At 43.7% G+C, this 144,179-nt stretch overlaps 1 pseudogene; it reads left to right on the top strand.

The window, feature by feature from the left end:
- The first annotated feature begins 29,245 nt into the window (after nucleotides 1-29,245).
- LOC136637504 (5S ribosomal RNA) lies at nucleotides 29,246-29,363 on the top strand (annotated as a pseudogene).
- The last annotated feature ends 114,816 nt before the right edge of the window (nucleotides 29,364-144,179 follow it).

Below are 144,179 nucleotides of genomic sequence, written 5' to 3'. Positions count from 1 at the left end.
GTCACCCCACAGATGCATTCAACCCTGTGAAAGAGTCTGCAGAGACTGAAGAAGCCCAAAAGGTAGTGATGTGAATCAGCCTGAGTGCACCTTTTGAGTAGGTTTGTGCTATGAAAGTGGCAGTTTCAGAAGATCAATAGCAATCTAAGAGAGCAGCATTCTTATTGACAAACATATCCAAGGGCTTTTTTCTTCCATAATGAGCGGCTCCTCTAAGAGGAGCTGTTTAACAGGGCAAACAAACTCCAGAGCTTGATCTTGTGCTCTTTTTCTTAGCAGCAGTGGAAAATACTAATGATGTAAGTTACGCTCCAAATTGCTAGGCTGTACAATATAAACTTTAAGCCATGTCAGTTGCACACCCATGGTATTCACAATGGACATCAGAATGAGGGAGGGGGAAGGTTACCTGGTACAGAAGCTTGAGTAATCCCATGTAGCAGAGGTACCCTCAATATTTTTAGACAACATGTAATTATTATTTCAGGCGCATCTGTATTTCTTGCTAGATAATTGATTCTAGATACTATTGTGTACCTCACCACAATAAAATGGGCCTATGCTATAGTTATGTGTGTCAAATGCACAAATTCTGCTACTCCAAAAATGGAAAAAGTAACCATATATCCTGACTTGATAACAATATAAGAACATAAGAACAGCCCCACTGGATCAGGCCATAGGCCCATCTAGTCTAGCTTCCTGTATCTCACAGTGGCCCACCAAATGCCCCAGGAAGCACACCAGATAACAAGAGACCTCATCCTGGTGCCCTCCCTTGCATCTGACATAGCCCATTTCTAAAATCAGGAGGTTGCACATACACATCATGGCTTGTAACCCGTAATGCAGGGGTGCTCACACTTTTTTGGCTCGAGAGCTACTTTGAAACCCAGCAAGGCCCGGAGATCTACCAGAGTTTTTTTTTACAATGTTCGCGCCATCATAACATATATATGTGTACAATGTATGTTGGTGTACCTTGAGCCCCACTGAGTATAACAGGACTTACTCCTGAGTAGACATGCCTAGGATTAGGCTGTGAGGCTGCAATCCTAGCCACACTTACCTGGGAGTAAGCCCCATTGAGTACAATGGGCCTTACTCCCGGCGTTTCCTCCCAGAGGCACCTGAAGGGGGGGGTCCGGCACTCCGCGATCTACTCATTTTGCCTTGCGATCTACCGGTAGATCGCGATCCACCTATTGAACACCCCTGCCGTAATGGATTTTTCCTCCAGAAACATGTCCAATCCCCTTTTAAAGGCATCCAGGCCAGTTGCCGTCACCACATCCTGTGGCAAAGAGTTCCACAGACCAACCACAACAATGCTCGAATTGTGAGATCCACCTGAGTTGACCACGCAACTTTTCAAGAATGCATTGCGCTTCTGCAATGTAACTTTGTATGCAAGATGCAAAGTTGGACTTTGCTATATTATTTCTCTTCCCTTCACATCCCCTCCTGAACCTGAAATTCACAGGGTTCCTAGGCAGTCAGGCACGCAGGAGCCGCACACCTGCTCAGCTTCAGTAATGCAGCTGTATTCTGCCTTCAGACGATATTTGAGAACCAAGGCTCAGAGAGTTTTGCAGCCCTGCTTCAGTCCAACCCAGACTGCAGAGTTGTCAACGCTGACAGCAGTTATTCCTGGAGATTTTTTTCCCCTACAAGATATAATGTCAGATATTCCTGGAGGCTCTATTACAATCTACATGATGACTTTCAGTCATCACTTGCAAATTGGTGCTGATTCCTGGAGACTCCCGGTTAATCCTGGAGGGTTGGCAACCTAGCAGGCTGCGTAGTTTATTGTTTTGGTCTGTGTTTTATGAGTCATTTGGTTCTGTTGCTGAAGAAAAAGAAGAGGGGACAGGTTTTGTAAATGATGGTACTTAGTTAAAGCAATGAACTCTCTCTCACTTTACAGAAGTGTCCTTTACTCGAGTATAGCGGAGCAAAGCAAAACACAGCAGGCACCTCTTGCCAATTGCACAGCACAGGATACCCAATGTGAAATTAGAATGTTAATTATCCTTGACATTTTCTTCCAACAACCCTGCACTGTCATCTGTCTAGAGCCAAAAATGTCATCTCGAGAGTGCTGTTGCTTTAATCATCTTTGGCCTGCCCCTCTTGTGTAGACAGATGTTTTGAAGGCCTGCCCTTTGCAGAGTGCAAAGTGCCGCTCTGAAGAGGGAGGGACCATCAAGCAATGATGAGGAGCTCATTGACTTCTGCATGGCTGAGTACTTTATAGATGCAAAGAGAGGGTGAAGTTGTGTGATCAGTTTCAGCAGGGGAAACATCACCATAAGGCACGTACCAACACAACTCTTGAGGCACTGTAAAGGCTAACAGATTGATGGTGGTGTATGCTTTAGTAATTCAGGTGCCACAAGGCTCTCTCCTTGTTGTTTGCTGTCACAGGCTAACATGGCTGCTCCCCTCTGGGATTTATCGCCATGAAGCTAAATCACAATTTCATTTTTTTGTAGTAATTTTTTTTTAAATGAAAGCACTGCCCATTAGTGCAACCTCATGAAATGAAATCCTTTTCAAAGGTGGGATTTCAAGTGCGACATGCCATGAGGAAGACCAAAAAGCTCCTTGGATGATGCTATTCTATAAAAAAGAGAACTGTATACATTCTTCTCTAATTCAAGTGTGTATGGGTTACGGTCACTGTTCAACAATGTAAAAAAGTGGTGGTTTAGTATAATTGTAGACTTAATGAATGCAAGAAGGAAGGTATTGAAATATTTGTTTTATTTATTTGTTTTTCTCATTTATATACCACCCTCTCTTCAAGGAGCAAGGTGATATACACTTCCTTGATTTATCCTCACAACAACCCTGTGAGGTAGGCAAGGCTGATATATAGTGATCAGGCAGCCTATGGGGGTGGGGTAAGTAAAAAATATGGTTACTGTCCCATTGGCCCCCTCCACTACTAGTATAGCTCACCATGTAGTCTCCGTTGGTACAGCTGCATCCTATAAAGTAATGGGCAGCTTGTAAAATAAGAACATTAACAGCCCAACCCTATTTAGCTTTCCAGCACTGATGCAGCCATACCAGTGAGACATACACTGTATCATCCGGTTGGGGAGATACAGGGGCCTCCTCAAGATAGGGGACTGTTTGTTCTCTTACCTCAGCGCTGCATTGTGGCTGCATTGGCACTACAAGGTCGGTTAAGATTGGGCTGTAAGGAGAGGGCTGCTGGACCAGACCAACAGTCCATCTGCCTAGCAACTTCAGCTAGAGGCCTCAACAAACAGGGCATGAAGACAATAGGCCTCCCTTGCTGTGCCTCCCTTCCCCAGCAACAAGTGGCATTTCAAGGTGTTCGATCTCTGAACATGGAGGTTCCATTTAAGTAACATGACTGATAATAAACCTATTTCCATGACTTCGTCAAAGTCCTTTTTATGTCACTTTTGCTAGTGCCCATCACCTCATCTGATGGCAGTGAATTCCATTTGTTAAAGCAAATGTAGATGAACAAATGTAATGTTCTTGCCCCAGCCCCCATGGCACAGCTTTCATTGCATCTGCCCTTAGTTTTTGGATGAAATCACAACCTACTAGTATTAATTTTTCAAGCAGAAAAATAGCCCGGAATACATCTAATATATTACTTACTGTGAATTGCTCATTTAGCAATGTTACTATTGTATTGGAATCTGGCGAGGAGGTAGATGTGGTGTCAGCAGTGGCCCCTTTAAGAGTTAAGGCCTGGGCTCTCAGCAAAGGGTGTGCTGCCCAGCTGCAGCCACTAGAGGTAATCGGGTCCTTAGGGATAGAAAGAGCACCTGGGGCAGGAAGGGTTGGTAGGTTGTAGAAGGAGTGTAGGTTAGAGGTAGGAAAGGAGACTGACTTGGCTTATTGACTTTGACTTGGATACTCTGACTGATTTGACTGACTTACCTGGAATCTGACCTCGGACTGTGACTCGGCTTATGGACTCTGGACTTTGGCCTGGATACTCTGACTTTACGGCTAGCGGACCTACTGGACTGTTGACTTATGGCTCTGCCTTGTGGACTGACCTTCTGGCTGATTGATTATCTGGCTCACTGACTAACAGACTACTTGAACAGGCTGCGGAAAGCTGAGGTGTGCTGCTATACCTGGAAGGACTGTTGTATTAGGAACTAGGAGGAGGGGTCCCTGCAGTTTAAACAGGCAAGCTACCCTGGTGGTGGAGTCTAGCAGTACTGCCGTAGAGAACTGGGGCCATTGTTGGGAAATGAAAGGGGAGCTAATTAGCTTAGAGTGGGCATAAGTTCCCTGAGTGAGGCTTGGATTGGGAATCTGGCAGAACTATGGTTACAGCTGTGTTAGATGTTTTCCCATTTTATTTATTGCTCTTACCATTATTTATTTTTATTCATTGTTGCTTCACTTTGAACTATGTTTACTTTTCAGAGCATGCCCTTTTGGGATGCAACTACAAAATGTCAGTATTGATTTCATATTCAGTGTAATTTGGGCCCCAACATTAATGTTGCTCTGGCATAAGTGTCATTGGCCCCTTCACATGGGAGAACCAATCCACTATTCCTTCACTGCTATAGATTACCATACTGATATCAGCAGGCAAACTAATGAAAGCATCATGAAAATATTATCCTCTTTTGCCACCCTTTGCAAACACACATTACCATGAATAAAAGATATAGTTCCAAAGTGGAATTTCTGCCAGCTGCATCAAATTGTAAGTGCATTTCCTGGAAATATTGATTGGGGTGTGTGTGTATATATGTGTGTGTGTGTGTGTGTGTGTGTGTGTAAAATTATTTTTAAAGTCCATACTGAGATTGCAAAACAGACTTTTCCAATTAATTCCCTCTTTTTCCATTACATATTTTTGTAACTGCATAATGACCTTTCTTCGGTTGATCAGTTAGCTTAATATCCAATAATGGAAGACTAGTCAGCCAGACATAATACAGGGCCCACAGAAAACAAATACAAAAATATATACAGCAACAGGCTATTCATCTAATTCTCAAGTGTCAAAACATCAACACTGATTCTTTTCTAATGGAAAAATCAACACAGCCCCACTACTTGTTTGGATGTACTGTGCTGAGGTTCAACCAGTGAGATAATTAGCACTGAAAATGACTGTGATTTGAATGCACATACGAAACATGCAGTGAAGGCAGCAAAATTGTTTCCACTGCCCGCCCAGTATGCTCCTGGGCCTGTTTTCCTGTACCACCTCCTCCCCTGAACCTGGCTCATAGTGGACATAATACATAGCTATGTGCACAGAGCCCAAGGCATGTATGCCTAGAATCAAGCACTGCATACACACCAGTTGGAAGCAGGTGGTAAAGGATTGCAAGCGATCAGGCCTACATTTGTTGACCTCTCTGCTGTAGTGGGAGAAGCGCTGGTGCAGATGGGAGGGTGAAGGCCTTCCAGATGGTGCTGCCAGGAGCAGGCTGAATGACGCACTGTTGGTGTGCCTTTTCTGACTAGTGCTGGCTGCTCTGAAGCAGTCAGCACTAGCTCAGGAAGCATACTGCCATTAGGTGCTCATAAGATTGGGCTATTAGTCAGAAGAAGAAAAAATTATTTGGCATTATATTTATTTATTTAGATCCCAAGTAGCATACAACAATCAGTTTTAAAACAGGATTTAAAAAAACAAAACACAATCACATGTATGCGCACACATAGAGAAACCCTGTTTAAAAATACAAGTCAGTGGCTTTCATAGCAGCAGGGGATACAAATGTCAACTAATCCCAAAGTTCAGCAAAGCAAAATGGATCTTCACGGTTCTGTGAGATGCTGGTCAAGAGGGAGCCAAACAATCTTCCCAGCATAATGAGCTCTACAGTCTGGGCACTGTTGCTGAAAGAGGTCAGCATCCCCACCTCAGCAATTCTTGAGTTGGCCTCTGTTGGGCCCTGAAAATGGGGAAAGCCAGAATGGTATGGAGTTAGACTTGGATCTGGAAGAGCTGGTTGAAATCCCCGCTCAGCCATGAAGCTTCCTGGGTGACCTTGGGCCTGTCACTATGTCTCAGCCTCGCCTACCTCTCAGGGTTGTTGGGAGTACCAAAGGAGGGAAAGAGACATGTACGCTGCCCTGAGCTCCTTGGACAGGGGGTGGTATAGATATGTGATAGATAGATTGATAGATAGAACACCTGTGAGTGAACTTGGTCTGGATGATGAGAGGAGGCTGGAGGTGAGAGGGTCCAGGCTGTAGAGTTCTTGTGCATAATCCTGCTGGGTAACCGTATGTTTCATATCCACACATTTACCTACAAAAGAACAGGGCTGGAGTTTACAACATGATTAATAAGAATCACACAGTGTTTCTTTTAGGGGGTTGTTCACATGATGAAGTGCTTTTCTATTTCTCCATTGACTGTCTGGCACACCTATACTTCTCTGCTTCCACCTTTTGCTTCCTTTCTCTGCACCTTATCTGGGGATTCTTGGTATGTGAGGCAGAACTACAGATCATGAAGCCAGGAATGACAAATCTGTTGTATTCTGCCTGTGTTCAGCCTTCTGGTCAATGACATTTGCTTACGTTTACCCCGGTGTTTCCAAAGGTCATGATTCTATCATAACAGATATTGGATAGATGAGAACGTGATGCAAAATCATGTATATATGGAGAAGCTGAGTGTTGCAATGCCAGAATTTTTAATTCCAGGAATAGCCTTTTTAACTTAGCAGCTCAGCTGATCATCAAAACAATGATCCAGTGGTAGAAACCTGATACATTGCTCCATGATGGCAGCCAATATCAATGATAAATGGGAGTGTGTGCCGTTAGGAAACAGTTGCACATTATCATCTAAAATTGACAAATATCTGAGTAAGAATTGATTGAAGGAGGAAAAATGGGAGAAAACGTTATAGGAAGAGGCCATTTAAAGGTGAAATTCCAACTTTTTTCACTTTATAGATTCTTTCAGAAAATGAGTAGCAACTTTATTTTTTGCTGAAGCTGAAAACCATTGAAAACCATTATCTGAAAACCATTGGAAAAGAAAAATAGCATTATCCGCAATGGTGAATACAGCACATTGCTTGACTGTAATGCTTTCCCCAATAAGGATCTAATGCAGATGCTACTTTGCAGCCTGATCCTATGATCTTTTGATTCCAACAGTTCCAGCTGTTGTTCTGCGGGCATCAGGTAGTCATCAAGTAGTCTCAGCAGCAAAGTGGAAAGCAAAGCAATTCCAGTAGAAATATCTGGTGATGCAACTCTTAACTGCTTTTGCTCATGATGGACATTATTCACTAGATGGGGTGAATAATGGAAACTAATGGAATGAAATTATTCCATTATTCATCCCATCTAGTGTTGAAATGTGATATGGTGTCTATACTGATGCATTCTGGGGGGACAGTGGAGGAACAAGAAACCAAGAAGTGGGTCTTTAAAGCTATCTTTAACCCTGAAAAGCTTGAAACCAGTGCAATTTAACAGTGTGAAGATAGGAAATGGGATTGTGGTGCTTTTTTCCCCTTGTTACAAGGCATTTAAAGCAGATCCCGTAGCAGTGGTGATTCAACTCAGTGGATGCCAAATAAGTGGATACTGAGGTCCCACCTGTAGTCTAATATAGGTGTCACTGTGACATGGATTGCCATAGTTTAATGACATTTTAAGGGCTGGCACCTTTGAAAACCAGATTATTTTATTTATTTATTTATTTATTTATTTATTTATTTATTTATTTCCTGCCCTTTCAGAAGCTCAAGGTAGCTTTACATGCTCATTTACATGTTAGTATGAAGATCATATTATGTAGATGTTTTGAGCCTGTGAACAGGGCCTCTGAGAGAATTTTATCAGGGGCTGCAAAGGTTTTTGGTCTTTTTGTGAGTACAGAGATTCTTTTGGACCCTTTCCCTTTACTGGATCATAATTTCTATGAATCAAAATCTGTAAAACTATGTGGGCTTACCCAAGATGTGAATGCAAGTATTCACACAAAACATGCAAACGTTTTCTGAGATTCCAGGAAATTTCCAGCTCTCCTCCTGTGTCTTCCAAGCTCCTTTTTGACTCCAAGCCCAGATACAACGTATCACCCTCACCCCTTCTCATGGGCCCTGGTGAGTCAGTGCTGAGCTGACTGGCATTCTGCAGTGATGGCTACCGGTGAGTACTTTTGGGGTGGGGGGGTGCCGCCACTGCACCCGGTGGAGCCAACAGGGATAGGATCCGGCTTTAGCTCAACGTTAACAGGAAGCACCTCCTGTGAATGTTCAGTTAGTTTCCATTAAGTATGCAGCCTGGTACAGTTGCTCTTCATTTCAGCAACAATTTTGCTTTGTTTAAGGAGGAACACTAGTGCTTCTAGCACTAGTACACAAAAATAAGGTAATGGAATTGGCACAGGGAACGCAGGTCCCTTCCCCAGATCCACGGATAACTGAATTCGTGGATACTTGATCCACAGATACAGAGGCCCACCCTCTGTATGTTTTTTGTGTGTGTTTCATCCATTCAGTCATGTTTGACTCTTGGTAACTTTATAGGCAAGAGCTCTCCATACTACCCTGTCAAGCACACCTTCTTTCAACTGTTGGATGTTCATCTTTGTATCTGTTTTGATGGTATCAAGCCAACATATTTTGTGCCTACCCCCTTCTTCTTGTTCCACTAACAATTCCTAACATAATTGACTTCTCTAGTGAATTCATACGCATGAATGTACATCTGTCCTCAGCTTTTATGATGAATGTACATCTGTCCCCTTTTTCTGCACTCCCTGTCAACTTCTGGCAGACTTCCTGAATCTGTTGGAATCCCAGGAGTCCTTGTAGTGAACAGGGCAGGAGCTTTCTCTGAGGCTTCACCCCTCTGAGGGCAGGAAACTAACTAGTGTGCCCATTTCATATGGTTCCCCACTCCAACTTTCAAAATTCTTCTCCATGTTCTGCAGCTGGTTTTCAACCAAGGAAATGGGGTTCCCCTAATAGGAAACACATTTTGATAATATATATTTCCCAACCCTGGTTTCTTGCAAGGACCCCCAAGAATTAAGTGGGGGTCTCACTGTTTCAACCCAATGACCAAATCAATCACTGTGCACAGTGTATCAGCCATACACACCTCTGCTTCCCTCCCCAGGCCTCCGAGAGAAATTTTATCAGGAGATGCCAGGTTTCTTTTGAGCCCCTTTCCAAAGGGGGAGGGGATGAAACAGAGCAGAGGAGGATGGGGACAAGGGTGGGAAGAACAAGGATAGGGAGGAGGCAAAACAGGGCAGGGTGTGTGTGAAAACTGCCAGAAAGGTCTTTGGAGCCCAGGTCAACTGAGCTTCCTAATGCAGAGCCCAGGAATACCTGCCCATGCAGTGTCGGCAGCCAGATACAGTAATATGGAAAATCAAATGCACTCCTAAGTCTCTCTAAAATCTTTTTAAATATAGAAAATAGTTGCAGAAAATTAGCATCATTTTATTTAGGCTTACACTAGAATGGAAAGTACCAAAACTGACTTCTGCAGCAGCTGTAGCCCTGCAGCTGTGTCCCTGAGCTCCTATACCCTCCTTCATGGCAAGCAGAGCAATATGCCAAAGAGCTACTATAGCAAGCCAGTCTCCTCCCAGCTCTGACACTGTGTTAAGGAGTGTCATGTATGCATTCCTTGGTCCAGCACATGGCTTTCGGTAGCAGCAACAGCTGCACACCCATCATCCCATGTGGGCAGTGAGTCCACGTGAAGTAGGAAAATACAATATCCCAGGAAGTTTGTGGACCCCCTTCTTTGGCTCCTGGGCCCCCCTTTTGACCCTAGGCTCAGGTACAAATTATCCCCTTTCCCTGTCTCTCATGGGTCCTATCTGTGAGCATCTAGATCCCATAATAATTATCCAGATTTCAATACCATCTTTGCTGAGTAAGGTGTGGAGGTCATGTTCTTACAGACAAATTTATATTGTGTGTCATGAAGGTTTTACAAGCAAATGATGAGTAATTGGAGTAATTTGTGTCTTTTATAGTAAGGGGAACTTCTGAACACAACTGCAAATGAGACAATTTGTCAATCCAATAAGCCTGTCCCATATAAACAGTACTGTTAATAATGTTGACACTGGTTGGCTGAAGGAATAAGACTTTCTGTAAATTCATGCATTAATTCTGTAGTTGCACAGTGAAAGTAAAAAAACAAACAAAAACATTGTGATTGTATACACAGAGTTTTGGGGATTCTTTCTGGAAAAACCTAGCTCTCAAAAGCATTCACTTTGCGTTCTGATGAATATTTAGCCATCACTGGCCCAGACTTCTTTCTGTGTTTCACTGGGTCATGTTTATTTAACCAAGATATATGACATGCAGTCATTTTTATTTTTTTATTTATTCGAGACATTTGTATCCTGCCTTTCCATTCCAGGAATGCCCAAGATGGCTAACAACATATTAATAATAGCCTTACCAATAGTCACAGAACAATATTTTTAAAAAAATCTCACCAAGTACAATAAAAAATCCAATCAAAGCAGCATCCCCAAACAGAAGCATAATAAGAACAGCAAAAACCATCTACAGAGTAAGCACTTGTTGGAATTAAAAAAGTGGTTGTGAGAGGAGGTGAGATGCTCCTCCCTAGGAATACCATAACTTGGAGGCATAGTCACAGAGAAGCCCCTTGCATGCCTTTCTGTCAAATGCAGATTGGATGTTGGAGGAACATAGAGCAGTTCCAGCAAATTTTAATGATCAGGTCAGTGATGTTAAAAAGTGGTTGGCCGCTCAAAGCAGCTCGCAACTGACCCCCACACCATGGCAGAGAGACATGATGGGTGGGCTGGCTCTAGCTCTGCCTTGGGATCTGCTTTCACAGGTTAGCACCCTGTCAAGGTGTGGTACCCAGGTCAATGTACTCCTCTGCCCTCCCTTAGCTACACCACTGGTCCATGTGGGGAGAAGGTGGTCCTTCAGGCAGCTTGCTCCCAAGGTGTATCGAGCTTTAAAGATCCAAACTAACCCTTTAACTTCTGCCTAGATAAGAATATGAAGCCATTGGTGCTTCTGAGCTGCTTTAATGGAGGAGTTGCATGCTTCTGAGAAACCAAGTGCAGTCAGCAATCTTACCACAGCGTTCTGGACCATTTTGCAGTTTCCAAACAGTGTTCGAAGGGAGCTCTGCTTAGTGTACATTACAGTTTTCAAAATTAACATGATTAAGGGCCCAGTCCGAACCTCTGTTTAGGCTGGCACAAGTCCCTTGCGCCAGTCTAGAGGTGTCACAAACGCGGAGCTGGTGGGGGGAGGGCGTAATGGGGGCATTCCAGGGCGGGGGGAGGGCAGGCAATGGGCAGACCAGGCCCAGGAGAGTGCCGGAATCCAACACTTGGGCCAGATTCTAACCTCTCTCCTGAACAGCCCAGTCTTACTCCAGCCTGCTCAGATCTGCACCACCAATTTCAGTGGTGCAGATCCAAGTAGCTCACAAGAATACAGTAATCACAAGAATATCCAGAACAGATCCAGGTCTGCCTTCAGCATTTCCCCATCCATACTTCAGTTGACTGGCTGCTGGGCAGGGCAGTGAAGTAGTGAGCATGATTGCCTAATGTCAGGCATTCTTGCAACGTTACTTGGGAGGTAAGAATTTCTCACAATGGCCAGGCATGTGCTGTAGCAGCATGCATTCATTGTAACAGCTCAAGAGGGAGCTGCAGCCAACTGCAGCCAAGCCCAACTGCAGTAATAGGAATGAAATAGAACATTTATTTATTTAAAAGCATCGTGTGCCTCTTTTTTTGCCAAACGGCATTCAAGCCATCCTAATAAAACTTCATAAACTCATCAAGCATCATAAAAGAGAACAGTAAACCAAATTAAAAAAACACCGCATTATACAAAAATAATAGATAAAATAAGTAATTATCCAATTCAGGCAATCACAAACCGGGCAGACAAGCATAATGAAGCAAAGTAAACCCTGCAATAAATTAAATTAAACCACCAAAATTAACTACTCTAAGCCTGAATAAACAGGACAGACATTGTCTGGTGCCTAGAATATTGTGAAGAAGGACCCAAACCATTGTATCCAAACCATTGAAGGAGGTCCACGAAGGTACGGCAGCTCAGAGTTACAGTATTCCAATCAACCCTAAGGAAGCCAGGGATCAATCCTATCCAACATACCAGGGCTGATGCAGCCATGCCAATGGAGCATGCACTTCATCCTGCAATGGGAGGTCAGTCATGGGGGCCTTCTCAAGATAAGAAAATATTTATTCCCTTACTGCATTGAGTAAGGGAATATTGAGCCTGCATTGAGGCTGCATCAGTGCTGGCAAGTTGGATAGAATTCGGCTTTAAATTGCTTGGACCAGAATCAGACTACCACTCCTGGACTCTGCCACCCAGCCTGGAAAGTGGAGACCTTGAAGGGGCAGCTTTTGGCCTGGAGCCTTGCACTTTGCCCTTTCTCTCCCATCCTGCCTTGACTGGTGCTGGCACCGCTGTGCAGGCATCAGGAAGGAAGTGTCATGGGAAGGGCCATTTCTTCTGGAGATGTTGGGAGATAGGGCACTGAAGGCTCCTGTCCCAGGAACTCTTCTTCCTCTGACTTGCTATCAGGACCTGGGTGCAGTGCTGATCCTGACACCTTGGGTTGAGACCTGGAATTGCTACTCAGGATGATGGTCATAAAACAGGCTACAGTTTGCTGGGAGGGAATTCCACACTTGAGGTTCAACCAATGAAAAGGCCCTTTTTTCAGTAGTTACTCACCTGAATTCTGCAGGCAAGGGCCTTTGAGGCTTATTTCCTGGACAGGTTCAGTGGAACCTGGAATCCAAGTGGATTCTTCGACACAGTGTGAATTCCTCAACACAACGAACACCCTAACCTACGGAGAAGACAGCTGTCACTTCAAATGTAGTAAATGTGTACCAAGAACTGTGACAGTGCAGACCGGAGTTTCTTCTTCAAACAAGTAAGTGTTCCTTTTGGGGATATGTGGCAAGCAAGCTGCAAACCATTCTCTTCCATACAGTACAATGTGGCTCTACTTCTACATGGATAATAGTATTTTCCTCTCATCTTGTTCAGTGATCTGAAGTAAAGCTACTAAGATTTTGTGCGTTTCAGGAATCCCTTCAGAGTCTTCTGGCCCTTTAGCTCTTACCTTATTGCAGATGATTAATCAGCTGAGAGTACCCTTGTCATTCTGTTACTTTCCCATTGTTTCTCTGACTGGAGGTATTTGTGTTAGTTTCTAACATAATATAAACCTGGTTGTGCAAGTGTCTTAAGGGCTGGTCTAGAGGGTTGAGCCTCTGTTTGCCTGAAGATAACATCTGAAGGTTGCCAGTTCGAGGCCACCGGCACCGTGCGACCTTGAAGCAGCTGACAAGGTCGAGCCAAGTTATTCCATCTGCTCTGAGCATGGGAGGATGGAGGCCAGAATGTGCAACCAGATCAAGAAAGAAACATCTGAATTGTTGTAGCTCTTGAAAGATAGAGCCTTCTTTCAATTGTAAAAATCCCTACGGGGATTTAAATTAGCCTGCCTATGTAAACCGCCTTGGATAAAGTCTGAGGAGAAATCTGAGGACCTAGAAAGGCGGTATATAAATACCTGTATTATTATTATTATTATTATTATTATTATTATTATTATTATTATTATTATTATTATTAAGCGTTTGGGAAAAAGTTGCCATTTAAGCTCAATGCTAACCTGCATGAGTTGAATTGTGCACACTCTTCTACACAGAAAAGACATGTAGTGTGTAGGCTGATCCTGTCGTTTGTCAGATATATGTGTTGCCTGGTACTCCCCCCCCCCCTTGTAGCTCTGTGTGCAAATTCTTTGAAATGTACTGTACTTCATTTCATAGATTAAAGGTTTTGATTTGGGGGCGGGCGTGTAGTTCTCTTGACAAGACAGACATCTTTGTCTTTGTCTTCAGTTACATGGGAAAAGCTGAATCAAGTCTGATGTTTGGACACCACTCAGAATAAGAACAATGGCACAGTGGTGGACTTCCCCAGCTCCATGCTGGGGCAAAGGTCTGCAGTGGTGCCCCCCCCATGAGATGCCACCACCACCTCTGTGCACATGAATCTGCCCCCCCACTCACCAAAACATTGCAGAGCCTCCTGTGACTCCAGGATATGTCGGAGAAGCCTCCTGAGGCTTCTCTGATATCTTAAACTGTGTTTCCAGCCACACCATGAGCCTCAGAGAGGCTTCCATGTAGTCCTAGAGGGGCGCGGGACTCCGTGCCTAGGGCATTTGTCCCATTTAGTAAATGGAAGGTCCACTACTGCAATGGCAGCTGCCAACTATTGGGCTCCTAAGGAGCACTGTGACTGCCATGTTCCTTAACATGGGGGTAGCAGTGAAAAAAGATGTGCTGAGTGGGCGTTTGGAGAGATCTTTTGCTGTACATCTGTCCTTCACCCTGTTGGTTCAGCCTTGAATCTGTGCTCAGAACATGTACAGATAGATAATCTCTGAAGCAACTTAGAGGTACATAGGCAAACATGAATTTGCTTTCATTTCATTACTGACATTTCACACCATTCAAAAAACTTCCAAGAAAATCTTTCAGAGAGTTCAGCATCCCCAGAGAGACATTAAAAGTGTAAAATGTTCAGAGAGTTCCAATTGACATGTGCATTCAAATTATAATGCCAATATGTGGGTAAATGCAGGAAGTTAATTATGGTGACAGTATCTCAGAGGGTTATGATGTTTTCTGAATATCCAATCATACAACTATTGAGTAAACCAAGTAAATTATTGGTGTCTTTCAATCTAAAGGGCTTTTTTTTTTTAGTTTTTGCAGGTAAGGTTTCTTCAGGAGAAACTTGTCTTCGTTACATCACCTGATTCCAGAGGGATGCAGTTTCACTCAATTTTCTAGCCAGCTTGACTGCTGCACAAGAAGGTCAAGTGATTATCCCGGGGTCACCAGTGGCTTGGTCAGATAAGAAGGCAGCATCCTGCATACATGGCATTATGTGAAGATAAAGATCGTAATGGGATAGAGATACATTTCAGCGCATACTGGGTTTCCCCCCCTTTTTTAAAAAAAGCTCCATCCTAGTTTTCCTTTATCTACCACAAACATATTTAGGATTCAACTCCCTGTAGGCTGTGAGTGTTCCATTCTGCACTGCAGCACATGGATGCCATATTAAAGGGTGCTCAAATATAGTTAAAAAGTAGATTGCTGGGATGCACTATAACTGGCCCCTTTTCATCACCTGTTTGCTAAAGATTGTGGAACCTCACAATAGCTAATGAAGTGATGCTGCCGATTGGTAATACAAGAGGCTGACAGTGACCTGTGTCATGAAGCCATTCTATGAACAGCTTGCACATAAGGTTAAACACGGCTTCCATTATCACCATTTTAATGACAAAATGGGTAATTAAAGTATTGCTGAGAAGATGCCAAGATGAACAACTAGCCCCAAATCTGAAATATTTTAAAATGACCTTTCCTTTTTTTCCATCTGTGTTAGCCCAAGGGCCTGTGAACCCATTTCTGCCCAGCCCACAGGTGTACACATTTGATCCCTGTTGTGTATATGCAACATTGGGCAGAAATGGCTTGAGTAAAAAAGTTAGTTGCACCCTCATAATCCTGTGTAAGTTTTTTGCTTGTTTGTTTCTTGGCAGCTACTGTTCACACATGCTGAAATGATGTTCCAGTGAAGAACTTCCATGAGAAAAAAAAAAAAAAACTTCAAATAATTAGGTTGTCATTGGAATAATTATCAGGGAATGCGTAGAACTTCACTAGTCAGCCAAGTTCTAATTATCTCAAAAACAAGGACCTCTAACAAAAAGGCACATCTTCAGCTCTGCCCCAAATCTGACAATAAAAGACAATGCCATCTAGTGGTTAAAGTGCAAAATGATCTATTGCTGCCCTTCAATTAAAAACTAAAGATATCTTGCATATTAGGATGATAAAATGCAATAAGAAGTATATAATTAAAATGTAAAGATTCTTTTTTTTAAAAAAACTATGTAATCTGCTACTGGATTATTCAAAAGAATGGAATGTACTTGGTTATTGAGAAAAGCAAGTTTCAGAAGTAGTACAAAATATTCCAGGTTGGGAATTAATGACAAACCCTAAAATTATGATATTTGGTTATATTAAAAATACTGATGGTCTAGAATCAACTACTTACTTTCTGACAACAGCCAGGATAGTAATTACTGTACAGCATTTTTGAACAAACAGGAAGCACCAATAGTTACAGATTGGTTAAAGTATGGATCATAGTATCTCTGATAAAGTTAGCTTACAACAGGAAGGAAAAAAAAAAGAAAAAAGACACAGGGCCCAATCCTGTCCAACTTTCCAGCACTGGTGCAGCTGCAATGTAGCCATGAAGTAAGGGAACAAATGTTCCATATGTTGAGGAGACCTCTGTGACTTCCTCCCACCTCAGGATGCAGTGCACACCCCATTGGCACAGCTACATTGGCACTGGAAAACTGGGTAGGATTGGGCTAACAGTCAATAAATTTGTAGAAAGGTGGGTTTTATTTACAACATAGTGGAATAATAATTATGATACTATACATCCACACAACAGTTTTCTTCACTACAGATTGATATGTTGATATAATTGATGTAATAGTCACTGGATTGTACAAGACTGGGAATTCTTTTGCAATGACATTATAATGTGAAAAATGTTTTTTAAAAAACCACAGGGGGCACAACAGAGTACTAAATTTCCAAATAGTCTGGTCAAGTGACTTGGTTTTGAGATTCTGACCATTTAAAACAAGGATCCATATGTTTTCAATGTGAGTAACATGGCTACCCTTTCTGAATGATCAGTGAGCTAAATTGCATGTTTTAATAGATATATGTCCCTTTTGCTCATAAAAACAGCAGACTTTTCATGGCATCGTGCTACAATATATGAGGACGGGATGGTGGTCCAGGCAATGATCTGTGAATGGAAGAACTTCTGTTTATTGAAGCAGAGAGAATAATAATAATAATAATAATAATAATAATAATAATAATAACTTTATTTTTATCCCGCCTTTCTCCCCAAAGGGACTCAAGGCGGCTTACAACATATTAAAAACATAATTTAAAAACAAATAAAAACATATTAACACATCATAAAAAACAGCAGTCAGAGTAAAAAATAGGTAAAAAGAGCATAGAGCAGCAGCAAGTCATAACAGAATCAGGCCTGTAAAAAATATTAAAAGATGTTAAAAAGATGTTAAAAGGCTGAGAACTCAGAAGGCCTGTTTAAACAGAAGGGTCTTCAGGCCTCGCCGAAAGGTCTCAAGAGAGGGAGCCATTCTTAAGTCAGGGGGAAGGGAGTTCCATAGCGTTGGTGCCACTACTGAGAAGGCCCTATTTCTTGCAGCTGCCCCACGTACCTCCCTAGGCGGCGGCACTTGTAAAAAGGCCTTCTCTGATGACTTAAGAGGACGAGCCGGATTGTACGGGAGCAGGCGATCTCTAAGATACCCTGGTCCAGAGCATTATAGGGCTTTAAAGGTCAATACCAGCACCTTGAGTTGGGCCCGGAAACGAATGGGCAGCCAATGCAGCCGCTGGAGAAGCGGACTGACAGAATCGAACCGCCTACCTCCAGTAACCACACAGGCCGCCGCATTCTGCACTAGTTGCAGTTTCCGAACCGTCCAAGGGCAGCCCCACATAGAGCGCGTTACAGTAATCTAATCTCGATGTCACAGAGGCATGGATCACCGTGGCCAGGTCTGCACGATCCAAGTACGGCCACAGCTGGCGCACCAGCCGAAGCTGAGCGAAGGCCCCCCTAGCCACAGCTGCCACCTGGGAATCCAGGAGCAGCTGCGAGTCCAGGTGGACCCCCAAGCTGCGTACCTGCTCCTTCAGGGGGAGTGCAACCCCATTCAGCGCAAGCCGATAGTCCAGCACCTGCATCAGGGATTTCCGAACCAGGAGAGCCTCTGTCTTATCCGGATTTAATTTCAGCTTGTCAGCCCCCATCCAGATCCTTACTGCCTCCAGACAGCACTCCAGGTCCTCAACCGCCACCCTGGAGTCTGGAGGAAAGGAGAGATAGAGCTGGGTGTCATCGGCATATTGATGGCACCCCACTCCAAACCCCCGGATGACCTCTCCCAGCGGTTTCATGTAGATGTTAAATAGCATGGGGGACAGAATTGAGCCCTGTGGCACCCCGCATCTCAAGGGCCAGGGTGTCAAACAGGCATCCCCCAGCACCACCATCTGGGACCGACCCTCCAAGTAGGAGCGGAACCACCGCAAAACAGTGCCTCCAGCTCCCAACTCGGCCAATCGGCCCAGAAGGATACCATGGTCGATGGTATCGAAAGCCACTGAGAGGTCCAGCAGGACTAAGAGGGACGCACTCCCCCTGTCCAGTCCCCGGTGTAGGTCATCCACCAAGGCGACCAAGGCGGTTTCCGTCCCAAAGCCCGGCCTGAAGCCAGATTGAAAAGGATCCAGATAATCCGTTTCATCCAAGACCCTCTGGAGTAGGGACGCCACCACCCGCTCAATTACCTTGCCCAGAAACGGGATGTTGGAGACTGGCCGGTAGTTATCCAACTCAGTGGAATCCAGGGAGGGCTTCTTCAGGAGGGGGCGAACCACTGCCCGTTTCAAAGCAAGTGGTAACGTCCCCTCCATCAAGGAAGAGTTGACCACCCTCCCTCATCATCAAAATCATCAAAAAGAAGGATGATTTTTGCCCACCTCTCCTTTCCTCTGCATCTCCTCCAAAATCTCTCCTGAGATTTGGGATATGCAAGATGGCCTATGGCAAGGGACTGCAGCAGGAAGATAAAAATCTCCCTCTTTATTGTGGAATACCACTTCAGCTTACTGCCCATGGTGAATAAGGAACACACACAGGCTGTAGTATACAAATTTTAGTATATCAAAAACCCTTGTGGTGTCCAGGACTACGGAGCAGGCCTCACTGGAAGCTCTCATACAGGGCACAGCTGGGTAAGGCAGTGAGATGCACTCTTCCGAATGCAACTCCAGCAGCAGGATGAAGCATATCAAGCTTGTGTCCAGCTGGGTGGGGCTTGGGATTGCTCCAGCCTGCTCTGGCTACCTGAGCAACATCATAGGTCTCAGACAGGCCAGCGAATCTGATAATCTGGCACCACCTACAGCCCAAAGGTGCCAGATTTATCAAAAGTCTATTGTAATATGTTTTGGCATAGGAAACCACTTGGGCTTCTTAAAAGATACAAACAAATATAATGTGGCTGGATTCTTTAGCAATACATTTTGACATTTTCCCATTCCCATGTGAATTGACTGGAGTGGGCTCTTCATGTATGTGTACACTAAGCTGCACTCAGGCACACTGAGTCACTTCATCTGCTCCAGAGTTTTTGCTCTGAAATTGCCGCATGCTCTGAGAAAGCCAGTAGATATTTTGTTGAGTTGACAGCTTTGCCAGAGGCACCTTCTCTCCTTGAGCAAGCAACAAATATTTAAAACTTCAAGCTTGAATCTCAGTTCCCAATCCTTAAATACTATTTCTTCATTGGAGGCATCCCAGAGGTGGGTGTTACTTGGTGCTTACAGGCAGAAGCTCAGCATTCTGGAAATTTGGGGATAACATAATGATGAAATCGCATCTCCCCCAACATTCTGGACTATTTTATTGCTTTTAATGCAATAGGCTTGCTTCTGAAACCATCTCCATTTGGTGATCTTCAGCCCTCTCCCGGCGGAGTTGCTTCATATTCCTGCCAGCGAGCAACAGAAACATTGTAGGCAAGAGCACAAAACTGTCCTGGAGCAGTCTGAAAATCACTGGAGCTGTATGGTGTTGCCCCCTCCTGGGTGTGACACCCTGTGCAGCTTGCACCAGCTGCACTGCCATTGTGCATGTCATTCCATGCTGCATGTCATTCCATGCTGTAATTGCATCCTGAAGTCCCCAGACCAAAATGTGACAAGATTAAATATTCTAGGCTTTAATCCTAGGCACACCTGCCTGAGGGGAAGCTTCATTGAATGCACAGGGACTTACTTTTGTGTAAACTTGCCTAGGATTAGCCTGCATATCTCCTCTTGCTTCAACAATCTACAGTTCCCCATCCATTATGGTCTATGATATGCTAGAACAGCAATGGAACATGTTGTCTTTCTTAGAAAACTAAGTCAAGGTATTGTTTATCATCGCCACACTGCGATCAAACATTTTTGATAACTCTGATGGCTGCCAGTTGGGAACACTATGCCGAGCTCTCCCCTGACTACTACCAGGCACCCATTTTATGCTTTACACAGTTGTAAGCAGTTCATCCAGTAGGTGGAGCTCTTGTTCAGAGACATGAAGGTAGGTTTGATCCTTTTTTAGGGAAATGGGATCCTTAAATTACTGCTAATTCCAAACCTTTTCTGTTCTGTACTTCAGATGTAGCCTTTCAAGAATTGCATTGCAAAATGAATAGTGAATGCTCTCTCTCTGTTTAATATATTGAACACGTGGCAGAGGGGCTACAAAAGTATGTTTGTAATAAACACAAATGACTACAAATAAAATTTTTAATTTAGTGACCATTTAAGTGTTGCAGTGTTGGGTCACTGCGCAAGCGAACTGTTGTGGAGTTCTCAAAAGTTGCATTCAAATTTTCTTGGAGAGTGGTAGCAGCAGCATAGCTTTGTTTTCTTGAGGGCCAGCTGGGGAATATAGATTTATCTATACTAATCTGAACATTCTGTAAATAAACAGATCTTGTGCCCTAGAAGCGGCTTGACATTTTGAAAATGCAAATTCAGCGAAGTGGAGGAAAATATGCAGTACAGAGATAAAGTTCTGTGTTTGATCTCGCTCCTGAGCTTTCTGGAGCTTGACATGTAGAGCTCAAGGTGGCAGATTAAGTTAAAAAGGCAAAACTATGGAAAGTGCTTTTTCTTCAAACAAGTAAGAGAGAAATGTGTGACAGTGTCTCTGAGTTGCATGTGGTAGGCAGATTTTTTCCTCTTGGAACTTTTACGGCCTGTCTCCAAGGAAAAGAGCCTTGGCAAACCAGTCACCTGCAACCATAGGAGGTCTGGTCTAGAGGGTAGAGCCTCCGTCTGCCTGAAGGTAACATCCACAAAGTCGCCAGTTGGAGGCCACCGGCACCGTGCGACCTTGAAGCAGCTGACAAGCTGAAGCCGAGCAATTCCATCTGCTCTGAGCGGGGGAGGATGGAGGCCAGAATGTGAAGCCAGATCGGAATGAAACACCTTGAATGTAGTCATTCTTGAAAGAAAGAACCTTTGAAATTGTAAAAATCCCTATTTAGGGATTTAGATAAAAGCCTGCCTATGTAAACCGCCTTGAATAAAGTCTTGAATAAAGACCAAGAAAGGCGGTATATAAATACATGTTGTTGTTGTTGTTGTTGTTATTAGAGCCCTACTGGAACAAGCCCAAAGGCCCATCTAGGCCAGCTTCCTGTATCTCACAGTGGCCCACCAGATGCCTCAAGGGAGCACAACAAGGCAAGTGACCTGCATCCTGGTGTCACTCCCTTGCACCTCGCCTTCTGAGGCAGTCTATTTCTAAAACCAGAAGGTTGCACAAACCCATCATGGCTTGTAACCTGTGATGAACTTTCCTTCTAGAAATCTGTCCAATCCCCTTTTAAAGACATCCAGGCCAGATGCCATCACTACATCCAGTGGCAAGGAGTTCCACAGACTAATTACATGCTGGGTAATGACCAGACCATCAGCCTTGCTTTCTAGGCTGCTTGACCTTAAGACCTTTTAGTTCAAGATGGCTTTTGGTGGCTGATGTGGTGGACAGACATTTTCATTGTAATGAATGTAATTTTAATTGTTTAATTTTATGCAATCTCCTGGGTTATTTTTTCTTGCTTTCATTGTTTTAATTGTTGTTTAATGTTTTGTTGTTTTATTCTTGTAAGCCACCTTGAGTGCCCCTACCGGGAGAAAGGCAGGTCTAAATGCATGCATGCCTTTCCATCCAGCTGCTTTGTTTGGTAGACCCAGGCAAATCTCAAAACCAGGGCAGGTAGCTCTTGAAAATGTATTCTGGGGGGCTGATGGCCTGTGTTTGACTTGGTGGACTTTTCATCTTTTAGTTATTATACTTTATTTCTTGCATTTTTTCCATGATGAAACTCAGGGTAGTACACTTGTGGTTTCCAGGTGATCTTTCTTTCATCCAGAGACTGATAAGGGCAAGACCTGCTTTCCTGCAGCAAGTCACTGCTTTAGATGAGCAGCAGTCCATTGCTTGATGTGGAGCCACACCATTCACCCAGTGTGCCACTCCACCTTCACAGGATCATGTGGAATTTGAATGTCCAGGCTAGCTGCTAATTCTGTTTCATTGTACCCTTTAAACCACACAATAGGGGTCATATGGATCTTCCAGCCACAGTGATCATGTGGGCCTAGTGAGCCAGGTGATCAGGAGAAGGAGAATGGCACACACTTGCTTCTCATCTGAACTTTCAAAGTGATTTCTTCTTATATTTAGCAGGGGGAGAGCAACTGTCCCTCTTCACCCCATCATGGCATATTTTCCAGTTGCTGGTATAAACCGTTTTGTGAACTTCAACTGTTGAAAAGTGGTATTTAAATATCCTTGATGGTGATGATGATGATGATGATCCAGTCCAGGGGCTTGAACATGCGCCAAACACCACAACCAGTTTCAGGTTGTTCAGACCTGCCTTACCCTTGTTTTTCCTTTTCAATGCAACTAGATCACATTTGAGCTTTGTTGATAATTTCCTTATTGCACATGCAGGGTTGGCAGAGCAGTGTTTACGCTTGTGCTGTTGTGTTCTGTTTTTCTGTTTCTCTGAAACCAGTTTCAGTCAGGCTATAATGGTTGGATTTGGTGCCTGAAGTCAAAAGGATTTGGAAAGTCAAGCTGGTGTCAGGACTGAAAGAGTTGCACAGAATAAAATAGATCCATGTACAGTACTCCAGAGGCTTCAAACACCACATTCTGTGTTTATGAGATCTCATCCTGAGCTGAGTAGTTTATTGGGGGAATTGAGCTGCTGTTTGGTTGATCACTGAAGCGCATTCCGGTGTTAAAACACCTCTTGAAGGAATATTATACAGCTGTACTAGATAGCTGTCAGGATGAAGATGCAGGTGGTCGAGTATATTAATGGCCCATTGCCTTTCCTTTGGCGGACTTCCTGTCTTTTCTTTATTGATAGGCAAATGTCCCTCAGCTTACCTCATGAATCACATGCTTTTTAAAAAAAAAGTTATCCATGTGAATATTAAAAAATATAAAACTGGTTTTCTTTAACCATTTGCAAGGAAAGGAGACTTAGAGATGGCAGAGAAATTAAATGAGTTCTTTGCATCTGTCTTCACGGCAGAAGACCTCGGGCAGATACCGCTGCCCGAACGGCCCCTCCTGACCGAGGAGTTAAGTCAGATAGAGGTTAAAAGAGAAGATGTTTCAGACCTCATTGATAAATTAAAGATCAATAAGTCACCGGGCCCTGATGGCATACACCCAAGGGTTATTAAGGAATTGAAGAATGAAGTTGCAGATCTCTTGACTAAGGTATGCAACTTGTCCCTCAAAACAGCCACAGTACCAGAAGATTGGAGGATAGCAAATGTCACGCCTATTTTTAAAAAGGGAAAGAGGGGGGACCCGGGAAACTATAGGCCGGTCAGGCTAACATCCATACCGGGTAAGATGGTGGAATGCCTCATCAAAGATAGGATCTCAAAACACATAGACGAACAGGCCTTGCTGAGGGAGAGTCAGCATGGCTTCTGTAAGGGTAAGTCTTGCCTCACGAACCTTATAGAATTCTTTGAAAAGGTCAACAGGCATGTGGATGCGGGAGAACCCGTGGACATTATATATCTGGACTTTCAGAAGGCATTTGACACGGTCCCTCACCAAAGGCTACTGAAAAAACTCCACAGTCAGGGAATTAGAGGACAGGTCCTCTCGTGGATTGAGAACTGGTTGGAGGCCAGGAAGCAGAGAGTGGGTGTCAATGGGCAATTTTCACAATGGAGAGAGGTGAAAAGCGGTGTGCCCCAAGGATCTGTCCTGGGACCGGTGCTTTTCAACCTCTTCATAAATGACCTGGAGACAGGGTTGAGCAGTGAAGTGGCTAAGTTTGCAGACGACACCAAACTTTTCCGAGTGGTAAAGACCAGAAGTGATTGTGAGGAGCTCCAGAAGGATCTCTCCAGACTGGCAGAATGGGCAGCAAAATGGCAGATGCGCTTCAATGTCAGTAAGTGTAAAGTCATGCACATTGGGGCAAAAAATCAAAACTTTAGATATAGGGTGATGGGTTCTGAGCTGTCTGTGACAGATCAGGAGAGAGATCTTGGGGTGGTGGTGGACAGGTCGATGAAAGTGTCGACCCAATGTGCGGCGGCAGTGAAGAAGGCCAATTCTATGCTTGGGATCATTAGGAAGGGTATTGAGAACAAAACGGCTAATATTATAATGCCGTTGTACAAATCGATGGTAAGGCCACACCTGGAGTATTGTGTCCAGTTCTGGTCGCCGCATCTCAAAAAAGACATAGTGGAAATGGAAAAGGTGCAAAAGAGAGCGACTAAGCTGATTACGGGGCTGGGGCACCTTCCTTATGAGGAAAGGCTACGGCGTTTGGGCCTCTTCAGCCTAGAAAAGAGACGCTTGAGGGGGGACATGATTGAGACATACAAAATTATGCAGGGGATGGACAGAGTGGATAGGGAGATGCTCTTTACACTCTCACATAATACCAGAACCAGGGGACATCCACTAAAATTGAGTGTTGGGCGGGTTAGGACAGACAAAAGAAAATATTTCTTTACTCAGCGCGTGGTCAGTCTGTGGAACTCCTTGCCACAGGATGTGGTGCTGGCGTCTAGCCTAGACGCCTTTAAAAGGGGATTGGACGAGTTTCTGGAGGAAAAATCCATTATGGGGTACAAGCCATGATGTGTATGCGCAACCTCCTGATTTTAGGAATGGGTTAAGTCAGAATGCCAGATGTAGGGGAGAGCACCAGGACGAGGTCTCTTGTTATCTGGTGTGCTCCCTGGGGCATTTGGTGGGCCGCTGTGAGATACAGGAAGCTGGACTAGATGGGCCTATGGCCTGATCCAGTGGGGCTGTTCTTATGTTCTTATGTTCTTATGAAATGTTGAAATCAAATATTTTAGCACACCCTCTTCCCAACAAGACTTTGAAAGGAGGGAGTGAATCATTGATATCATGGGTGTGGGGAGAGACTGCTGTGAGCAGAATTGGCCACAGCAGCTTCTCAACTGGAAATGACACTCTTGACCATGTGCAGGACCACCATTTATTGGGAGGCAGCTTGAGTCCTTTGTGAGTGAGGCAGGATAGGAAATCTGTTCAAATGCAATAAATATATTTCCTGTTGGGGAGCAGAGGACTTTTAGTTCTATCTGCTTCCTATGTCTCCTGGCAGAAGTGACACTCCATGTTCAGTAGAAGCCTACCAGACTTCTTCTGTCTTTTATAAGTCTTCTCTGCTGGTATGGACCATTTAAAAAAAACAAACCTTCTTTGCTGTAAAGATTCCTTTAATGAAGGAATTGGTATCTGTAGCTAGAACATGTTGGGCTTTTTGAGTTTTGAATTCCTCTATTTTGTACAAAAAGCCAAATAGACTTGTTTCTGAGCCCTTCCAAGGATTTTCCTTGTACTACCCTCAGAGACAAAAGTTTGCATGGATCCTGAAGGAATTTAGGGTGGAGGAGGCAGGCAGATGAGAGGAAATGAGGCCATTGAGAAAAGGAGAGGGTTAGAGAAACTCATGTCCTTGATGAGGAAAAATATGGAAAGGTAAGGAAGAGGGAAGTGTGAGAAGGCAGCAGGTGAGCAGGGACGGAAAGCTAGATTGATTTCAAATAACCAGTCAAATGTGTAGCTAAGAAATCTAGTCACTGGGCCCAGATGGCATCCACCCAAGAGTTATTAAGGAATTAAAGAATGAAGTTGCTGATCTCTTGACTAAAATATGCAACTTGTCCCTCAAAACGGCCACTGTGCCAGAGGATTGGAGGATAGCAAATGTTACGCCTATCTTTAAAAAGGGAAAGAGGGGGGACTCGGGAAACTATAGGCCGGTCAGCCTAACATCTATACCGGGTAAGATGGTGGAATGCCTCATCAAAGATAGAATCTCAAAACACATAGATGAACAGGCCTTGCTGAGGGAGAATCAGCATGGCTTCTGTAAGGGTAAGTCTTGCCTCACAAACCTTTTAGAATTCTTTGAAAAGGTCAATAGGCATGTGGATGCAGGAGAACCCGTGGACATTATATACCGGGACTTTCAGAAGGTGTTCGACACAGTCCCTCACCAAAGGCTACTGAAAAAACTCCACAGTCAGGGAATTAGAGGGCAGGTCCTCTCCTGGACTGAGACCTGGTTGAAGACCAGGAAACAGAGAGTGGGTGTCAATGGGCAATTTTCACAATGGAGATAGGTGAAAAGCGGTGTGCCCCAAGGATCTTCCCTGGGACTGGTGCTCTTCACCCTCTTCATAAATGACCTGGTGACAAGGTTGAGCAGTGAGGCTACTAAGTTTGCAGATACCAAACTTTTCCAAGTGGTGAAGACCAGAAGTGATTGTGAGAAGCTCCAGAAGGATCTCTCCAAACTGGCAGAATGGGCAGCAAAATGGCAGATGTGTTTCAATTTCAGTAAGTGTAAAGTCATGCACATTGGGGCAAAAAATCAAAACTTCACATATAGGATAATGGGTTCTGAGCTGTCTGTGACAGATCAGGAGAGAGATCTTGGGATAGTGGTGGACAGGTCGATGCAAGTGTTGACCCAGTGTGCGATGGCAGTGAAGAAGACCAATTCTATGCTTGGGATCATTTGAAAAGGTATTGAGAACAAAACAGCTAATATTATAATGCCGTTGTACAAATCGATGGTAAGGCCACCCCTGGAGTACTGTGTCCAGTTCTGGTCGCCACATCACAAAAAGGACATAGTGGAAATGGAAAAGGTGCAAAAGAGAGCGACTAAGATGATTACTGGGCTGGGGCACCTTCCTTATGAGGAAAGGCTACAGCATTTGCGTCGGTCTGTGGTCGGTCTGTGGAACTCCTTGCCACAGGATGTGGTGACAGCATTTGGCCTGGATGCCTTTAAAAGGGGATTGGACAAGTTTCTGGAGGAAAAATCCATTATGGGTTACAAGCCATGATGTGTATGTGCAATGTCCTGATTTTAGAAATGGGCTATGTCAGAAGGCCAGATGCAAGGGAGGGCACCAGGATGAGGTTATCTGGTGTGCTCCCTGGGGCATTTGGTGGGCCGCTGTGAGATACAGGAAGCTGGACTAGATGGGCCTATGGCCTGATCCAGTGGGGCTGTTCTTATGTTCTTAAGTCTAGTTTTAAATAGCGATACAGGTTCTATCTCAAAATATATCCAATTTATAATGGATTCTGTATGATAGATTGTTCTCCCAAATCTAACAGCATCTGAGAATGCTCTGAGTTATTTAGGGAGAAGATTATCCATGTTATCTTTCATCGTTCAGATGCGCAGGAACAGATTGTCATATTCCTAATAAAGTTTACGTCTTTTGATATCGGTTTAATGTCCTACTTGCCTTAAGATTGTGAAAAAGTAACCATATGTCTTCATCTATATATAAATATATATATTTTAGGCTGCAATCCTAACCATACTGAGAGTAAGCCCCATTGAACAAAATAGGACTTACTTCTGAGTAGACCTGGTTAGGCTTGCGTCCTTAGATAGATCATTTGTGAAAGAAATGAACTAAATAGGAACAGCAGATCTTATAGAACAACTGGGTATATTGAGTATGTCCAGAGTAACTTTTTTTTTTAAATGTGCAAGGATTTAAGTGACTTTTTATATCAGAATACTCTGATGGCTTCTTTTCTTTCTTTTTTTCCTTTACAGGTTGCTTTTATAAAAACAAGCAAAGGGAACTTTAATGAGCGTACCATATGTCAAGCTGGGAATCAGGTTAAAAACAAATAATTAATCTTGATCGCTTTCCTATCAAAACAGATTGCAATACGTTTGTGGAGAAGAACTGAATCTGACATATCATGTTTTGATCGTTTTTAGGGACAATCCGTCAAACTGAATATCAGATTTAGAGATTGCATTTGTCATTATATGGAATACAGGTTTCAACCCACCACTAATTCATGTCTCCAGAAACACCCTCTGCTAGCTTGCGAATCAGTAACATATCTGGACATGATGAAATATATCTGAGATTGTGTTTGTATAATGTATTTGCATGCAGGCTATCTTATTCACTCTCTATCGCTCACATGCACATGGGGGGGAGGGAGGGAGAGTGAGAGAGAGAGAGAGAGAGAGAGATGATGTCCATGTCATGTTTTGCAGTGTGGTGGGCAGAGCTGTTGGGAACTATAACTTCTGTTTTTTGGCAACTGGCCATATGCTGGATAACATGCGCCTATGTTTTTAGATCAGCGCACTGGGAAAAGGGTGCTGAGCCAGTAAATAATGAGTTGTCTGTTTCACTCCCAGTGGATAACAGTGAAAATTTACCTTGGCCTGCTGTCTTTCTGTTTACTGCTTCTGACATTGGAATACTTTATACCTGAGGGAAATATCCTATTACTTTGCCACAAAGGAAGGGATTTGTGTGAGTGATGCAATGGATGTGTTTGTGAGGTAGTAGAGATTATTGAAAAGGGATGCCTTAAACTGTTCAAAAATTGCTCAGATATCATGGAGTAAAACCCTGATTTTGTTCGAATCCACTGCTTGGCTTTTACAATCCTAAAGAAGAAACATAGAAAGAGAGGTGACTTTTTAAAAATGACTGATTAATAGAATTTAATTAATGGGCAATGTTCCTGTGATCTGAGTAGGGGTTGTCTCCATATCAACCCTTTTATTTCACGACTTTTAAAAAAAAACAGAAACAGGTATAGTTTGTCCTTGTCCCTGGACTTTCCAGCTATGAGTGGCCACTAAAAGTGTAATCCTGAGAAGGCATTGGGCCAGTGCACATCCCGTGTACTGGCCCAGGAGTGTCACAAACATGCCGTAAAGCACATTTGCTTCTCCTTTTCAGCAGGCTGAGCCAGCAGAAGGATGTGTGCTGGCTCCTGGAGGCTGCAGCTAGGCTTGGGGTAAGCACTGACTGAGGCTGGCTGGTGCAGGGGATTGGAGAGGGTAATGGGAGGGTGGAATGGAGGCAGGGAGGGGGTGTTTTTGAGCAGGGGTGGACAGGCTGTTACCCTGCCCATGCCCGATCTCGTCTGATCTCGGAAGCTAAGCAGGGTCAGGCCTGGTTAGTACTTGGATGGGAGACCGCTTGGGAATACCGAGTGCTGTAGGCTTATACCATAGTCTTTCGAGACTGAAGGTTGCCAACCTTGGACAGACCTGGAGGTGGATTGGGCCCAGGAGGGGGGAAGCACTGACCGTGGCACTTTAGGCCTCATCCTAACCCTGTGCCTAGCCTGATCTGCCTTACACTTGCTACTTGGGTTTGTGCCAGTGAATTTGCTGATGCCACATCCAAGTAGCCCTGTAGGGGTGCTGGAGTGCCACATGGCGCAAGGGGGAAAATATTCCCTTACCCTGGTTGCACTCCAGCTGGCACCTGCCTTGCACTGGATACAGCGCAGGCCATTCAGAGGGAGTGGGATTAAATCTTCTCCGCCTACCATTTTCTTCCTTTAAAATCCACCTTGATGAAACAGACCAAAGATTCTCAAGTATTTATTTACTTCCAAATCACCACCCTTCAAGGATACTTTTGTACTATTATTTTCCTTTACACACTACAACGGATTCTTCCCTGTTTCCAGTTTCTGCTGAGAACACCTCCTTCTCTGGTCTTCAGAATAATGTTTGCACACAAACTACTCCATAGAACAGCCCTACCATAGATATACGTGGTATCTATTTAAAGTTGCTTCCATCTCATTTCTTCCTAGAATCCCTCTTTGCCTCCCTCTTGCCTCCTTCTGCATCAACATGTAGAGGAAAAAGCCAGGTAGATTTGCTGGAGGCATATTTAAAAATAAGCTTGGAAAGAAATGGTCATATAGTCACAACTCTTTTTTTTTTTTAACTTTCTGCTTTAAATTCTGATTGCTTTTTAAAAGTCACAGTTTGTCCGCAAGTAACAATAAATTTCCCCAACCAACAGCAAACATTTGTACCTGAATATGCCTTCTTCTAGGCTGTTAAGTAATCAGCAACAGTACCAGGATTTTGCTTTCCAAGTGTCATTCAGTTTCTTTTTATGTCACCCCAGCCATTAGTCACTAAAATTGCTGACACAGGCCATTCAGAGTAATACAGACCTTACGAGCAGAGTGGGTAAAGCAGTGCATATTTTAGCGGACTAATGTGATCATCACACTAATGTGCCTTCCGAGTTCCTATCATCTGTGGTGCGGTTCCCATTCCTCAAGAACAGAAATAGCCAACGCCAACAGAATGTAGAAGCAAGACTAGGTGGCAGAGTTATCAAATAACATTTGTGCAGAATACAAACAGAACATTTCCCTGGACAAAAGAACTGTGTTTGACATTTTTCTGATCAGAGCTGAATATAAGGAAATGAATGTTGAAAACTCAGAGGGATTTCTGAAAGCAGTGAAAATTGTGTCAGTGCTCAGGTGCCAGAAGAGATACGAAGCATCAGTGGTCTGCTCCATTAGCTAGCAGTAAGATGTCTTTTAAAAACCAATCTGTGTACTACCAACACAGCATGTCTAGGAGTCAGACATCAAGCCACGTCTTTTTTTTTAACTTTTTGAAAAATTTCCTTAAATTTCCTTTTTGAAAAAAAATCTTTAAATTGCTTTACGTATACCTTTACGTATAAGTGAAACAATTTAAGGAAAATTTTCTTTGAACTAGTATCAGCTGGTGTATTTACTGTATTCCACAAGGAAATATATCGGTTTTTTATTCATAATATTAGTATTAAATTATCTCTCCCATTTCTAACCCTTTAATCTTTGAGGCATAGATTCTTTCTGAAATAGTGTGGTTGGGAGTTGAAAAACAATCTATGGCTCTGGGGAACCTCCTTCACCATGAGCTCCAACATAAGCCCCCAGCTTGAGAGTTAACCAATTCACTGGGCTGAGTCCAAAAGTGTTTAACCCCCAGTCACAGACTCTCAGTTGCTGCTTTGATATTAAGAGCTGAGCTACATCTTACACTACTCCCATGACAGCAGCTATGAATTCTGCTTATATAGAATCCTGAAGGCTTCTTCTAGAACAGGGGTGCCCAAAGCTTTTGGCAGGAGGGCCACATCATCTCTCCAACACAGTGTCGGGGGCCGGGGAAAAAAAGAATTAATTTACATTTAAAATTTGAATAAATTTGCATACATTTACATAAATGTATATATTAAAGATGAACTTATATGAATGAATGAAGGTCTTGCAATAGGTCAAGGCCTATAAAAGGTCTTGCACAAAGCAAGGCTGACTTTCCTTTGCTGCCGCTACTGCATCACAGACGTGAAACAGCAAGCAGTGGAGAGAGCCCTCATCCCACAGCTCTTGCAAGAGGTCAAACAGTCGTCCTCATGCTGAGAGCAGTTGCGTCGGGCCAGTGTGGGCTCCAGCAAATCTTCAGAGGGCCAGAGGCTCATTGAAGATTGGGGGCTCCCTGAGGGCCGCATTGGGAGTCCTTGAGGGCCACAAGTGGCCCCAGGGCCGGGGTTTGGGCACCCCTGTTCTAGAAGCTGCAGTGACAGCTGAGGAGGCTTGAAGTGCTATTTTCTTCCTTACTACCCTTGAGCTACTAAAGGGTAGGAGGAAGGAGGATGTCACATCTGGTTCACTCTTAGTGAACATTAAGAAAAAGTACTTCAGTACTTAGTGAACATTAAAAAAAAAAAAAGCCCAGCCAAAAGCACATCAGTCCAGCCTCATGTATCTCAGATGCATCAAGGAGCACACACGACAACAAGAGACCTGCATCCTGTGCCCTCTCTCGCATCTGCCATTCTGAGGTACCCTACCTTTAAAATCAGGAGTTTGCACATACCCATCATGGCTTGTAGTTGAGCCCTTCTTCCTTTGCAGAATACAATTCCGCTGGGCCTTATACTTCCACTGGGCCTCCAGTGTTCCCTTATATACAGTTAGAGTACTGTACTCAGCTCTAAAGTAGGACTTTTAAAGTGAAAAGTCACACCCACCATTAGCTCTTCTCCCATGAACAGTCTCAAAAAGGAACAAGAACAAAAACAAAAAAGAAGTCTCTCCCTCTGCATACCTGTTTGTACCCTGATGAGCAAACTGGGCTTAATTTATATTTTATAAGTTCAGAAATTGACCAGGTAGGGATGGCAAAGGATCCACATCCATCCATCCCGGCTGACCCCTGACTCCCAATACTGGTGGCAGTGAGTCAACCAAAGGTATTGCACCACCACTAAGCCTGGAAAAAGAGGGGCATCCTCCAAAGTCTCTGTATCACTATGGGGCTTTAGAGGAGGCTCCCACTGCCTTATGGGAAGACACAAGGGCCCATTGCTGCTTGTTGTCCATCACCCACTGCTGGTAAACTTGGGGAGGTGGAGGAGTTAAATGCACTGGGGGGGGGCAGTGCAGGGCTTTCAGAGTCCTGGCATCAAAATTGTTTACCATCAATGGGTGGTAGGATTTCTTTCTTTTAAGCGGTCTCTGGAAAACAGAGCTTCCACAAGTGCTATTTGTCTCACCACAATTTTGCATCGCTGGGCAAAACTGCAGGTGCCAAAGTTCTGAATTTTGAATACCCCTTTTGCTGTGTGCATTCCTGAATTTCATACTAGTTCAGTGACAAGAATTAAGCCATTTTCCCCCTGTCCCCTGGAGAAAAAAAAACAAAAACAACGCACATATTAGAGCCATCTGAAAAGATTCCAGCGGCATGTCTGATGAATTATAAAAAATATAATGCCAACATGAATCCCATCATAACAGAAACCAGAACATTTGTTAATTCATCTGGTTGTCAAGGATGGGTTAAAAGAGTGATAAGTCTGGGTTTGAGTGATATTTTGCACGCACTTTACTACAAGGAGGAAATATGGCTTGTCAGATTTGTGAAAGACGTGTCATCAAAGGTGCTTACAGCAGTAAGGAGAGTAATATCCAACGCAGAGTGTGGACAGGCCTGCTTGCATCCATGGCACAGGACAGCAGCAGACTGAATAATTCATAGTGGATTCTTTAGCCCATATAAATACAACTCAGATTGTATTTGTACAAACTTGGATGTGTAATGCTAGTTAGGCAGATTCATAAAATATGAACTAATTGTGATCCTTTTTTTTTTGTTACAGAGTGTTCAATAGAAGAAAGATATCAGAACTGATATTCTTGCTTTGTTTATGGCACACTACTTTTTCAATTATAAGCACTCATCTATGATATCATTAGCATAGAATATTCCTGCTTTGTTACAGAAGGCTTGACTAGATGATGTCCAGCCTCTCTGTAGAAGACCTGGGTTCAAGCAGAATTTTTTGAACTTCCATAACTTGTGACTCCACTGAACGATTCCACTTCCTTGCCTCGGCTTTACCTGTTTTGGTGGCTGGATGGGGTCTGGGTCTGGTGACAAACAGGGAGCGCTGTCATCTCTTGCGCAACTCTCCCAAAATGGCCACCAATGGGATGCTCTGCACTCTGTCAGCAGCCATTTTACGACAGCAGAAGCACTCTATTGAACTGCCCAGTGCATAGGATTGGGCTCTTTGACAGGCAGATAACACACCCTGATTCTGGGAAGAGCCAATTCGAAGCAAAAGGTATTACAGGCCCCATCTTGTGAGTGAGAGAGGCACAGAATGCTTATACAACAAACACAGATGATGCCCCAAAATGGAATTGAGGTTTTTAAAATAGAAATCAGAATGTTGGGCAGGCCAGAAGAGGCTCAGGCTCTTTTGCCTGATCATCCTATGTGTGGCAGAACTGTCAGTTTAAGCCTGTATTCAGTTGTAACAGAGGCTGACAGTGAACGCTTTCTGGGTCGATGTTGGCCAAGACACCCAAACATCTGCCATGGAACTCCAGGGTGTTATGGGGCATTCTGGCAGAATTTTTAGGGGGCATAGGCAGTTTACATCAAGCACTATCAAGCCTAATAAGCCTCAGTATTGTTCTGTGTGAACAAAGGGTGCACCCTGGAATTCATCCAGTACTCTCTGACCTACGCACTGCCACAAAGTTTCACACAGTGGGGGAGTTGTCTTTGAAGGAAGATTGTCCACCATTACTTACCTTCTCATGGAAAGATCCCTGTTAGGCTTCCAAGGAACCCCACAGATTGAAAACCGCTGATCTAGGATATGTTTTTAAAAGGACAAGTTGTCCTTCAGGATGAAGTTCTAAGATGAAAGAGAATAAATTAGGCAAATAATTGGGGAGGAACTGCACTAGAGAAGAAGGTGCTGAATTTTTGAGATACCTGTGTTTTTTCCACCGTAGCCAAAGCAATCCCTGACCTAGTTGTAATGAAATAAGGTGCCTGTCTATGACTCCAGAAGGGAAGGTGGGTTGCTGTCTGAGGCCAGGTGCAGGAAATAAAACTGCTTTTCATCTTCGTTTTTTTGGTCCTGTTCCCTCTACATGTATGAAGCTGTCCATTTGCTGCTTGTTGCAGGTCTAGTCTGCATGCAAAAGCCTGTACAAAATGCAAGCTAGTCAGTCTGATGCTGCGGGGCAATGTCATTCTTTACAGCACAATCCTATACATGCTTATTCAGAAGTAAGTCCAATGGAACTTATTCCCTAGTAAGTAGGCTAAGTATACGTTACTGTGGGTGTGTTCTTGTGAGTGTACAGATTCCATTCATCTCTGTGATCTTCTAGGGGTGCGTGGAGGCACTGAATTGACTCTCAGTCTCATGCAAGTAGAGATGGTGTTGACAGTGCTATGAATTGTCACCCTGAAGTAAGCAAATGAAAGTATCTGCTTCTGCTTTAGTGTTATTGCTGGGGTTGTAAGCTTTTCATGGCATGCAATCACTGATTTTCTGGTTCTTTTGCCTTTTTTGCTGGTAAAGTCGGTTCTAGATAACCAAATAACTTTTTTAGTACATGACATAAGTCAGAATGCTTGCAAAGGTGGATTCTTGCATATTGTACTTTTTTTTCCTAAAAAAGAACAATCTTATGAAACAATCAACCTGTGATATGGTAAGGGGCCAATCTGAATTTAATGCACTCTGTGGTATTAAAAACATACTACTCAAATGCAGCGCACATCTTTAGGTGCTGGCAACTGGCAGGCCCTGGGCCAAATCTAAACCTCTTTCCGATGCCTTTGGGATCTTTGCATCCTTCAGCCCAGAAACCACAAGGTGCAACAATAGGATTTGGCACCACAACATTTTGTGGAATGAGGGATTAAATCCCTATCACCCCCAAAACTGTTATTTTCCCTGTGGGGAAACATAGAGATATGTTGTTTTCCTGGTGGGATAATAGTAACTTAGGAGTAGGAGCAATTTGAATTGTAAAAACTGTATGGGCAAAAGTTTTCAAAAACCCAAGTCTAGTGTGGTGGCCCCAGTCTCAATTGCACCCCCAAGCTGCTTTTCATTAAAAAAAAAAAATCCCACTGGAGATCCAGCTCATTGATCTCTCATGTCATGTCTAAACTGACCCTTCAATATAACTTTTCCCCTTTTATAGACTACAAACAACTATGGGCAGGAGTCAACATCCTAAAGATAGCAACTTATGTTTGAAAGGCCAAAGGTAGGTAATATAGTCTTAAGACTGGCAAGCAATTTGGTTTCAAAAGGGAGCAATACAGGGAAAGGAAGCAATTGCTTATCCACACAAGGTATTCTGTGTTCAGACTGAGAAGGAATTTCTGAGGGCTGGACTTCAAAGGGCCCAGTATGGTGGGATTGGTGGTGTGTGTGTGTGTGTGTGTGTGTGTGTGACCTGTTAGCAAGATGACAGGTCTGGTATTGCAGGCTAGGTGTCAGGCCTGGAACTCAGAGCTCAGTGTTCCAGGCTGCTGGGTAATACAGAGCATTGGTGATACAGGACATAGCTTAACAGAGCCTGACTTCTAGACAACTTATGGTGGGTGCTTTGAAGCATAGCAGCACATTTATGCAGCTGTTTGTGATGTTGGAGGAAACAGGGAAGCCTTGGTTTACAAGGATCACTGTATGCACATGAAAATTCCTACGTAAGCAAAGAGCAACTAGATCAGGATGTATAATTGTAAAATTCATCTAAATGTAGCAAATATTAAGGCTTTGATTTTTTTTTTTTAACAAAAAACCTTTTCCTGCATTTCTTCTGTGCTTAACTATACAGTTTAACACTGTTGAAAGAACTGTAAACTTTGGTTTCCAAGGTTATGCAGTTAGGTGACTGACTTTTATTCTTTCAAGTGTTTCAAACCTTAACCTATCTTTTTACGTAAAACTAGCATCCAGGTAATGTATTGTCCACAAAGCAACACTGCGCTTTGAATTAAAGTATATTTCACACTCAAATATGAGATGGAAGGAAATGCATTCTTTGTTTTCCTCTTTGCTGATGCATAGGGAACTCCCACCCCCAATTCAATTTTTTAAAAGCTTGCAAAATCCATGGAAAGACTCCATGTTTGCATAGAAAAATCTGCAGAACCAAAATATAATCCTTCAATTTACAGGAACTGCCAGGTCGGCTAAAACTCTTGCTGTCTCCATCAGTTTCTGCATTGCAACAAATATAATCTTTCATGCTGAATTAGACTTTAGAAAGCATGCAAGTAGCGTAAGCATAAGCCTTCCGTCATTGCTTGCTCACTCCTGGTTTTTATTCCTGCTGTTCAGGTGGACTTGTTCATCCCAGGGCAGAAGGCAGATAACTCATGGTCCCAGTATTGTTTTAGCTTTTAAAAGAGATTTATGCAGAGGGACATCTCACTGATCATCTGAAGGTTACTGATAGCCCAATCCTATCCCCTGCTAAGCCACAGCATGCAGCTGTACCAGCAGAGGAACACCTCCCTGCCAACCAGCAGAGACACTTACCACCATGAGCTCCTCTTTGCCACTGGCAGGGAACAAGTGCCTCTGTGCTGGCAGGATGCAAAGTGTCTTGTGGCACTTTTGCGCCAGCCGTTGCTGGGGCAGTGTGCAGGCCGCTGGTGCTGCCCTGGCTTTGGATTGGCCTGCCCTTTTGTTTAGTGCATAAGAGGTGTCCACTTCTGACATAACCAAAATGATTCTGCTTCTGGACTGTAGTGGTCTGGAGGAGGCTCCTTAACCCTACGTCTCCTGTGTCCTTTATAAAATTTGGAGTGTGCGTGTCTGTGTGTGTGTGTGTGAGAGAGAGAGGGGGGGAATTCTTTTGCAGAAGATTTATAAATTATGTCTAGGACATCTGCTGTGCAAGAGAATATCTAATCTTTACATTTGTCCTTAGATGCAGTGAGCCTAATTAAGTCCTGCTGTCTAGCATTCTGAAAGTAGTAGTAGTTCATCCTGCAGATGAATTTAGCATGGGACTTTTTTTTAAGGCTAAATGTATACAGTACATACACTTTATTCTTTTTTGCTGAGATGACATTTATTTAAGCCGTTCTGTTGGTAATCATCTTAGCGTTTGTTAGGGCTGAAATAACATAACCTGGGAGTGTTTTCCACTCCAGTCCGTATTGATAGCTGGAGCTAAAAGATTGAAACGAAAATGCAAAGATAGCTCCTTAAGTTATATCTTGTGTCATTTCAGCCATAGCAACATCAGAACCTGTTCAAATTGTTTCCAATATTGCCTTTTAAAATTGGATTTCAATTTTCTACTCTGTCTGAGCACAGCTGTGGACACAGAAATTAGATTTTCCCCCATCTCCTTTGAAAACTAAAACCATGTTATGTTAAAAATAATCTGTTTTGTGGTGTTTAGACTCCAGGAGTTTGTTAGTTAGTACCTGTGGTGCAAGAGCAGAAATCTTAGCACAACACAGAACATTATCAGTAATGCATGAATGGAAATTTGGTAAAACTGTTTAGCTTTTGCTGAATAGCACATTTCTTAAGCCACCATAAGTTTCTGTGCTTCTGTTAAGCTCCCATTTGGCAGATACACACTGAAGAAGATTTGTTTTTTTTAAATTCAGCCAAATATTGTTCTGCACTAGGGTTGCTGCAGAATTCCAGCGAGAAGGATTATTGCCCAAATAATGAGAGAGACCAGAGTTCCTGAAAAAAGGTAGGACACCCAAATTTCAGGTGGCTCCCTTGTCTCTGGGGATCTCACCCAATTTTAGATCTAATTTCTGACAAATCCTTCAAAATTGTCACGTCAAGCTGCCCATCAGAATGTTCAGTTATAGACTTTGTCTCTATGGTAAAATGGAAAGTAATCAAAATGTGAGCTTAAAAAGTGTGGTTTTGCAATGTTTTGTTGTATTTGACAACTTGGGGCCCCCTTAGGTGTGAGGCTCAATTGGGAGCCATTGGTCCAATAGGCTTAAAGCCGACAGCCACCAAATGCAATTATGCGCGTCACACATGCTCATTGTCTTATTCAGTGGTGTCACTAGGGTTGGTGTCTTCCAGTGTGTCAGTGGTGTCACCCATGTGGCCCTGCCCCTTCTGGTTATGCTCTTGCAAGAACAGAGCTGGCTTAGTGGTCCAACTGCCCATCGTGGTTCCTCCAGACTGACCGGCTTCCTGCAGACCAGCTGCCTGCTGCAGTGCTTCCAGGCCAGCTTTCAGCTGTGGTGCCTCTGGACTGGCTGGCTCACTGTGCAACTCATTCTGGTGTCACCCTGTGCGGACCGAACCTCCTGCACTCCCCTAGTGATGCCACTGGTCTTATACATTGTAGACTGCATCTCTCTAGATCTACTCTAGATCTCTAGATCTAGATCCATGGCTAAGGGGAAGGGGGATCCTGTGAGGGTGTTCCACTAGTAGGCAGAACAGTAGATTTGCTCTTGTTTTTCATATGAGCTGATATTAAATGGGAAGCTGCACCCATAGTGCTATTCTATGTGTAGAATGTGACTCTTGCATCAGAGCTATATTCAAATAAGGTAAATCAGGTATGTCAGGAAAGAGTGCTGAAAGTACAATATATCATATTAGTAGTGTTAATGAAACCATGTTCCTGCTGATAAGACTATTTATTCCTACCCTTTTCCCAGGTTGTTTTTTCCCCCTTCTTTTTTACAGACTGACTGTGAACAGATCATTACGATTAACTTTTTCCTTTCCCTTTTCTTAAGTGCTCCGGAGTGTCTTCCTAGCAGACTTGTTTGAGATGTTTATGTGGGACTCCCAGCTCAGTGCTGAAGTGCCGCGCAAGCACATGTAAAGCACTGAAAAGTTACCATGTCAGGGAAAATGTGAGTCAAAGGGTTTTCTCTGATGTTTTCTCAAAAACATCAGGGTTTTCTCCAAAAACCTTCTGCAAGTTTTAGTTCTTTTGTTTGTTTGTTGTTTTTCACACAAACAGCTTAATTGTCTCAAAATGAGGTGGTCAAGGAAAGCATCGCATGATATATTGTTTTGTCCGAACAAGCAATCTCAATTTGGAAGTGTGTGCTTGCACACAAGGAGACTGGGTGATTATGTGAGCAGAGCTCATTTGTGCTCGCCTTCAGTGGCAAGGGAGCCACTTCCCAGGGGCAAGTCTCCATCAGACCACATTCAGCAGTTGTTCCCATTATCATAATGGAGATCTTGTTTTCCAACTGCTCAGTTATGGGAATTGCTACTGCCTATTTTCAGGATGTGCAGGTCCATTCATTATATGTCGCCATATGAGACATGTGGGGACTGTAGAAACTGTTCATGGGGAAAACGTATGTTGTACAAAAACAGTCGAAAGTCACCACAGGAAGACCTTCACCTTCTCCAAAACGGACTCAGGCCTATGTTTTAAATCAAAGCTTCATTTGTGTGTGTGTGTGTGTGTGTGTGTGTGTGTGTGTGTGTGTGTGTGTGTGTGTGTGTGTGTAAAGGGACAAACATTTTAAACTGCACTTGGAATAAATAGTTCTGTGATGTTCTAGAATGAACCTGACTGCTTGTTTTCAATAACAAATGAAGCCCACTGATCACTTGGACAGAATCACACAGTTCCTGGACACCTGTATTAGCTTCTTTTGAATATCTTGTACAATATGAGGTGAAAGATAAGGAACTTAGGGCCTGATCCTATGGCCCACATGCTAGCCCAGCGTTGGCGTGCACTGTTGCGAATGTGCCATAAGGCACATCTCTGACAGTCTGTGCTGGGTGGGCACCAGAGCGGGCACAGCGGAAGTGGGGTGGGAGGGTGGCGGAGACGATGGCAGGCCCTGCTGCCATAACCTATCCTCCCCTCCTGGCCTGGGAGACCCGATATGGGTCTCCTCAGTTTTGCGCCAGCTCAATAGCAGATCCATGGAGACCCATCAGGCTGCTGGTTGCTACAAGGGATAAGGAAGCATAGTTCCCTTACTCCGAGTAGCCCCAATGCTGCTTCCCAGCCCCATGAAATGCAGCAGTAGCCATTTTAGCACTGCTGCAGCCCTAGGCGCTGGGAAGCTCAGGACTGAACTGTAAAGTTGATAAATGTAGAAGAGTCTCTAATTTCCTTCAGCTCAGACCCAAATATATCTTGAAATTTGAAAGGCTAGGGCCTGGTTCATGCATTTATGTGTATACCTTGATTTCTCTCCATCCTTTTCAGGATCCTCAAAATTCATTTTTCAGTGATGAAATGAGAAGCAATGAAAGAGGGCACACCTAAGTGCTGGGTTGCAATTAGGGCAGTAGGCTCCACCTGCCCATTTGTTTCAGCGATGTCAGCACATGCATGCCTGCTTTCACCATGTATAATGACTGGGCTGCTGAGTGGTTGAACTGAGCCAAGTGAACACCATTTTGTTTGAGGTGATCTAAGGTGAAGTAGAAATTTTGTCTGCAGTATTGTATCTGTGGTGCCCAATTCACAAATGCAAGTCAATCCTGGATGTTGCCATAGTCCAACAATGAACATGCATGTAAAAGTCCATGTGACCTTGATCAGCTCTGTGTCTCCTGATACTTGTCCACTAATGTTGCCACTATTTTGAGAGTAATCTGTACAGAACCTAGCACAAGCTGAGACCAATGACCTCTGCAGTCCTCTAGATGGCACTGTCACTGCACAATCACTTAATTTTGTGTTTTGAGTTACCAGCTGTTCATATCTGTGTGTCCCACCACACACAGAGAAACCTTTTGAATTGGCCTTCGGCAGCAGACTGACCAACCTTCTGAAAAATTTGCCAGCTGCACAGCCAACATCAGTCATTGCTGGTCCTGGCACAGCCTAGGAGACCACGGATGTCTCTAGTTGGGAGAGAGCCCAGTAACTTTGGCCTGAATACTGAGCTTGGCAATTAAGCACTTGATTCTGAGTGCGCCTTATAATTTAAGATTCAGTTCTGCAAGGAGTTCCTCCCAGGTGGAAAAGTACTCACTGAACAGTTCCATCCGAGTCATCTGTTCTATACTTGAGTAACAGCTGTTGGAAAAATGTAGTTTCCTGTGACTTTTTGTACCAGTGACATGGGAAATCAATGTCTTAAGGATGGCTGTGAACCCACAAAACTGGAGGCCTACATATCTATTGCAAATGTGGATAAAGTTAGAGCCCAATCATATGCATGTCTACTCAAAAGTAAGTCACATTATAGTCAATTGGCCTTACTCCTAGGTAAATGTGAATTGAATTGCATCCTTAGGCTGCAGTCCTAACCTCACTTTCCTGGGAGTAAGTCCCATTGAACACAATAGGACTTATTTCTGAGTAGACCTGGTTAGGATTGTGCCCTTAGTCATATTAAAGCCCTGTTTGAATCAATGAGACTGGGAATGAGTGATATTTTTCCCCCCAGAAAATCATTATTATTAAGAATATTTACATACCACCTTTCAACAAAAAAAGTTCATAAAGTGAGTTACAAGAAAGCAAACAAAAAAAATTCCAATTCCAGTCCACATGGCACTGCCATTATGTGAATCACCAAAACAACAGTCAACATCTGTGCTTACATTCACTTTGTCTCTGTTAAATAGGCTTGGCAGGGTTTTGAGTTGTTTCAAAAAACTGCAATACCTGTTTGGCCAGAAGTGGAGTGCAGAGACTGTGTATCCCTGATAGGATGCAATGCCCCTCTCAAATAATTTTCAGCTCTCTTAAAATCATCATCTGTCTCCAGCTTTACTCATGTCTAACATTCTCTGATCAGAACAGATTTTCGAATGTTCTCTTTTTAGAAAGGATTTCAACTGGACGTTGTTTTACTTAATGAGAACAAAGTGCCTCTTACAGACATGTATGATATGAACAAAGAAATATTGGTCTAGACTCGAAACTAACTCCCCATTAAATTCCATGGGACGATTGCCAGTGCTTTGAGTTCATGATGCAGAAATCATGTACTGCAGCTGTCTTTTCCATTTTGGCTCAGCTGGCGACTTGTTCTGAAAGGTGCTGAAAATATCTTGGCATGGCAGAGTGAGATAAGACTGTTTACATGGAAAGCTGTCGGAGGCATGGTATGGAGTGAGAGAAGTGTGTTGATTGCTAAACATGGTTGCCCCTAATTTCCCTCTATGTGATTTTCAATACATTACAATATTCTGCATTTTAGATTTAAAAAAACAGAGGAAAAACCATTCATACCTAGGGCAGAAGCAGTTTTGTTTAGACTTCTTGCGGAGATGCTGATTTTATCATGTTTGAATACATGATGACGGTTTTAATGGATGCTTGGGTTTTAGATAATGTCCACTGATAGTTACACATTTCAGGTTGAAATTCTGCATGCTGTTGCTTGCTGATCATCTCACAACTAGGCAGAACTTGATCCAGAGGCATACCCAGGGCTTTGACAACGCTGTGACACCATGATGCCACACAGTGTCATGACGTCATTAGAGCGCATGCTCTCCAATTGTTTCCCCACTCATGAGCGATTTTGCCTGACCAGCTGCTGAGATGGCGCATGTGCTCCAATTGCTTCCTGAGTGGGGAAGCAGTTGGAGCGCGTGCTCTGTCGGTCCACTCCAGTTGGTGCTCAGGGCATGTGCTGTGTTTTGCCCCAGGGGCGGAATGCCACCGGTTTGATCCACAGATGGAACTTCTTGCACACCTTGGCTTGAGTAAGTATCATATCTCCAGGAGAACGTTCCAGGACAGGACACAATTGTTGTCACATCACCACTTGAATGTGAAAAGGACTGAGTATGTCATACATGTGGCTTTGGAAACACAGCAGCCACTGAGGGCCCCATGGGTGTCTGGAGTGGTGGCAGGAGAGGGCCAGATAATTCTTCCCTGGAATCACTAAATGTACTGAAACAAGTTTTAGCCATGTTGAAATTAAGGTACTGCAGCATACTTCACACAGAGATATTGAGAAACTGCAGGATGGATCCCAGGCTAACTGAATAGTAAATTACAAACATGTAATTTACCCCCTCCCTCCCAAAAATCACCTTCTATCTGCCAAGCAATAGGTAGTGGATAGTGAAACTCCTACCCGTGGTTGCACTAGACTAGCCCACCCGAAAAAGACAAAGATGGAACAATCAAACTACAAGTTGGAGACAGGTTGAGTATACCTGATCCAAAATGTTTGGGACTTGTCTGGGAGCTGGATTTTTTTGGATTTTGGAATATTTGCATATAGAAGTATATACAGAGTCTCCTGTAGCCAGTGAGTTAGAGACGTTGAAGCTGGAGCAATGCAGCAGGTGGAGAACCTGGGCCTTTTGCAATGGTGCTGGTTACGGTGTCTAGTCACACCACAAAGAACCGAAGTCGCTGCAGGGGTGGTGGCTGTTTTCCCAGGCTTTTGCCAGATTCAGGTGAAGTTCAAACTCAGGATTGTGAGGGTTGCGATGGGAAATGTAGCAAATGTGCTTGGTTCTCTGTTTGGCACCAGTGGATTGAGATTCATACGGAGGCAGGTGCACGTGCTTCAGTTTCTAGAACTTCCTCCTCTTGCCAAGAGTGCTGGAGCCACCTTTTGCTACTTGTTGGAGTATCTGACTTTTTGAAAGGGAATCCTTTTATCTTATTCCTAATTGTCTGGGGATGTGGAGAATTCTGGAACTGCAGATCCACTTCATTGCTCAGGACCAGGGAAGGCTTTCTTGTGGGGACATGTCAGCACTCAAAATTTTTGGAGCATTTTGGATTTTTGGATTAGGGATGCTCAACCTGAACAAACCTTTTATAAGTAACTGTAGCATAGAGACAATATGGATGATCCCCCAATATGTGTAATGACAGTCTAATTGCTATGGTTTTATAGCAGTTCAATTCTCTATGAAGTTACAGCCTCTTCCTCATCCGCAAGGATACACAGATCAATAAAGAAAATCAACCAACTTGCATTCATATAACTTAGAGCAGTCTTCACAAACGTGTTAGCATCGGGACCCGCTTTTTAAAATGACAATATATCATGACCTACTAGGCAGAGAGAGAGAGTTTGATTTATTGATAAAAATTAATAAATTATTAATTAATAATTATTGGGGTCCTGTGCTCCTAGAGACCTTACATATAGGATGTATGTATAGACATTTGCTAAACTCTTCAACTTTCTAAAAGTTGAAAGACGATTCCCCCAACCCTTTACAGCAGAGGTTCCAGAACTGGGGTGTCACTGTCGCAGCTTTAAGGGATGGGGCACCAGCAATGGCAGTGACACAATTGCCACAATTGCAATTTAAAAAAATTTACCTGGGGGCTGCTATGTCTCTCCAGAGGGTCTGGGGAACCCACAATCCCCTCTTTAGGGCTCTCTGCACCTCCAAACCTCTGTAAACAGCAAAAAAAAGCGCCACTTCTTATTTTCGTTGCAAAACTGAAAGTGGCTTTTCTTTCACTGTTTACAACAGTTTTGAGGCATGTGGAGGCCAGCAGAGGATTAAAATGTAACATTTTAATTTTGGGATATGAAGATTATTTTATACCACATTCCTGCTAACAATTTTCTTCTGCAAACCAGGCAAGGGTGCTTGCAAAGTTCTTTTTAAAAAAATGTTTCAAAAACTTTTCATGGCCCACCAAAAATCAGTTCATGACCCACTGGTGGGTCCCAACCCACAGTTTGGGAAACACTATGCTAGATAATTTATAGTTTCAAGATTGATGAAATAATTTTCTTTTGCCATCATACAGTTTTCGTTTGCTATGTTACATTTTCTCCTCTTTTAACTGTTATAATTTTTTCCAGCATTTTGAAAAAGGCTTGGGAATGATGCAGGTCATTTGAGGTAGTGTGGTGCAAAGAAATGGCAGCGACTGAATTTGTCTCTCCAGTCAATCTGATCTGATTTTCCTCCCACCCCATCCTAGAAAACAGGGAACCTGTTTGTCGTTGGTGGAGAGTATTTGGTTTTCCATGACATGTATCTAGTACATCTCTTGTGGGATAAACAAAGAAGCCACACAAGATTCCTAACACATCTGGCTGTGTGACAATAGCTTGCTTGGGTGAGTTCAATGCACTTTTTCAATTATAAAATATATATTCACCTAAAGCTCTTCATAATCTTAACTAATGAAGTTAGTACTTCATTGACAGCAACATGGACCAAATTTGCTTTGTTAAAATTATTCTTTCTGGAAGTTTTAATAAAAGGACAACAACAAACACAAAGATTCATTTTTAGTCATTACTTTTTTCATAGTCTCAAAAACAACACAACACTCAACTGCCCAGATCTAAGTTTTCATAGGCACATCAAACTGTACCTATGTGCAAAAAGTTCCAAATAGCTTTGCCTCCCAACTATGCAGTTTGTTCCTTTCCTAAATGTGATTTTCTGATATTTAGCTTAGAGCTTGCATTTCGTACGGAACTGGGTCTTGGTTCCAGTTTACTTCTCTTCTCTGGGGTGGGAGAAAACAAACCTCACCAGGAGGAGTCTGAGGCAGGATGTTTATGGAAATAATTTCTTAATGGCTTCCCAGAATTTTTCTTTGCCGTGTCTCAACCACCCCTCTGCCCCTCCTTGCCAAATAATTAGGTTGCCAAAGTTACTGGACTGTCTGAAATGGTAACTCTGTCCCTTCCAGTTTGCAGTGCTGGTTCGCACATTCTTTGACGTACGTGAATAGAATTTTCAGGGTAGACTATACATAGATCAAAGGCAAGGTGATCACTGAAGAGCAATTGGGTTCCTAAGTCTCCCTGGTTTCTGATGGCTCTTGGCCCTTTGATCAGACACCTTTCACATCAGACAGGCACCTGTGCCCCACCCTCGCCCCTTTTTGTCTGAGCCAGGAAATGAGACAGCTGATAGCTGCATTCTGGGCCATAATCCATACCACTATGCTTGACAGGAGATGAAAGGATCACTGGTTATTTACCAGTAATAGCTGACGAGTGTATGCCTTCATTATCATAACAAATTATATGGTAAGTCTCTCTTTCTTACCTGTGATTTGTAGAAGGATGACATGCAAAAAAAAAATAAAAATTAAAAAATGATAGCATTACTACTTACTTGTAGAAGATTTTAGAGTGGTAATGTTTTCAGGTTTGGGCATGATAATAAGAGTACAGTCAAATGAGGAGTGTTTTTAAGAACTCTTGGAACCTAGTAATGGTTAAAGTTTCCAACCTTAAATTTTATCCCCAGGCGTTGTAAATAATGTTTTATTGCAGTAGGTCACCAGATCTGATCTTATTTAAAAGATACACTTACAATGAAATCAGTGCTGAGCCGGGATTGGGTGGAGTTCTTTCCCCTCCAGCAGTACCATCCCTAGGGTTTGCATCACCTGGTACGGGATGCCAGTGTGTCACCTCCTCCCACGCAGTGGGCATGGCAACACCACAAGAGGTGGGCATGGTGATGGACCATCACCCTGCCCCCGTTGGTTTTGGGGGGTGTAACTTTTGATAGAATAGAGATATTTCAACGCAGTTGGTTGCATTGCATTCTACATGAAATTACGCATTGAATAATGTATAACATGATGGTATTATTTGAAAATACCAAGATTTAAAAGATTTTGGCCAGTAGTGGTGTCATGCCCCCCCCATGCTCTTGTCCCCTTAGCAATGCCAGAATCTGGGTTAGAACCAGGTCTTCCAGTTAGGCAAATGGCTGTCCAGAAGGGACCAGTGACTTACTGCTTTCCAGAGGCTTCTCATCTCACTCCAGAAACAGAGGTAATCCTGTGCTGGGATGCAGACCCAAAGGATTAGGACAAGGGAGGGAAACACTGGCTGTGCAATCTTATTCTCATTGACTGTGTGGAATGTGCATAGACAGGAAGGAGCCAACAGCATTTGCTGCTTCCACCACTGGATGGGTGAGAAAAGAGCTGGTGGTTTGTGGAGGGTTTGGAGAGCTGGCAAGGAGGGCTGGTGAGCAGTGGGCAGCAAACATTTTCAAACTTACAGTCAGCAGGGAGTTTGTGGGGTTTTAGAGATACACACTTCCTTTGAGAAGCAGTTTTTCAAGCTTTCATAGTTTGTTTCTGAGCCCAAGCTAGGAGCTTTGCTGACATTTACTAGTTTCCTTTCAATCTTTTAGAATAGTAAATGGTAGTAGAGAAGGACAATAAGTTTGAAGAAATAAAGGTGATCTCAGTAGGTTGACGATGGGGCCTCTGAGGATTAGATCATATAGACTTCCACAGTGTGGACTCTTTGCAAGGCAAGGGTGCTGACAGAAGCAAGTGTTCTCCATCTTCCCTTCCACAGCATGTAGAATAAATTCTGGAATTGGTTACCTTAGTGTACACCTGCAACCCTGTTTACGTTTAAAATGACATGGACAGCATCCATGTGACTGGGAGGAGCAAGATTGGGCTTCAAATCCCACCATAATGTCATAATGTGCTTGCATGGCCTCTCCCCCCATTGCACCTGGAGAAAGACATACAGCATTTATGTATACTGATAAATCAGTACTGATATCTATACTGATTGGCCAATGCTGCATTTGGGAAGACTTCTTCCCTGTGACAAGGAATGATGATTGCCCAGTGTTCCTAATTAAGTGGAGTTGTACAAACAAATGTGGTGCACAGGGGTGGGTGGGGGCAAGACTTCACAAGCACATTAAGGCAGGTCTTGCTGCGCACTTTCATTTCCCCCAATTGCATGGACACTTTTTCTTCAGTTTTAAAGTCTGAACAGAAGTTGTGTGCATGTCAATTTGTATGTGCATACATGCTGCCCCCTGAGCAATACACATGGAATGCTAGTGTGGGCAGTATAATCTCAAGTAGAAATGTATGTGTTTAGCTATGCAATCATACAATGCATTCCATATGTGGTGGAGATAACTGATTGCCATGCGCTATGTACTGAAACATTTCTGTCTTGACCCCTTGGTTTGCTTGTTGCTTTCCCCCCCCCCACTTTACCTCTGCCAAGCTGCACCATGGTGTACTTGAACCTCATTTGGTAGGTGCTAGTTTGCATTTGACCCTGCAAAACCAAATCCCAAACAGGGTATGACTTGTATAATTGTGCTCTCAAATGCATTGCTGCCCCACCCTCATTAAGAGGGCAATATGTTTGGGGTTATTTCTGGATCAATATGTTTGGGGTTATTTGTGGTTATTTCCCCTGGGGGCTGGGGATAAGAAAATGCCCTCAGTTTGGCTGTACTTGTCGTAAGAGGCGACTAAACAGCCACTGGGTAGATGGGACTCGTCAGCCTGGGAAGGCAGCTCATCTGAGAGAAGGAAAACTCTGATCCCAAACCTCCACTGCCTTGTGGCTACATCCAGTTATGGAAAAGGCTTCAGGAGTCAACCTCGAGGCAAAATCCGGAGTCGGAGTCCCTGAGGCAGTTCATGGCTGAACACAGTCACGTTCTGGCAACTCCTGTGACGCCGCTGGAACCAACCATATTGGCTTCTGCCTTTCTATTGGACCATTTCAGCGATGTGGAGAGGGGGGATTTGCTGCATGGATAACAGTCTGTCCTCCATATCTACTTTACCCAGGCTTCGCGCACTGGAGAGGACACTCTCTTCCAGAACACTATTCAGAGCGCGATACCATAGTCTTCTGAGACTGAAGGATGCCAACAAAAAAAATTTCTGGATCCTAAATGCTGTACCACCAGAAAGTGCTCATCCATTATGTGATGGCTGTGTTCTATTAGCAGGGCTGGCTTTAATCCAATTGGACCTATAGCTCTCCCACTTGGCATTTGGAGGCCTGGGGAAATCATTGAGGCAATCCAGAAGAGAAGGGAGCCCTGTGTACCTGATTCGTGGATAAATGAAACCATGAACATGGGATCTGCGGATTCAGCTCTCCCCCTATTTACTTTTCAAACGTAATCAACATATTTTGTTTGTTTACTTGTAGTCTTACGCATATGTACTTTTATATTAAAATATGCTTAGATTATTTTGGTCAATTAACTCACATGCACTTTTTCAGTGCACATCTGTGATTGCTCTCCGTTCTGCTGTAGAGATACAAAGTCCATAATAAATATTATTTATATCTCTAAGGTTCTGAAGACCTTGGCTGTGAAAACCGGGGCCCCACAAAAAATGTTGCCAATTGGGTCTCATAGCTGCCAAGGCTGGCTGTGTACTAGCATGTACTGGAAGGGTCTCCAGCAAAACGTCACAAAGAGGCCGTATCTTGGAAGGGAAGACCCCAGGCCATTCAGAGATGGGAGACTGTCTTTCTGAGCAAAGTCTGTGCTGGCCTTGCTTTAGGATTGCCAGATTCAACAGAGAGCAGGGCAATTAAAGGCACAGGAGTCCTGTCCTCTATTGAGTCTGGCAACCCTACCTCATTCCCAGTAATTGCTGTCAGGTATTTATGTATAATTTATTGGTCCCTTGGAGAGAACATCCTAGTAAACAACCCTGGAACTGATTGATTAATTCTTTCAGATAAGTGTCAAGATTGATTAACTAATTCCATAATAATTTATTCCCCTATGAATAAAAGATGGACCAAGAGACAAGAGGCATAACAGCAGGGTGTAAGTGATTATGGCAACAGCAGCATCTGCAATAACAAGAGCTGCAGTTCATCATTACATCATCACACTATGTACCAGAGGTCTTTTACGTTAGAGCTTGGAAACAGGGAATTAATGTGGGGGGGGGGGGCACAGCCACATGGCATTTCAATGGCCTGTAGAAACAGAGGTGACCTGAGGTTTATTCTATTGATTTCTTTCTTCTCTGTCTTATTTATTGGATTTTAATTTTTTTAATGTCATTTTTATATGTCTAGACTTGAGCATTATGAATTCTTACTGAATGGTTGGAATAATGACATTAGTCCAAACTCTTTCTCGCTGGTGCAAGATGGTGTTGATTGTATGCACTGTACTTTTCAGTCTAACTTGTTGAAATATAATGAGAAAAGAGTAATGTATTTAAAACAATATTAACATAAGGACATAAGAAGAGCCCCAATGGATCAGACCGAAGGCCCATCTAGTCCAGCTTTCTGTATCTCACAGTGACCCACCGGATGCTTCAGGGAGCACGCAAGACAACAAGAGACCTGCATCCTGATGCCCTCCAATATTCAGAATGTCTGAATGAACTGGGGTTCTTCCATTTGCGCATCTCAGGGTTGGATACAATATTGATGACCATCCATAGTTTGAACTCAGCTTGCCTTGTGAATAATGGGCAAAATTCAGTCAACGTTAAGCACTATTAAATACTATTGATTCACTGGAAGAGTTTTAAATCTTTCATCGGATTTACTGGAACACAAAATGCTTAACTTTGGCTGAATTACATCCAGTGTTTGTAGCTATGATAAGCCATTTATTTATTTATTTATTTATTTATTTATTTATTTATTTATTGAACAGTGCAACTTTATCCCAAAGTCCAGAAGAGATTATGAAGAAGGTTAAGTATCATGGATTTGGAAAAATCAGAGAATGTGAGTAATGGGAGTTTTATCATGACAAATTATACTTTGAGGAGTGTACTGTACTCAAAATCTTGGGAAGATATGCACTAGTTCTACTGGTTTCTTACTATGGATAAATGTGAGTGGTTAAACATAATAGACCGGTCTCAATATACTCCTTAATACAATGAAATAAATGCATGTATTTTTCTATTATAATTTTGTCCCTTCCTTCCTCCACAGGAGCCAAAGCAGCATCAATAGCCCAACTTTGTCCTCACAACAACCCTTTGAGGTAGGTTAGGCTGAGTAACAGTGACTGATGCAAGGTTGTCCATTTAGCTTTGTGGTTAAGCAGAATCTAGACCTTTCCAACAGTTGGACCAATCCTATCCTTTTCCTCTCCTGCTGATGCAGCCATGCTGCCAGAGCATGCGCTGCCATCTTGTGGCATGGGGCAGTCTTGGAAGGCCCCTCCAATGAGAGAACATTTATTCCCTTACCCAGGCGTAAGCCTCTAGCACTGGGATGGGTCTAACTGAACCTGCATCAGCTATTTTTGCTGGTGCAAGTTCCAGTGGGCCCAGGAAGGTGGATAGGATATTGGTGGGGTGGCTGCCATTAATACCACCCCTTTCTAGGCTGCAATCTGTCCCTGCAGTCTGCCTTGTCTTTTCCCCATTTCTCACCTTCCCTGCCTCCTTCCCATCATCCATGTTGACTTACCACCATGGAGGGATGTCCAGGTACCACTGGCAGTTCACTTGTCACATGCTGCTTGCCCCGGACGCCTGACTGCTCCAAACAGTGTGTCGCATTATGTGACCGCCACAAACGACTTTATGCTGCCAGAGTGCTAGTTCCAGCAGCACACGGCCCACATAGGATTGGGCTGCCCCTTTAATATGTATTCTTCTCTGAGTCATACTGCATTACGAGAATGTCATGTCAATAAGAGCCCTGATACTGTGATAACTATAGCGAATAAATCCTGAGGTGAATAAGCAATCAATCTTTGTGTCCAGCTGTAATTCACTTATTAGATTATGTGAGTAGTTCCAGTGCCAGGCACTATCAGTACTGCTTTATTCATTACTGAAGTTGGCAATTCAGACTTTAATGCTTGTAGGTCATTTTCTCCTAGCCTATCTACAAAATCTTCCAGTAATTTGAACTAGCTGAGCTGTAAATCCAATTGTCAAATGCCCAGTTTTGGCCAGAAATCCATGGTAACCCTTGTAATTATTTGACAATGACTGGAAAATCTCACCCTGATGCCAGAAGTAAGAGATGAACTATGTCAGAAATTAATACTGGAAAGTTCCAAAAGCACTAAAAATGCTGCTGAATTCAGGAAAGGTACATGCCGCCCATAGTCTGGTCTTCAGCCTTTTCCTTCCCAAATATACAATGGTCCTTATTTCAGGGCTGGCCAAGCCACAAGGCTGACTGAAGTGGTTGCTTTGAGTAGTGATTTAACAAGGGGTGTCCTGCACCCTGCATCTCCCTGCTGCCCTCTTCTGGCCCGCCACCAGCAGAACTGCTCCAGTTGGCCTCCAGTTCTTGCTCATTGAGAGTGTTTTTGAAGAGGCTCAAGGCAGTAGTGGCCCACCTCTTCCTCCAGGGCTACCACTGCAAGTGATTACAGTGGAGCTGTAAGAAGCAACAGCAAATTGATTCTGTTCTGATAGATTCTGCTTCTGTTTGCTTTCAGGAGCAATCAGGACAGGATTGCCAACACAGCAAGAAGAGCAGTGAGCATGAAGGAGGAGCCCCCCACACTGCCATCCTCTTACCTGCAAATCTGTCAATGCATCCTTCTGCTTGCTCTGCTCGACCCTGTTGAAGGGCTCATCCCAGTGTTCCCAGCATGCCTCTAGGCTCAGCCCAGCATGCTCCCAGCATCTTGTTTGTTTTCAACCAGGCTAGTGGGAGTAAGTGGAAGGTGGTGGCAGTGGAGCCACAGGTAAGAGGAAGGGTGGCCTCTGGACTGCTGCACCTTGCCTTATCCACCTGGCTGGGTGGACAAGGCAGAGACAGCAGCAGTAGCATCAGTGTTGGCGCAACAGGCATTCATGAGGGTTTTTTGTTCTTTAAAGAGTGAAACCTAGCAGGGGTGGTAGGTCTCAATTCAGACAGTCGATCTGCTTAGGCTACTCTGCCAGATTTTTTTGAACTATCTCAGTATTTTTTTTTTAATAAAAGCTACTCTATCATGACCAAGAAACAGGCTGGAGCTACACAGATGAGTAGGATGAACCTTGGATCTCTGATCCAATGCTACTACTGCTTTTGGGAGTCGAGAGTGGGTGGGAACTGTTTGCTCCTGTCAGCTAGACAGCACAAGCCTGTGCATGTCTACTCAGTAAGTAAGTTACATTGTGTTCAGTAGGTTTACTCCTAGGAAAGTATGCGTAGGATTGCAGCTGGAGTCTGTAATAACTGATACTGCAAGCAAAGGCTGAGGAGAATCACTCAGGTGAGGTGCTGGATGTTAGGACAAGGCATTGCATGACAAGGTGAGCAAATTTCTTCTGACTCCTGTTCAACCTGTTCCCCATCCTGTCCTACTGAGGGACCCTGAATAAGGTAAAACTCTTGAGGAGGATAGTGTTGGAATTGAACAGTCTTGCAAAATGAAGACGGCATGACTAAGTTATTTGCCCTCCAATAATTGAACAGCAAGCTTGCAAATCTCTTCAGTGGCCCATCAAGGCAAGACCATCCCATGGCAGGAATGAATTGCTGAGTCGGTGGCTTTATCGGCAAAGGGATGAATCTGTGCCAGAAAGATGCCTGTAAAATCATGAATCAGAATATTGTTGTTGGGAAATGTTGAAGGGAAAGGAAGTTGTTCCTGCTAGTGGTTTATGTACAATGACTGTGCAAAAAGAATCCGACCCAGTGGTTCCTCTTGAAGATTCCTTCGTCAGTTCTCTGCAGCATAGCAGATGATCTCTCAGAGCACCGAAGCTAGAGAGACATCTCCCATTCAAGCAGAAAGTGAACAGAGCTGTGTTTTCTCACCCTTTTTGGCACAATCATATATCTCGTGAAATTTATGAGTGAAACTGCAGGTGCCAACTGTTCCCTCATCTTCCTGTATACCTTAGTGGTTTCCACCCCCACCCCAGAACTGTGGTAGTGTTTATTCTACTGTGGTAGTGTGGTAGTCTACTGCTGGCCGAAAGATCATTCGGTTTTCTGGCTTCTCCTCTAAAGCGTGAAGTGGACGTGTCTTCCAATAAAGTGTGGCTCTCTTAAAAACCACTGTCAAATCTGATTTCATATCTTAGATCAACAGTACATTTCTAAGGTACAAATGCAGTACATTTCTAAGGTACAATGGTTGATTTCTTGGTGGCAATCTGGAAGTTAATTTGGGGACTCCAGTATATACCCTTGCCTCCAATCAGGACATCAGATAATAAGAATAAGACTTAATATGTATGAAGTGCTTTCCAAGTGTGTAAAGCACTTCCTATGCTTTTATCTTGATGTTGCTCTTCCAACAGCCCTGTAAGGTGAGTCACAGCCCAATCCTATCCTCTGTGGGCTGCAGCGGTGCCAAAATGGCAACCGCTGTATCCAATGGCCCTGCTGAGGCCGCCGGAGATCTCCTCAGAGGAAGAGGACTTTCATCTCCTTCCCCCGAGGAAAGCCCCAGGCCCTGAAAAGGGGCTTCTCAAGTCTGTGCTGGCTGTTTTACTGGTGCAGATGAGAGAACCTCCATGTCGGGCTTTTCGAGCTCACTCCCAGGAAGCAGAGAGTGGGTGTCAATGGGCAATTTTCACAATGGAGAGAGGCGAAAAGCGGTGTGCCCCAAGGATCTGTCCTGGGACCGGTGCTCTTCACCCTCTTCATAAATGACCTGGAGACAGGGTTGAGCAGTGAGGTGGTTAAGTTTGCAGACACCAAACTTTTCCGAGTGGTGAAGACCAGAAGTGATTGTGAGGAGCTCCAGAAGGATCTCTCCAAACTGGCAGAATGGGCAGCAAAATGGCAGATGCGTTTCAATGTAAGTACCATAGATACTCAGGTATAGTACGTGAAATTTTTGCCAAGTAATCAAGCTCCAATTTGCCTTATCTCCGGGTCAATCATAGGGCAGAGCCTTTCAACTCTGAACAAGTTCTTTCTCCGCTAAGCTTAGGCCGGCAGCTGGTAAGTTGCTATAGTTACTTTCCTGGGACGTTTCAGCCAAAGTTAACCTTTTATTCCCCTCCGTTCCTTTTTGCTGCTGCAACCCGATTCCCATTTGCAAAGGCTTTGCATTTGGCAGAGGTCTTTTTTTTCAACACCAGGATGGGATCCCCTTTCCATTTGAAGCAACAATTCCTAGGCTACAATTCAATGCAGCATTACTTAAGAATAACACCCATGGAAAGCAGTGGGTCTACTTCTGAGTAAAAGGATTGCAAATATATACAGCTGCATCTCTCTGCTGTGAATTGAATTGCACACTCTCAGTTATGTGTTATGGGTTGTATGTTGTCTGTAGAGCTTCTGGCTTAACACACCAGACACCTTAAAGGTGGATTTGATTCATGGTTCTCCTGCAGTGGTTGCCAACCTTTTTCACTTGCATATCCCTTGGCAATAATAAATTGTACCCTTCATATTAGCAAAATGTTTGTAATAATACAAGCCCTCATCTCCTCTCTATGAAAACCCAGACTTCATGTATTCATCACAGTGTTTTCTCTTTTTATCTGTTTGAGGAGCAGAAGACTCTGCCTTTGCACTGTTTTGCACCAGAAGTGTGCTGTGAAATTCTGGGTGATTGATCACTTTACATATAGGGTGACCCAAAAAAAACAGAACCCACAAATCTTTGAATAAAACTGTTAATTTTAATTTTTCTTCTTTTTTCTTTCAGGGTATACAAGTCGACTTTGTGCATGAAATATTGGAACAATAATCTTCCCCAATATGTCTTGGTCAACCAAGGAAAAGACATTTTGAAATTTACTAGACCTTTGTAGGATTTAATAAAATTTTTATGGGTTCTGCTTTTTTTTTGGGTCACCCTGTATTATGTTTCAGCTTTTTTACTGTGCTGGTTTTCAATCACTGGTTCATACATGAATTGATGACCAAAAACTAGCTGTTGGTGGGGCTTTCAAAGCCAACTAGCTACCTCCCTTCCTGCCTTGCTGGTCCTTGCAAGGCATTCTGGAGCATGACCTGCCTTTTTCTACCATTATTCCATTCTTTTTCAAGTACCCCTAAAGGTCATGTTGAGTGTCCCTGGGAGTACATGAATACCATCTTGGAAACCACTGATTTACTGGTATGTTGTTTACAGTGCACTTTGATAGTGTTTACAAAAAGGTGGTGAAGACCAGAATTTAAAAATAAAAATGTATCTTATGATCTTTTACTATGTTTTTAATAAATTAGAGGCTACAGTTCTTAGGTAACAATTAGTGGTAGGTTATTTTCCAGGATCTGGCCTGGGGTAAAATCAGACAAAACTATAGTCAGACAACCCTGTAAGTTGTTATCAGGTGTGCTCCCTGGGGCATTTGGCGGGCCGCTGTGAGATACAGGAAGCTGAACTAGATGGGTCTATGGCCTGATCCAGTGGGGCTGTTCTTATGTTCTTAATGCTGTGTGCACCTTCTGGCCCATCCTCTCCATTCAAGGTGAGACAGGGCTACACTCCTATCCAGGGGTGGTGCGTTGGATGCAGGCTGCCTGTGCAGCATCTGCTGCATCTAACACACAGTTCCGGGGAGAGAGACTAGTTAAGAGGGGTAGGAAGGGGACGCACCTGTGTGTTGGATGCACACATGTTCCCTGATAGGACTCTGCAATGGTAAGCCAGCTCTGTTGTTAATGTAACTCTGAGGAGCGGGGGGGGGGGGAGCATTATCTGGCCCAAGATGCGTGTTCAGGATTTAGCAGCTGCTGGTTCCATCTCATCCCATCCCTTCTCCACTTCTCCACTGGCAGCATTCTGCCAGTGGCTGTTCCCTGTCACACTGCTGGACGTATGTGTCCTGGCTGCTACATTGCTGGCCATGCAGCAGCCACCAGCAGAGAGTCTTCCATGCTGGCATCATGCTGGTGTACCTGGCAGTATGTTGGCATTTGAGGCCCATGGGATTGGGCTGTAAACTGTTTTGATTCCTCAGTGCTGAAGCTTGTGCTTTCAGAACTGCTACTCTGGTGGATTCTAGTGATGGACCAAAAGTGGTAGAATGTCAAGAGTCAAGGAAAAAGTATTATTTTGACTTGAAATATACCTCCTTTATCACCACTATGCAGAGGATCTTTATAGTAAGAGTTCCACTGTAACTTGAGATCTCCTGAAAATTGCTAAAAGACAAATACTGATTGGACCAGTGAAACACCCTCAATAATATTTGCTCAGTCATTGTGCTCGTTCTAACGGGTGAGCAGATGTCAACTCAACCCCTGTGAACCATACTATATGAGACAGATATCTGAGGTGGAGAAAAGGTGCTGTAAAAATGATTACAAATATATTTGCCCAGTTTCCCCATGGTTGCACAAGGATTACAGATCTCAGATGGCTTTAGAACGAAAACAACCCATCCTTGCCCTTTTTAATAGCATGTTTCCGACGCTAACCTTGTGTCTCAAAGAAGAAAAGCTGAAACGAGGCAAAAACAAATGTGATGTTGGACTGTAATTAAAGATTATTTGCCCCCAGGGTTCAATCTTTATTTATTTATTGGTCCCAATTCAGAGAAAGTTAGTCATGAGATCAATGGGACTTTTTGCATGGAATATAAGCATGCTGAAATTTTTCTGGATTGGGGCCCAATATGTTTTGATTCCTTAGGTCTTTTTTTCCCCACACAAGCACCATTTGGGAACTGCTTGGAATTGCTTTTCCAAAGACAAATTGAGCTTATGAAAACTCACCTGCATGACTGTGGGTGATCCAGGTGTCGGGCGGTTGTACACAAATGGCCCACCATGTCTGGAACCTGCCACTTGGGTACAATTTCAAGCAAACTCACTATGGTGGCCATTTAATGTGAAGTGGGCTTTATGTTTTCACCCTAAGGAACTACACTTTATTGGCAATGAAATGCTCTCATGATCACCGTGATTGCAAAAGTGGAGGCAGTGAAGGCATATAACTAAGGGGTCCCAGTCAGGTGTACAGAAGCTGAAGTCTATCAAAAAAAACATTATAAGCTGGAATAGTTTCTGGGACTCCTCACCAAACATCTCTTGCCATAAAATGAAATATAAAATAACCAGATGATAGCAGTCTATTTGGAGGAGGGAGGGGGGAGGGTGAAGTGCTCTTTTCATAGGGCCTTGGAGGCTGTGGTTGCTGGAAGGGCAGAGAATCAAGACTTTGTTGAGCTTGGGGCTGCATCGGGAAAAGGAGGCTTTGTTTCCCTTACTCTGGCAGCTACAATAGCAACTGCTTCAGTGATGGATCATACAGTTTGCATACAACTCAATGGAAGCTACTGAGAACTGAGCTGGTCCCATCTGCACAGCTCTGCCCTTAATTCTTGTTCTTAAAGTGTGTTTGAACCTGTCTTTTCAAGCAGCAGTAGCTTATTGGATTAATTTCAGCACAATTCCTGTCACTAAAATGTATTGTCAGCATAGTCACTTCAGTGAGTAGTAACCCTACTATTGCCTCTCTCTCTCTCTCTCTCTCTCTCTCTCACACACACACACACACACACACACACACACTTTCTGTCTGTCTGTCTAGATTGGGGTGCTCAATCTCTGGCCCTTGGGGACCCCCAATCTGGCCTGCAGGGAGCCCCTAGTCTCCAATGAGCCTCTGGCCCTCCGAGGATTTGCTGGAGCCCATGCTGGCCAGATGCAACTACTCTCAGCATGAGAGCCAACTTTTTGACCTCTTACACGAGCTGTAGGCTGTGGGCTCCCTCTGCTGCTTGCTGTTCCACATCTGTGAAGCAGCAGCAAAAGAAAAGCTGGCCTTGCTTTGCTTTTATAGGCCTTGAGCTATCACAAGACCTTCATTCATTCATATAAGTTCCATCTCTAATATATTCATTTATGTAAATTTATGTAGATTTAGTCAAATTTTAAATATGTTAATTATTTTTTCCCAGCCCCCACCATGGTGTCAGAGAGATGATGTGGCCCTCCTGTCAAAAAGTTTGGACATCCCTGGTCTAGATAGATAGATAGATTAGATAGAACACATGCTGTGTGTGTGAGTGCGTGTGTGCCAGGGACATGCTGTCAAGGGAGTCACTACATGAGGCAGAGCCTCACCTATCATACTCCACTGAAAATAGCCTCATGCCTGTTAATATACAGAGAGAGAGAGAGAGAGAGAGAGAGAGAGACTAGAGCTGTTGCAGCAAGAGCTCAACCTCCCTTGTGATTGTGCAGGTACTTTGGCTTCCAGTTAACCCCCAGAATACCTTGCAGTGCCACAGCAAGTGCCTTCCCAAGCCATTCACTTCACCACATGTCACTGGTGTGTGCCCCATACAGGGTATGAGCATATCTAGTAGTAAACCATAAGTGGGAATGTATGTTAAGCCATGTCAGACTGAGACAGAATGGCTTGGGGCCATTTTATATAACATCTGTGGATACTGAGCCAAAGAAGTCACATTTCGACTGGAGGTGCCACTATTCAGTAATGTGTTTCTTGTTATTTGCATTGATTTCAGCCAATCTGTTTCTGCTCTTGACAAGGATACCCCCCCCCCCCCAAATATAAAATGGGCTGCTGGGAGTTGAACATAGACAACAGGGCTGGAACACTGATCCTGTTGTGCTACTGTAGCATGGAGTTCTGGCTACATCAGAGACAGCATACAAACTGCTGTAAATGTTGCCTGAGATTTGCCACATTTATACAGTCATGAAGGACTATAAAGCCATCTCATCTCAAAATTAGAAGGTTCTGTTCCAAAAAATGATTATATAATTTGTTATTAGTTTTGTTTATACCTTGCCCTGGGTTCCTTCTTTGCTGCCTTCCTTCATGAGAAAGCCCATTGGCCTCATTTGTGACAGATGATTGCTGATCGAAAGAATGAAAAGAAGAATACCTGTGGCTAATGCTTTTCTTCTTGAGCTTGGTAAGGAAATAGTTACCACTAGCCAGCTATCATAGTCATTCAAGTCTATTCAGCTTTTCTGAACTTAAATATAGTTCCCCCTTCCCCACCTGCTTCCTGTTCTTTCTTTTCATATAAGAAGACACACTATGAGCAGAGGCCTGCATGAAGGCGAGAGAAGCTTTCTGAGATAATTGTACAAAACCATTTTTTAAGGTTTTGCTTTGCCATGAAAAGCTGTATATTTCTGCTGTGTAATTTTGAATGTCATTTCTAGCGGTAATTCAGTACCACTTACACAGTGATTAGGATTCACACCTCCTGGATTCCTATCACTCTTCAGTAGGTGCGCAAACTATGGCTAGGGAAATTGTTTTTAAATGTTACTTAAAACGGTCCTAACGTACGTAGATGGTCTGACTACTGTTTCAGAGGCAACTAGTTTGGTCTACTTCTAATGAGCGGATGTCAAGACAAAAATAGACATGTTGATTCAAACAAATTTTTGCACTGCCTTAGGGCCCAATCCATAGCCCAGTGCGCTGGCTTACTGCCAGCACACACTGTCGCAATTGTGCCATAAGGCACATTTGCGAGCCCTACCATGGGCCCAGCGCTGGAGCTAGCCCAGTGTGAACCCACACTGGGACAGCTCCAGTACTGAGCCTGTGGTCCGCCATCCAGTGCTTGCCTGAACCATCAGGCAGTGGAGAGGTGAGACGGGGGAGGTTTTCGGGGGAGAGGGTGGGGAGGAGGCGTGGAGGGACAGAGTGGGATGAGGGGAGCAGGACCAGCAGAGCTCAGCTCCACTGGATCCTGAACCCCGTGTCAGGCCACGCAGCCTGACACGGGACTCCTTGATTCTGTGCCGGCTCACAAGCCACTACAGAATCAAGTAGCCCCATTACAGGGCTGCTTCCCTTACCCAGGAGAAGGGGACGAATGACCCCTTCCCTCAAGGAGCCACAGTGGGCTGTTGGATACTGCGGTAGCCATTTTGGCGCCGCAGCAGCCTCTTGCGCCGGGCAGCTCAGATTGGGCTGCTTGGTTGCAATCCCAAGCACACTTACTACAGAGCAAGCTGCATCGAGCTCCATGGGACTGACATCTGTCAACATATGCAGCATGCCTGTTTCATAGAAAAAGATTGCAGTGGTGTTTCTGTCTATAGCTGGGCAAATAAAAGAGTTCTGTTGAAGTGGTAGCTGAAGGTCCTCCATATCACAGATTCCTTACACAAATATTACATGATCAGTTTGCCTTAAATTCTGTATTTGCTCTACTTTTTATGTAGCAGCATCTTTGGCTCCTGCCTGTTTCTCAAATGAATGGAATTCCTTTGGGTTGACACAGGTGTATATAGAGTGTTGTTGTGAAACTGGATGTCGTAATGAAGGGTAGCACTATCACCAAGCCCTGAGGCAATGCTTAGCCAGCAATTCTTTTGTCTGGAATAGACAAAAGAGGGTTAAAAAAAAGTTAATGGCCCAAGAAGATCCTTGAATAGGCACAGGACCCTCAGTTTCATCCACCTGAGAGGACTGACCAAGGCTCAAGATGTTTCTTCCCCCTCCACCCCTCCCCCTGGGAATGAGTGAAGACAAAGGCAGCTAGTGAGTGGGCAAATTCTAGGAGAGACAGAGAGAGTAAGAAAAGTTGAGAATGGAAGCCAAGAGAAAGCTGGCAGGAAACAGTATAAAGAAGACTCATGTAGCTGATGATGCTTGCATGAGCATGCTAGCTATTGCTCAAGCCTGTATATCTCTAAACGAATATTGAAAAGATGCCAGAAGCCTCCAGTGATTTCTCTTCCAAAGGACACCTGAACCTGGGTCAGATAGCAGCTCCTGGAATGTCTCACCCTTCACAAGAATGCAATAGTATATTAATTATATTTTGGGTTTGTGAATTTTTTGGATATCAAGAAGCAATGAGGGCCAATTTCAGTGGTTGTCTTTGAGAAAACAAGCGTCAATTAAAACCCTGTAATGTTGTTATTTTTTTCTCTTGATTCAAAAGCAAAAGGCATTTGGCCATCATGATCATGCTTTAGGTTCTAGCCATCCCCTTCGACTTCTCCGTCTCTTGAATGCTCCGAGTTCCATTCTCGGTTCCTGATTTGTGGTAACTATATTTGTCACTATGTCCAAGCCTGGCAAATGGTGGTTACGGTAAACTGTAGTTTGCTTCCAAACCAAACCAATTGGTGATTGGACTGATGTTAGAGGTTGGCATTGTCAGGCACCTCAGAAGGGCACACTGTTGAAGCCATCCGGAAGCCATCTCTGTGCCCATAGCTTTTATGCAGTGGTGGCTGAGAGAGTTGCTCTGTTGTCATCTCCTCTCTCCATCCCACATGCCAACATAAACACAACTAAAAACCTTGAGGTGTTTGTACAACTAGGAGAGGGCCCATGGGGACAGTTTTCTAAGGAACCCTGAAACTGGAGCTGCCTGTTTCCAGGCTTAGTTTAGAAGCAAATCCTGGTTTGTGATCACCATAGCTTTCCCAATTTCAACATAACTATGAATTATTTATTTTTCACATTTTTATACTGACCTTCCTCCAAAGAGCTCAGGGTGGTGTACACAGCTGCTCTCCTCCTTCTTGTCCTCACACCAACCCTGTGAGGCTGAGAGAAAGTGACTGGCCCAAGGTCACCCAAGAAGCTTTGTGGCTGAGGGGGGATTTGAACCTGATTCATCCAGGTTCAAGTCCACCTCCCCAAACACTACACTACCCTGGCTCTCAATTATAGCAGTGGTTCCCAACCATTAGGAGCCCATGGACTACTGAGGCAAAACTGGAATTGTTGTGGACCAAATGCATTCTCCTCACCCATCCTTGCACACAAAAAATACAATTAAGTTTGTAATAATTTTACAAATTCAGTAATTTTTTTTGAAATTTAGTCAATATTTACAGCCCAATCCTATACAGGCCTACTCAGAAGTAAGTTCCATTGTATTCAACGAGGCCGACTCCTAGGAAAGTGTGCATATGATTGTAGCCTTAATCGATTTATAGAGAAGATTTGTGTGTTACTGCTTTTATTGCTGATGGTCCATTCTCTGCCCTCTCTGGTGGTCTGTGGGGAAGTATCTCCTTAGCAAGTGCTCCCCCATGGACTACACGAGAGGGCAGAGAGAAGAATACCCACATCCAGAGCCAACTCTTCAGTGCTGGCTGTGGCAGTGGATAGTTCATTCTCCACCCTTTCTGGTGGTCCATGGGGGGGGGGACACATGCTCAGCAAGACACTAGAAGTGACTGAAGGTGGTGTTTTTTTTCCCCCTCAAGGACCACTTCTCATGGTCTCACAAACCACCTGTGGTCCATAGACCACAGGTTGGGAACCATGGTATTATAGGTATTAGAAGGTCAAAGCAGATAACAAGGAGAAGGAAGTGCATGTTCCTGAAACACAGGCCCAGCACCCAAACCGTGCTTTGGTCATGATTTCTGTTCATTTGTGTATGTGTTGATATCTCAGTCTCAAGGACTTAAAATCATTCATTCAGACCCAGTGTTAGAAAGTCACTTTTCTTGTCCCTAGCAGACATGCAATGTCTGACTAGAACATTTGGGAGATAAGTGGTTCTTTGCACAGGTATGCAAACTTCCATGCTTTGAAATATCCTCATGGATATGAACTTGGCACATGGATTGGAAACTATCGTAGCCCCATGGACACTACTCTCACAGCTTTTTCTCTGCTCCAAATGTGGCATTCAAAAAGTGTTCTAAGTCCAGCTGCCAACAAGTACTGTTGCTTGAGCCATCATTCCTTCCAAGTGCCTTTTTCAAGTTTCCAAGTAAACCAATGGGGAGAGGCCAATTGACCTTTAGTTTAATACGACAGAGCCAGCACTCTGAACTGTGACCAGAGCTCAGGAGAGATCCGTGCGTATGCTCAGACACCTTTTTTTTTTTAAAAGGCAGGGTCCAGACCACGTTAGATTTGCAATTGCTTCACCCCTATTTAAGGAACCAACACGTGCTGTTTTCCTCTCTGGAGCAGCCTCTGCATATGCAACCTTCCCGGAGGAGCTTCCACCTCACCTGATCCATTTAGTCCGTGTGAGAGTGTAATTACTATAGTATTGCCCCAGGTGCCATTTGGGGAATAGCTCACTAAGAATTGCTCACTCTGTGTGCACTGCACCCAAAAATCATGCCCAGGTTGCCTGATTCCCAGTCCTGTGCTTTACTCAATGCATGCCAGCCTCTATGTCTGCCAATGATTAGGCGAGTCTGTGACTAGTAGCTCTCATCTCTTGATAAAATTGCTAATGGGAAAGCTATGAAAAAGCCCAATCAGGCTAATCAAACTCTCTGAGCGCACAAGCCTCATTAAAACAGAGTAAACGGCTTTGGGAGGAAAGTTCCTTAGTCTATCAAGTGTAGGCTCTGCTCCTAAAGCCTTGAAGGAATTTGTGTAATAAGCTTAATAGGCTTTACATGGGAAGAAAAGTAATATGGCTTGTTTCTAATTGTCCCCCTGGAATCATCTAATTTAGTGCTGTGTTTATGAAATAAATAAAAAATGACCATATTCCCCAGTTTGCTGCTTGTTGATTGGAATTTTGCCACTGGGAATTAGGAGCCTAATTTTCCATGGTCAGGGTACTATATTGTGTGTTCTATCAGCTCAGCTCAGACCAGACTGGTTCTTTTACAAATCTCACACAGGCAGCCTGGTAAAAGTGGAGACTTTGCCTCCTCCTCCTGTCACTTCTTGCTGTGTTGGCAAGAAAAGACATTCTGCTGTCTCCATTCACAGTGTGGGTGCTTGGTTCCACTGGAGTGCATGAGGATGATGCTGGCTGGGGTCCAAAGACCCATTGAGGCTACAATCCTAAACATATACAAGGGAGATAGACTTGAATTGACTTACTTCTGAGTAGACATGCATAGGATTACATGGCTACGATCCCAGAAGGAGTACACACTAGCCTAGTTACTGTTTTCTCTTTTCTTCTCTCCATCTCTTTGACTGTTTCTAAAGCCACATAGGCACAGGAGGGTTTCAGAAAAAAAAAATCTGAATTCTGATGCTTCCTTAAGCTCACAGAAATAGATTCATGTTCTGTTGAATTTTGGCCACTGCATCGAGTCCCAATCAGTTCAAACTGTCAGAGATTTTCTTATCCTTGCAGGGATGCTAGTTGAAGGACGGAACGGCTGGTAATTCAAGTTGGGATATTAACCCTATGACATATTTGGGGGTCAGGACACATGTGTGCACATATTTGAATGGAGCCTACAGCACACAAGCTAGACCAGGGTGTCAAACACTTTTCATATCATGGGCCAAATAGTATTCATGGTGCCTCATGAGGGCTAGGTAAAGAAGACTAGGCCATGGTTGGACTGCATTTTATGGAGTGGCCTCTATTTTGAGAGAAAGAGCTGAAGCTGCTAAGTGCCAGCAGGTGGGAGGAGGTTGGGGGAAGGTACAAGAACCCTGTAAACAAGAGGATTCCATTCAGCTGCAAGGACACTGCAATCAAGATTCCACACAGCTGAGTACCCATCATTTGGGCTAAGTTGCATGAACTTTTTAGTGACCTCAGGACATTCCATCACTCAGTGAGGAGATTTCAGGCCTGTCTCCTGACTGGGTGATTGATCAGGTTAGAGGTATGAAGATACCTAGTTGGGGAGGCCAGGGCCTGGGGGGGGGGGTAAAGGGGGTAATTTGTGCCCAGGATCAGAAAAGGGGCTCAGGAGCCAAAGGAGAGGGCCCAGAAATTTCCTGGGATCTTACATTTTTCAATCTCATCCAGACTCACTGCCCATGCAGGATACTGGGGACATGGCTGTGGGCACATGGTGATGACTACTGCCACAAGCCATATACACCATGCCCAGGAATACATACATTCCTTAACAGTGTCACATCTGGGAGGAAATTGACTTGCTACAGTAGCTCTTTGGCTTGTGGATCTGCTAACCATGAAGGAGTGCATAGGAACTCAGCGACACAACTGCAGGATTACAGCTGCTGCAGAAGTCAGTTTTGGTGTACACAGGACACTCTCCATTCTAATGTGAGCCTAAATACAATGCTACTAATCTCCTGCAATGATTTGCTATATTTGAAAGATTTTAGAGAGACTTAGGAGTATATTTGATTTTCCGTATTACTGTATGTAGCTGCCAGCACCGGGCAGGCAGGTAGACCTGAGCTCTGTATTGGGATGACTGGTAGACCTGGACTCCAAAGATTATTCCAGTTGTTGCCACTTTCCTCTCGCCTGTTTTGCTTCCATTCTACCTGCTCCCACTGCCACCCCCGCACTGTGTTTCACCACATCCCTCTTTGGGAAGGGGCCCAAAAGAAACTTTGTACTCCCCTCTCAGAGGCCCTGGGGGAGGCAGATATCATATCAGAAGATCAGAGATTTTCAGCACAGACAGGTGAACTAGCATTGCTAACTACCTTGTAAGTAGTAGGCTTAGTTAAGTTTAGGAGTATAGCTTTATTGTTTTAATGTGTGTCTCTGTTAAATCTCTCTTGGTCTTGCTTTTATAGAGAGAGGTAACTAACTGTTTGATGCTTAATAAATACACTTAAGCTATAAACTTGTATACTTTGTGCATATCTGGAACTGTTACTATTCTAAAGTCAGTCTTGCTTCTTGGGTACTCTATTGTTTGGGTTAAGCTTTACAACTTTTACTGGGTCCCTGTAGTTAGGGCCAGCATTGTTTGTGGAGCTATTCATAGCTGAGAGGCCATCCAGGGACTGGATATCCAGTCCCCTCCTAGGTGGCCATTTGTGTCTAAGCTAGTTATAGGCTGCATGAGCCTGTGAATTTACAGGCCGGAAGTGACATCATTAAGCAGGAAGTGATGTTATTAAGCAGACGATGGCCAGAAAGAAACACTTTGTTCTCACATAGGAACTTGTGAGCTGCAGATGACAGAAGAGAACACGTGCAAATCTTGATTGTACTTTCACGTTGCAAGAGAGCCTAATTATCACACTAGGGGCACAATCCTAACCAGGTCTACTTAGAAGTAAGTCCTATTGTGTTCAGTGGGACTTACTCCCAGGAAAGTGAGGTTAGGATTGCAGCCTCAGAGAACCCAGTTATCAAGTGGGTCACCCTTGCAACAGTGCCGCTTCTGCTGAGATGGGGACCATCTGCATAGAACTGGGGACCTTCTGAATAGAAAGCACATGCACTACCACTGAGCTACGGTACCTCCCCTGACAGCACTGCAGGATATCATAGGCCAAACATCTGCATTGCCAAACTGTCTCATCACCTCTGTCTGTCACCTGTGTCCTGCCTGTTTGCTGCCACCTTTATGCTCAAGTTCAGGGATCTCCAAACCCTGGGCTGGGGGCCAGATGCGGCCCGCGGCAAGCCTCTTGTCCCCTGACAGCCTCTGGCCCACTCAACTGAACACATTTGGAGCTGTGCTCTGGTTGTGTCTGGAGGGTGTTCTGAGAGCCAGAGAGGTTGAATGAATGAGCCCATTCGTTAATTTATTCACTCATTTAAGTTCCATCTCTAATTTATTTATTTAAATTTTATAGTTAAATTTTTTTCCGGCCCTCAACATTGCACCAGATATTTGATGTGGCCCTCTGGCCAAAAAGTTTGGAGACCCCTGTTCTAGTTAGTTGCCAGTTTTTACTGCTAAGTGGCTGACACATTGGCTATCATATGAATTTCTACTGAAAGAAACCTATACGGCAAATTGGGATAAAAGTATCCTTGGTGACACTATTTGAATACTTTTTGTGATTTTCTGCAAGCACTGGCAGCATAAATCAGATTATAAATGCTGTTGACTTTGTCTATTTTAGTGACCATTTTTATTCAGGGAGTCTTGCACTCAGACTGTGCTCTTTAATTTATGTTTCAGGTCCTGTTGACTCAAGCAGGGCATACAAGTACAAATTATTTCCTGTCATATAGAATTGGCTTTTAACAACATGCTGATACATCATGTGGTATTTTGTTTTCAGCGTAGGCCACACAGTGCTGCTGTATTGCTACAACTAAGTCAGTCTCCGCCTGGTCAGTGCTTGGAGTCATGTGAGCTGCTCTGAGCTTTCTGGATGAAGAATGGAATACAAGTGTTAATAAACAGTTCAAGTGCCTCAGGTTCCCCGCAGTGTGCATATGGAACTCCTCCGTGAATGGACTTCCTGCTTATCCAATTTGATGGAGGGGGTAAGTCTGAGTATATAATGGCCCGACCTGGGTTCCACTGGCACTGACTGCCATGAAGCTGTCAGAACTGACCATAAAAGGTTTTCCAGCTGGAGAATTCCCACCTGCACTGGTGGATCTCCAGTCACCTGTCGATCAAGGTAAGATGGAAGGCAGGAGGGGGCAGTGAGAGGGAGGAACAGGGGCATAACAGTGCCACAACTGGGTGGGGAGATGGGCATGACAGGGTGGGGAGGCTGCAGGAGGGGGTGGATCCGGCAGTGATGGTGCACAACAGAGCCTATCCCCCTTTTTTGCAGCCTTTCCACCCTGTTTCTTTCCTTGGACTTGCACTAGTGAAATTACTAGTGCAATTCAGAGGAGACCTATTGTGAAGTGGGAGGCTTATGGAGGTGTAAGGGGATTTAAAACTCCATTAGCCTCCAAAGCCACCCAATAACCACACTACCCCATTCTCACCTCCCGATGGATTCAGCATGCCCATTTCTGGCAGGGCTGCACCAGTGGGATGGGACAGGATAGGATTGGACTGTAAGGATCTGTTCAGTGTTCACCCACATTCCATTGAAATGAGGGCCCAATCCTATCCAATTTTCCAGTGCCAGTGCTGCCATGCCAATGGGGCATGGACTGCGTCCTTTGGTGGAGAGGCAGGCACAGAGACCTCTTCAAGGTAAGGAAACCTTTGTTCCCTTATCTCAGGGCTGCATTGCGGCTGCCCCAGTGCTGGGCCAGAATTGGGATAGAATTGGGCCTTGAAGGGGAATTGTAGATCTGGGAAGCTCCTGGTGTATATCAGATACACACACAAAGGTGTCGCTGGATCCGTGTGAGAGCATGCAGCTTGTTTCAGAGAGAAACGTTACGGTTTGAAACTGGTCATTATAATTGTCCAATTAAAAGAAAAAAAAGCACAAGTTGGGATCCGTGTCATATTAAACTTTGAAGGCATTCTCACAAATAGCTGTTTCTGGGGCAAATGGTAGCTTTGGGGGGAGCAATTTTCAGTAGGTAAATGGTACAGGGGAGAAGGGTTAACTCCTCCTTTATGCACAATGTAATCCAGCTCTGATTCAGCACCCCTCATCACACTATTATAGAAGAAGCTCAAACTGAAAGCCAATGAAACGTTTAAAAAATAAAATAAAATAGCATGTGGTAGGGGTACAATAACGATTGGAACTGCTACAGAGGCAAAGTGCTAGAGCCCCTCTACTCCCCACTGTGATTTCATCCCATGTTGGGCTCCCCCCTCAACACTCTTTTTTTTTTTTTTTGTTAAAGTGAATACATTACTAAGACTACACCACATGCTCCCACTAAAATGTAGATTGGCCCTGCATGTAATTTTTAAGTTAGATTACACTCGAACAAATGTTCTGGATCAGTATACATTTAAGATGCAAGTGTTTAGGTGGTGCTGTTGGATTCTAGTCTCTTAGAAAAAGGAAATGTCCTTCAGTATAAAGTTTTCAAGGAAGTACTGCAATACTCATTCACACATGGTGAAAGGCAACTGCCTTTTATAGACCTGCAACATCTTTCAAAGTGCAATTCTAGGCCTAAGAACTCTCTTGAGGATGAAAAGAGATATCAGGAAGGGCTAATGAAGAAGTCAGAGTTGCTTGTGGGATCAGCATGGATATTCTTTGGTTTTTTTTTTTTTTTTTTGGGAGGGGTTTGCTATTATTTGCATGAGATAGTTTAATGTTGAGTATGACTTAATATATTACTAGACACCTTCAGTAGCAAGCAGGCACTCTTGTAGCATGTCAAGTCTGAAATATGCTGTTAGCTGTGTTCCTCTCTAAGCCCAACACATTCACATCCACCACTAAGCGTTGTCTTCTCAGCAGCTGTCCCTCAAGAAATCTAAGTTAGATTACACTTGAAACTTTACTGTCTGAGATTTCCCTTGGGTCAAAATGACCTTCACAAATCTGTGTGTCACTTTATCTCAGGGTGCTTACAAAACACTTGCCAATAGCAGTGGACATTTTATGTGATGTCACAGCGAAGAATGAATGGCAAAACCCCGAACCATATCACCATTAATTTGAAATTCACAAAACACATAGCTGTTGCTGTTTGCTACAGTGCTATATCTGCTCACCATTAACCAGTCATCTTTATTTTGTTCTGCCTTGCAAACACTTAGAGCCCTGGCTTTTTAAAAATAGTTCTGGATTGTGAGGGTTCATTCTGTCACCACTATGGATGCTTCTGAGAGTTTGTATCCGTGGCGTAAATTAAAAGAAGATTTAAAAAGACATTTCATACAAAACACTAGAACTGGAACTGGGCCTAGCAGGATAATTTCCCCTGAGAGTAAGCAATACAAAATTTACCAACCCCTTTTTCTTATTAGGATTTTAGAAAATCAGACTCTTCAGGCTCCTAAACAAGTTCAGAGTACCTTTTTCTTTCACACAAACTAACCTTTTCCATAGATGTGATGGAGTCACAGCGCTGAGTGTGGAGTCCCAAATCTCTGCCCCCCTTGACTCGAGTCATCCACAAGTCATAATGGGCGGCTGTCGCAACTTATCCAGAGCCATTTTTTGAGTCATTTTGACTTGAGTCTGAGGTTTTTTGAGAAACAAGTGGAGTCATGGAAGTGGTAAAAAAAAAAAATGCAAGCGCACACATACACAAACATACGCACACGTGCACACACGCACACACGCGCGCACACACACACACACAACAGAGTTGCAAGCACACACAGAAGTGAGTCTTGACTAGAATCTATTTGAGCCATATTTAGGGTAAACCTGCCACGTCCTGAGTCAGGGCCCAAGTTGTTGACACATGTGACTTGAGTCCATACAAGTCACGAAAAACGTGTATTTTTGTGACTCAAGTCCAAGTCATCAGAGTTGCAGCTCACCCCTGCATTTTTCGTAGGCATCATAAGAATGATGAGGCTCACACCTCTTAGCATCTTGAATGCTGGCACATTAGCCATTTCCAGACCGTTTGCCACACTCATTCAGTGAGGGAAGGCTAGGACTGGTAAAGCACATGCATAGCAAGCGACAAGCCCAGACTCAACCCTTGGCAGCTCCAGTGAAAAGGATGGGTTGGACTGCTAGGAAATACCGTTGGCACCTTCAGCGCTAATGGTCACTTGCCCCCGCCCCTGCCTGATGCAGACAGGCTGGGGCTAAGACTCCCATTGGCTGCCGTCCAGAGGCTGGGCAAGAGTGGAGCATGCTTCACCCAACCAGCCTAAGTTCAGGAGCAGTGGCAACTTTGCCCTCTTGCCCTTCACTTCAGTCTGAGACTAGCTGGTTGCCTATTGGGGCCAGGTAGGAATTTTTTGCTGGCATCCTGATTGGCTTGTGGATATCAGTTTTTTTGCCTACCCCAGACTGTAGTTGTTAGGTTATTTATATTGTTATTAGTTTTTCCTGGTCACTTTGGCATGAAGTGTGTGGGGTCCAGGTAGGTAGGCACACCTCGGTGTCTGTCTAAGGAAGCAAAGTCAAGGGGTGAGCCAGTACTGCTCAAATGATGCCTGACTGGCTTGAAGAGGTTGGCTGGCAAGCCCCTTTGACTGGACTTGCATGCCTGGCAAGGCTTGACCTGCAGGCCAGCAGTCCTGCTGTCTTGACCCTTATGGGATGATGTTGAAAGGCTGTCCTAGGCCTTTGGTCTGGTGACAGCCTCAAGTTGACTGAGACCCTTTTACCCTTGAGACCCTGGAGGAAGCAGACGACTAGGTTCATTTCCCCCAACTTTAGACCCCTGCATGCCATGGGCGGTGGGATGTTTAGTCTAACCTCCCCCAGTTGCCCTGCTGTAACTTTAAATCAATAAATTGACTCGGTTTTCAACCCAAACTGCAGTCTGCTGCATTTATTGGGGAGGGTGTATGTGGGTGAAGACCTTGCAAAGGTACCACCTCCCAGGGTAGGTAGCTCAGTGTTGTGACTCAGTATTTTGTTTTTTGTTTTTTAAATCTTTCACTGCACTGTTCAAGGCTGCAATTCAATACAGCCTGAGAATGCTTTCCTGAGAATAAGAGTAAGCCCCATTGAAGACAACGGGGCTTACTTGAGTAGACAAGCATAGGATTGTGCTCTAAGACACTTTGAAGTATCAAATATATATTTATTTCATATGTATCATCCTTGGGGGGCAGGACCTAAAATTATTATTTGGAAGAAGACATTGCAGAGCCATAAGGCAGAATGGGTGCGTCATATGAAAAATATTCACGATGGGCTAAGACTCAGAACCTGAGGAGCTTTTCCCCAGCCTCTTCTTTTAATACTGTGCACACCAGCCAAGCCTCCATCATTATGTTCATGGCCTAGCACTGACAAGCAGGCACACCTTCTTGGAGCATATCAGAGTCCTCACTCACACCGCTTCATGTCATGTCTGTACAGTGTGTTTGCACGTTGTAAGATACAGGGTGAGATTTCACTGCATTGCCAAGTGCAAGCATCTACTGCAAGTAGCCTACTTCGTCTCCAGCAACATCTTGTCTTTTCAGCCTTGCTCAAGTTTATCAGAGTTATGCAGCTGTCGCCTTTGCTGGAGAAAGTGCCAACAAGACATAATGAGGTTACATTGAACTCCTAACAAGTTTGTTGTTGTTGTGTGTGTGTGAGAGAGTGTTTTGAGAAAGGAAAGAAGGAGGGGGAAAGGGGAAGGCTTTCAAAGGAAATTACAGAGTACTAGAGCTAAAGCCCCAGTCATTCTTATTGCTTATTTACATAACATTACTTTAAGTGATTTGCATTAGGATTTTCCTTTGAAAACTGGCCCTCCCTGGAATAAGCTTAAACAGTCTGATCAGGATCCACAAATTGCTCACCCAGCAAAATCTGTATTAATTCAAAGAGGGGTTTTTGCTCCTGAATAACATACTGAGATTCTTTCTTTCTTTCTTTCTTTCTTTCTTTCTTTCTTTCTTTCTTTCTTTCTTTCTTTCAGGACTACAGTAATATCTGTAAGGTTTGGCTCAATTAATAATCATGGCACTCCAAAAACAAAACTAAGGCTGCAATCAAATACATGCTTACTTAGCAGTAGGTTCCGTTGAACTCAATGGAACTTATTTCTGAGTGCATATGCATAACTGGGCTGTAAGGTTGTAATCCTATAGGCCAGTAGTTCTCAAATGTTTAGCATTGGGACCCACTTTTTAGAATGAGAATCTGTTGGGACCCACCAGATGTGATGTCATTAATTTGGAAGTGATGTTATGGCTGAAAGTGACATCAACAAGCAGGAAAACTTTTAGCAACCCTAGGCTGCAATTCTACCCACACTTACCCAGGTGAATGAAGTCCCATTCACCATCATTGTTAAAAGCATATTCAGTACATATTAGCCTGTATGTATACATACAGATGTTACAGATCTGTATGTAAAAGTACAGATCTGTAACATTTGCCCAAATGCAGTCACATCCCAAGGCAGCATCAAGTCTATTAAAAATAAAATATTGAAATGAATGGGGACCCATCTGAAATTGGCTTGTGACTCACCTAGTGGTTCCCAACCCATAGTTTGAGAAACACTGCTATATGCACTTAGCTGACAGTAAGTCCCACTAAACATAATGAGGCTTACTTCTGAGTAAATATGTTTAGAATTGTGCTGTGAGGACATAGTCAAAACTAATATGATCCTATGCAGACTAGCTCAGAAGTCAGTCCAAAAGAGGAAGTGATTTTGTTGGTCACAGCTAAAAGGCAACCCCATTCTAATGTGCTGGCACAGACCCCCTGTACTGGCTCTCAACTGTTGCAAACGTTCCGTAAGGCATGTCTGCATTGACTCGAGAGCTGGCAGTGCTGGCACAAGAATGTGAGCCAGCCTGTTGGTACCATATCCCGCAGCTGTGCTAGCTGACTGAATTGGGGTAGGATTGTGCCAGGTAGCGTAGCGGGTGAGAAAGGGTTGTGGGAGGGCATTCTGGGGAGGATGGGGGCATTTCTAGGTGGTTGAGGGCAGAACGGGGAAGATCGGGCCTGAGAGGCGTCAGAATCGGCAATGATATCAAGAATGTGATGATACATGTTGGAAATGGGGGGGGGGGGAGAGAGAGAGAGAGCGACTTGCTTTTCTACTGGTGATTGTGCCCAAAGAGAAATTCATCATGGGATAGATTGTGTACATGATAAATAAAATGTTGATAGTCAATTTAACATATCTTGCTATTATTTAGTTGACATAGGGCGCAATCCTAACCCCTTATGTCAGTGCTTTCCAGCACTGACACAAGGGCAATCCAGCTCTGAGGGAAGGGAGCAAACATTCCCTTACTTTGAGGAGGCCTCCGTGAGTGACACCCAACTGCAGGATGCAGCACATGTCCCATTGGTACCACTATGCCAGTACTGGAAAGCACTGACATAAGGGGTTAGGATTGCGCCCATATACTATAGTATGGGGAAGATTTCAGAGGAGAAGGAATATTATTGTGTTTGATCATGGCTGCTAGACCAGTACTTGCTAAATATTAGATACATAAAAGAACTACTAATATTAAAGGGATGGTTGGTTAAATTGTGGGACTTGCAATACATTTTTGTTATATTTTGTTATATGTATTAAATGTAGTATATGTTATATAAAATATAAAGAAATGGATTTTGGGGGGGGGGGAGGAGAAAACACACATTCTGCTTGATATGTACTCCTAGGGAAAGTGAACATAGCATAGCACTGCACTGTTCTTCATTTTTAAATTATTTGGCTTTCAAGGGGGGAGAGTCAAGCATGTGCTTGAAAAATCTCCCACTAAAATCAGCGGGCTTTAAAGGTACTTAATGCTGCCCTAAAGTATCGTTGGCATTACAGTGGTTAAAAAAGTTTAACATGATGTAGGGAAAAAACCTTCAGTCAAAAAAAAAAAAATGTAAGGACCAGATTACAAGGCACCTCTGTCTGTTGAGTACCATCTAGACAACAAAACCCTTGTAAGGTTGAGAGCAGATAATGCAAAACAGACCAGTCATTGCATTAGCGCTGCTTGAGACCAGATGTACTAGGGCCAGACATGAGTGTCAAAATCTTTCATTGATTTTCCATATGTTACAACAGGCTGACCCTACATTAAACTCTGCACCACAAATGTGCTTATATGTTTGAATTTGCTTTTAATATGTCTTTCACTATGGAATGCTGCTAATTTTCCTGAATATAGAGAAGAGAGTCATACATTTTCTTGGATTAAAAAAAAAAGTCATTCCACACCTGCCTTATTCCATATCTCCTTAAAATATTCAGGTTTTTTCTTCTTAGAAGTTGTTAACCACTATCTTTCACCTTTCTCTCTTTGTTTTCATGTGTCCTGTTTTTGTCATCCTCCTTTAGTTTTTCCAACTTTTATATGTTTTCTAACCACTTGTTTAGGGAGTGGCAGGCGTACAGACAGTTCAGAAAGGATCTGATTCAGTTTGGAGGGATGTTCTGGTAAGATCAGCTCAAGCTAAAAGTGGAGATAATCAAAGTGCAGAGAACATTCTCAGTACCTGTGTCTAGACAAGCAACTTTGGGCAATTTGATTGTTTTTCTTCTGGACACAGTTCTCTTTTTTGTTGAAACTTTGCATGTCCACTGTGCAGCAACTTTTGTGCTCATAGATAGAAATGGATTGAATCAAATTCCATTAGAATAGAGAAAATTGGAACTTTTTTAAATGGTAGGCAGGCCAGAATTGCCACCTTACTTTCACAGCTTTTGAAAATCTTTGGAGATAATTGTTATGTTGTGTTGAAATTTACAAAAAAACCAAAAAAAATGCATGCAGACTTTCTCTGTTCTATAGATAATGGAAGCTTTCATTCTATTACTAAGCATTTTTCATATGGAGTTGGTTAGAAAGCAGGATGGTCAAGCCAGGAATCTGGGGTTTCCAATATTCTTCCAAGTGTAACTTTGAGTTCCACAGGGCATGTAGAGTATATATTGCTTATTCAGATTTCATTAATTTCTGTGTTTAGAAACCATACCCTCTGTAAAATGAAGAGGCAAATTATCTTCAAATTAGCATTCTTTTAGAACTAGTAGTATTTATGGCAATTATGGAGTAGCACAAGCCAAAAGCTGAGTCAGAACCAGTTTTGTGTATGTGTTTTTTTTAATCCTTCCGGGCTCTTTATATTCTCTTAACTTAAGATTTCAATTTTTTTCCCCCCTCAGTTACTGACTGGAAACCTAAAACCTTTTAAATATCACTAATGGCATACAGATTTAGCAGTGAGTTTCAGGCATGAATGAGCTGTGCTTTTTCATATGTCTCCTATGTTCAGAGCTACTGACCTGAAGGCACTCTTAAATTGATACAGGTCACTGGAGTCACTAATTTGTAGTGTGAAGTCCTGAATCCAAAATCTTTGGGACAAAAGAGGTACTGCCTTGTAAGATTAACTACTCCACTCCCGGCAACTGCCTCAGTATCTAGTGAAATTGTTCAAAAGGAAGTTCTTCTGCGAACCAAATACACAGCCCCCCGCATTTGCAGCTCTTTACAGGAAGTAACCCTTCAGATTGTTAGGGAGAAGGACTAAAAGCCATCCTGTAACCATCACATATTGAAATATTAAGGTAGGATTCTCCGGCAGCATTTAATGCTTGCGCTGGCACATTGACAAGAACTACAGCCAAGAGATCAATAATCATTCGTTTACTTATTTTGAGAACGTCCAGCAGAAAAATGTTCCTCCTTTGCAGAAAGGCACATGGGTTTCAGTTTAACCTTCTGGTTAAGGATAAACTTTGCTTGTCAAATGAGACAGTGACCTAGACTGAGAAAGAGACTTTTGTGAAGCTCTCCCTGGGGCACTACTGGAGAAAGGCTGAGGAGAAGAGGGTTATGGGGGAAGAAAGTGAGGAGTTGATCGCATTTGTGCTTCAGACTTTATGTGACTATTATCTGGTTGTTCCTCAGAGGTACCTGTCCAGTATCTGGCCCGCTCACTAGTTCTAAATATTGATTAACTATTGTTGTAGATAGTGGGCAGACCAATCCTATCCGTCCTGGTGCCTAGAGGAACAGCGGCAGCGAAATGGCCTCCACTGTATCCTATGGGTGCTGAGGCAGCCGCCAGAGTCTCCTCGAAGTAAGGGAGTATTTGCTTACCCTGGGTAGAATGCAGCTGGTGGCAATGAATCTCCTTGGATCTGCGCCTGCTATTGAGTGGGCACAGAATCGAGGAGGCTCATATTGGACTTTCTGGCCAAGAAGGGAGGGCAGTGGCATAGTTAATGATCATGTAGCCCGGTGCCAAGCTCAAAATGTTGCCCCGGAAGTTATGTCACAACCGGAAGTGACGTCACACCCAGGCTTTTTAAAAAGTGAAAATTGGGAGGATCCTCCCTCCTCCCTACAGCAGCTCACCACCTACTTGCTCTGCTGCCTCTCCCCAGTTAGTGGCATAGCTAAGGCATCTATCTGCAACTATCTGTCAAAGAAGATTTTGTAGGCCCCCCCCACATGACAAAATCAAATTTAATTAAGTAAATAAATAAAAAGTTATTGGTTCCATGTTGAATCATAATAACATCTCATTGGCACTCAGAACAAACAGTCTCATAGATCAGTTTGAGTTAAGCAAATCCACTTTTTGTTCTACAAGTTAGTTGTGTTTTCATTTTCTGGTTAATTGGTCATAATTTTTGATAGAAAACAGATATTCCAGTGCCGTTTGTTTCATTGCATTCTGCATTAAATTACCTTTCCAATGATTTGTAACATGATGGTATTATTCATATGTACCAAGATTTTCACAAATTTGGTCAGTGGTGTCAAGCTCAGCTTGTTGCCCCCCTAAAGCTTGATGCCTGGTGCAACTGCTACCCCCTGCACCCCCTTAGCTACGCCACTGGGTACAGGATATGGTGGCAGAAGCTGCTGTCATCTCTGCCCCCCTCCCAGGCATGATTCTCCCCTCTCCCACCTAGTTCCACCTTCTCCCTGCCCCCCCGTCCTGAAAAGCCACTCCTCCAGCCAGCGGTAATACTCACTGTTGGCAACTCTGCACCATCGTCCTCCTGGTGCTGAGGCCCAGTGGTGACCGGTACTGGCTCTCTTTGTTCCCCGGGGTGCTGAGAACATGCTTTACAGCATATTTACAACATCCAGAGCCGGCTGTACACATGTACCACTGGCAGTGAGGCCATAGGACTGAGCCCTAAATTGGCCTACGTACATTTTTGATAACATAGCTATAGTTATTAGTGGTATTTTAAAAAGAAAGTAAATGTGTCCACATGGTATTTGCAGATCTGGTATCCACAGATCTGGTTATCTCCATGTCCCCCTGCACTCCTCAGCCTGCAGCTAGAGGGGATGACTCAGTGAACATGTTTCCTGTTTCCGGTTAATGTTCGCTGAGTTATCCCCTTTAGCTGCAGGCTGCTTGTCTTGCTGTAAGCTTTTTGCTTATAGTGTCTGGTTAAAAACAAGTACACAATTCCTTTATCCTACTTTAAACGGCATAAATGAAGGTCACGGGTTCGGGGTAGCGCAGGGGGCCTTGGAGATAGGGGTTCCCTGTATCCGTGGTTTCTTGTGTCTGCAGGGGATGGGGAGCAATGTATCCATTCTCAATTGGCCGTGCTCCCAGTTGGTGCTCAGGGTACTATGGGTGCTGCACTGGCAGCCCTGCACCCTGCTTATTAAAGAGCGCCTTCATTATATACTTATTGGTTTTTGTGAATTTCATATATATATTTTGCCTCGCTCTATTATTGTTTCTACAGTTTAATTTCTTTTGTTTAATGTAGTGTATGGTGAGCTTGGTTGTTGTTAAATGTTAACGTCTTCCACTACTTCTAATTAGAGGTAAAAGTAAATCTGATGCAGATTTCTGTTTCACCTTTAGGGAAGAGCTGAGGCTAGCACCATTTAACCCCATTAGAAGTTTGGAATGAGACAAGACTGGAGAATTGTGGCATTTCTATTAAAATAAATGTATCTTACAATGCTGTATGAAATACAGGCATAAGGGCTTTGGGAATTAATCAGCTCAACAAGGAGACTCAATGTGGAATATATATTTTTACCTTTGCAAAGACTGCACTGAAACGACCTTTCATTTGTCGCTAATAATGACAATACGTAGGTACAACCTGAAGAACTGCATAATGAGTGCCAGGCATTCAAGAAGGCTTTGGGGATTCATTTTCTAAAACAGCAGCCTTCTTTTCTTCATAGCAGACTAGTTTCAAATTTGAGGGGATTTTCCAAAGCAGTTTCTGATATATGCCATGCAGCCTCTTGTTCACATTAAAAAAAAAAAAATCATTGTGCATTAATCTTTGGATTCTAATCATTATTCACAAAAGGAAAATTTAGCAGTACATCTTGGAAAAAGAGAAAAAGGAAAAGGGAGTCTGCCTCTTTCATGCTTTTTGGAGACATGTTCAGTTAATTCTTCATGAGCTTTCGCACTTGATAAGTCTGCACGTGTATTTGGTGTTAGATACATGTATCCAAAGTGAGAATTAGTTCCAAATCTACACATACAGACACATTATATGAATCTACACATGTAAGGCTGGTTGTTCATACAGGTGATGAATAGCAGAAATATGTAACTAATGCTTATGGATTGTATCGAAAGAAAGTTGATAATGACATACAGCCCACTCCTGATCTCACCACTGTCCATGATGCAGTGGTACTGATGTAGGGGGTGGATTCTGGCAACACCAGTATACACCGGAATTCTAAATCTCCCTTCACCTGGTCTTCCCCCTTTTCTCTCCTCGGACAGCTCTATAGTCAGCATCAGTCTGAGGAGACACATAGCCCATCAAGAGGCCCACAGAAAGATAAAGGTAAAATATTTTTCCTTTCCTATCCTAGGCCTCATGACTGCCTCCTTTCATTACCATGGCACGCAGCACACAGCACCATAGCAGGGTTGCATGCTGTAGCATGAAGGGTGATAGGATTGCGCTGTCAGTGATATGCCAGTATGATTTTTTTTAAAAAATTTGCACACACTTTAATAAACACACTTTAGCTCATACACTGGCTTTGCTGAAATTCACTTCCAAGTAACGGAATCATGGTCTTTTATTTACTTGCTGGATATCATCTCAGTGGTCATTCTGACTGATCACTTTTAAAATGAAACTACTTGAACTCTGAATTCACCTGTTTGCCTCTTCCTTCCATGATGTCTTCTTTCTACTGTGACTTAACTATAGGAGTTTTATTATACATTATGAGAGACATGGAGTTGTGGCTGCTGTGTGTGTTCCACAACCCCACTTGGCACCTTTTTCACAGTGTTCCTTCGAATAGAACATATGATGTAGGGAAATCTGAAGTTGGGAGAGTTTGAAATATGAACTGTCCCAGTTCCAAAAGCTTTACCCATCTTGGCTGCTAGCCTCCATGCCAGATCCAGTTTATCCAATCAATCAATCAATCAATCAATCAATCAATCAATCAATCAATCAATCAATCAATCAATCAATCAATCTATTAGTGAGAAGGATAATGCTAACTAGTGACTAAAAATGAGCAAGCCTATAAGCATTATTTCTTGCCAGGCAGTACGGAATTTACAGTTTCTTCTGCCTCAGAAATTAAATTGGGAGGCAGAGGTGAATAAATTCCATGCTCCTCAGCTATAATTTCCTGTAGAAATGATGTTGTTACGTTGTGTGTTACCCACCCCAGCTGTTGGTGATATATTACAGCTAATGTTCCTGTAGAAACTATAAGAAGTAGGAAGAAGGAATGGTAGAAGTTCTGTGTGTTTCAGCATCTTGATTGTGTCTGTCATTTGTTGGCAGAAGATGGATACTTTTGTGCACTGCTAGCAGAATTTTAAGTCCTTAATACACATCACTACTGCTACCACCACCACCACATAGATTGAACATGTGAATCTATCCTGTTGCATCTCTTCCTCATTCCTATAGTTTTGTTTCTCTTCTCCCTTTGCCAGAGTTACAGAGACACAAACTGCTGCCTCTCATGAGCCAGGCAACACCTGTTACAAATACAAATGCACATTTCTCATGGCAACCCCACTGAAACAAGCTCCATCCCCTGTGTCTTTTCTTTGAATATATACACACCACCTGAACGGTATGTAGAGACTGAAACATGGGTAATAATTATTTTGTGACTTGAGATTACAAGAGATGTTTGTTTGAAAACCTGCACTTCTTAGTATCACGGGTGCAGAGAAGCTGTGCAATCATGAAACCAACTAAGGGCCCAATCCTATCCAGCTTTCCAACACTGGTGCAATGCAGCCCCGAGGTAAGGGAACAAATGTTCCCTTATCTTGAGGAGGCCTCTGTGACTGCCTTCCCACCACAGAATGCAGCGCACACCCCATTGGCATGGCTGCACTGGCACTGGAAAATTGGATAGGATTGGGCTCTGAAACGGTACCAAAATCATTAAGCTGGTTTTCAGGGGACGGGACGGGACGGACGGACAAGAAATGGAAACCACTTGCTGAATTGTTCATAAGCAAAGCCATTCTTAGACTTGAACAAGAAGCCATTCTTGGATCTGGGGAGCACAAGGGTGAGGATTTTCATTCCAGATGAAAAGATAATTTAAATAAGCCATAAATGCAGCAACAAGACAGAGGGCAGTGCTATTCAAACCCATTTTGTTCTTATCCAGAAAGACATTAGTTTTGTTCAGAAAGGGTCTCTTTTGTGAGCCGGACTGCGTCTAATTTGCCTGTAACATCAGTACATGACAGAAATACTAATAAAAATGGTGTATGTTTTAAAGACGAGAACATGGCTGCATCAGCCGTGGTTACAGCTTTCATTTGCAAGGCAGGAACCACAATAAAGCCCATTTCCTTCTATCAGATGTGATGATTAATATGTGGTAGGCTGGGGCTCCAGATTGGTTTTTTTTTACCATTCTTTTAACTGATCAGGAGCCAAAGCTTGTGGCTGTATAATTACATTAGCTGGAAAATTAATGCAGGAAATGGCTTGTTGGTTCAACCGGTTTAAAAAAAACACAAACTTTCAATCAACTTTTAAAATTCTTCCAACCCTCCCCCTCCCACCAATTTATCTTGGTGCCAAAAAAAATTAGGTTTAACTACATCTTTGCAGTTTTCTGACTAGAGGGTTCTCTTCTTTTTCAGCCTTTGCCATGTGTGGTGATTATATAAAAATACAGTAAGCTTCAGGTAGCCAGTTAAGGATCTCAAGATAGCTGGTGAATCTAATGGGCTTTATGCATTTAGTGTTTTTGTTTTGTTTTTGATACGGTGGTTAGTCTCTACAGAAATGTACAGAGGATATGGCAGCATCGGTTTTGAATAGCAGTGACAGGAGTGTCCAGGTCCAGTGTCCAGGTCTGCCTGCCTGCAGGTTTGGGGGTACCTGCGGATAAAACATCTGCAGGTTCTGAATCTGCACATAACACAAGGCAGACCTGTTCTCTCTCTCTCTCTCTCTCTCTCTCTCTCTCTCCACACACATACAAATAAGCAGGCAGCCTGAATGCTTGAAGAGACTAGATCAAATTAACAGGAAGCAGTTAACTTCCCACTTCCTGTTAGATGTAGTCTTTTTGAGCAATCTGGCTGCCTGCAGACTGCCTGTACATTGCTATCAGCTTGCGCGCCCATAGTGACTTGTGAAAGGAAGAAATATTTTCTTAGCGGCAAGCAAATGAATAAAGTTAATGAGCCTGGGGGTGCAGGGGGACTGTGGACACAATAGAAAAAGGGTTCCCTCTATCTGCTGTTTCCATATCTGCAGGGGAGGGGGGCTAGAATGGATTGCTGCAGAGGTGGGGGCTGTGGACAGAGATAGGGCCCCCCCTCTATTCGCGGTTTCCATATCCGTGGGGGAAGAAGCTGGAATGGATCCCTGCAGATGCGGGGGGATGCCTGTGTGCATACGGAAACACCTATGTTTTTCATCAACCTGCAGACTATACAAGAACCCAGAAATCAAGGGGTGTCTCTTTGCCTAGTATACCAGACTGGCGTTAACAGTAAATTATGAATCTACTCAGTTTACTTTTGTGAATGTTGGATGTAGTCCTCTGAGAATACAACTGCAGTTCATTCCCAAACCTCCCGCCCCCCACTATACAGCAGTTCTTTTTGTCTTCCTCCTAGCCTAGAACTATTTGACACTATTTACAGTCATAATATTTAGTTTCACTTGGAGATGTTAGCAGAGCAGTCATCTGTGCTTCTGGTTATAGCTGGGGCAGGAAATGCCCTAGCAAGACATGATTTTTTTTCCTCCATCATGCCAAGAGCTAAGAGTAGGTACTGCACCCAGGGCCTCTGAGAGGAATTTTATCACGGGGCACACAGTTTCTTTTGGGTCCCTTTGCAAAAGGGTGTGTGCGTGAAACAGTAGGGGAGGGTGGTGACGGGCAAGCAGAATAGGGGCAGGGAGGGGCAAAATTGGGTAGGGGTGTTGCGAGGGAAGAGACAGCTGGAAAAGTCTTTGGAGCCTAGGCCTACCAACCCATGTGGCATCAATAGTGTCCCCAGCATCCCATGCAGGCAACAAGTCTGAGTAGATAGGAAAACATAAGATCCCAGGAAATATCTCTCCCCCCCTTTGGACCCTGGGTCTGGGTACAAATTACCCCCTTTACCTCCCTCTCCTAGGCCCTGACTGCACCATTTATATTGTTTTGAGATTGACACTAAATGGCATAAATGGATACGTTGGTGCATGTGGACTTGTGGATACTGATTTTGCTGCATGTCCGCATTTGATTTCTGAAATGAACACTGGGCATCAATCAGCCAGAGATAAGCATGTTAAAGCTGCATTGGTTTCAATCAGGTTAGTTTAAACCTACTTAACGTACTAATGCATGTTAGTGCTGATCCTAGTGCATGTTTTTTCTCATTCATTTAGAAGTGCAGAGTTTCTTTTTTCAACATGTGTATATTATATATACAGATCCTCTTGAAAAGTGGCATAGAAAGGAGAAATGGATTAACTGTGCACATGTCCAATTTAAAACCTGATCAACATACTCGTGCCAATCTTTTTTTTTCCCCCCTCATTTAAAGTCCTTTTCTGACTTTCAAAACTAAATGCTTACCCCCGTTTGGGGGTCACATTTCTGTTTCTGTTTTTCCATTGTATTACAAGACAGTTAAATCTGCACTGAACAATACTTGTGTCTGTGTTGGTGCTGTGGCTCGCTTGGTTAAAAGCCATATTTTGGGTTGGTTGAATTCTTGTCTGTTCTTTTCTGGTTTTCTGCTGTCACCGTGTTCACAGTTGATATTGTCCACACAATGACTTAACATTCCCTGTTACTTTTCATGTTTTGTTTGAAAGAAAACTTTTGGAGAAAAGCAGAAAGAAAGAACTGGCAGAGAGAAGAATTCTACTCCTCCCCCAATCTTTGGGTTTTTGGCTAGCAGAGCACAACTTTCAACATGGTGGCAGAAATGAAGACCTTCTGTCTAGCTCTTTTAACTTTTTTGAAGGCAGAAATTGGGTTTCGACACTGTCATGAATCCAATCCAGTGTTATGGGAAAGGCTCCCTTTCAAATGTTCAGAGTGGGGTGCAACCCTATGTCTTTTCCTGAGGAGTTGTCTATTGAGGATGAAGCCCACTGCCACTGACAGCAGGCTCTGGTCCTAAGTCAGAATTTCATTCAGCTCTAAAAACCCAGATGTCATGGTTTAAGGTGCTGCTCTGCTAGCCAACCCCCAGGATTTCTGACTGGAAGCTTCTTCCTGCAAAGTTTTACTATTTTTTATCTCAACATTTCCATTAAAATCAATAATGCAAGATATGATAGTAACTCTGAATGCTAGGTTTAAAATTGTATGAACAATGTTAACTGTGGGCACAATTAGCACTAATGGCAGAAAATATCAGATTGGGACTCAAAACCAAGACTCAAAACCAGAAGTGTTTACTAGATGAGCTGCAGCCCCAATATCCATACAAGCGCTATTTAATGGCAGCCCAATCCCAAGCTGTGCTGGTGCAACAGGGTCGCATGGCCAGCGCTCTATCCAGCACAGCTTATGAGGCAGCTGGAGATCATCTTGGGATAAGGGAATAGTTTTCTGCTTTGTGTAATGCCCCAGTCTACCCTATGCAGCTAATCAGACCCTGCGCCTGCTAAATAGTAGGCACAAGTCCAATAAATCCCATGTAAGGCTGCCAGGCCCAGCAACAGGATACAGTGGAGGCCTGCTCCACCAAACCTATCCACTCCCAGGCGTGATCTGCCCTCATTCCAGCCTCCCCAGGAGCACTCCCTCCCCACCTCTGTTCCACTCTCCCACAGCTCCCCCTGCCTGCCTGGTGCATTCCTTACCTCCGCCAGCCAATTTCCTGGATGCAACATCAGCAGGGTGTGTGTATGTGGGGGGGTCTCCCTGCTGGCACGGTTTACTCTTTGGGTGCTCAAACATGCTCCATGGCACATTTGTGACCCCTCTGTGAGCACAAGGACCATTGTGCCAGTGGATCTGCAGGTCTGGATTGCACTCTGAGACCTGCATTTTTTTTCCTTGTTGAAACTGAAATGAAACAAAAGAGATAAAAATCTCTCTCTCTCTCTCACACACACAATAGTTTCTTGCAGTCCATTAATTCTCTTTTTAAGGAAGTGCTGAGGCTGAACTCCAAGCACCTACTGCGTTCTTTTCCATAATGAAAAATTCTGTCTGCATGTTCTCAGAGGAACTCTTGAATATTCCTACAAGATATCCTTTCCCTTAAAGAAGGCAAGGTTTTCAGGACATTTAAATAAACGGAAAACAGAGTGCCCTGGAGTCCGCACTAGCAAATAAACAAGTTAGAACCTTTTCATTAACTAAAAGGAATGTGCATTTGTGCAAGACTGGTTGATGGGGAAAAAAACTTTTGGATATAGTATCTTGACATACAACATCACTCAGGAGCATGACTTACCTAAATGAGAATTCACATGAACAAAGGAATTAGGAAGCTATGGCAAGCCCAAAACACAAATGCTGAGCAGTTTCAACACAAGTACTAGAAATTCAGGCCAGAAAAACCACAGAGTACCTGTGCTAGTCTGCTATAATGACAGCAAGGTGCATAAACTACTCAATCTGGAGACAAATGTGGAGAGGGAAATTTGGAAGCATCTCTACTTAGTTCAAACTTTAATTAATGCATGCCTAATAATCTTGGATAGTATTTTAATGCAAGCATCCGACCTGTTCAGTAACAAGCTGGTGAATATCAAGGCAAGGTTAAACACTGCTTTTTTCTGAATTTAAAACAATAACTCAGTCCATCATACTTGACATTCCAGACTCTTCACTTCCCAATGATCATCGTACAGTGCAAAGAATTTAACCTGCCACCTTACCCTGAAGAAGGATTCAATAATGTGACATAGTTATGCAATCCATCCTCCATACTGTCTGGCTATCAGACGTATTATTATATAACTGAATTATAAAGCCTCTAATGTTCAGCAATATTCACTACATTACTGCAAAATAATGTCTATTTATCTTTTTTGCTTCAGGATTACAGAAGATGAAACTAACTAATAAAGTTGGGCCTTGACAGGTATGTAAAATGTGTGATAATGGTTGTAGTATGCATTTCCTGCTGAAGTGGGTTCTGCTTCCTGGTTTACCTCCTTGAAATAAATATGGCACTAAAATATATTTAAAAATTAGCTTGTGATATTCTTTGCACTGATGTGTAGCCTGCCTTCCAGGTGGGTCACTTCCCAGATATATGTGCACTGGTGAAAACTCTTACCCCAAGGGGGAAGAGGTACCTGCAACTGTCTTCAAAGATTACTCAATAGTCCTTCATCTGTCTTCTGAAACAGCTAGATGTGGGCTTCTTTGAAAATCTGGTTCAAATTAATTGGCACTGATCCTGGGAAAAGCCAGCTGCAGAGCTGTAAACCCCAAAGCAATGTGGTATGCGCTCCATTGAATACTGTGGAATTGTAGTACTATTTGATTTATGCACTAGGGATTGTGAAATCAGAACAAACCAGGTGTCTCACAGTTCATGACTCTGGGGACACAACTATACATTGCCATTGCACATCAACAGACCAAGAACATCAAGCCATTTCTACCAAATATTGCTGTCGGGGCCCCTCCCAGATGCCCTGACCCCCGACTTACCCTGGAGCAGGCCCCCCATGCCCAGGGTGGGGAGACTTCCCTGCCCTTGAAGGGGGCAAAGCAGGTTGGTTCACCCCAACCAGCCAGAGGCGGCTGGCAGGGCAAACAAGGAACACAGAAGGGAACAAGCCGGGAACAGGAAAGGCCTTTTCTGCCCCACCTGGAGGAAGGGGAGGGGCCAAAGGGGGCGGGCTTGCTCCATAAAACAGGGAGGCCAGGGATGAGAGGCAGTCAGTGCGAAGCAGGGAGCTGTGAGGTGAACGGCTCCTGCTCCTAAGCCAGGTTTGGCAGCTCTGCTGGGGAGGAGGACAAGGGTGCTGGAACCGCCTTCCCCTTCAGCCAATCTAAGGCCTCCCTGGGGGTGGGACAAGCCTGCTCCAGGCCCCTCCAGGGCAGCGACCCTACAATTGCATATGTGCAACAATATATGCAATATATGCAATGTTGCATATGTGCAACATATATGCAACAGGGACCAAATGTGTGCACCTGTGGGCCAGGCAAAAATGGGTTAAAAAGTTAAAACATGGATATTGATCAGTATTGTAAGTGCTTCAGGTGTCCAGTTTTCAGTGTAGTCTGTTCCGTTTTTCCACAGCAAAACTTGAGACAGTGATAATCATTTGCACAACTAAAAGCTCTCCAAAGACTTCCAAGGGAAGAAAAGAATAGAAAAAAGACCAATGTCCCAACCCCCTTGCCTATAAAAACTAGAATGCAGTACCAAAGCAGTCACTGAAATGTTACATAAAGACATTATTGCTTTATTTAGTCAACAGAGTTTTACAACACCCTTCCCATCCCTGTGGCTTTTCATTAAAATAAAATATCTGGTATCAATTTTCACATCATACTGTGTGTGCTTCTGGCTGAGCTTTAACTTTGTAGATGTTGTTGCTCTTTATACTTCACAGCACTGTTGTTGTGTTCCCCCGTCCTGCTCCCCCCCACACCTCGGTCACAGGCTGGCTTCCTTTTCGTCTGTGCAAAGTCTACAGATGATCTGAAGGAAGGATTCTGATGGATACAGTGTTGCTAATTTACAAAATCTCTGCCGTTTTAGAGATTATTCCGTTGAAATGAGTGTAAGCATTGGTGATCCCAGATAAGAAGAAGGAGTGTTAGCCTGCTTAGATGTTTCTTCTGAAGTTTGAAAATCCAATTTAGAGACCAAATTTAGCATGATTTAGGGACTTCAACAGTGTTATTACAAACTTCAGAACTCAGGATTGCTGTATCAAGAGTGACTCTAAGTCAGTGCTTGGGTTTTCTTTGGTGTGAGGAATCTGACGATTGAAGAGGATGGGCGGGGCTTGTTAACTTGACAATATGTTTGTGTTGACCTGTTACTTTAAGCACCACTGTCATGTGCAGGTGGGAGACTGACTCCCAACTAAGAAAGCAAAGGTTCTTGTTGCACAGACCATCTCTGCCTACCTGGTAGGCCAAGACTCAATATAAATATTACAGCCCCTATATGGGGTCTGCCATTTGTGTATTGTGGCAGTGTGAAAGCCCCCTTAGCATAATAATAATAATAATAATAATAATAATAATAACAACAACTTTATTTTTACCCCGCCTTTCTCCCCGAAGGGACTCAAGGCGGCTTACAACATATTAAAAACATAATTTAAAAACAAATAAAAACATATTAACACATCATAAAAAAACAGCAGTCAGAGTAAAAATAGGTAAAAAGAGCATAGAGCAGCAGCAAGTCATAAAAGAATCAGGCCTGTAAAAAATATTAAAAGATGTTAAAAAGATGTTACAAGGCCGAGAACTCCGAAGGCTTGTTTAAACAGAAGGGTCTTCAGGCCTCGCCGAAAGGTCTCAAGAGAGGGAGCCATTCTTAAGTCAAGGGGAAGGGAGTTCCATAGCGTTGGTGCCACTACTGAGAAGGCCCTATTTCTTGCAGCCGCCCCACGTACCGCCCTAGGCGGCGGCACTTGTAAAAAGGCCTTCTCTGATGACCTAAGAGGATGAGCCGGATTGTACGGGAGTAGGCGATCTCTAAGATACCCTGGCCCAGAGCAGTATAGGGCTTTAAAGGTCAAAACCAGTACCTTGAATTGGGCCCGGAAACGAATGGGCAGCCAATGCAGCCGCTGGAGAAGCGGAGTGACAGAGTTGAACCGCCTACCTCCAGTAACCACACGGGCCGCCACATTCTGCACTAGTTGCAGTTTCCGAACCATCTTCAAGGGCAGCCCCACATAGAGCGCGTTACAGTAATCTAACCTCGATGTCACTGTGGCATGGATCACCGTGGCCAGGTCTGCACAATCCAAGTACGGCCGCAGCTGGCGCACCAGCCGAAGCTGAGCGAAGGCCCCCCTAGCCACAGCCGCCACCTGGGAATCCAGGAGCAGCTGCGAGTCCAGGTGGACCCGCAAGCTGCGGACCTGCTCCTTCAGAGGGAGTGCAACCCCATTCAGCGCAAGCCGATAGTCCAGCACCTGCATCGAGGATTTCCGAACCAGGAGAGCCTCTGTCTTATCTGGATTTAATTTCAGCTTGTTAGCCCCCATCCAGATCCTCACTGTCTCCAGACAGCGCTCCAAGCCCTCAACCGCCACCCTGGAGTCTGGAGAAAAGGAGAGATAGATCTGGGTGTCATCGGCATATTGATGGCACCCCACTGCAAAGCCCCGGATGACCTCTCCCAGCGGTTTCATGTAGATGTTAAATAGCATGGGGAACAGAATTGAGCCCTGTGGCACCCCGCACCTCAAGGGCCAGGGTGTCGAACAGGCATCCCCCAGCACCACCATCTGGGACTGGCCCTCCAAGTAGGAGCAGAACCACCGCAAAACTCCAGCTCTCAACTCGGCCAATTGGCCCAGAAGGATACCATGGTCGATGGTATCGAAAGCCGCTGAGAGGTCCAGCAGGACCAACAGGGACGCACTCCCCCTGTCTAGTCCCCAGCGTAGGTCATCCACCAAGACGACCAAGGCGGTTTCCGTCCCAAAGCCCAGCCTGAAGCCAGTTTGAAAAGGATCCAGATAATCCGCTTCATCCAAGACCCTCTGGAGTAGGGACGCCACCACTCGCTCAATTACCTTGCCCAGTAACAGGATGTTGGAGACTGGCCGGTAGTTATCCAACACAGTGGAATCCAGGGAGGCCTTCTTCAGGAGGGGGCGAACCACTGCCCGTTTCAAAGCAAGTGGTAACGTCCCCTCCATCAAGGAAGAGTTGACCACCCTCCTTGTCCACTCAGCCAGCCCACCCCGGGCAGCTCTTATCAACCAAGCTGGGCAAGGGTCGAGCAGGCAGGCAGATGGCCTCACACTCCAAAGGAGTCTGTCCACATCCTCAGGCTGTACAAGCTGAAAAGAATCCCACAACACAGGACAAGCAGTTGCCAAGGGGACATCGTCAGACACTGTCAATGTGGCATCCAAGTTGTGACGAATAACTTGGATCTTGTGATCGATTTTATCTTAACTTGTGATCGATTTTATCTGCAAAATGTTGCACAAACACGTCACAGCGGCTGACCGTGTATTCCTCCTGGTCTACTGGGGGGGCCTGATGGAGGAGGCCCCGCACCACACGGAACAGCTCTGCCGGACGGTTGTCAGCAGACGCAATGGTAGCAGAGAAGAACGATCTCTTTGCTGCTACCACCGCCACGGAATAGGCTCTGTAATGGGCTCTACTCCATGTCCGATCCGATTCATCCCGAGTTTTCTGCCACCATCGCTCTAGACGTCTGCCCTGCCGCTTCATCATTCGCGGCTCCTCAGTGAACCAGGGAGCTGCTCCGAGTCTGCGACGTGGCAGAGGTCGCTCCGGAGCAATCTCATCCACTGCCCTGGTCATTTCCCCATTCCAAGGGTCAACCAGGGCCTCAGATGAGACACCAGTCTTGGCAGTGGGGAAATCCCCCAGAGCCCTCAGGAAACCCTCAGGATCCATTAGCCTCTGGGGGCGGACCATAGAATGCAGTCCTCTGCAAAGGTGAGAAGCCGCAACAAGCCTAAACCTTACCAGGAAGTGATCTGTCCATGATAACGGAGTGATCTTGATCTCCTCTATGTCCAGATCACTGCCCCCGTGCCCAGCTGTAAACACCAGGTCCAGCAAGTGTCCTGCAGTATGTGTTGGGGCGAAGATCTTCTGGGACAGGCCCATGGTTGTCATGGCGGCCATGAAATCCTGAGCTGCACCTGACGCAGGGGCCTCGGCATGCACACTGAAGTTCCCCAGCACTAATAGGCGGGGGGCCTCCAATGCCACCCCCGAGATCACCCCAGTCAGCTCAGGCAGGGAGACTGTTGGGCAGCAGGGCGGGCGGTACACCAACAGAATCCCAATCCTGTCCAGCCCTCTCAACACAACATGCAGGCACTCGAACCCAGCAGACTGCTGGACAGGGCAACTGGTAAGGGAGATGGACTCATGATAGACCATTGCAACTCCCCCTCCCCATCCCTGCAATCTTGGCTGCTGCAACACCTGGAAACCTGGAGGACAAAGCTCAGAGAGACTAACTCCTCCCGCCATGTCCAACCAGGTCTCCGTAATACATACCAGGTCGGCTTTCTCATCCAGGATTAAATCCCGGATGATGCAGGTTTTGTTATTCACCGACCTGGCATTCAAAAGCAGCAGCTTCAGAGCCAGGGACTCACTGCCAAGACCACCAGGCATCCGAGAATTGGGGGAAGGACCAGAAGGAGAGATGATCTGCCTATGATGAACTCTCCTTCTCTTGTAACGGCCTGTCCAACCCTCACTGCCATATCTCCCTTGGCCCGTCACTCTCTTGATAGTGGCACCCCTCCCCTTCCCTCCCCTGAGCTCCCTCCTAAAAAGAAACACATGTGGCGAGGCCCACCTTCTGAGACTGGCCTATACAGAGAGAGACACCCAGCAGGACTGCTTACAAAAAGATAAAAACAAGGCAAACCTAGCACTGGGTGTCTCACAGGCCAATCCTCTGCTGCAAAAAAGACTGTGCTGCCCTAAAGATTTCAGTTGCTCCTCTCTCCCCTGCCTTAAACAGAAGGGGAGGAATAATCCGACCACTGCTTCAGTTCGTCGGCCAGGAAGGGAGCCTTGGTCTTCTGGGCACGAGCCCCAAGCTAAGAGCCACGGGCCAAGAGCCCTTTGGCTCTTGCCCTTCAGCTCACGCCAAAGGCTCGCGCCTCTGGCAAGCCAGAGGCTTAAGCAGGTACCTGCAGGGAGAAAGCAGCCACTCGTCAGTCCCGAGACCAGACACAGGTGTTCCCAATCACAGCTCCTTCCTCCACCCTCCTGGTAGCTGACCCTTTGCTCACTGAGCCCAAAACCCAAAGCATGGGCTACACTCAGAAGACTCTGTAGTGTCTTTACACTAGTGCGGTAAATCCTTGGCAGGAGCTGGCAGTACCATGGAGACACTACCCACAACTGAGCTGTTGAAAGAGGAAGGGGAGCTTTCGGTCATTATGAAGGTCAATGATGAAATGGGTTTAGACAGGAGGGCCACCCAGCAGCAACACTCTGCTTGCTGCCCTCTCCACACAATGCCTGGGCATGGAAGATCCCATGCCATACTGTCAGCGACAGAGCATGGTGCCAGCTGCCTGCATTCTGCTCTCTGCCCCAGTGTAGGGCCCCTCCAGGTGTGGGGTCTGATTTGCCCAAATTGGTCAAATCGCATTAAGTCCAGTACACCCAGTGGGCAGCAGACAGGACATGAGTGCTTTGCAAGCTTTTCAAGCGCTTGCTCAGTCCAGGCAGCATCTCTTTTGCCAGTTTGGCCTGGCGCTGCCTGGAAGTGGTCTCTCAAATTCAGGCGAGTGCCACTATCTGCTGACCTAGTGTGGGGGGCATCCTTAGGAGCACGGCCCAACTTGGTCAAATTGACCTGAAGCAGTCCCTGCTGATCGCTACCCGGTTCCTCCCCCTCCTTGCCCAGGAGTGTTCAAAGTGTCACAAGATACAGAAAAATAGGTAAAAAATAGGAGAAACCCCCCCCCCCCGGACATTCATCACAAGACCCTAGGAGGATCTTGGCAAAATACCAAGGTACATATCCATTGGAAAGCACACAATTTGAAACAGCTAGTTGGTCTAATAAAATATAATCTTCTCTTTTTTTGCTCTTTTTTGCTTCTCCTAGTAAAAAGTGCCTCATCAGTCAAAGATAAGAAAAGATTAACGGAACCTTTGGGAGAGCAAAGAAGACATGAGAGGCAGTGACACTCCTCAACAGTCAGGGCGAACGGCTAACGTATTGGAAGATTATTTCAAATTACCCATTTACACAATTATGTTCCTGTCTGCCGAGGCTTAAGCTCAGTAATAACGGGTCTGTCAGTATCCCCCCCCCCCCCCAACAATTCTGTTATGACAATTTAAAGTTGAACTAAATCTCAAACACTAAATCTCTGACCTTGTAAGATAGAGAGCATTTTGATTAACTTCTCAAACAGAAGTTATTTGAGAACTATTAACTTGGAGAATGTGGGTCACTAGACTTTTTGATGCTGATGTGTTTCCTGTATTCACCTCTTTTTGAATAAATGGCAGTAAGATCTGGCCGATCACTGTTGAAGACAGCGTGAATGTGAATTTTCCTCCAAGATTCATGGTGCTCCAGGCAAAAATGGTGATGTTTAAAAGCTCTTCTTCCATCAGGCTTCCCAAATCACATTCTGAATACATGTTGCAGGGGAGCAATGGTGGAAGAGGGGATAACCTTGATATCCCGCTTTTAGGATACCCGGAAGCAACTGGTGGGCCACTGTGGGAAATAGGATGATGGACGAGATGGGTCTTTGGCTTGATCCAGCAGGGCTCTTCTTATGTTCATTCATTTCAGTCGAGAGACCCAATATATAATGAGTGCATATAAATAATGCACCTGTTGATGTGAATGGGGACTCCCTATGCACTCAGCAACTCTGCCTGTATAGCAGAGAGCTTTGGCTGGAAGTACTGTATCACAGATCTGCTTCTTATCCATTGCTCATCTTTTAAAAGAAGATTGGTGCATCTTCCACTCCCCACTCCCCACCCCCCACCCCCGGAAGACTGAACTGACAGTGAACTGTAATAGGTTGAAACTATCTCATAGGAATGTTCTGAGGTTAAATGGGGTTGAGTCATGCATGATGCACTGAATTCAAATAAAAGCACTTTAAAAACACTATAAGGAAGAATACAGCATCACTGTAAGAATGTACACTGTAAGAATGTATCACAAACTCTAACTTAAAAACCTTTTACAAGATACTCAGAACAGAATGAAAACCTAAGTGCATCGCTCTCAACTCTGCCATTTGTCTCAAAGAATGCTACACATGTAAGGAAAGTAATTATAACTAGAACTTTTAATTTGTCCTCCTGCACTTTTGACTTGGGGCCCAGTCCTGTGGGCTGTGGCGATGGCACTCTACCAGTGTCGCTGGCCTGACTGTAGCAAAAAGTGCCATAAGGGACTCTGGCACCAGAGGTACTGGTGTACCAACAGCACTGGGTCTAGCATCAGTCAGCACAGGGCCGTGGCTCTGGAGGAGGAAACATTGGCCAGTGTTTTGGGGGCGGAGGGAAAGCATGGTGGGGGGAGGTGAGGAGTGGGCCTGGGAGGGGTTGGAGACAGTGACAGGCTTTGCTATCATATCCTACCCCCCCCCGGGCCTGGAAACCCAACACAGGTCTCCTCGATCTTGCGCCCCCTCAATAGCGGGCACAGAGTCAAGAAGAACTCATTGGGGACACCTAGATACTACAAGGGGTAAGGGAACATTTGTTCCCTTATCTTGAGGAGACATGGCACTGCTTCCCTGCCCCATTGTATACAGCAGTTGCCATTTTGACGCTACTGCAGCCCTAGGCCCTAAGGAAGCTTAGGATTGGACTGTTAGTTACTTCACTTTTTCTAATGATTCATTCCTTTATCACCATCTAATTTTATTTTAGTGTATGTCATATACATTGTTACACCCTCTTTTACTTAGACTAGATCAGGTCTTTGTAACCTCTATTTTGAAGTACCACCACTTTTGTGAGTACCACCACTGCCACTAGATGGCAGCTGTGCACAGACGTGGGTGGCTCACCTCACCATTGGGGCTTCTCTGTGCACTATGCAAACTGTGCCTCTTTTGAAGAGCCAGGCAGCTGCACAGCCTCGCCTTGTCCACTAACATACTACCGCTCCAGCCCTTTCCACATTCACTCAGATCAGGACAGTGCCAAAGGGTCACCAAGTTAATGGGACCAGAGAGAGAGAGAGAGAGAGAGTTAATATTTTAAAAGCATGCAATCATGTAAAGTATGTAAAGCAGGCTTCACAATTTTAATTTTTGCCTTAAAAAAGAAAATTTCTTTATCATCTGTATTTGAGCATCGTTAATGAAATCAGCTTCTCATTTTCCCCCATTAACTCATGACAGGAAAGACAAAGAAAGGGCAAAGGGTGCTTCCCCCTCCTTTATGTATGATTTTAATTTCCACTGTGAATGATTGGACGCTTGATATGTGTGCACAAAACTTTCCCAGAATGCATCCACTTCCAGTCATGCTAATTACAATAATTTAGTTGTCATCATATGAGCATATACCTCTCCCATGCTATTATCATAGCCTTAGATCCAATGCAAAAATGGTTTGCAATCTGTGCCATTTAACTGTTGGTATATGACGGAATTTTTCTGCAGATCTGACTGGCTGGCAGTCCCCCTCCCCCAATCTTCCCTTACTACTTTCCTTTTAAAATGAAGTATGATACACATGTTTGACCCAGTGGCGTAGCTAAGGGGGTGCAGGGGGTAGCAGTCGCACCAGGCAACAAGCTTTAGGGGGGCAAACGAGCTAAGTTTGACACTAGTGGCCAAAATTGTGAAAATTTTGGTATGTACGAATAATACCATCATGTTATGTATCATTGGAAAGGTAATTTAATGCAGAATGAAATGAAAAAACCACATCAGAATATTTGTATTCTATTGAAAGTTATGCCCAATTAACCAGAAAACAAAAACACAAATGCCTTAAGGAACAAAAAGTGAATTTCTTTTTCAAAAAGTGAAAGTGCCTAGTTCTTCAGATCCTGGCCTAAATCACTGACCCCTTCTTTTGTACTTACATTTCTCTACGTGTATGCATGCAATGGGGATTGCTCATGCGGACAAAAACTAAACTCCATGAGTTGCATCCAAGTTTGTAGTTCTCAGAGATGAGCACTCAGGTCTCCATAACCATTGCTCACATAATTTGAGCTAACCCCTGAGCGGAGGCGCAGTGGAGGGGGTGCTTAATTTCCTTTCTGTGCGCTCGCTCAGCCTCTTTGTTCTGTGCTGGGTTCCAAATGGATTTGAAAGGGTAAATGTGGGTTTGGAAGCTGGCAGGAGGAGCAGCTGGGGGAGCAATTGGGATGGGACAACGGCTGGTGGGTTAAGAGTAAACCATTACCTCCACTTTTCCACTATAAGCTACTCCCTTACAAAACTTTTTTTTTTTTAAGCAGCGGTCACTAGGCTTTAGTTGCAAATGTATGCATATATTGTTTTGTTAGATCATCAGTACTGATAAAACAAATGGAGAAATAAAGTTTTAAAAAATTGCCTTCAGGAAAGAGTGCACAAGCATCACACTCTGGGCTAACCTCTCTGAGCTAACCTGACGTGCTTAAATGAAACACTTCGCAAATAGTTCTGACCTCCAGCATGTTAATCTTTCTCACTGAATGTTTACCTATAATTATTCCTGCCAGGCTTTCATGAGAACATAAAACAAATGGAAAAGAGAACCCCACTTTTTTTTACATTTTTTTCTGTGTCAATACTAGGTCTAGTTTAACTGTGACACCTGTACTACCTTATCAGCAGTTTATACATTAAAGAAACGAGAGAGGGGAGGGTTTGTGTGTATGATCACAGTTCAAATTGATTCTTAAATTAGTCTGAGTGTGAGCATAAACTTGTTGAAAAGCTAGAAAAGTTCCCCTAATTAATCCCTTGGAGAATAATTAGTGCAGCTGAAAATATAAAATTTAAGCCTCCCAGGTGGATTTCTTTATAACCGTCTCATGGAACACTAATAAAACTACTGCACTTTTCCTAAGAGCTAATGCAGTTGTAAAATGACCAGAGCATAAAATATTTGTGTAATAATCCAGAGAATAGAGTGTGGAGAGAGAGGCCCATTTAAATAAACACAGCTACTATCAGGAACAATTCTGTTCTGCTATGTGAAATGATTGCATTATAGAGCCTTCCTTTTTCTCCCCCTCTTCAATGATGTGATCATTTATTTGATGGGAATTACCACTCATTTATTTACCATTATGAATGATCTAACCTTATAAGCCTGTGGAAAACAGTGTGGCCATAGAGTCACATCCTTCCTTCCCCTGTTCTGAGAAGGAAAGGCTGAGGTTGCATATGTGCGAATTTCACCTCTCTCTGTGTCATGCATATATAATCCAAACCTTGCATTTCCTCCTAATTAATCCAGAAGAACCAGCATCACCTGGTTCATTCCATATTCCAAACCACTAAAATTAGAATCTCTGCCACTTGCAAGCCTAAAAGGGTTGAAAAATCCTTTTAAAAGGGTAGAAAAATCCCACCTTTTTACTACCCTGGTGGTCAGTTTAACAGTGCACTGGCTTGGACAATAACGTCCCACCACCTCCCTGGTTGCATGAGGAGAACATGCATGTCTCCCCTGTCTGGCACTCCATCCCATCTCCTGAGTAGTCATGGGGGGCGGGGCAAAATAATTTAAGCACATGTGTAGGGTGGAATGGCATCCCAGCAGGGAGAGGAAAGAGTATGCACACCTTATGTTGGGTGGTCGCTTGGACAATGATAACCTGAACAAGCTCAGTGTGATTCCAGTAAAAGTGATATCTGAAAGCCAATTTACTGGTTCAGTAAATGCTGATGGAATGAACTGTATCATGTATCATGATATCACATGATACACAGGGACTGTATCATGTCACAACGAAGGTAGGAACTTGCAGTTTTGAATGTCCCCTATGTGAAAAAAATCCCTGAATATAGGAAAGTGGCACATCATTATATCAATAAAGTTTTTTGATTGAAGTAGCACATCAGAGAACAGAGCAAGTCAAAACTTCATTCTCAGCCATGCTTGTTTTCCGTTGGTAAGGAACGTGTGATGTGGGGATGCATTTATATATGTGATTGATCCCTCCCTGCATTCCCCCAAAATGTACTAACTGCTATCTGAATGGGCAGATTAGGCTTTATTCACATGAAGTGATCTTGAGTACACACAATACAATGCAATCCTATGCATGTTTCCTTGTAAACAAGTTCCACTATATTCAGTGGGTGTGCTTCAGGTAAAGATTAATAGGACTGCAGCCTTGCAGCCCAATCCTATCTGTGCCTCATGCTGATGGAACTGATCAACTCATGTTCCATCAGCACAAGGCATGAACTGCCCAGGGCTACCAGCAGAATTAGTTGGTTGGCATTGGGCATGTGCTAGCAACTTCCAGGGCCCCTGCTGGAGCTGGTAAGTTGGTGGAGGGGACATTCTGGGGAGGAAAAGGGTGGTGATCAGAACAAGCCAGGGGTATGTTGAGGGTGCGCTGGAGGGGTGGGTATCGGTGACAGAGGCAGCGCTAATATCCTATGCCCCTAGCCCAGGCTCAACACATCCCCTTGGACACATTTGGATTTATGTCAAACAAAGACATGGCACAGATTTGAGTAGGCCCACTGAGTAGGCAGTGGTGGAGTTGGTAAGTAAAAAGGCCACCTGTCACGGCCTGGTCCCTGGCCAGAGCATAGCATGCAGCAGAGTCTGTGCTAATAACACTGCATGCTCTGGGCCAGCCGAGGATAGGATTGGGGTGCTAGTATCTTAAGGTAGAATAGGCATATGCAGAATAATTTGGAAATCCCTATCTCTTTTTTTTACAATGAGAAAAAAATGACAAGAGTATTTCATATTTGCATTCATTCACATCATGTCATTTAATATGTCATAAAAAAAATGAATTTAATGGGTACCGAGTTGTCAAGATTTAAAATGAAACCATATTCTTGCCTGTTTGTGACTTCTAACTGAGAGTTATCCTGATTAGTTTGCTAGTCATGGAATTAATTAATCAAGAGTTAAATAGGAAAGTACATTAAACTGGAAGCTAGTGTGTGTTCAGATCCAAAGATGGGAAAGGTCTGCAAGCAAGACTGCAGCTATCTCACTGCCTTGATTTAGTAATGTGACCTCACGTGGACAGAAAAGGCGCAGCTTTGCAGGCCAGCTGCACTGTCATTGCAGCCAATAACACAGATTTCTCTCCAGAAGCCTGCTTGCTTCTGTAGGGGAGAGAAAGGAAAAGAGCAATGGCATAACATCATGTTGTCATGGAATGGAATAGGCCTGTTCACCCTCTTAGATCTTCTCTCATGAACTGCTGCAGTATCCTTGCAGTTCATCATGTCTCTCTGCATTGATTGAAAGGTGAGGAAACTATGCCAGATTTCTTATAAACTCTCAGCGGAGTGGGAAATAGGGAAACTTTTCAAGCTGGAGAAAGACCAACTCTTTCAAACAAGTTTGCATTGTTTGAAATTCATTTAGAACAAGGTAGTTACAAAGAAAAGGTGATCTATTGTTGGAAGATTTGTGACATCTTTTTTATCACTTAGAAACAGGCAGCTTCCCTTCTAGCTCTGGTGGAGCTCCACTTAAATGAACGGAAGCAGGTGGGAGAGGATTTTGGATCAATAGGCATGTATTGACATAAAGTAATGCTTATATGACTGCCATTAAACCAGTGACCCCGTTTGCCTGCGCTCTGTATGCTCAGCTGTAGCTGTAATCAGAGGGCCCAAATCAAGATCAGAACACTGAATATGCTGATTTTTAACAATTAACAAAAACTTAAAGGAAATGCAACAACCGCTCTTAAGCTGGTAGCTTTCATTCAGATTTACCTGCATTCTGTCCACACACAGACCTAGAAGACACTCTGCAAAGTGACATCAATGGGCAATTATAGGCCAGTAAATCTTCGCTGAGGAGTGTAAACTGACCTTCAACTCTTGCTCATTCTTCTGATTAAGTAGACATATTTACTGATGACGCAAGGTTGTCCTAAGCTTTGTTTAACCTCCTTTCCTCATCTGGGTTATCCCATACATCTCAAAAAGGCTGTGAAAAAGACTTCTGTGGTAAGCACTGGAGATAAGTGGATGTGAAAGGTGAGGTTTCATAAAGGAGAGTCTTCAAAGAGTTGGCAAAATTTGTGTGCATGTAACATATTAACATTGAAGCAGTTCTGTCGCTGATGCTAAGGTAATGCTGATGCTAAGATTTTGTAAATTGCTTAGATGGAACACTACAGAGCTATTGTCAGTGGCCCGCTGCTGATCCCCAAGATCATCTGTATGCCCTTAACTTTGGCATGGGGGTGGCAGAATGATTTTCTTGGGGCCTGCTCAAATAAGAAGGAGCATGAGAACATCAGAATATTGAAAAAATCCTTGCTGAATCAGGCCAAAGGCCCATGTGGTTTCACATGGTGGCCCACAAGCAGGAGAGAAAGGCCTATGTTTCTTTCGCCATTGCTCCCCTGCCACTGGTATTCAGTGGCTTATACTGCCACTGAACCTAGAGATAGTGCATATGATTTTCAAAGAGAGACAGGATACAAACTTTTTAAAGCAAATGAATAAAAATAAATTGTCATCATCATGAAAGGTAATCATTGATGGAACTTCCTCCAGGTATTTGTCCAATCCCCTTTTAAAACCAGCCAGTCATGTGGCTGTCACCATGTCTTGTCCTTGCAGATTCCACAGACTAGTCGTGGGCAGTGTGAAGAAGTGCCTCCTTTTGCCCTCTGCATTTTGTTGCGGAACCATGTGCAGGACTCTCTGAAATCTTTAGTGGAGGAGTGAGGTATAAATAAATAAATAAATAAATAAATAAATAAATAAAAAGGTCCTTGATTTGATGTCAGTGCATCCAAAGGGCAGCAAATGGTTACTTTCTACTCCACTTTTCTTTTCAGCTTATGATCCCTGGCTGCAATCCAGTACAGAACTGAGCGTGCTTTTGCATGTTTACTTTGTTGGATTGTGGCCACTGTACTGAAATAGTCGATGAGTCATTTTGTTAACAAAATGTAGGACGCACAACTTCAGCAGTGGACCTGCCATTCACTGAATGGGGCTAATGTTGCACTGAATGGCACGGAGACTTGCGCACCTCTAGGACTGCCCGGGAAGCCGGCTGAGGCTCCTGATGTAATCAAAACTGTGCTTCTGGTTTGCCAGAATCACAGTTTAAGACCACGGGGAAGCTTCAGAAGGCTTCCTCAGTCAGTCCTGGAGCCGTGTGAGGCTCTGTTTCACTCCAGGTGAGTGGGGGGGGGGTGGCTTTGTGCGAGGCGCCATAGCGGACCTTTGTTTGGGGCGCCTTGAGGAAAGGTCCACCACTGCACAGCTTTTTAAGAAATGTAAAAATTGTAGGACTTTCTTGTTCCACTCAGAATAAAGTATTTAAAAACTCATAAAAAGTCAAAGTACAATTTTCAAGATATCCACCTTTTCTAGGTTCCCATCCAGTGAGGGGAAAGAACCTTCTCAACATTTTCCAACAAGTTCATGGCAAAATAATGCCATCCAAAGCCTCCCAAAACTACTAAGGAAAATCTTCTGGCTGTATAAGCTATGCACAAACCTTCCTCTTGTGTTTTTCTGCTCGGATTACCTAAGACTGCACAGGGCAGTCTTGGGAGCTCAGCACTGGTGCTGGAAGAGTATAGGATTGGGCACTAAGGCCACCACCATGGGGGCTGGGTGCCAGTTCATAACAAAGGGGCAATAAGGACATAAGGGGCAATAGTCAAGGTGATGGGGGGGGAAGTGACTCATAAAATGTTTAATTGTATGGCTGGTATGGAGATATTTGGCAAACCTATTGGCTCTGACAAAACTTGAGTTTTACATAATTCACATCTCCCATCTCTATCTAGGACTTCAATGAGTTCTAACCTGCCAGTGCTAATTAACATTATTTAGGGCGCAATCCTAACCAACTTTCCAGCACTGGCATAGATTTGCCAGCTGGACATGTGCTGCATCCTGCAATTGGGGGGAGGGGGCAGTTATGGAGGCCTCCTCAAGGTTACCTTGAAGTTGCATTGCCCTTATGTCATTGTGGGAAAATGGGTTAGGATTGTGCCCGAAGTCACACCTCACTCACCTAGCTTTGTACATATGGTATTGGGAAGAGTGTGTGAGGCTCACCCAAAAAAGCACTTTGGTGCAAAATGCTATGGCCAGGGTGATTTCAGGCTTCTGTTGGTCTGAGCATATTACACCAGCACTATATTAACTGCTTTGGCTTTTGGTGTGCTTTTTTCTGGGCACACACTGAAATGTTGGTTGTTCCTTATAAAGCCCTGCATGGCTTGGGATCTGGGTACCTGAAGGACCACCTCCTTCAACCCACATGGGGAGAGCGTTGTCAGAAGCCCTTTTTTGCATTCTTTCTCCAAATGAGATTTGGTTAGTGAGGATGAAGTGTGGGGCCTTTTCAGGGGCAGCTCCATCACTACACCGTTCCCTACCCAGAGAGGCTCTGCTGGCCCCAGTGCTGCCCATTTTGAGATAAGTAAAAACCATAAAACACTAAAAACATTTTTGTTCTATCTGGTCTTCTGTTGAATCTATTTGTCGTGTTAGATTTTTTTGTTTCTTTGCTGTCCGTCTTTTTGTTTTTTTAACGGTAGCTTCTTTAGATGACCTCTGGTAAGCCACACTTTCTCGGCCTCTATGTCTCTCTCAGCCTCTGTGTCTTCAGCTGCAAAATGGGGAGTAGGCAGAAGGCTTACTGATGCAAAGTGTCTGAATTGCTATTTACTTAAAACAAATCCTACCCTGTCTTTCCACTGTAAACATTCCTCCGGCAGGTTAGAACAAAGAGTAAAAATCAGAGCAATAAACACATCCTAGAAACTAAACCACAGCTTGGCATGTGCCATTTATTTTGCAGGACCTTTGCGTCTTATTCTGTTTTTGTCCCTTCAATGGCAAAAACCCTATTTAAGTGACAATTGTGAAAAATGTCTATAATTCCAAACGGAGACTTTTTTTAAAAAAAATGGCATATATTGGTGCAAAATGCTTTTTGATAAAAATTTGTCATGTGGAGGATTCCGAACATTTGAAAACCTGTAACGGTATAAATAAGTGTCAAAAAGTAGTTGCAGTAACAAAGTTCCTACAGTCCATCCTGTAACTTTGGAAAGATAATTATGCTTTTCATGAAAAGCTAACTACGTTCCCAAATTATACTTTTGCTCGCAATGTACAATTTCATAAATGAGAAGCTTTCCAAACAGCATGTTTGCAGTGTTTATTATGTAGCTTAATTGTGACAAATGCTTTAATTGTTTCCTAGCCACAGCAAATATAGCATGCCTGCCTGAAGGTTTACAAGTCATGCGTGCTAATGTTGTATAGATTCATTCTTTCCGTCAGTGCCAGGATCTGTCAATCTTTTTCTTGAAAAGGTTACTTGCCTGGTTGCTTGACTAAATTATAAGTTAAAACATCTACATTCACTACTTTGTGAATGAAGGGTCCCACACTATTAGCTAATCTCTTACAACTGATTCTTCACTGGGGGGTGAGAAAATTTTTTTTTTCAGTGGAAGGAAGAAAAACAAGGAGGAGTACTTGGGGGAGCAATAACTACTACAGCTTGTACAATTCAGCTAATTCTCCTGTTTGGCAGATGACAATGGTCAATTTGCTCTCAAAAGGCACCTTGACATTATTGTTGCGATATTTTGCCCCAAATGAGAAGTGAACTATAAACAGTGTTCTTAGCTGTTGTGATGGCCTGTAACTGTTTTTCTCAATTTCCTGTGGTGGGGAGCGAGCAGTTCTCTTTAATCTGTTTTTTGTTTTCCAGCTTCCCATAGCTGGTTGCTACAGCCACACTTGACAGGCATTTTATTAGGGCCCTAAAGCAATGGGACTGTGACAATTTTTGCATTTGTGATTACCAGGAGGCAAGGAGCAGATAGTTTTATATCTTGATCAAAGCATGATAGTGCAAAAACCTACCTGTCATGTCACTTTGAAGTAGGAATCCAATGGCCCAATCCTATCTCAGTCTTGCAATGATGTAACATGAATTCAATCAGTTCAAGGCCCATGCCATTAGCACAGCAGCTGCTGCAACAGCACATAGGCCAGGGCTGCCAACACAATCAGCTGGCAGCTGCAGGTGAGCGCCAATGACCTCTAGAACCCCCAAAAGAGCAGGAAAATTGGCAGAGGGAAAGATTGGGGTAGGGATCAGGACTGGCCAGGGAATTTTCAAGGGTGGTCTGGGGTGGATGTTGGCAGCAGCTGTGGTGCCAATATCCTATGCCCCCAGCCCAGGCTCAATATGCCCCCTTGGACCCACTCAGATTTATGCCAACCAAAGAGCTCGCACAGATCTGAGTAGGCCCATTGGGGACAAGGCAACAGCAGAGTAGGTAAGTAAAAAAAATCTTTTACTTATCCCTTACTTGCTGCCTGGTCTCTGGCTGGCCCATAGCATTCAGTGGATACTGCCCCATCACTGCCGCACCCAGCCCAGGGTATGATTGGGCTGTTAATTTTGACTTGGCTACTATCCACGCTAGGGAACATTCTTTGGATTGTAGTCAAGTAATTGGTACTTTGGTGTCGGGGGGGGGGGCCTGGGGGCTCAACCTCTGCAGACAACAGATGCTCCTTTCTTGTTGGAGTTGGTTGTCAGGAGGCTGGTTCTTGCAATGGTACCTGCAAATTCACCTTAAAATGAAATTTTGCACAAATTGAAAATTTAGTGGAGGGATGATAAAAAATTTGAGTTTGAGGTTTGGGATTGATTTTTTTCTTTTTTGCATGTTGTACAGTCCCCTTTTTAAATTTTTGATGTTTTTGGATATTTAAATATTGTTGATAAATTGTCAGGCAGCGTGCAAAGTTTTTACATCTTGGGATAGCATCCACAGCTAAGTTTCTGTACACTACCTTTCCCACCCCTCCCACCTGAAGTTCCCAAGAGCGATCTTCAGTAGCAGTATGGAATGTGGTACAAGGGGAGAAAAGATACCCAGGAGCCAGGGTGAAAACAGATTGCAGAGTTTTCTGCTGCCCCAATACTGAATTCTGGGCATTTTTCCTCCTCCTGCAGCCTTCCCCTTGGTTGAATCTCCCCAATCCTCGGCAGTGCTTTTTGGAGGGGGCTCTGGACTTTCAGAAGTTAGGGGTGGGTAAGTTACTTGCACTCATTACTTGCTAATGTTGTGCACACATTAGCTGTGAACATTTACATGCTGTCTAAGGTCCATAAGTGTTCGTGTTGAGGGCAAAGCACCGAATTAAAACAAAGGCCCTGTAAAATAAACTGCAATAATGCCACACAGCCATTTAGTTTCAGTCCTAGTTTTATCCAGACTTCTTGCTGTTTTCTAGTCACAATCCATAATGCTGACCTCGGTCAATAAAGCTCTAAATTTTCTCAGTCCCAGTATTTAAAGATTTTGTTTACTCCTATATTCCATGTATTCGTAAAGCTCCCTTTTACACCCCATAATACATGGATAGATTGCAAAATCAGTTTGGGTTATCAACCTACCAATTATCTCAAAAAAAAAAAAAAAAAAAGGCTTACAAATCTCATGCTAAGGGCCTCGATGCATTACATTTTTTAAAATGCCATTTATGGTGTCGTCATCCCCCCCCCCCCGGAACTCAAGGCAGAGTCCATAGGGTTAGCATGCCATTTTGCATCCAGGCACTGACCGGCCTAACTTTGATAAGATTGAAAATACTCCCTTATACTTCAGCCCTTGGTCCATCTTGTCCTGTATTGTCTATGTTGGCAACAGCACTCCAGTGTTTCAGACACAGATCTTTTTACTTGGAGGCACCAGGGATTGAACCCGGGACCCTTCTGCATGCAGAACACATACTCTCCTTATATCATGGCCCATCTATTGCATCACTCTGTATTTATTTCACCTGTGCATGTAAAACTTTAATATTTGCATGTGGGAACGTGTGTGTCATATAGATGAATGCATGTGTACCCCATGGTGAATGTGTGTTTGCTGACATGCCACATCTGGAGAAGGCCTAGCTCTAATGCCACTTGAGAAGTCTGGAGTACCATATTGTACAAGAAAAGCTGACATTATGGGGGGGGGGGTTGTATTTTGCATAAACTTCAGTATTCATAATCCAAAGAGAAGAGAGATAATGTCTTCCAGATGACAACTTTCTGCATGGGAGTCGGAAGCCTTAAGCAAGAGAGAATTTTCATTAACATTCAGATTACATGTCGATTCACACTCTCTAAGGAAGCTAATTGGGACTGCAGCCAGCCTTACAGTGTGATGACAACACAACATGTTCCCCCCACCTCCCCTTCAATGCTAATGATTCCTTGAATGGCAGCTGTAGTCTTTGAGCTCAGCATGACACCTCATCCACCAGTATCAGAGTTGCAGTGTTTTGATTTCAGTTCTTCTGCTCATCCAGCTTGTACACCTGACGAGGTGCATGTTACATGCACATATATATTCAGGCTTATGTAGTGCTTGCTATACTGCATCTGGGTATTGTAACAAGTAAATAACTGTGATTCCTAGCCAACTAGCTGTTAACAATTTCCAGAAGATCCTTCAGTTATTACCAAAAGAACTATAGTGAAATAAAATAAAAACATGCCTTGTCTTTTATTTTTTCTTATACTCAGGGCCCAGTCCTATCCAACTTTCCAGCATTGATGCAGCCGTGCCAATGGGGCATGAGCTGCAGCATGTGGTGGGGAAGCAGTCACTGAAGCCTCCTCAAGGTTAGGGAAAGTTTGTCCCCTCACCTCAGGAATCACTGAGGCTACATCGCCTCTGGAAATTTGGATCCGGGTTGGGCCCTCCGTTTTTGAAACGGCATCCCAAGACTTCAGAGAGCCGTTCTCTAATAATGGGTCTTGCTGTGGAGCTAAGAATTTTTAGATGAGTAGATGAAACATCTGACTGGCTAAGACAATTAAACATTGAGCCATAGATTTTGGAGAAGGCTAAAGACGGAAAGACCTTCTATATGGAAGATGGTATTATGTAGATAAGGTTTCCATTTAATACAGATTCTCTGGGGATATGGTTGTAAGAATTAGGGATAGCACTGGACCTTGGAGTGTAGCATAGTGAACTCAATGGTTCAGAAACACACACACTCCATTACAAACCGTGACCAGATCCCCTTAAATTGGGGCTTAATTCATAATGGACTTGCTGTGTTGCAGTGGGCTTTCTTCCCCACTTCTGCTCCTTCCTACTTTTCTTTCTTTTTCTCTGCATACATGTGGACTATGAAGTAGTTACACAGCAGTGCCTGGTGCAGACTGCTAACAATATAACCCATCACCGTACAAGCCTCCACTGTATTTCAGTGGCAATTCATAGCCTCTAAGCAGTTGATTTCTATAGTCAATAGTATGCCAGTATCATTCTGCATACAATGGGTGAAATAAGTTTTAATTTATAATGACACAGTGTGGGTAGATGATGATCTTGATTGGACAGCTTTACCACTCCAAACAGCAGTCTGAGTGGTCTGTCTGTCTGTGTCCCTCCTGAGTAAATGTTTATTGCTCTATGTGGATCTTGGCCTCCCTTTTCTATTCTTTGTGCACTATTAATATTTAGGAGTTGGTTTAATTTTGCTGATCCTCTCGTGTTCTTTTTGATGTAAATGTACATAAGCCTTTTTTCTGTGTGAACAAGAATTTTAGCATAATAAAAGCACTAGGGTGAATCTGTGGTTACTGGCACAGAGCAGAAAATTCATCCATTTTATATCAGGATTTAATTTTAAAGTCTGGATTACTTAAAATGCATTTATTACATCTGACCTACTTTTTAAATCTTTAATATTCCAATCTGATTTCTTTGCAACATGGTGTTTGAAGATATGCCTGCTCCAGCCAGCTTCTAACTAGTAATCATGCTGTAATTGTGTGTGTACGCATGCGTGTGAAAAAGAAAAAAAGTTGATCTACAATATCAGGATGAGAGCGAGAGAGAGCAAGAGAGAGCGCTCTGTGAATTCCCAAAATACCATTGAGGTAAAAGGCTGTGAAGACATTAACAGGCTGAGAGCCTATGAGGCTGATACTTCTGTCTATAAAATCATTTATAACTGTATCTTTGGTGAAAACTATAGGATTCTATTTGGGGCTGAAATGGATGATGCCTGTCTTGAATTTGTCCCATACACATGAATGGTGAGGAGTTAAGAGTGTGCCTACCTTCCCCACGTTTTCCAGACTCACAAAGAGAGTCTGGTCCAACAAGAAGCTGACGGAACATACCAAGATCCAGGTCTACAGAGCTTGCGTCCTGAGTACACTTCTGTACTGCAGCGAGTCATGGACTCTTCGCTCACAACAGGAGAGGAAACTGAATGCATTCCACATGCGCTGCCTCCGACGCATCCTCAGCATCACCTGGCAGGACAAAGTTCCAAACAACACAGTCCTGGAACGAGCTGGAATCCCTAGCATGTATGCACTGCTGAAACAGACGCTTGCGTTGGCTCGGTCATGTCGTGAGAATGGATGATGGCCGGATCCCAAAGGATCTCCTCTATGGAGAACTTGTGCAAGGAAAGCACCCTACAGGTAGACCACAGCTGCAATACAAGGACATCTGCAAGAGGGATCTGAAGACCTTAGGAGTGGACCTCAACAGATGGGAAACCCTGGCCTCTGAGCGGCCCACTTGGAGGCAGGCTGTGCAGCATGGCCTTTCCCAGTTTGAAGAGACACTTGGCCAACAGTCTGAGGCAAAGAGGCAAAGAAGGAAGGCCCACAGCCAGGGAGACAGACCAGGGACACACTATACTTGCTCCCAGTGTGGAAGGGATTGTCACTCCCGAATCGGCCTTTTCAGCCACACTAGACGCTGTTCCAGAACCACCATCCAGAGCGCGATACCATAGTCTTCCAAGACTGAAGGTTGCCAACAACCTTCCCCACTCACTTGGGGCACTACCTTCCACCTTTGACATCCCAAGATGTCCTCACAGTGATGTGGTTGACTCAATGCCCCTGGAGGCCCTTTTCATATGCTCAGGACACCAAGTGAAATCCAAGAATTGATCATACAACCTGGGCCTACGCAAATTGGTGTGCATATGTAAAAACTCTGAGTATTTCGAGCCTGCGTGAAAATCAGGGGATGTTAGAAGGGGGCAGGTATGCTGGGGTGGGAGGAAGTACACTCTTGTTCCTCACCACTAATATGGAATTTATTTATTTATTTGAAAAATTTATATCCCACCTTTTCCCTGCCAAAGCAAATGCCCAAGGCGGCTTACATAACTTCATAATAAAATGTACATTGTGTAACAATAAGTAAGATAACAAAAATTAATTAAAACAGAACCAAAAAGAAAACCCAAAAAAGAAACACATATCAAAGAGTCATTAGGGACCAATAATTTGGTCCAGAAGGAAGCAGCCAAGCCATTGCACTGTTATAGAGGCCCAGAGGGCAAACACCTACCATCACCCAAATGCTAAAAAAAGGTATGTTTTTAGCTCTTGCCAAAAATGAATGGATCCAGAGACAGGTATTGTCTGATCTCGCCTTTTGTAGAAATTGACTAATATGTGCCACAAATTTATGAGACAAATTTATATTTTGTGCAAATTGAGATACGTGGGAAATTTTAGCCAGTCTTTTTGAAACTCATTTGACTTCCTCATTGCTTAAATGTTTTGTTTGAAGAGAAATGCTTAGGATTCACTGGTGACAACCTAAGGATGTGCAGAGGACCTTTGTAAAATACTTTATTGAACTGTAAAACATTTTATTGAAACTTTTTGGGATTTTTACAAAATTCCTCATAAATTTTGCTTAAGAAGGAACCCCCAGATTTGCTTCAAAGTTCACATTAGGCAGAATGTCAGCAGCAATTCTATAAATAATGGGAAGCAGATTAATATATTGCTCAGAATATCACAACTGATTTCAGGTGTGTCCAGATCAGAATTCTATTCATATTTTATCTCTTTTCATTCTTGAATTGCTAGAGGAGAGGTAATAGTTTTTTTTGGATGTGGAGGCGATGAACATGCCAATGGATAAAGGAAATGGGATTTATTAGCCTAATTAAGATACAAGTCAGATTTCTAAGCAAGCAGAATCATACAGATAGCTTTTGCCACTTTTGTGACAGCACTGTCTATGCTAGACAAACTCCAGCAGGAAGTGTGTGTCATGCCTCTCCTAGAGGCCTACATCAATGCTGTCTGATAACACAGGCCTACAAAACTGAGGGTCAGAAAAGGTTTTCCCAAACTTTATGGTGGTTTGATATGAATTTGGGGTGCTGATTCAAAAAATGGCATCTGTTTTGCCCTATCATGTCTAGTTTTGGAGATATGGTATAGCCTCATTAGTGAATGCTTCAAGCAGCTTCCTCATGAGGAAGCCATGGTGTAGGCTTCCTCATGAGGAAGCTGCTTAAACCATTCACTAAAGAGGCTATACCATATCTCCAAAACTAGATGTGATAGGGCAAAATGGATACCATTTTTGGAATCAGCACCCCAAATATACCCAGGAATTGGTGTAACATTTAAGGAAGCAAAATGTGTGTTGGTCTGTGTAATGGGACACCCATTCAGCTGTTGGGGCACCGTATTAAGCAGTGAGCGACCCCTGATATGTGTGTAGAACCTTCCAGGATGATCTACATGCACCAATAATGGGCTTTGGACTTTATATGCCTGCTAAGCCTAATACAGCTATTATTATTTTTATAACCCCATTTGTTAGTAAATGTTAGGGAAGAAGCCATCAGACAATGTGGGCTCCTCAGCTGCAGATGTTGGATCTTGAAACAATGCCCAGTGCTTTCCAAGAGGAGATAAGCTGGAATAGAACTCAATGAACTATGTGGTCCAATCCTTGCCTGGGAACACTACCCAGGCTTAGAAGATGCTCCCAAGTAAGGGATAAGAATAGGATAAACAGTACTTTTAAAAAACTTCTAGCAAATATTCCCGAACAGGCTCATACATCCAGGGGCAGGTCCAGTGTTTGTTTATGTGGGGTGCATGAGTACTCCCTTACCTCCAGAGTCCAGGTCAAGCAGGTGGGTAAACCTGGGCTCCTGATTGAGCTTATGGCCTCCATGGCCATTTGCTGTGTGGGTAGATCTGGGTTCCCGCCTGGATTTGGAGCCCAGATCTGCCTGGCGTAGCTAATGAATGTGTAGGAGCGGAGCTCAAAATGATGCCCACAACCGGAAGAGATGTCACAACCGGAAGTGACATCACACCCGGGCTTTTTAAAAAGTGCAGATTGGGGGGGAAACCTGCCTCCTTCCCCCAGCAATTCACCATCCACTTGATCTGTCACTTCCACCTAGCCAGTGGCATAACTAAGGCATCTATCTGCTACCTGGGATCAACGAAGATTTTGTAGCCCCCCCATGACAAAATCAAATTTAATTAAGTTATTAACTAAAAAGTGTGCCCCTTATTGGTTAGAGACACTGTGCTGGGGTGAAGTGGGACGGTTATTATCTCCCTGCTAAATGTAAGGGGAGCGCCACTTGAAAAAGTGCCTCTTTACCAGTTAGCAGGAGTAGCTGTATTATGATACATGGAAATGAGAGCTGACTCATATTAACACCTTACTGGTTTCATGCAGTATCATAATAACATCTTACCAGCTCTCAGAACAATCAGTCTCATAGGTTTGTTTTGAGTTAAAGAAATCCACTTTTATTCCTTAAGACAGTTGTGTTTTTGTTTTCTGGGTAATTGGCCAAAACGTTTGGTAGAATTCAGATATTGTAATGTGGTTTGTTTCATTTAATTCTGCATTAAATTAGCTTTCCAATGATATATAACACGATGGTATTATTTGTATATGCCAAGATTTCCACAATTTTGGCCACTAGTGTCAAGCTCAGCTTGTTGCCCCCCTAAAGCCTGTTACCCGGTGCAAATGCTACTCCCTGCACCCCGTTAGCTACACCACTGCCTTTGGGGTAACCTGGGCTCCTTGTTGAACTTACGGCGTTTGTGGCCATTTGCTAGGTGGCTACACCTGGGCACCCGTCTGGATTTGGAGCTCATATCTACCTGCCAGGTAGACCTGGGCTCCCATTCCAACTCCATCAGCCAGCAATGCCCCACCCAATGGGTGTACCCCTGGCTTCCGACTTTGCTCCCTGCTGGTGAGGCATGTGCTCACCACTAACTCCTTGAGTTAGAATAGTCTTCTGCAATATGCTACTATAATTTTCCCTGACCAGTTCAGTGCAGAGGACAGCTGCTGAATTTGGGGATAATTCTCCTCTTGATTTAGGCCCTGATTAACCAGCATATTCCTATGGCCCCTCATGTGTTGGTTCTGCTCTAAAAAATAATGTCCAAAGAGGGCCAACAAATATTCTTCCTTTCTCTCTGTAGTAGAAGTAGGTTGGAAGGGATAAGGGAATATTAAAGAACTACTGCAAGCACTGCAGTGACACAGAATTCCAGAGAAAGCATAGTGGCTGAGAGCCTGATTTAATCATGAGGACGTACAGAGTAATAGTAAGTAATGTCTCCTATTTATTTCAAATATTTCTATGCCACTTTTCTATTGAAAATATTCAAAGCAAATTATACAAAATAATAAAATGGTCATATCACCTCAGGAAAACATGCATCAATAAAACAAGGTATTATTAAAAACAAACAAAATCCAAGCTTAAATCAGAGCAGAATTCCGGTAACAAAAATCAACTATAGAAAGCTTCAGGGAATACAAAGGTATTAACCTGTTATTGAAGCAATATTGGTTGCTTCCTCACCTGTCTGGGGTGGGTTATTCTATAGCCATGGGACCACGACTGAAGGAGCCCTTTGCCTAGTTGCTGCTGGCTAACTTCTGCCAATGTAGACTCTATGCATCTAGCTATTTCAGGTCCCAGAATTGTGACACATGCCCACAAAATAGAACTAGCTTGAGTCTCAGTGACTAGGGTCATTAGTGTTGAGAAGCAGTTTTAGCATTCAACATCCTATGGTGTCTCTGAGTACAGCAGTTTATTTCCCCCCCCCCTCCCCCCATGTAGGTGAATTATTGCATAGTGGCAATAATTTCACAGATACTACATCACAATAATGGGGATTTTGCTTGTGATCATAAAGTATGCTCACTTTTTTGCATGTTGCAAGACTTCCCAGTACTTTTACATGCTCATATTAGCAACCCTAACCACATGCCTGTAAGTCAGAGTGATTTCCTCTCATTTTAATGCACAGTCCCTTACTTTGGAAATAGTAAGCTGAACTCTCAGGCGAGAATGTGTGACTTCCAAACAGGATGAATTCCTGAGGCACCTCTCTGTCTCTCTCTGTCTCTCTCCCCCCCCCCCATTGAGTACTGGTTCCACCCAAATACCATATATGTATAGGCTCAAATATCATTCTAGCAATGACATAATGGTGGATGAAACAAACAGATGGGGGTAGGATGAGATAACAGTAATTTAAGCATGTTTTCCCTAGACTTTCTTACCAGAGAGACAGGTAATCTCAGTGGGTAAAGTTTAGTCCTAATTAGAGTAATGTCAGTGGAACAGTTATTGTCACAATCAGGGGCATCAGCAGACAGGTGGTGGGTAAGAACATGTTATAAAGGATGTACTTCACATAATAAAGTCCTCGGAGAATAGGACAATCCTGGTGCTCTTTCGAAAATTGCCCTTTTCATTGACAGTCAGGTCCCAAACCTCTCTCTCTCTCTCTCTCTCTCTCTCTCTCTCTCTCTCTCTCTCTTTAAAAAAAGAAAAGAAAAAAGCTTAGCATGCAAAATACCCTTAGTATACATGGACTAAGGCATATCACTAAGCCCTTTGATGGTGAATTGATGTTGAATATATTTTGTTTCATTTCCTGTTTGTGACAGTATTTATTGTCCCTTGACAGGAAGAGTCCATGCCTTAAGGAGGGGCAGCTCAACAGCTCCAATTCAATAGACCATACAGTGTTATAGAGGACCCATATTCACCTTTTGGGTGGATGGAAATGCACTTCTCCATATTGAGGATACAGTGCACAAGCAAAGATGAGAGCCACAAAAAATCAAGGCTGGCATCACACAGCCTGCAAAACCCCAACAACCATCATGAGATGAAATTCACTTTGTTTTGGGAATGGGATTCAATTGGGATTTGGTGTAGATTAGCAAGTGTGATGCCACCCGCCACCATATCATGTACCTTATGACTGAAGTTATTGTTTGTAATGCAGTTTGTTTTCAGTGGGAGCACACTGAGAACTCCATTAATCAGAAGTGACATTAACCTGTATTTCATTTGATGCAAAGGCTACAGACTGCATATCTTACAAGATGATTTTAGTCTAAAATGATACATACAACATGTCTATGTAAGACACATAGCCAGTTCTACGACAGGTAAGATCTTTTATGAGTCTTCTTGGGACATAACAGTGCCTTGGGTAAATCAGGCAAACGGTGCATGCTTAATCCATTTCTGCCCAGCATTGCATGTACACAACAGGGATCAAATGTGTACACTTGTGGGCTGGGCAGAAATTGTTCCCCCCCCCCCCAAAAAAAGAGGTGATTGGTTCATAATCAAAATCAGGGACTAAGATTTATGATTCATTGAGGATCATGTGCATAGAAGGCCAAGGCTAAAGTGTCTTAAGTACCTGGTAGCAAGAGCTATAGCAAGGACCAATGAAAAATCACTTCCTTTCAAGGGAACTTGTAGGTGTGACCAGACCATTTGACCTCTCTCTGCTGCCAGCTGAGGCCATTTCAAGCAGCGGGGGTGGGGGGGTGGGGGGTAGCAAATTGATGAGTAGTGCCCTCTGTCCTGTTCTTCCTGCCACCCAACTCTTGAATTGGTTTCCTGTTTGCTGAGAGCACTGCTGGAGGAAAAAAGTAAACTGCTGCCACCATTTTCTCCTCCTTGTCCCGCCTGCTTACTAGATAGGAGGGTGAGGAAAGGTGGAGTACTGTAATATGGAACCTGAGGTTCAGTACTCGAGTTTCAATACTGACTCCTTCCTCCTCAATGTCCTGCTTATTTCAAACAGGAGGGTATAGAGAAAGGAGGCAGTGCCAGAACTCAGTGTAAAGGGGCAGCCGTGAGTTCCCAATTGCTATGCCACTCCTGCCCTCTCTCCCTCCCTTTGCTCACCTGGCTGCTTAGGTGAGTAAGGAGGAGGAAGAAGAGGCAGCGTCGGGGTGGTGGGGTATGTGCACAAGTTTGGTGGGAACATAATTTATCACCACATCAGGTACTCCTTTGACTTGGCCAGGGCCTGATGCATTCTGGTTGGGTCTGGATTCTTAGCAGAGAAAGCCAAACTATCCTTTTTCTTAGCAGAGAATTGCCAAACTATCCTTGGGTTCATCCAAGTTCCAGATTCCATTTCTGACATGCTGGGAATGTTTGGGAACATAGCAAAGAACTAAACAGGCTTGAGGTATGGTCAGGGGGTTCTTGACACCATCCTAGAGAAATAAGAGGCACTTGCGTTGTCCAGTATAACATAAAGTAAAAGCATTAATCATTGGCTTTTACCACTCATGGTTACTGACTTTGGCCATGGCAACCAGCTAGGCATGGTAAGTCTGTACTTTACAAATAGCGCACTCTGTCTCATAAGCCGTTCATATGGTTAGTGTTCAAAGAGAATGTCAGCTTTCCTTCTAAACATCCACAATTTTAGCTGCCCATATATATCATCAGCTTCAGTGGTGCCCAGTGTTTCCTTCATATTGCAAGCCCTGTATTTGTGCGTTTGTATAAACTTTGTGTTTGGCCAGCTGGCTGGCATTCCTTGGTTCACAGGCTTTCAGTTAAGGCTGGCACCAACAGCCAAGCTTTCCACGGATGTTGAGCAGAGCCCTTGTCCGGTGGAAATGATATACTCTGCAGATTGTTGAATGATGAGATTTTGTTTTCTTAAGCTGCATGGTTGGACCACAGCTCTGGGGGAAGTTGTAAATTTTAGCTGCCAGACTGTCTCTTGCTAGGGTGACCCTAAGAAAGAAGAAAGTCAGATAAAATAGGAGACCTTTTTCTGTTCGACTCAATTTCATGCAAATATGGCCATGGCTCACTCTTTTCCTTTGAAGAAACACAACGAGTTGCTTGAACCAATCTAACCTGGATCTTGTCAAATAAGGAAGCCATGATGATTCAGGTGGTCTGCAGCAGTGGCCACTGAAGCAATTTATGAGTGGGAACTGCTGGCTGCTTCTGTGGGGCAATCAAGAGTGGAAGAGAATTATGCTGAAACCTCTTGGTATTTGAATGATGAGAAAGGATGATGAGCACAGTGTGATTGAATTAGAGATGTTGGCAATATTATCTCAGCTGGGGCTCAGACATGTGAGGGAATTGAAATTGGTTCCCCAAGGAAGGGATGAGCTCCCAAGGTGCCCTTCAAAGCTGAACCCTGAGAAGGTTATTCTTCCCACTAGGCTTCCCATCCAGTCTTCTGACTCACCCCGCAGTACTCTTCTTGCTTACCAGAAGTGCTAACTAACCCCAAAGAAAGTCAGGGGGGTGTATAGGAGCTGTAGTCTGCCAGGGCAATGAGGCAAAACCTGGACAGCGGAACCAATAGAGGTGGAGGGAACATTCTCCATGGTTCATTCATTAGTTTGGACATTCCAGCTTCTTCCTGATTTTTTTAGATTTTGTCCCAACTAATATCTGAATTTCAAATATGTGACTCTCTAGACTCACAACAAATTCTTGCTGATCTCAGCAATGATGGGCTCCTGTGTTGCATTCAGCAGCCACATCGCTTCATTAGATACTCACCTCCACTACTGTCTCCCATTCTATGTAACTCCCATGTAACTCCTATGCAGTTACAGTTACCATCTCAGCTGTAATTCCCTTCCCTTGCCTGCCTGATACTCAATATTAAAAGGGTATTCTGATTTTATATCTCATATTCATACGTACTTGCATGAATGCATGCTTGTTTGTGTCCACTGTTCTTCATCTGAACCCAAGGCTCCTGAGCAACCTCCCTTCCAAGAACAAACCGGACCCAACCTGCTTTGCTTCAGCCAAATTCCTGCATCATGTGCTGTCAGACCATGCCCTGAATGGATCCAACTTTTTCACGCCATCCCTTCCAGAAAGATAAATATACCACTTCTAATTTGCAGCCATCCTTGAAAACTGCCTTGTGAGGTACATTGTGCTCTTACTCTTAATTCACAAACCAATAACAACAACAACAACATTATTATTATTATTATTATTATTATTATTATTATTATTATTATTATTATTATTTATATACTGCTTTTCTTGACTTCTTGAGAATGACTCCCTCTCTTGAGAGTTTTCAGCGGGGCCTGAAGACACTGCTGTTTCAACAAGCCTTCTGATTTCTTGGCCTTCTTAACATTTTTTATACATCTTTTAGTTTTTTTTTACAGGCCTGATTCCTCTGTGATTTGCTCTTTTATGCTCTTTTTATTCTGTCTTTTAATCTGACTACTGTTTTTATGGTCTCTGTTAATGTGTTTTTAATATGTTTTTTATCTGCTATTTATTGCCAATTTATGTTTTTTAAATCTGTTTTTACATGTTGTTAGCCGCCCTGGGTCCCTTTTGGGGAGAAGGGTGGGATACAAATAAAGTTTATTATTATTATTATTTTCAACAAAAAGTTCACAAAGTGGTTTACAGAGAAAATCAAATAACTAATGGCTCCCTGTCCCAAAAGGGCTCACAATCTAAAAAGATGCAAAAGAACACCAGCAGACAGCCACTAGAAAAGACAGTGCTGGGGTGAGTTGGGCCACTTACTCTTCCCCTGCTAAAAAAGAGGAGCACCCACTTGAAAAAGTGCCTCTTACCCAGTTAACAGGGATGAACTCCCTGATGTAGTTACTTTTTGTGGCCAACTTTAAAATGCTTATGAAGGTATTTCTCAGTTTGGAGCTGAAGCTGACTGTCATACAGGGAAAAGCCACTACATAACTTTGAACTGTTGAGCATTGTTATCTACTGCTCATTTTCCATTGTCAGAGGATGCACAGATGCACGACCCTTCTTCATTAAACAGGAAAGATTCAGTTCTGACTCATATGTGGTTATTCAGCTTCCAGTGTGAGGTTGCTTCGGTATATCACAGTGCTTTGAAGGCATTTTATTGTGTGAAATTCCCACTGGACACATTCTGAAATGCTGTTAGCTCACTGTGATGAATAAGCATGATAGTTATTGTTTACGGTATGGAAGGGTGATGAGATTCATCTTCTGTGTGGATTTTCTTCAGGAGGATTCCTGAAGAGTTCCTGTGCAACCAGGTTTACTGGAATACTACTTTAGGAAAGGGGTAAAGGATGTTTGGTGAGAGCTTTGCTCATCACAGGGTGCACCACCTGTTAGTCCAAGGTCATCGTTGCTCTTTCTCCATGCTTCTCTTATTTGATAGTATCCTTCAGTGTAAAGGCAGCATCAGAGGCTGGCCAGATTCTGCTCTGCCTTAGAGCCCACAAACTCTCCAGGGCCCAACCAACAAGGGCCTGAAGCCCACCAGCACCCAGAATCTAGCTTTATGTGGGGTAGCAGTAATGTGTCCTTCCATTACCACTTCCTTTTTTGCTTGTTCTGCAGGAACCTTAGTGCCTGGAAGGCAAACATGATTGGCTGAGGGAATGGGAGAAAGTGAGATGATCAGTGTGAGACTTCTTTCATCCTTCTTGCATCACCCAGCCCATTGCCTTCCTATCCAGCCCATTACCTTCCTATCTTGGGACCATGTTTCTTGGAAAGCAATGTGATTAGTAGAGGAAATAGATGAGGTGAAAGAGCTGTCCATGTGGGCAATTCTTTTTCCTCCTTGTAATGAGCCCACTAGCTTGCTAAGCTTTGGCATACCCAGTACCAGTGCTGATAATGATGGAAATAGGGTGGAGGGAAATCTCGGGGGGGGGGGGGTGGAGAAGGAAAAGAGCACCCACTTCTCTCTCTCTCTCCCTCTGCATGGGTGGGGATGGTAGCTTTGAGGTCCAACATGTACATGCATTGGAGTTCTGAAATCAAAGTGTCCAAGAGTTTGATGCTACTTGATGCCAACATTGCTTCAGTGGATCGGTTTTGGCCCAGGAGCTGATACCTATCCTATCAGTCATCTCAAGCTTAGAGAATATGCTTCTTTGGGGGAGCTCAAACCCTTATGAAATACCATGCACATACATCCAGAAGTCTCCTGCACAACCCTCTTTGCAATGTCTGGGAGTTAAGGGTATCTTTCCACATACCACTCCACTCAGTAGGGCAAACACTAAATTCTCTAACAGATTGGGTCCATTGTCAGCTAAAAGGACACCTAGCAACATGTGTGCATATCAGTATGATCTGTGTCAGGCCGTGGCGTTCCTGGAGAGAGGGCAAAATGCTAAGTTTCTTCAGGTGCCTGGCCACTGGTGTAAAGTGGCCGCTTCACCTTGCCTTCAGAGTCAGTCGAAAATGTAAAAGAAAAAAAAGTCTCAGCCACAACTGGCTCTGAAGGTGAGGGGCCACTTTATACCAGTGGCTGGGCACCTGAAGAAACTTAGCATCCCCCCCCCCCCGGAATGTCAGGAATTTAAAATGATGCCCCAAAAGGATGACATATGTCAGTATACCAAAATGCAACTTGGATTTCCAGTTCAGTTGTAAAATGTGTTCTTGCCAATGAAATAGTGTTTCTTTCCTTTAAATTTTTTTTTTTTTAAACACCATGACAATCTGTAGTGTGATGACAAGTTTTGGGCCATTTTAATCTCTTTGAATTACATAGGACAGTAAATGTCCTCTTCCATCCTTTCCCGCTGAAATCAGTGGGATTTTAAAGTGCATATTTATTGCATCTCATTATCCTATGGAAGCTGCGGCCATGGTAACAAAATTTATTCCTGTCCAGCAACTGTGTTTTTTGAGAAGGGGGTGTGTTATATATAAAAGCATTTTGTAATTATCTGCGGTTCATTTTAAAAAAAAAAAAACCATTTCACCGTTCCTTCTTGGCTTTTATTTGATCTTATGCAAGCAGTATGTGCAACCATGAGAATAATTGCATGAGTCTTCACACAACATCTCAAGTTGTGACTTTGTCAGCATCTCCTATACCACTCAGAGAAAGCACCAACAAACTTTGCAAAAAGAATTACTGCAACAGTTGTACTTTAGAGGAGTCCAACTGGGAGTTAGTTATTTCAGCCTCAGACACAGAATAAAAGATGACACTCTGAGATACATTATTCTTGTGAGGTCAAGTATCAGGAACATGGTAAGAAGACAGATGGCAGGAAAGCTATCAGTCAGGATAGGAAAGTGAATTGCAAGCAATAGCAGAGTAATAAAAGCACTAGAGAGCCCTTGTACATCAGCCTACAGTCTGGTAATGCTTCTGCTGAGTACTCAACACAATTCTAAAGTCTGACTTTGCAACAATGGCTCCATGTCTATCACCTTTTTACATACAACAATGAGAGAACACAATTACATAATGCATGCGTTTCAAGGGTTCAAAGTACTTCACACGCATTGTTCATTGCTCATTGTTGGCTGTGCTGCTATGGTTTGCTGCAACAGCTGCTTGCACAAGCAGGCTCCTCATATGGGTAGTGTAATGTTGAAGTCCACAAGAAGAAAAAGAAATGTTAATCTCACAGCCCAGTCTTCACTTTATCATGCCCCCCTATGCCACTGATGCAGTCACATCACCAGAGCACGCACTGCGTTCTGCAGTGAGGCAGTCACAGAGGTCTATGGGTAAGGAAATATTTGTTCCCTTGCCCAGGGATCAGCCTTCATTAGTCCAATGGGTCACCTTGGATCTGAGCCGGCTATTTTTCTGGCACAGGTCCAAAGTGAGTAAGGGAGAAGGAATGGGGAGGGGAAATGGGACAAGTGCTTTTATGTATAGGTACAAGTCATGGTTGACAATATCATCCCCATTCCATCCACTATTCTCCTTCCCCTCCCAAATACGCTCTCGTTCCTCTCCCTCCTTGCCCCATTCCACCTACATTCTGGCCCCACTGTTGGCTTCCCAGCTCTGGCGGGGGCAGCAGGCTTTGGCAGTGAGACTGTGACATCACTGCCCTTTGCAGCAGTGCTCACAAAATGGCCACGAGCAGTACACTGTATGCATCATCAACAACCATTTTGGGGCAGTGAAACATTGTTCTGCTGTCATAAAATCCTCTGTGTGTCAATTCTGTATGTCATTGGGCTGTCTCTTTTTCTTTGTTCTTGTAGAACAGGATGGTAATTTTGAGTAAATTTGTGGTAGTGATGTTGCACCCTCAAAGAAGTAGACCTAGTAGAAGTAGCATGAAGAAAGATTTTGTACAAGCTAGGTCTTGGCATGTCTTTGGAAGTCACTCCTCTAACAACAGCCCTGTCAATCAAGCCAGGATTGTTATTTCCATATTGAAGACGGAGACCAAGACATTAAAGGTTTGCCAAGGTATAAAATAGTCTTGTCTGCTCCCACTAAGACTGAGAAAAGGACTCTTAAAGTTTTGGTGATCAAATTGGGTGATCAAAACAGATTCCTCCAGAATTAAACCTGTAAAGGGGTGATGACTGAGATAAACCAGTAACAGGAACAGATGGGTAAACAGGGCCCATGAGAGGAAGGTGCAGGAGAAAATAGTGTAGCTCGATGGGGGCAAAATGGTAAATACTGCAGGCACCTCTATGCGCCATGTAAGTGGCCCTGCCCACTCACCGTCTGAGCCATTCCGGACAGCGACGGCAAAGCACAGGTGCTCACTGAATCAAATGGTGCCTCCTGCACATTGCCATTGCTGCCTGGAATGGCTCCAACGGCAAGTGGGATGGGGCGCTTACATGGCGCATTGCGGCACCTGCAGTACTTACTAATTTGCCCCCCTCTAGCTACACTACTGGTCGGAACTAAATTGTACCCAGGAATGGGATCAAAAAGGGGCCAGGAACTAAAGGAGAGGGCCAGAGAATTTCATGGGATCTTACATTTTCCAATCTGAAGAATGTCTTTTTTCACACATAGGCATCTTCTTGAGTTGTGGAACTAGCTCAACTTCCAGATTTCTTTTCCATGTTTAGGTTAATCTGCAGATGGGAGATGCTGTACCTGGTGAACCTTTGTGAGGTGAACCTTCATATCAAAGCTGGACAGCCAAGCCACATGTACTTTTCCTGCTTGGATTCTGTCCTTCCCACTTCCTGGCATGGATGTCAAGGCTTAGAAGAGGGAACAGAGGCCAGAAAACAGCTAAGGGACTATTTATATGGTTTTTATTGTGGAATAGCAACCCCTGAACTATCTTGTTCACAGATGACCCACTAAAAAAAAAAAGGAAAAAAAGAAGGCAATAGCCCTTTGCAAGATCAAGGGCTGTTAACTCCCTCCTTTTTTTTGTTTCAGGATAGGTGATCATTTTAAGCAAATCAGGTTGATATCCAACTCAGGTTGATATGAGTCCAACTCATATCAGATCAAGGCCTTCAAATGTGCCTATATCCCTGATAGAATGCCAGCTTGCTTGGCTTTCATGCTCCTCCTGCTGTTGACTATTGCTGATGTTCATCTAGTGTAGAAAGGATCAAAGCAATAATGTAGTGTGAACACTTCATATTCAGCACTCGTAAATGCAGTAATTTCTGCTCTCTCAAGAGACAAATACCCACTCTTTAGAGGATGGCTTGGGATGATCTCTTAACAACCCAGTCGTTAAGTGCTAATTTCATCATGCACAAGCTTTCCTCTCATTCAGCCCTACCACTTCTGGGAATGCAAAGACTGTTTCAGTGTGAGTCATGATGGGGTGAAGGCATCACATAGCCAGGCTATAATGCTGTCTCAGACTGTCTCAGGCCCTGCTCTCCAGCTCACTTTTGATGTAAATTAGTTTGAGTACCAAGTGCCCTTTTTAGTGGTGGAATTGATGTACTTCAGGCCCCCATGTTGACTGCTTCTCAAAGGGCTGTAAAAACTTTGATTTCATGGTTGATCTTAGCTCCCATTGTTTTATTCAGGTGTCGTGTGCAGGTGCGATCTCGGTACTTGCGGATCCTGCGTCTGCACTGACAAAGTACCAAAATGCATTCTTGGGCAAAGCTGAGAATAGCAAGGAACCTGAAGTACACCCTTGGAGCTGTTTTTAGCCTGGAGTGGTTTGAAAACCATGCAGTTGGACTGCACAAAGCTAAGAAATGCCGTTTTGGTGCCGTTTTCATTTTAAAGTCATTTAAATGGCAACCCCAGTATCCGTGGATTTCCACATCTGTGGGAGGTTCCATAACAGAACCCTCTGCAGATGCTGAGGTTGGACTATACTTTTAATTGGTCTGCTGCTGCTTTTGCCTCTCCCTTTTTGGGTTCTTTGTCAGTTTTATTGCACTTTGTGTTTTTTGTCTGCTTTGTGTTTTAACATTTGTACACTGTTCTAGATTATTTTTATTGTGCAAAAACAGTATATTTTATTTATATATTTACAAATTTATATCCTGCTTTATCTCCCAAATGCGCATTCAAAGCAGCTTACAAAAAAGAAAAAAAAACATAAAAAACCAATATATAAACATATTAAAGTAAGAATAATAACATAATAACTGCAATCATTGCAATTGTCACATGGATACCTAAATCCTATCCAGGTGGTAAGGACATGCATGCTTTGGAATCACTTGTTCTCACTTCTTTCTCCTTACTGCACTTATGTAAAATATACACCGACAGGCCAATCCTATGCTTGCTTACTCAGAAGTTAGTTTTAATGGGACTTGCTCCAAGAAAGTGTGGCTATGGTTGCAGCCTTAATTTTGTGTGTGAAATACTGAAGAGTGTATAAAAACCTAAACTGCTTCTGCGTGCAAAGCAGGAAATTATATAAATATGTCTACACATATTGTGCACATTATGAGACCAGGTAGATGGGACTCGTCAGCCTGGGAAGGCAGCTCATCTGTGAGAAGGAAAACTCTGATCCCAAACCTCCCTGCCTTGTGGCTACATTCAGTTATGGAAAAGGCTTCAGGAGTCAACCTCGAGGCAAAATCCGGAGCCGGAGTCCCTGAGGCAGTTCATGGCTGAACACAGTCACGTTCTGGCAACTCCTGCGACCTCACTGGAACCAACCGTATTGGCCTCTGCCTTTCCATTGGACCATTTCAGCGACGTGGAGAGGGAGGATTTGCTGCATGGGTAACAGCCTATCCTCCATACCTACTTTACCCAGGCTTCGCGCACTGGAGAGGACACTCTGTTCCAGAACCACCATTCAGAGCGTGACACCATAGTCTTCCGAGACTGAAGGATGCCAACAACAAATGGAGGAAGGATTTTGATTGGATTAGTCTACAAGGATCTAAATGAAGGCAGTGGTGTTGCAAGGGTTGTGATGATAAACCTCTTTGCTCTTTCTTAGAAGCTGCCAAGAGGCATATTTTGAAAATGCATTTGCCCTTACTCAGCTTTGAATCTGATTCCAAAGCAAAGTACTTGGAAGGAAGTACCACTGACAGCAGCAAAACTCAGGTACTGTGTAGATGATAACCCTCAGATATATATTACCTGCTATACATTCACTCACGTGACAATTCCTGAATCATAACAGAAGATAAAGAAGATTTGCCTTGTGGAGTTACCAAAAAAGGAACATCTAGCACTCAAACTTAAACATTTATCAGAAGGCAGAAAAATAGAAATCATGTATGCAAAGAATCCACATAATGTATGCCATATTAATTTAAAATGCCGTAAATGTCCATATGTTCCAATCCCATGGTTCCAGTCAGTTCTGTGTGCTATTGGCAGTCAGCACCACATTCATTAGTATATAACTCCTGCAAGTTGAACAGTTACTGTTGCTGCATGGGAAAAAATTAGTTCCCAGGTGTTTTCCTGAGCCAAGCTGTTGCTAGTAGGCTTTTCTGGTGGTCTACCAACAGTGATCAGCCTAGTCCTAACTAACCCACCCACCCCCTCCAATGCAGCCACACTAACAGAGCACATACTGCATCCTGCGGGTGGGGGGGGGGGGCAACCATGGCTGACTCCTAAAGGTAAAGGGACTTTTGTTCCCTTACCCTGGGAAATGCTTCTCTGCTGTCCCAATGGCTATCTTCGGATCTGCACCAACCATTTTGCTGGTGCAGAAACAAGGAGAGTGAAAGGGAAGAGTAGAGGGAATGGGGATAGGATCTTGGTACACGCTGGTGCTAATGGGATCCACCCCGTTCCACTTTCCACCTGCCCTCTCCCCAACCAGATGCTCTCCAGTTCCTTCCCATCTCTGCCCCATTTCTTCCACCAGCTTGTGTTAGCTTAACTGCCTTCTGCTGGTAGCTGGCTGTGGCTACAGGCCGCTGACATTTCCATTGTTTGCAGTGGCAGTCCCAAAGTGGCCACTGGTGAGACACTGCATGCACCAGTATTGGCATCCTTTAGTCTCGGAAGACTATGGTATCGCGCTCTGAATGGTGGTTCTGGAGCAGAGTGTCCTCTCCAGTGCACGAAGCCTGGGTAAAGTAGATATGGAGGATAGACTGTTTCCCATGCAGCAAATCCCCCCTCTCCACATCGCTGAAATGGTCCAATGGAAAGGCAGAAGCCAGTATGGTTGGTTCCAGCGGTGTCGCAGGAGTTGCCAGAACGTGACTGTGTTCAGCCGTGAACTGCCTCAGGGACTCCGGCTCCGGATTTTGCCTCGAGGTTGACTCCTGAAGCCTTTCCCATAACTGAATGTAGCCACAAGGCAGTGGAGGTTTGGGATCAGAGTTTTCCTTCTCTCAGATGAACTGCCTTCCCAGGCTAACGAGTCCCCTCTACCCGGTGGCTGTTTAGTTGCCTCTTATGACAAGTACAGCCAAACTGAGGGCCTATTCTTATCCCTCAGCCCCCAGGGGAATGCACCACTGTATGGCTATTTGTAGTAGAGAACCTCTGTCCTGCTGTCCTAAAAGCCTAATTAGAATTGAGCCATAAGTTCCACTAATTTCCTTGATTCTATTTGCAGCTATTGGACTCAGTGTAAGGTTGACATCACACACATACATATTTGTGTCTCCTCAAGGTGCCTTGCAATGAATTGCAGAAACACATGCAAGTGCTGTGCAAGACCAGGACAAGTTGAAGAAATTTTAAAAACTCAGTTACAAATATATGTAGTTCATCAAATTAATTATGTATGTTATTGTGTTTCAGGACTAAGACAACAGTTCATCCTGGTGATCTCTGGAAAGATTCAAACCAGCAATACTATACATTTGTGTATAGTACCATATGGTACTGTATCATTTGTGGTACTGTATGGTGCACACAGAAGTGTGGATCAGGTCATATGTGTTACAGTTGCTACTAAATTTTGACTCAAGAAAAATATTAAAAGAAATTTGAAGGTCTAGCTTCAACAAACCTTCTCAGGAATTTCATGGGAAGCCCAAAAAGTGTTAACTAGTATCATTTTTCCAGGGGCAGGAGACTGAACACTCTTAATTATGTGGATTCTTGCCACATATGATGCATATCACAATGTGTTTTTAAAAATGTTTCCGGTTGTGTACGTGCTTGATATGCATACGGTCCTGTGTTTCGTCCCGGGCATCTCTCATTAAAAAGCAAGAGCTGAGAAGACTCTCTGCCTGAGAACTCTGGAGAGCCACTGCCAGACAAGGGTGGATAATACTGAACTAGATAGTCTGGTTCAGTATAAGATGGTCTGATAATCTGAATCAGACTGACTTGACAATGTCTATAAGAGTAGTTCACACAACCAGCAAACAAAGAAGAGCAGACACACAAGCTTCTAAAACTGCTGCCATATCCCTGGGCTCTCTGTGACTTGGACATTAATTCCAAGTAGAGTCGTTATTTTCATGCACGCTATTCAAAGCTAAAGATCTGCTTGTTGCTGTTGCTGCCTGGAATGGCTCTGACAGGGAGTGGGGGGCCCCGCTTACATGGTTGTGTTGCAACACCTGCAGTACTTACCATGCCACCCCCATGTAGTTATGCTCCTGGACCTCTGTCATAAATACTGAAAGTTCTAAGGTTCATCAGGCTTACACACCAAATAATATAAATTCCTGCTAATATACATTAATTTTTATCTTTTTTTTCAGAGAAATGTTCTATGGCAACCCCTGCTCTTCATAAGTCCATTCTGTGCTTTAATGAAGTGAAATTCCATCCATGGATAATTGTACTTAAAACACACACACATCCAGCCTGTGACTGGAGTAGTTCTCTCCACCCCACCCCCCCGGCATCTTAGTATGATTGTTCATATTTGTCTTGCAGCATCTCTTTCTGTTTTTGCTGTGTGTCATCCTGGGCACTCTTTAATACTTCTCAAATGAGGTCAGTTATGATGGGATTACTTTAATTCTCTCAGATGTCTCTCCAGAATTTGTGAACTTAGACTGGTGACCTCACTCTGCGTGGCTGGGCACTTGGAATGTGCAGTAAGCTTCCTTCCAGTCAGTACCAACTATTCTTAGCTGCCTTAAGAAAATACTGTGTCAGCTGATGATGTGCAGTGGAAGGAAGACTGTAGAGAAACAGGAGTGTTTCTGGGGACTCTTTCAAAGTTCTGAGAAACTGCTCTGTTTTCAGGGTCACTTGATTATATTCGGAATTAGTTCTGGTGTCTGAATTCAAAACACAAAAAACAATTTAAGACAAGGTGATCGAGTATGTTAAACTTGTACTCCTAAGCATGCCAACTAAGGCTTAAGCCCCACTGGACTTACCTCTGAGTAGACATGCTTAGGATTGTGCTATAAAAGTTGGAAAGTGGGGAGTTTAAGCAATGGTCATGCCATGCCAGTCTCTTTCTGTTACTAGGAGCATTAGACATGTTCATACCTCCACACAGGTTGGTTGTTTTTGGTATGTGTGATGCTCTCCACCACATGTCCATGTGCAAGTTCAGAGTCGCACAGTGGCCCACCAAATGCCCCAGGGAGCACACCAGATAACAAGAGACCTGCATCCTGGTGCCCTCCCTTGCATCTGGCATTCTGACATAGCCCATTTCTAAAATCAGGAGGTTGTACGTGCACATCATGGCTTGTAACCTGTAATGGATTTTTCCTCCAGAAACTTGTCCAATCCCCTTTTAAAGGTATCCAGACCAGAAGCCATCACCACATCCTGCGGCAAGGAGTTCCACAGACCAACCACACGCTGAGTAAAGAAATATTTTCTTTTGTCTGTCCTACCCTCCCAACAATTTTAGTGGATGTCCCCTGGTTCTGGTGTTGTGTGAGAGTGTAAAGAGCATCTCTCTATCCACTCTGTCCATCCCCTGCATAATTTTGTATGTCTCAATCATGTCCCCCCTCAGGCGCCTCTTTTCTAGGCTGAAGAGACCCAAACGCCATAGCCTTTTCTCATAAGGAAGGTGCCCCAGCCCAGTAATCATCTTAGTTGCTCTCTTTTGCACCTTTTCCATTTCCACTATGTCTTTTTTGAGATGTGGCGATCAGAACTGGACACAATACTCCAGGTGTGGCCTTACCATCGATTTGTACAACGGCATTATAATATTAGCCGTTTTGTTCTCAATACCATATCTTATATCTAAAATCCCCCCAAGACTTCCTACTAGAATTCATAGAAGCATAGTGTATAGCCATGTGAGTAGGACAACTGTTGGGTGCAGTGCTAGAAAGAGTGTATTTAGATGTGCCAAACACAAACAGTAAAACAAATCAATGAAGATAAAAGATTACGATCTCAAAGCAAATATAACCAAATGTACACATTTCTCACCTGTACCATCACCCTTACAGAACAAGTCCCTGAACTAATTGGCCCTGAACTAGTTCAGTCCCTGAACCGATCTTTGAAAAGGTCTCCTGTCTTACCCCAATCTCTGCAGGGGATCAAAACCTGTATCATATCCACAGCAACATCCAATGAGTCAGGAGACAAAGCACACCTGGTCACTGTCCTGAGGTTCCCTTTTGACTTCATGTTGACATCTAGAACCCACAGGCTTTCAGTTACTCATTGCCCTTTCCATCCTTGGCTGAAACAATTTCAAAATTATTTGTGGTCGTTCTGCTCTGTCCCTCTGCTGCTGATGACTGTTTTGAAATTCTCGGTTTACTGATGAAACGCTCTGTGGTCACCTTCAACAGCTCCTATCCCCTTTATAGTAGTGGTCAATCAACAAGGCCCACTCTCTGTCTGGAAGCCTGAAACAAATTCTGGATAACAGCGTTAGCACCAGGGCCACTTCAGGGATTGGCCAGCTGGGCCACTGTGGGGGGTCCATGGGCTCTTGGCCAGAGCCCAACCTGGCCAAACTCTGTCCTCTCCCCTCCTAGTCAACTTCATCAATCCTTTTGACCTATCATTACACACAATTAATTAAAACAGAAGTATATGCTTAATCTGCAAGAAAACATTTCATCAAGAGAAGGTGCCAGGAACTGAACCCAAGCTCTTGTATATGCCAAGCACGTGTTTTTTCACTGAGTCATGAACCTTCCCTTGAAAAAGTGAACATAAAATATATCATAAATACTGTAATAGGTATTATTAGGAGAGTAAACTATGGAAAGTGGCTTGAAATGCTCTGTGGAAAGAGCATTTGAACAAAAATGTCATTTGGTTTTTTGGTTCTCAAGCTATTCTTGACCACTAGTAAAGGAGTGGTATATAGGAATTAGTGTCATCTATTGAATGCCTCTGAACTTTCACAGTTGCCGCATCTAGACATTAAGCCAAGGCTAGAATGATTTCTCAACTTGGTCTACCTGTAATTGGTTACAGGCAGCAAAGTGAAGTGAAAGAAAAACAGTTGCTGGAAAATAATACTGTGAAATGTCACTGAAAATAGAAATCGTAATGAAATTTGCCATTTCTCATTCTCACTGTGAGCTGTGCACAAAGCAAAATGTAAAACACTCTGAAATTTTGGAACAGGGAAATAGCGAGGATTCCTACCACGTTATTTAAACGATAACCGAACAGGAATGGAACAGGTTGCAAGACTTGCATGTCAGATTCTCTAATCTGTGCTGCTGTCACAAATCTCTCTCTCTCTCTCTCTCTCTCTCTCTCTCTCTGCATATCAGCCACTTGCGCAATCCTTTCACATCAATTTTAATTAATGACCCTTTCTGAACACATTTCATGTGCTGCGCTGCAAAAAGACAGGCCTTGTGTTGCCTACCGTTTGTTTATTTATTGGAAATATTTATATCCCGCCTTTCCTCCCATAAAATGGGACGCCCAAGGCAGCAAACAACAGAACTTTAGAAAAGATACGAGACAAACAATACGTGGCCATAAAACAAAAATCAAAACTGCTAAAAGCAGAAAAAAGAGAGATAATGGTAAAGGCGGTAAAACCAGCAGTGCAGTAAAAGCAATAAAAACACTGAAAAGCAGTAGCAGATGTTAATAAACATGGCGATCCAATTCACAATTAAACGACAACTAGAAACAAGTCTTAAAAGGCCTGGGGGAAAATGCCAAGCACAAGAGGAATGTCTTTAGTCCCTGCGGGATGGTTGACAGGGAGGGTGCTGATCTTATCTCAAAAGGTACACTCTCTTATACACTACACTCTTATATACTACTCTTATACACTCTCTTATACACTACAGCCTGAGAAGATTATGGAGCTTGCCTGGACTCCATGGAGGTGGCAGGATGGGACTGGTAGCAGATGAGCATGGGATATGCCCCACAAACTTGCTGCTTTCCCCAATCCACAGCCTGACAGGTTATTAAGTTGCATTTTGGATAGGTTGCCTCTATGGGAGGACATACTACTGTATATGATGATGATGATGATGATGAAGAATATTTATAAACCACTTTTCAACACAAGCAGTTCATAAAGCAGTTTACATAGTAAAATAAATCAATAAATTCCCTGTCTCCAAAGGGCTCACACTCTAAACCAATACAGAAGAGATACCAGCAAAGGCCACTGGTAAAGATGCCATGCTGAGTTGATGAGGGGCAATTTTTCTCCTCCTGCTAAATATAAGAGGGCGCCACTTTGAAAAGTACCACTTCACCCAGTTAGCAAGGATTATATGCTTTCAGAACTGCATGTCACTCCTTTACCTACTTCATTCCATTTTCCCTTATGGGATAACATTTTCCTCATTAAGTCCAATAAAGGACATGGATGAACATATAGTCCCCGTTACCCCCTATTTACGCTATTTCTTATGTAGGTAAATTCCCTTTTCTAAGTTGTTTTGCTATAAGTCCAAGCTTTCCAGTCCTTAACTGGAAATTGTAAAGGCGACCACCGGTACCAGCACCTCCTCTGCAGGTTAAAGTTAAAGTAAAACAGCACTCCTCAGTCTTTATTAGGATTGTGACCAAAAAAATAAAAAAGATAAAAAAAATTGCTGAAATTAATTTATTCTAAATATCCTTTACGACTGTATTTCTTCCAAGTTCATAGTAATAAATGTCTTGTAATTCAACACTGCAAGGAATTCTTTTTACTGTCCTAGGAGGATTAAAATGTCTTGTTCTTTGTACCCTTACTGTATGGTGAGCAGTACAAAAATAGTACACTGAGGGACCAAGAGTTGACCAGGTTACTATTCTCCTGGTTTTTATTCTTAATACCTATCATTTCTTTATTTCTTCCCTTTTATGGTTATGCCCTGGAGAGCTGATGGAGATCAGAAGTCTCTCAATCATTCTTACTGGACAATTGAGGGATTATCACGTAGAGGATGAACTACTAAACTTCCTTCCTCTCTCAAAAACAGAAGTCTTGGCTTTCTCCCCAAGGCACCGAAATGACTGAGGAAGGCATCCCTGGCATGTTGGCAACCCAGGAACTTGTCTAGCAGGCTTTATGGTTGGACCAAGCTGAATGCCTTCTCAGCTATGGTTGACATTCACAGTGCAGGCCCTTCTATGTAGGTAAATGAAAGAGTTTACCTGGTTGCATTCCACCTTGCTGTATTTTGTTATTCCCTCTGTCCATTCAGACAGATCAGTGTTTTATGTTATCGCTCTGGTGCTTGGGCAACAAATGCTCTTGTGCGGTCTTTTTACAATTTAAAAGGGCTTGTCTTCAGGTTTAAAAGATCTGAAGACCACAAAGTCTAGTAAAAACTTACGCAGGCTTCCTAGGATTGATTCTGACCTCGAATGTTGTGTAGCACCATCTTTTGATGTCTGGTTAGGTCATTTTGATTTCTAAGTGACTTTGGTACACAAAAAACGAAGACATTCTGAAAATACTTCGTTTTCCCGTCTGTTCAAATCGTACCCTTTCCTGATGAGTTGTCTTTTCTGAGTCTTGCAAAACTAGATGGGAAAGTTCCAGCATTGCATGTTCTGGCCCCTCCCCCCTATAGAATCCCTCCTCCATAGGGAGCATCATTTATTTTAAAGGCATTCATCATAGGCCAGGGTTTAATAGAACAAATTCCAGGATCAGAGACATTTCCATCAGCTTTTCTCTGAACTGGACAGAGGATGGTTGTCATTTTCTGGTTTTAGTGCAGATTAAAGGCCCCTGCCACCGCCTGAAGCATGTCCAGTATTGATGGAATCTTGAAAGACTCGAGCAGCCAAACTTAAAACAAAGAGATCTTGAACATGTGCAAATCGATTTTTCTCAGAGGCTCAGAACGTTTGAGTGGTTTTCATAGGGTCTGGTAAGAGCTGCATCCATGATACTGTCTTGGCCATACCATATTTAATAACTCTCCTTATAAAATATTGCTAGAAGGACCAGAAAAAGTAAATCTGTGTTTTGTATTGTCAGAGGGCATATATCTGCCATGACTGACTGATCTTGATTTTCCTGGTTCCACCCCCCCCCCCCAAATTATACGGTGATGGCCTGAAGCATGTACATTTTTATGTCATACATAGAAATCAAGGTAAGAAAATATGGCATGAAAACATTAGTTCATTTTACAGTGTGGCTAATTCATTAACTGTAAATTGAAGCCGGTAGATTTTTAATCAGGAAATATTGTAATTGAAACTGCTCTCCCACCGTGGCTTGTCTTAAGAAATTTCTAGTATCTTGTTAAGGAATCGAGGTTCATCTCTTGATTGAAGCAGCACTGAACCTGGAATGCAGAGCATTGACAGAGCAGTGTTAAGAGGATGGCTTCCCTAAAGATGAGCACTTTGAAGGTGCAAGGGACCCAGTTTGCTTTGGGTTTAGCATATGCCACAGAGTAGAAAACCTATTTATGTGCCTCACCTGAAGCTTCAGGTCAGTAGCTAAGGTAGTGAAGACATCATGGGGTCAATTCCTTTTTTTTCTTTTGGTGTGGTGGGAAGTGTTGCGGTGACATTGCACTGTCCCCTGAAAATAGTTGATCCAGTGGTAGTGAACTGCAAATACCATCCCTTGTTGATGAGATAAGTCTTTGAATGAGTGAATTAATTAAACAAAGGGCATTAAATCAAGATAGTTCATTGCTATCCATTTTTCTGTGAGAGTTGGGTCTCAAAAATAAGATCTTAAATGAAATTTGAACCTTTCTTGGACCTTGATCCTGAGCCGGTGCTCTCCAGGGCACTGTAAGGTGATCCTGTGCTGGTGGAGAGGATGTGGTGTTGGTGCTGAGGCCAGCACTGGTTGGCACCAGGAATCTGACAGTGGGGAGCGCCCAGTTGTAAGTGCTACTACCTACTGGCTTTGAGGCTTCTTGGGGTGGGGGAAGGCAGGGGGAGGGTGGAACTGGGCAGGCGGGCTGGATTGGGCCTGGGAGGGGGAAGAGAGAGCAGCAGAGGCTGCCGCTGAATCCTAAATCCCCTTCCAAGCAACTCCGTCTGACATGGTTCTCCTTGATTCTGCACCAGCAAAATAGGTAGCACACTTCCAAGGAGACCAGTTGGGTCCACCTGGGGTCAACATGGAGTAAGGGAACACTTGTTATCCTGAGGAGACTCTGGTGGCTGTCCTGGGCCCATTGGATACAGTGGCAGCTATTTCAGCACCCAGTACTGCTGGGTGCCACCAGGGCTTAGCACTGTGGGATGTGTGTGTGTGTGTGTGTGTGTGTGTGTGTGTGATACAAGTATTCACCAAAATTTTTAAAAAACTTGTTATTTTTGAATAATACCATCAAGTTATATATCAATTGATGTGTAATTTTATGCAGAATACAATGAAACAAACCACAATGAAATATCTCTACTCCAGTGGTTCTCAAACTTTTAGCACCAAGACCCACTTTTTAGAATGAGAATCTGTCAGGACCCACCAGAAGTGATGTCATGACTAGAAGTGACATCATCAAGCACAAAATTTTTTCACAATCCTAGGCTGCAACCCTGCCCACACTTACCCAGGAGTAAGTCCCATTTACTATTATTGTTAAAAGAATATACATAGTAGCTTGTTAAAAGTACAGGTCTGTAACATTTCCCCAAATGCAGTCACATACCCTGGTAGCATCAAGTCTAATATATTTAAAATGAAATATTGAAATGAATGGGGACCCACCTGAAATTGGCTTGTGACTCACCTAGTGGTCCTGATCCACAGTTTGAGAAACACTGCTCTATTCTATTGGATGTTATAGCCAAAAAAGCAGTGGGGGCGGGGTGGATGATGGTCCATCAATGTGATCAGCAATGATGTGTTACAGGTCATACGGACTGCCAAACAACTGGCCTTTGAATGACAATCATCAGGAAAGCTAATGCTAAACTGAGATTTCGTTCTGTCTGTCACATGAACAGTCCAATCCTATTCAACTTTCTAGTATCAATGCAGTCACAGTGGTAAGGTAGCAAGGTAAGGGAATAAATGTTCGCTTACCTTGAGGAGGCCTCCAGAACTGGTGCTCCAGCGCAACATACCCTGTTGCCACAGCTGCATCAGTGCTGGAAAGTTGGATAGGATTGGGCCAGCCCGAAATTTGATTGAAACTTAACATTTTGAATGTTGAACTACTTGTACATGCAAGAAGCACAGAATTTCTAACTTATACACATTCAGTTCCTAAACAGCTAGGCAGGTGAAGAGGTGAGATGAAGAGAATGTTCTAGGGTGGGGGGAGGGCAGGTAGAAGGTGGTTCCTGAGGCGGGAGGGAGTAGGAGATGGGGCTGGTACCCAGCAGATATGCCGGATCCTAGCCCCCGTTCCCGAGCAGCGCGGAGCGGCTTTCCATTCTCCTTGGACTTATGCCACCTCCAGAGAGGATGCAGGTCCGAGGAGACCCATTGGGGCTACAGTGGCTTACCCCAGGGATAAGGGGGAAGAGCCACTCTGGGGTCCTGTCTTGCACTGGATTCAGCGCAGGCCTCCTGCCCCGCCTGTTCCAAGGCAAGATAGGATTGTGCTGTAAATGACAATACAAAAATATTACGGGAATACAGGTGAATATTATCCATTAATTTTGAAATGCACCCCCGTGATAGACTTGTTATGCTGATCACACCCTTGTAGGATGTATCATTCAGACTAGTTATTTAATAAGCTTATGTACAGCTCTCTCTCTCTCTCTCTCTCTCTCTCTGTGTGTGTGTGTGTGTGTATTTAAACTATTCTTCCAACAAAGGCTGTGGTTGCTGCACAAAACTATATTTCAGTGTTTGCAGTTTGTGCCTTATATTCAGTGCACACTTTTCGATTCTGAACATTAGAAGCTGGCTACATGCTCTGGACCATCACTGTGCTCTCTGAAATCATGGGCTTATTGCACTAAAAATAAACTACGATGACTGTCAGTAAATGGTAGCACCTCAATACTAGCCCTGAGCGTTGCAAGTTCTAAACAGTGATGGCATGACAGGAAGTAGAATGGATTTGCTGTCAGAAGATAAAATCTGACCCGAAGAGTACAACGCAAATTGAGGCAAATGCAAGTACTAACTGTGTCAAGTGTGTTGGAGCAAGTTCCTTGATCTAGTTATCTGATGTCCAGAGAGTTGCTCTTCAAGGATAGCCATTTCCACCTTAAAGAGGTCCAAAGCAACCCTACCAGTCTGAGAGGCACTCCATTAGCTTAATCTGCCCCACAGGTATTTCTCTGAAGTGGTAGGAGTGGTTTTTGTTGCTTTTATTCAAGTTCTGGCGCCTCATTCTCAGCTCCTGCTTTGACTCCCTTAGGCCAAAATCTGTTCATGAATCATTACCCGAGTTTCTTCTAAGTGCGACAAGAGGGACTAAATCAGCAGTTGCAAAATGACTCATTCTCTCTCTTGATTGCCTTACTAAACATAGGCCTGGTGGTTTTGTTTACTCTAGTTTCTTCTAAGAGAGCACCCCCCCTTCTCTTAATCCGGCAGACTGATTTTCTTGGTAGAGCAGGAAATTGAGAGGAGGCAGAATGTTTGCTTGTTTTTGAGAGCCAAAAAGAGGGAGCATAGAAAGGGCGTGAGAGACAGAGACAAGAAAGAGGTGAACAGCCCTGATCAGATAATGAGTAACAGGAAATTTGAGTTGATAGATAGTCGCAAAGGTAGCTCTTATCAACAGGTGGCTGTTGAGCAAAGCTTTGCTGCTCCACATGGATCAACAGCACATAATACAGATGAGGTAACATTAAATATATGAGGCGAGGGCAGCATTTTCTCATGCATGGGGAATGAAGGACAAAATGTTTTTCAAGGGCTATAGCAAATAAGAAGCAAGGGCACTGCAGCCTCCTAAACTGACATTCATGACCTCAGTACAACCCCCAAGCTGAAGTATTTTTTCTGTTTCTTTTCAGTCTGAGGGAGTCCTCTCTTTCACACTTGAGCCACAAAGTGCCCATTTTTTCTCCAGGAATAGCCAGAAACTCTGCCTCGTCATGGATCTAGTTTATTAAGAATTTTCCCAAGATAGCTTCCTCTCCTCTGCTCAAATCCAGCAGTTTGAGAAACCAGGCAGTGACACACTGCGGCCCAGTTTGGACAATACTCCAAACTGGCCCCCTCTACCACATGAGGGAGGAGTGTAGGCCATTGCTTGTTCCACTCCTACCCCCCACCTGATGCTCTGATGCCTAATCTAATGGCAGGGGAGTGGTTTGAGAGACTTCCTGTCACATAGTGCCTTTACTAGTCATTGCCAGGGAGGCATTGCATGGAGACGTGAGTTGGTGGCAGGATCACATCTCCTGTAACATCTTCTTAGGTTTTAGATGAGGGGTTAGAATGAGTGATTGGGAGGGGGTTGAAATTTACTTAGACGTTTGTGATGGGAATCCAGCCCATCTCCTCCCATTACACCTGTTTAATATATTATACAATGTATCTTTTTTTTTTTTTTTTAATTTAGCACTTCCAGAAAGAAAGATATGGGTGTGGAAGACCCCCCTGCTTACAATTTTATTTTTGGTATTCCTGTTTTTAGAAAATAACAGAAGTTGACCTATTTCTGATCACTTGAGCGTGCTTGGCCTTCCTTTTCTCACATTCCTCACATCCTTTGGTTAGCACTAGCTATTTTTGTTTTGTTTGAAGCTAGTTTTTAAAATGGTTCTCTCTTCCACAGATAAATCATTCTGAAGCCCCTAAAAAGTTGCTCTGCTTCAGCTTCTGGAGTTGTTGATTTTGGTCTCTCAGTGGCTCCTGGGGCCAGTCTACACATGGCCTGACATAGGAATGAAACCTATGCTGACTCTCTGCAGTGTTGTATTATGTGTCCTACACACACATGTATGCACCTGTTTCTGGAAACTCACAGTAATGTGGAGAGTTTCGGTGTCAGCCAGCGATGCTCATCTCCAAGAATATCTGGTTTTACCCTGAAAATTCTCTCCATCCATGGGAATATCAATGCTGTAGGCAGGGCCACATAGTACTATGGAACACAGAGAGTCACAATGGAGATGTACCGTGCTACAAGGATCAGAAAATGTGTAAAATGACCCTTAGAGAAATTCTGCCAAATAATTATATCTATTTTTTTTTAAATTGCAGTATACATTTTGTATGGTTCCTTTAAAAAAAAGAAGAAGAAGTAGAAATGGACCATTGGCCATAGCAAAAACAAACTATAAGGGGCCTCTTGTTGGGAATTTCCATTTAATATATAACACAGTGATTTTCAACATTTTTCATATCATGGCACACTGGCAAGGCACTAAAATGGTCAAAGCACACCATTGATTTTTTTGACAATTGACAAGGTACACTGTACTGCCAATGGGGGGGGCACATCCCCCAATGGTCCTACTAATAAATGATCCTTTCCTAAATTCCTGCGACACACATGAGGACCATTTGTGGCACACCCTTATGTGCTGCGGCACAATGGTTGATACAAAAGTTAACTCATGTGTAAGTCATTGCATTTGAGCATTACACACACACACACACACACACACACACACACACACACACACAGAGAGAGAGAGAGAGAGAGAGAGAGAGAGAGAGAGAGTACTGTGTAGCCCTACTATATGCACACTAGACCATGGCAATCCTATTTCCCATGTCAGAGACATCATCTGCTTCTGATGTTGAAGCCTCTTCTGTCCTTTGTTATGTGACAAATGACCCACGAAGTAAGGCAAGCTATGTCATTCCACTCTCCAAGCACAGATGCTGCTATCACTGTCACAGTGCATCCATACAGCTCATTCTCCTGCTGGTGCATACATACTGCTCATGCTGCAGCTGGAGAATCAGGGCTGCCAGATTCTAAAGCTTGCTCAGCACTTTGAATGGGGTTACTTCACCTTTCAGGACCTTGAATAATGTGTGTGCATGTGCATTTTACAACAATCCCTTGAAAACTTTTGGTTGTGTTTTCATTGTGTGATCATGTTTAAGTTAATGATGCCTCTTTCTGCCAAAGAATTCAGGATAGCTTGTACAGCAGAGTTCTGATTGTCAATCAGTGACTGAATATACTACTGAGTGTTTGGTGGGCCACTGAAGTTGAATGTTAGATGTGGAAAATATTGTTAGATATTTTCTAACAACCTTGAAGCAACCTTGAAGATTTTGTCTCTGAGTGGGATTTTCTGGTACTGATGACTGAGCTTTGCCTGATTGTGAATCTGCTGGTAAACTGGGCAGATAATTTCCTATTTTCTTCTTTTTTAAAAAAATTGCTAATTCTCCCTTCGTATTAACTTTTGCCTCTGTGTTGGCTTGTTCTTTTACTATTCCTGGCAATTGATGTCATCAAGACCACTTGAAGAGATTCGTGCGGAAGCCTCTCTGAAACACTGACCTTCTTGTCCTCTGCCCCTCATTTGAGTTCCTGGCAAAATGCGGATGGCACAAAAGTCTGTTGTTTCCAGAACTTCTTTCCCTTTCTTCCCGAAATGGTCAACCTTCTTAAGATATAAATACACTTCTGGCTAGTTTGGACAAGCTCATTCCAGAGCCTACCCCAATGATGTCCACAATTGGCTATCCTGTATAGTGATGAATACAAATGAAAATTAAGAAATGTACAATTTTTTTTAAGGTAAACACAAGCAAAAAAGTTGAATGTATTACGAATGCTATTCAGAAGAACCTAACGGACAGTTTTAAATTAGGCAAAATAGTGACCAGCTGGATTTAAAATTGGACTCAGCAAACTGAGCTATCCCCCACCCCATTTTGTCAAATAGTTTGTTTTACATCAATTTATGTAATTTTTTACTCTTTTATACTCCATAATACTCCTTATGACATCACTAACAGCCCAGTTCTGTCCTTCCCATCTCTGTCCTTCCTGGTGTTGCCAGGTGCAGCTGCGCCAAAATGGCTACTTGCTGCTTCCAGCGGCTTTATGTGCCTTACGGCATGTTTGCGATTTCCAAACTTCCCATCAGGGAAATCAAAGTAGGATACAGTTTCCAGTTAGTCTCCTATTGATGCACAGACTGACCACAGATTTGATTTGCTGCAACAAGGCACCACGTGCTTTTGTGCCCATGTGTTTTAGTCCTTTGACACAATATCACACAAGCTGGAGGGCTAGCACTTTTGTTTTTGTCTAAAGCTACAGTCCAAAGCAATTCATTTGCTAAGAAGCCAATGGAACATATTTCGAGGGGATGATGCCTAAAATTGGTCTACTAGTTAGTTTTATATTCATTTATGCTTTTCTTAGTATATTCCCAGTTGCAATCGGCAGACAAAATTTTGAAACTTATCCACAAGTTGTGGCTGGCCACTCATGGCTGGTGAGACATGCTTGACTTCGTAAACCATGCGTTATGCAGGTTTGATGTGTGTCTCCCTCATGCACCTTAACATGTGCAATTGTCCCATGTGACTTGTTCTCTCCTCCCATGAATGCTGGTGGCCCAAGAAGAGAGTGGAGATCACCAGTTCAACTACCCTTTGTAATTTTGCCAGATTTGGGGAAGCGTAAGCCATTTCTTTCTAGTACACAAGGAAGACACTATGATCAGTGTGAGGAACCCCCTTTCCAATGCTGTTACTTTGGGGAAGTAATTATTCTCTCTCCATGGCTTTTTTCGCACCAAATATTTGTAGATTCAGCTCCCTCCTTGTGTAGCCTCTTGTCTATCTAACCATCTACCCAATTTCCTCTAAGCATTTCTTGTGTTTTAGAGGAGATCTCAGCCTACTATAAATCAGCTTGCTGTGGGAGAGCACAGATGTCTGATGATCCATGCCAGGAGGGTCATCCACCAGACAGATACCACCTGCACATTCCTGACTGCTATGGGAAGCTGGAATGCCTGTGATTTACTTCTCGGCCAATCCCTTCTCTTCTTGTGTTGCTTTATAAATATGTGAGACACTGAGTATCTTTTCATCAGAAAATAACTGGTTTACCTTTCATTCTTCAGCCACTATGATTAAAATACTCCAAGTTCCTTCCTTTTATCTTGTCCCTTTCCAATTTCATTTTATTCCTTAGTTTTCCATTCTCATCTGATCTTGGAAGCTAAGCAGGATCAGGCCTGGTTAGTACTTGGATGGGAGACCGCTTGGGAATACTGGGTGCTGTAGGCTTATACCATAGTCTTTCGAGACTGAAGGTTGCCAACCATTTTTTTCCTACCCAGGTCGTCGTCGTCGTCGTCGTCGTCGTTGTCTTCTTCTTCTTCTTCTTCTTCTTCTTCTTCACATAGCTATTGTGGCAGTTGCTGCTGTTGACTTACTCATAGCTCAGTGTAGCAAAGTTGATAGTTTGCTTCAGAGGGGTGGGAATCCTGCTTTGGAGAGGGTGGAAGTTTACTTTGTATTGGCAACCTTCAGTCTCGAAAGACTATGGTATCGCGCTCTGAAAGGTGGTTCTGGCACAGCGTCTAGTGTGGCTGAAAAGGCCAATCCGGGAGCGACAATCCCTTCCACACCGGGAGCAAGTGCAGCCTGTCCCTGGTCCGTCTCCCTGGCTATGGGCCTTCCTTCTTTGCCTCTTAGCCTCAGACTGTTGGCAAAGTGTCTCTTCAAACTGGGAAAGGCCATGCTGCACAGACTGCCTCCAAGCGGGCCGCTCAGAGGCCAGGGTTTCCCACTTGTTGAGGTCCATCCCTAAGGCCTTCAGATCCCTCTTGCAGATGTCCTTGTATCGCAGCTGTGGTCTACCTGTAGGGCGCTTTCCTTGCACAAGTTCTCCATAGAGGAGATCCTTTGGGATCCGGCCATCATCCATTCTCACGACATGACCAAGCCAACGCAGGCGTCTCTGTTTCAGCAGTGAATACATGCTAGGGATTCCAGCACGTTCCAGGACTGTGTTGTTTGGAACTTTGTCCTGCCAGGTGATGCCGAGGATGCGTCGGAGGCAGCGCATGTGGAAAGCGCTCAGAAGTTTACTGAGCTGCCTTGGAAAGTGACAGCTACTCCATCAGGCTGTGGTAAGAATAAAGGAACAAAGGATATACTGTGATGCACATCAAATTTTGCAGAACAACGTACCTAAACATATAGAAAAGGAAATACATGTTGCCCAAACCTCACCCTGATCTAGTCTCATTTCTCCTATACTCAGAAAAGATAACGCATTCCATTATCAGAGAGAGGGAGAGAGAAAACAGAGGTCAGAACCTGAACTTTGAACTGAACCAGAAACAAAGTGTAAATCGCTAAGGGCCCAATTCTATCCCTTGCATGCAGTGCTGCTGATGGAGTGCACACTGCCTGCTATGGGTGGGGGCGGCGCAATCAGACAGCCCAGTAGAGGTAAGTAAAAATCTTTACTTACCTCTCTGTAAGCTGCCTGGCCTCCAATAGGCCTCTTCAGACCTAGGACAACTATTTGCAGCCCAATCCTGAGCTGCCTGGCTCCCAAGGCTGTAGTAGCGCCGAAATGGTGGCTCCTGACATCTCCTTGGGAGATGGGGACATTTGTTCCCTTCCCTCGAGTAAGGTAAGAAGCCCTGGGGCTACTCGACTCTTAGCCGGCTGCTTAGCCAGCACAGAATAAAGTAGTCCTGTATCAGGCTGAGAGGCCCAATGCGGGACTTTGGATCTGATGGAGCTGAGCTCCGCTAGATCCGCCCCCTCCCACCCTACTCCCTTCCCCCACCATACCTTCCCCCACTCTCCTGTACCCTGGAACACCTCCCTCTCTGTCCTGACTTAACCTCTTCACAACCTGGCACTCCCACAGAATGCTGGGCAGCGATCCATCAGCCTCCAACTGGTGCCAGCCCAGTGCAGGCTCGTGCTGAGCCTCTCCAGTGCTGGGCCAGAGTTGACTGCCGCGAGTGTGCCTCATGGCATATTTGCAACGATGAGCACTGGTGCACGTTGTTCAGGATAGAACTCTTAGTTGGTGTAAGTCTGTGGAGTCTCAGAAGGAGGTTCAGGGTGAGGAAAGGGGGGTGAAATCTCAGCGTGCATGACTGCTGCTGACACCCTCCCCTCTCACCTCCTGCTCAGCCTGCTCCCTGCCCTGAACTGCCTGCACTGCCAACTTACATGCTCCGATGGGGCGCCTGCGAGCTGCTGTCATGTATGTGGGGCCACTGGCCTTTTGTGCTAGTGACCCTGGCAGTGCACAACAGCAGTGCAGCTTCTGTGTTGTCGGTCTGGGATTTCTGGTGGAAGACTGCAAGATCCGCCACCATAAGCTTCAGATTAGATTGGGCTATAAAGTTTCTTCGGAATTGGATTTATGTGCATTTGACACTGTTTGATACTTGGGCTGCTGCATTCTAGATCAAGTCTGTGAACACCTTTACAGTCAGCCCAACATGGACTCTGTAATGCAGTCTGATTAGGAAGTTACACAAAGGTTATCACAGTGATTATTAAGAATATTTATTTGCTGCTTTTCAGCAGCAACAACAGAAAATTGCAAAGTGGTTTACATTCAGGAAAAAAGAAGGAAAAAAATGAAGGCACTCACAACCTAAAAGAAGGCACAAGGGAGACCCCAACACATGGCCTCTGGAAGAGATGTTATGCTGGATTGAATAGCCTCAGTATTAGTAAGTATGATGATGATGGTATCATCATTCAACAAGGCAGAGGGCAATTCAAGTCAAAACTGATTGAGGTGGTACTCCTAGCTTTGTCAGGGGAATCTCTTTGGCCCAATCCTATCCAACTTTCCAGCACCAGTGCAGCCATGCAAGAGTCATACCACTGGTTCACCTTATTGTTTTGTACAAAGTACGAAGGAAACTGGATTGCCTGTTGCACCTGGTCCTTCAGAAGGAGCATGGCCATGTGAGTACATTGCATATGTGCCTTCTTCCCAGGCAACAGTCACTTCACACACATTTCCCCGTGTTTGGGGAGGGGGGGGGGAGTAGATCACCTGAGTATCACCATTTTGATGACTCTGAAGGTAATCTGAAAATGTGGTCTTAGTTGTTCATATTGTGTAAACTGAAGGCCCAAACCTGCCATGAATATTGGCTTTCTTTTCCCTTTAGCTCGCTTGCTTAGAAGACATATTAACGTGCAAGTCTTCCTCTGACTGCATTGTTTGAGCAAATGTATATGTTACACACGATTAAATGATGTTGATTGTTCATTCATTGCCTTAAATAGTTCATGCAGTTAGAGAGCTATT

Source organism: Tiliqua scincoides, chromosome 1 (assembly GCF_035046505.1).
Source record: "Tiliqua scincoides isolate rTilSci1 chromosome 1, rTilSci1.hap2, whole genome shotgun sequence".
NCBI classification, from domain to species: Eukaryota; Metazoa; Chordata; class Lepidosauria; order Squamata; family Scincidae; genus Tiliqua; species Tiliqua scincoides.
The sequence above is the reverse complement of the archived record's forward strand: the minus strand, read 5'-3'. Positions and strand labels throughout refer to the sequence as shown.